The 144,179-nt window shown below is 40.5% G+C and overlaps 1 protein-coding gene across 3 annotated transcripts; it reads right to left on the reverse strand.

Annotated features, from left to right (window-relative positions):
- Positions 1-27,936: 27,936 nt before the first annotated feature.
- On the reverse strand, positions 27,937-111,143 carry LOC124140545. 3 transcript variants are annotated; one of them, XM_046508173.2, is made up of 7 exons: positions 110,862-111,143; positions 56,557-56,667; positions 43,719-43,808; positions 41,504-41,659; positions 33,959-34,054; positions 31,284-31,441; positions 27,937-28,877 (listed from the first exon to the last, which is right to left on the reverse strand). In XM_046508173.2, the coding sequence occupies exons 2-6, from the start codon at positions 56,646-56,648 to the stop codon at positions 31,297-31,299; spliced, it is 579 nt and encodes a 192-aa protein (XP_046364129.1). In that variant the 5' UTR covers positions 56,649-56,667; positions 110,862-111,143; the 3' UTR covers positions 27,937-28,877; positions 31,284-31,296. The 3 variants fall into 3 exon arrangements, with proteins under 3 accessions (XP_046364129.1, XP_046364127.2, XP_046364128.1); XM_046508171.2 differs by lacking the exon at positions 110,862-111,143 and adding an exon at positions 88,590-88,714; XM_046508172.2 differs by lacking the exon at positions 110,862-111,143 and adding an exon at positions 76,487-76,715.
- Positions 111,144-144,179: the final 33,036 nt, after the last annotated feature.

Genomic DNA, 144,179 nt, shown 5'->3' on the forward strand with positions numbered 1-144,179 from the left:
GTCTGAGTGGGGTATTCATTTTAAACTGCGGCATGGTATCTCAGTGAGCTAGCACTATAAATCGGCATCAGTCCGGACTATTACAAGCAGCCACACAAACACACACACGTACATGCACGTCGCTATATAAGTGCAATAATCTTGGACGCGACGTTAAACCCAATTTCACCTCACCTCACCTGCTTTAGCGAGCAAATCGAGCCAGTGAACCCTAGCGGGCAGTGTTAGAGAGTCGAGAAGAAGCCAGAGATTAGTGCCCCTTTAAACTCACATATTTATCTTCAAATGTGTGTACATCTATAGACTAGTGTTATATCTACCTATATACCACTTGATAGTGTGTCAGATCGCGGTATTTAAAGCATACACGGTGCTCAAAGTGAAGCCATTTTCCCTCTAAATTAGAAGGTAAGGTGAGACACGTTGGATTTCAGGATAAGCTTCTCCCTCAACCCTCCTTAATGCTTCTATTATCTATATGTGTGTTTAGGAAAACAGGATTGTCTACAACAGGTGTAATCTGCCATACCGCGAGAATACGTGCTGCATCACCGAGCAGCCCAATCCGACGAAGCTCATACTGTGAAAACACACTTCTCCTGGACGACTCCGTATTAATGTCGTGATGGTCAAAAGACGCCGTCAATCAAGGTTCGCTATATATGTAGAAGAAGAAGATGTTTATTCTCATGAATAACCTAGGTGACATAAAGAAGTTGACAAGAGAGACATATATACAAAGAGATGAGACAATAGTTAGTGGAGATTACGCAGTCCATATTTTACATACTGGGTTAGTCGTAAGAGGAGAGGTTTATAAGAACAAGTCATAAGTGAAACAAATTTTTCAGTATTTGGATATTTACTGTAAAATAATGGGAGATTTTTTAAATGATCCAATTCATGGCATTCTAATATAAAATGGAATTCATCACCAATTTTATTTTTACAAAGAGAGCAAAGCCTATCTTCCCTATTGAGGTTATACCATCGGCCAGTTTCACTTGCGAGTCGGTGGTTAGTGGTTCTGATTTTAGTAAGCCAGATGCGTAAATTATGAGGTAAATACAATACAGAGGATATCTTTATACAGATTATAATAGCAATATATATATATTGTAGCAACTATGTTTCACAGTCGTGATGTTTCAGATGTTTTAACCACCCGGGCCAAGCTGATCCGACAGGTAGAATGATGCAGGATGCAAAAAGAGGTACTGCTCGTAAATCCCCAAGTACAATACAGAAACTGAAGAAGGTAACTTGTGTCCGATGCATCGATGCCATAATCAGAAAAATAAAGTTTCGCCTTTCAACACATCACTGTATATGTTTCTACATATGTGTATTGTGCCAAATTGAATTCTGTAACCACATTTGTAACTGTTTTGTTGCTGGAGAGGTATTATTATAAGCAAGTTGTGCTGGTTTACCTATCTTGGTTTTTCTGTATGCTTACACTTCATCACGTCATACTGTATTTGATTATTTTTCTTATTCTAATACTGCTCATGTTTGTCTGGCCAGTGATAGTATGTTTTTTTCGGATATGCAATATTATCTTTCATATCAATATTGACGATAACTTATGACTTTATTTCGTATTTGTGAGAGACATGGAACTCTCATGGCTTACAAAGTTATTCTGGAAGCATTTTACGACAGACATGTTAACGTAAGTTCAAAAGACAATATTTTGGTTTTGTTAATTAGCGTCCACGATTGCATAAGGTGGGCTATTAACTACCACTGAAAGCTCGGGACAGCTCATAAGGGCAAATGGTTGTCATGTTGTTGATTGATTACACAACACCTACTTGATTGCAATTACACAAGGGGCAAATTAAGTGAGCTGAGTACAGGTGTAATTTGGATTAATTCCACATTTGTAAACGTACATATATGGACGCTGTGAGAAGGATCGATGAGACACAAGACTTGTAGTTTAGCTGAAACGTTTCTCCATTTAAATTCAGTGTAATCGAATATTCAAATTCGCGTATTTTGAGACGATGGTTGAACTGTGAAACCAAACATTAAAGGCATCTACTCAAGTTTGGGTGCAGCGAGGTGCTTTTCTAGCATAAACATGTACATGTGTATATATGTTGAGTTACGAAAACCTAAGTGGTATTTCAGATGTAAGTACATGTACTACTTGAGTAACAGTTCTACGATTGATTGAACTATAATATTAACATGTGTAGCAGTACCTTATGAATTATTCTCGACTGGAACCATTGTTATTATACGTTTGTTTTATTTGTACATGTGAATTTAAATCGGTAAATTCATAATTACATTCTTGTTCACTTCTGAGATTATAATTTGCGTTCTTCAAAGAAAGCCCTAAGGTTATGTTTTCGACAGGCAAGGGTCTAAATCTGATGTTATTGTAGCAGGGCGTGGAGTCATCCCACAGATGACATCCTTACCTTGTCAGCTTGCTGACGGGGTTAACCTCTTTGGTCATGTGGACAAGGCGTCCGACCTCGGATCAGAAGGTCCGTGGTTCGAAAACAACACCCCTATGGCATTAGGGTTCAAACAACAACACCAACATGTCTGTTAAATAATAATGGCACCAAAGAATTATCAAAAATATGAAATACAGCTGTAAATATTAAGGATATCCAGCGTCAATAGCCTGTATACAGACGCAAGTGTCTCTGATCACAAATAGGGAGAGTTCATGTACACATATTTACACATGTTCACTTTATAATAGTGTCGGGCACAACTTCATACACTATCACTGCAGGGGCTGCTCATGATGTTCCTCTCACTCTCCTGGCTCCATTGAAAATCAACATCCCACCAGGGATGCCATTGTGTTCTTGCAAAAGATGTCAACTATTAAACCAAGTAATGAATCAGTTAATTACATTAAAATGTATAAACAAAGTAGACGTGTCTAAAACTAACTAAACTGAACTAACTAATACAAACTAAACTAAGGGCCCATAATACTAATTATGTACAATCACCGCAGCAGAGCTCAACATTGGCGCGCAACGTGGGGCTGAGCACGTTCATATTAAATTTGAGCAAAATGAGCCTCAGTACCCTACTATGCGGCACGGGACGTGCCTTCTGTTGACTGGGGAGTATGTAGCAGGGCGTGGAGTCATCCCACAGATGACATCCTTACCTTGTCAGCTTGCTGACGGGGTTAACCTCTTTGCTCATGTTGACAAGGCGTCCGACCTCTGATCAGAAGGTCCGTGGTTCGAATCCCATCACGGGACTCGGACATTTTATGTCCGCTACATTATAATAAATAACACAATTGATAAAGTTAAGAACACATGGTTAAAATTCACATTACGATAAATATGAATATGAATGCTTCGTTTTTCTGAATCAGCATAAAAAAAGGAAGGTTTGGCCCGATTTTTAACATGTAAGTTTTGAAATATTTTTTTACATTTCTTTCAAATTCAAAACACGTTTGACTAAAGATCATAGTTTATGACACCATATAAACATGACAAAAATTCAACACACTTTCTCTGTTGTTTGAATAGACAGTTTTAAGTTACAATTTATTCAGCAAAATAGCTTCATAACATACACAACAACGAGATCAAACAAAGTATACAAGCTTATATTAATCTCGTGAATGGGGAAGTGAAAAGCATTTACTCACTTAATTTGGGATTATTAATATAGTAATACTAATAACTGCTGGTTGGGTAAAGAGGGTTGCGGTTGTTGTAACACAGGAAGTTGAATTGCAGGTTGTAAATGCATTGTATCAACAGTGTCACAATCAGAAGCCAACAACAACTATGTTTCGCCCCCATTCGTCACCACTCGCCCCTTTCCGTAACCTGCAAGAAGACTCGTCCCCCTATCGATGACTGTTTGTGCGAAAATACGACAAACCAGTCAGAATGGGCGTATGATTTCGAGTTCTTTGTCAAATAATCGCTCATAAATAAGTTTTGATTTTACATATGACTTGCATCTAAAAATATACCCAAGACACAGTTAAATGTGTTCAATCATACTGTATACTTCCGCACGTCCCGATGTGCTTTAAATTGCATCTGAAATATATATAATATATGGGGAAATATAACATTGGCCCGTCTTGGCCCGACCCGGCCCGACTTTTAGGCAATCCCCCTTTGAGGAAACCATACCAAAGCCTAGTTTCTACCCTTGCCACATCAAGGCCACTTTTCTTGGCTCGACCCTGGCGACACAAAACATAGGCAATCGTTGGGGTGGTTAAAAGATCAAGAAGACATATTCGTATCAACAAGGACAGGCCGCGGTGAATGACTTTCATACGAAGGTGTACCAGTCGTGGATGATGATTTTGTAAAACGTTCTCTGATTGAACTATCGACATGTGCGATAGTCTAATCATATTTATCACAGGAAAGTGGACTTGAAGTGGCAAGGGTGGAAACACGACTTTGATAAATAGGCTACAGTGGACGCTCTTGCCTCGGGCGAGAATAAGCCCCAGTCATGACTCATCAATGTAGAGAGGGCATCCGGCTCCCCAGGTCAAATATCAGACAGGGCAAGAACGTGTAAACTCGTCCAACTTGTTACAATGGAAACATAAAAAATAAAAAATTATAATATTCCTAAAAAGCAAAAGGCACCAGTTCAGTATGTGCCTGGTAGACATGCAAAGTTTTGTAAGAACGTATTTAACGGTTTTTGAGTTACGCTCCGGAAACGAACACCACCCTTATAGAACCTAAGTCCAACTTGTTACCATGGAACGTAAAAAATATATAAAAAATTCTAAAATTCCTAAATAGAAAAAGGCACAACTTCAGTATGTGACTGATAGATATGCCAAGTTTCAATCAAATACACTGAATTATTTTCGAATTCTGCTCCGGAAAAGGAAATGATTACGGACGGACGGACAGGCGGACAGACAGGCGGACAGACAGACGGACAGACAGACAGACATACAGACGGACGGACAGACAGACTGGCTGATCGCTATATCCCCCCACATTATATGCCGGGGGGATAACAAAAGACACAAGGTAACTCCTATACAACCTCTCATACAACAAACTGACCACAAACAACATCTACATCATCACATACTGTGGAAAGGTAACGTGTTTGTCCCTGGTATTTACGTGAGTGAGTAAAGCCTGTAAATAATCCTGCCTGAGCTAGGCATACCAGTGGTTGATAACACGAGCATCGATTCACGCCATATGTCTTCATGGGTGTACGGAGGCCACAGCAATCCAGATTAAACGTTCTTACCCCCTGTGTATGTTCTGTAAAGGACGATGAGCGGACACAACTGTCAGAAATAGACCATCTTCACGACGGCGGTCGGAAATAATCCAGTCTGATCCAAGCAAACCGGTGGTCGATACCATGAGCAACTCCTGGCCGTCAGAGTCAGACATGACCCACAATGTAGCCACTAATGATTCAGGTCACTATTCCGATGATTATTGCATTCTTGAGACTTCTTCAGTCACGGAATCCCAACGGGCGTGTCAAAATGTCAAAATATCATATTATATCAAGGAGCGTCATGTGTTGTATGTATAGTAGTTTGGGTGGTTTGTTGTTTTACGCCGCACTCAGCAATATTCCAGCTATATGACGACGGTCTGTAAATAATCGAGTCTGGACCAGAAAATCCAGTGATTTATATCATGAGCATCGATCAACACAATTGGGATTGATGACATGCATCAACCAAGTCAGCGAGCCTGACCACCCGATCCCGTTAGTCGCCTTTTACGACAAGCATAGTCACCTTTTACGGCAAGTATGGGTGGCTGAAGACCTATTCTACCCAGGAATCTTCACGGGTCGTAAGACAATATGTATGTCAGGTTTTGTCAGAGCATTATGGAACACGGCAGGATATTTGATCTGACAAAGCTTCAACGAGGACCAATACTGGAGTCACGTCAATACTTCTTCACCAAACTACACATGAGATAATGACATTATTACGAGCCGGTATTAAATTCAAATACTAACTCGGTAATATCACCATCTTTGAAAAACAATGTCAACGGTAAGTATTCTTTAGTATGACCGCTGGGATGAAATAGAAGTATTTATCTGTTTTCTAGGACTGGTAATGGTCCTAATGCTACAGTTGAAACATTAGAAATGTAGATTGATAAGTGGGTCACTGTGTTTTGTTGGAAAATGTCGATTTTTTTGTAAAGGGCGAGGTGAGGTGAAAAGGGGTTTAACGTCGTCAAACATCAGACTGCCACTTTAGATGTATGACGTCGCGTTTTAAATACGCGAGTCTGGGTCATACCAGCCAGTGATTGATATCATGAGCTCCTTTAAATGCTTACTAGAATGGGGAACTTTTCTAAGCCGAATCGGACCGCCTCCGTGGTCTAGTGGTAGAGCGTGCGCCCGGAGAGCGGAAGGTCCGGGGTTCGATCCCCGGCCGCGTCATACCAAAAGACGAATACAGATGGTACTTGTTGTTACCCTGTCTGGCGCTCGGCATTAAGGGGATAAAACAAGGACTGGTCGGCTCGGAGTCATTATACTGTGTCTGAGTGGGGTATTCATGTTAAACTGCGGCTTGGTATCTCAGTGAGCTAGCACTATAAATCGGCATCAGTCCGGACTAGTACAAGCAGCCACACAAACACACACACGTACATGCACGTCGCTATATAAGTGCAATAATCTTGGACGCGACGTTAAACCCCATTTCACCTCACCTCTAAGCCGAATCCCCACGTGGCTGTTTATCGTGGAATATCGGTTTATATATTTTAATGGCGTGTTTAGTTTAACTCGAATCACTTTTGTTAGAAATAAAGATGATTTGTATTCTGGATAGACATGTGACATTCATCTCAAAACACATCTTGCAAATCTTGGTGAATGTAGTTTGTCGCAGTATCAGCAGTATTCCAGCTATATCACGAACACATATTAATAATCGACAAGTCAAACCAGTGACTGAAAACATGAGCGACGACCCAGGCCATCATAACACGATGACACGCAATCAAAACATCATCGAGCCTGACCATCCGACCCAATTTACAAACAGCAGGTCTATTCCACTACGGGTGCCCTTGTTGCCGCGAGAACGCGCGAGATTAGACGTGTCTATAGATATTGCAATTCCTTTTGTCTTAACCTTCAGTGGGTGAGTGAGTTTGATTTTACGCCGCTTTTAGCAATATTTCAGCATTATCACGGCGGGGGACACCAGAAATGGGCTTCACACATTGTACCCATGTCGGGAATCGAACCCGGGTCTTCGGCGTGACGAGCGAACGCTTTAACCACTAGGCTACCCAATCGCCTTAACCGTCAGTGTATTTACCTCCAACTATATGACGGCGGCATATAAAGCGTGTATGCGCGTAACTGTTTTTGTTAAACACTCAGCAATAATTCAGTTACATGACATACAGTCTGTAAATAATTGCGTCTGGATCGGACAATACAGTGATTGATATTATGCGCAACGTACCACGTCGGAGAAAGATGACACGCTATCAACCAAGTAACTGAACCTGGCCATGCGACCAGAATCACCAGGGGGCCCTTCCCGGTAATTGAGTTCACAATAAAACCTAAACTATTCCCGTGTTACCCTGTTAATATTATTCTGGGGTTCGCAATTCGATGTGCCTAGTTGCGCTCCTGGGGTATGCCAGGAATTTTTCATCTTGACGAGACAAGGGAGTAAATTGACTTTAAAAGTCCAGTTTCCACCCTTGCCGAACTAGGCTGGTATATACAGACAGACAGACAAATTTATTCGGTACTTCAGGCCACCGGCCCATAATACAATTGAAATATACTGTATATATATTTGCATGCTGAGTAGATTTAATTATGATTCACCGTTCCACACTGTTTCCTTTCGATGTTCATGACTTTGGAGAGAAATTTACCTAAGCCTTTTATAATTTGTTCGTTTTCAGCTGACATAAGTCTTATAAAATTCTCAATAGAGGGAGGGGTAACGAGACGCTTGGGAAAAGAGCTTCTTCTTGCTCTGGAATACTGGTCACAAATCATAAGAACATGGAATTCATCTTCTACATGGTTATGTCCCTTTGAAAAACAGAAAGTGCAGACACGTTCATTATCTGGGATGTTGTTGTGACGCCCCAGTTCAACATCGACATCCGGTTCATAAACAACATGGCAACTTCCATGTAACGTCAACTGGGCTTCGACAGATAGTTTCGTAATCTTTTCATGTTTTTAATCAAGGTGCTCAAGTAATTTGATGCGCTTCGCGAGGTAAAACCCATTTAATACAATAAGGAGCTTTATTTTCGATGACATCTTCTTGACTGGGCGCCAACATTTTGTTTGAAACAAATGCAAGTGATATGAGAAGTGGAATCTGGTTGGTCAGTAGGGGTATATAGAAGGGACATAACTCGTACTAGCCACTGGTGGCGCTACGACCGAGCCCAGTAATTCAGGCCTCGTTCGGCAAGGATGGAAACTGGACTTTTGAAGTCAGTTAACTCCCTTGCCTAGGGAAGATGACTATTTAGTAATGTAATCAACAATAAATGTAATTAATCTCACATATTTCAAAATAGTCGTCAAATCTTTGTGATGAACTCTTGAGTCGATGTAGGTATTACGTTGAGTTTGTACAGAGGGCAAAAGAATAATCAGATACGGAGCTCGTACCCTGCACGAAATGCCCCCGAATGAAAGTCAAAAACGACTTTACGTACAAGAAATAAAGCAAAGTTTGGGACCACTATTAACCAATATTTTGTTTTCTAGCTCCAAACACGCGAGTAAACCGGACATGTCCAGTGATCGGGATAGACAGTATCAGGCGGACAGCTTGCCACAGGTGCACTTTCCCCGGAACATTATCATAATGGAATGGAGAACAGTAGACTGGATAATCGAGTTTTCGATTCAGGTGAGTCGGTAAATCAGTTGTTCAGGACGCATTTTGAAAGTTTTGTCATTACTGTAAGTTATATTCCTTATGGCCGGATTAGATTGGTTTCACCTTAGTTAGAAGTTTTAAGCAAACATGCAGTTATCTTCGTTGATTAATATTCGCCTTATTTCGTGATTCCACTTCAAATAGCGAGGGGGCACGGGAGGCCCAGTCGTCTAAGGCGCCGCGATTCGCTGTGCAGAGTTGCGTCCCTTGGGCACCTATGATAGTGGGTTCGAATCCCTGTTCGCCCCGATTATGTTTCTAGGTTTGTCAGCACCATACCCGTGCTCGTGGGTTTCACCGAAGTGGTAAACGTCTGAGACCTGCATCACTTCGGGCTTTCCTCCCACATTAAGCTGACACGCCATGATATAACTGGAATACTGTTAACAGCGGCGTTAAACCCAACTCACTCACACTCACTCAAATGGCGAGGTCAAAACATAAGGAATGTTACTGTGAATATTTTATGTCCGTTTCAGTTATTTTTGGCAGCTTGTTTGTTTGTTGTTTGGCGCTGCACTTTGTAATATTACAGCTACATGACTGCGGCCTGTATATAATTGAATCTGGTGATTGATATTATGAACATGAGTATGAATCTATGATGTCATGTAATTGACTGCGTAACCGAACCTGGATGCCGGATGCATTAGTCACATCTCAGTGAGTGAGCGAGTCAGTGAGTGAGTGGGTTGGTATCGTTTAACGTCGCTTTGAACAGTATTCCAGTTATATCACGGCATGTCAGCTTAATGTGGGAGGAAAGCCCGAAGTGATGCAGATCTCAGACGTTTACCACTTCGGTGAAACCCACAAGCACCTAGTAACATAATCAGGACCAACCGGGATTCGAACCCACAAATATAGGTCTCTGGCGTGCCCAAGGGACGCAACTCAGCGAATTGTGCCTTAAGACTTGGCACTCAAGCCCCAGTCACTTATTAAGACAAGCATAGGTTGTCATAGGGACCGATATTCTTACCCGGATTCCCCAGGCTCTTTATCGGCATTTTTGCTTTAACTTCACGTTGAATGTACATGAAAATAATTGTTTACTTCCCCAGAGTGGGGTATTAGTAATTCAAAGCAACACTTCATGATCAATCGTTTTAGGATTGTTAAACTATTAGGATTGTTAAAATGAATATGAGAATGAATAATGTTTTGTGTTTCTCATAACCTATACGCCCTTATTTTTATTTTATGCACTTTTAAGAAATGACATTTTAACTCAAATTTCATTTTTGCAGAAGATTTCAAATTTTTGCCAATGCCTTGTCATTCACAGTGTGCCAGATCATTGGATCATCCAAGGTGTGAGTCGACCTCTCGAGTTCGAGCCACAGGGTACTCGGAGAAATGAGGTGACATTCGAATAACTAATTACCCACAAAAGAAAAACAAATCTTCCTCGAGAGTCGAAATAAAAACACGAATGTCTGATCTGCACAAGGGCAGTTGACTGAGGCATGCGGCGTTGGTTGGAACATGCCTGTAGTGCACGTGCTAAAGGTCGATACTAGCAACCTCTGTACGCTCTTGTGTAAACACGTGTCGATAAGCCAAGCTGTTTAGTACGGAATCCTATTAGGGCCATTTGTTTTTTAAAATCATTTCTTTAAATTTCAAGATGCTTTATTGAAATTTCAAAGATACATAGACTGAAATGTTAAGATAATGATCTTAAAAATTCAAGATACAAAGTTGAAATTTCAAGATATTTACTTTGCGTTAGCTTAGGAGCAACACACGCAGAGATACGGTTACCACAGCCAGATAACAACAAGTAGCATCTTTTGACGTCATTTGTTATGGGGGCGGTCGGGGAGCCTTGTGGTTAAAACGTTCGCTCGTCACGCCGAAGACCCGGGTTCGAATCCCGACATGGGTACAATGTGTGAAGCCCATTTCTGGTGTTCCCCGCCGTGATATTGCTGGAATATTGCTAAAAGCGGCGTAAAACCAAACTCACTCACTCACTCACACTCATTTGTTATGGCGCGCGCGGTGAAGTACGCAAGTAAGAGAACAGGCATTAAAGCAGCGTAATTGTCTCAATTATTATTAGCGCAAAGGAATATTCACACGCAGACTTCTACAAGTGTCGATTGTGACCGGCCGTCTTCGTGAGCATGTAATTACTCTCCAACAAGCATACATCCAATGTGTCCCAGAGGATACTAAATATATCCATGTCGAATAGAGCACACTAATTATCGGTAAATATACGAACACGTATCAAGGCAAGCCTGTTGTACACAGAATGGAAGCAGTGATTATCCACCTTTTTGCAATATCGACATTTCACTGGAATGTTTGTTTGTTTGTTGTTTAACGCCGCACTCAGCAATATTCCAGCTATATGACGGCGGTCTGTAAATAATCGAGTCTGGACCGAACAATCCAGTGATTGACACCATGAGCATCGTTCCACGCAATCGGGATACGATGACTCGATTATTTACAGACCGCCGTCATATAGCTGGAATATTGCTGAGTGCGGCGTTAAACAACAAACCAAACCAAACCAAACCAAAACCTTGTACATAGTACATTTTATCCAATGTTCATATTTATCCAGTCAGTTTACAATATAACGTTTTATGGCTCTGAATTTCCATGAAAGAGTAAAACAATGTTGTATATGATGCCTACTCAAACTGAGCTCTATTGCAAAACGTTTCCTAGTAACGGAATGGAGAGAGACTTATCAAAGGGTGTGTATCTAATCAAAGATTGTAAATATAAAAAAGACCTCCGTTGCCTCTTCATTTTCATCTTGAGCCTCTCGGTGAAACTGATGGAACCTTGACTACTGTGTCTACACCAAGTCGTATGATCGAAGAACTTACGGAAACCGTAATCACAAGTATGTGATTCACCAAGGACTGATAGAAAGGAAAAGAGCCGATTCAACAAATCCATTGTACCTCATGAAATCACAGGTCAAAACGACTACGTCGACCTGGTTCAGATGTCGTACCTAATTTCGTAAATCAAAGGTGAGGTGAAATTGGGTTTAACGTCGCGTCCAAGATTATTGCACTTATATAGCGACGTGCATGCACGTGTATGTGTGTGTGTGTGTGGCTGCTTGTACTAGTCCGGACTGATGCCGATTTATAGTGCTAGCTCACTGAGATACCATGCCGCAGTTTTACATGAATACCCCACTCAGACACAGTATACTGACTCCGAGCCGACCAGTCCTTGTTTTATCCCCTTAATGCCGAGCGCCAGACAGGGTAACAACAAGTACAATCTTTTAACGTCTTTTTGTATGACGCGGCCGGGGATCGAACCCCGGACCTTCCGCTCTCCGGGCGGACGCTCTACCACTAGACCACGGAGGCGGTCTCGTAAATCAAATGTAATGTGTTTGTCTTAATATAAAAGGCAAAATTGATAAAATCATAAGACATACATGTGATCAGTGGCCAGGGCGGTTCCTCGAGTGTGGTGGCGTCGTGTCCCTTTAAGAAGACCTGGATCTGGTCCAGGACGGGAGTGATGATGATCAAATGATGTCTTTTTGTCTCTTGATAAAATGATAAAGGAGACACACATGAGAGCATTTTCTGGGCCTGGTCCCACTTGCTCAAAGCGATCTTAGCGCTAAGATGATCGTAACTCCCATACTTTACCATAGGCTTACGCTAGTCTCAGGGCTAAGATGATCGTAACTCCCATACTTTACCATTGGCTTACGATAGTCTTGCGCTAAGATGATCGTAACTCCCATACTTTACCATAGGCTTACTCTAGTCTCGGCGCTAAGACCGCTTTGTGCAAGTGGGCCCTCGTCCTGGTCCAATTCCGTATACTGCTTATGTTGCTCAATACAAATATGAACACTGTGCATTTTGCGGCTTGGTGAAAAATATGTATGCCGTTTGACATTTTCAAGACAGAGAAATGAAACACTGCATTATTTCATTAAAATATAACGTCAATTTATTGCTACAAAAAAGGATGGCGAAATCAACTTTGTTAAAAAATGGTCAGTTTATTCTCAGCATTCGATGTTTATCCCTTTGTTGATACATGCATGTTTTATTCTGATAGTGTTGCAACATATGGCACTCTTTGTTTCAATAACCTTTCAATTTAATTTTTTTTAAATATTATGTGTCATTCTCTTGCAATCCTAAATATGTCTTGAAGACTGAATATTGTATTACTTGGGAACAACTAAAAAGAACAACCTAGGCCTACTATCGATAATAAACGTCTACCCGGCACCCTACAGTACCTACCCTTAATTTTCACAACTTTAAAGATGAAACGCAATATTCCAGCTATATGACGGCGGTCTGTAAATAATCGAGTCTTGACCAGACAATCCAGTGATTGATATCATGAGCATCCACGCAATTGGAATTGATGGCATGCATCAACCAAGTCAGCGAGCCTGACCACCCGATCCCGTTAGTCGCCTTTTACGACAAGCAAGGGTTGCTGAAGAACTATTCTACCCCGGAATCTTCACGGGTCGATATTTTACTAACCGCCGTCATATAGCTCGAATATTGATGAGTGCGGCGTTAAACAACACACAAACAAAAAAACAAATACCACTACCTCATAACCAGCTAACATGGGTTCACCGTTTGTCAAAAGTTTGTTCCCTTCGCTATGCGTGCTTCACGGGTTGCACACAAATGAGGTTGAGTCAGCCATACAAACGTGTAAGGGTAATGCACACCTAGCCTTAAGCGCCGGAATTAGCGGCGCAGTGTGATACTCCCACAGTTGTGCCATGCACCGCTTATAAAGAGTTCGAATCTCAACATCACCACGACCCGTGAAGATTCCGGGGTAGGAGAGGTCTTCAGCAACCCATGCTTGCCGTAAAAGGTGACTATGCTTGTCGTTAAAGGCGACTAACGAGATCGGGTGGTCAGGCTCGCTGACTTGGTTGATGCATGTCATCGATTCCAATTGCGTCGATCGATGATCATGATGTCAGTCAGTGGATTGTCTGGTCCAGACTCGATTATTTACAGACCGCCGTCATATAGCTGGAATATTGCTGAGTGCGGCGTTAAACAAACCAACCAACCAACATCACCACCTTTGGTCTGTCAGCAGACCTCCACTCCTAAAATTCATCAAATTAGTAAATATCTTCACCCTGCGTCAAAGAAAGAGTTCCTCTAAGCGAGCCTTTCTCAACGTCAAACTGACACGCCGTGCTGTAACGTGACAATACCCGGCAGTGAGGGCAAGTGTTTATTGGCTGGTGAGTACCACTGCATCTACAGCGTTCACATATTGTAAGAAGCAATCATAAAATATGCCTTATAGCAACGCACTCATGTCCTCTGAGTAGTCACCAAAGCCGAGTGAGTGAGTGAATCAGAAGATAAAAATACTGTTTTAACGTAGAACTAGGTTACCTGTAGATTTAACAGCGCTAAATTGGATTTAAAACCGAAAGCGCAGCGGGAAGTATTTTTCTCAGCACTCAGCAATATTCCAGGTATAGGACGGCGGTGCAACTGGGATCGATGACATGTTTCAACCAAATCAGCGAGCCTGACCACCCGATCCCGTTAGTCGCCGCCTACGACAAGCATAGTCACCTTTTATGACAAGCACAGTCGGCTTGTGAGTTCCACTGCATTTATAGCGTTCACAGATTGTAAGAAGCAATCATAAAATATGCCTTCTAGTAACGCAGGAATGTCCTCTGAGGAGTCACCAAAGCCGAGTGAGTGAGTGAATCAGAAGATAAAAATACTGTTTTAACTAGGTTACCTGTAGATACAACAGCGCTGAATTGGATTTGGAACCGAAAGCGCAGCGGGAAGTATTTTTCTATAAATATTAGCTTCCACGATGATACGGCCATCACATCGGCTGTTTCAATCAGAGGTTGTTATTTTGACTTGATACCAATTGCTAACAGAATAGAGTAATTTTCAAATTCACGGTGGAATATGGTTTTAAGTGATTTAAGCAACATTCCGGCAACACCAAAAGTAAGCTTCATTCATCGTACCCATTAGGAAATCTATCAAAGACCCCATCGTTGTAAGGGAACACTTTAACCACTGGGTCACCCAATCACCCTGATGAGTCACCCGTGAAGATCCGGGGTAGAATAGGTCTTCAGCAATCCATGCTTGCCGTAAAAGGCGACTATGCTTGTCGTAAGAGGCGACTAACGGGATCGGGTGGTCAGGCTCGCTGACTTGGTTGATGCATGTCATCGATCCCAATTGCGTGGATCGATGCTCATGATGTCAGTCACTGGATTTTCTGGTCCAGGCTCGATTAATTACAGACCTCCGTCATATAGCTGGAATATTGCCGATTCGGGCGTAAAACAACCAATCAACCAACCAACCAACCAATTCCGTGGATCGATGCTCATGATGTCAATCACTGGATTGTCTGGTCCAGACTCGATTATTTACAGACCGCCGTCATATAGCTTGAATATTGCTGAGTGCGGCGTTAAACAACAAACAATAAACAAATCCTTTGCATCATGTCATTAACTCGGGAGACGTACGGATGTTTGTACAGACGGTATCAGTGGTATGTGAAGCCTGGTTTATAATGCAACGGTTTTACCCAGAGCAGTTTTACCCCCCGTGTATGTTTGACACCCTGGGGTTATATATTGTCATGTAAACATGTATATTGCGATTTAACACCGGGGTCAAAATGTAACCTCTGGGGGCAATTTAAAATAAAAATTAAGTGTCAATGCATGAGAATAACCAGTATTGATTATCCTCCGAAACAGATTCCATTTGGCGAAATGACAAAATAGCTCTAAAACTTATATGAACGGACCACGGATAATCAGTGATGACACCAGGTGTTCGCGAAAAGGATAAGCACGCCCTGTCCTACCCGAAGCACCCATCATTCACTCAATTTAATTATAAGTAAGTATGTATTGCCTGATGCCGGACAATCAAGTGATGAACCAGAAAATAACAAAGTTATTTTCCCTTTTGTTCGGATGCTAAAATGTATAAGGCATACGCATAAGCGTGTGTTTATGAACTACTATCAAATAGTGATGATACTAGGTGTTCGTAAACAGGTGAGCATATACATACCCACCCTAAGCAACCGGTACTGTTTTCCCAGTAAACTTCAAACCAGTAATTTAAAAATAATGTGCATATTTACAATGCACCAACTCCATACACGTACAATTGCATCATCAAAGGGCTACACCAATAATTACCCCAGTCAGTGTGCACTGGAGTAACACTCACATTACTGTCTAATCCTACCGGGTACCCATTCACTGCTGGATGAACACGGTCACCCATCCAGCTACTCTCCGCGACCAAAGTGACCTGCGTGGTGTACACAGGACCCCGTGCCACCACATTTGCTTTCCTTTGGGACAGACTGTCCTGAACCTTAAAAGAGAGAAATGTAAGTATCTGTGGTCACCACATTTAGTGCTAACTGCCCCGTGGATCAAGGAATGAAGCGTTTCCTTAAGTTTGTCGTGAAGGGTAGCGGTGTACAATGTTGACAAAATTGAACTTGGTTCTTTTCTGAGATTGCAGAAATTCAGCCAACTCCTTTCAGCTTTAAAAATCCACATGGTAGTTATTTCGATTGTCTCAAATATTTTATGTTAATATAAAGAGAGTCCTTCCATCATTGTGTAGCGGCCATAAAATTTCCGAGTCCCGTGATGGGATTCGAACCACGGACCTTCTGATCAGAGGTCGGACGCCTTGTCCACATGACCAAATAGGTTAACCCCGTCAGCAAGCTGACAAGGTAAGGATGTCATCTGTGGGATGACTCCACTCCCTGCTACAATTGCATTAAGGATTATGGTTGATCTTTGAGGGATTTGGTGGTACATTTACTGGACCCAGTAAAATGTCTCTTTTCGCACGGATTTTATGGACCTTTGGCATCATCACAAATTGACAATTGACAACTTTAGTTGTTAGATTCAAGTCAAAAGTGGACAGTGCTGATTCGTGGTTTGGGCAAATTGTTTCCTCAGTTGACATACTGACTTTATATGTGGCATTATTTGATGTATCACGTATTCCAGGTTCTTTGATCAAACAAATAATGAAGTATTTGTTTGTTTATTTGTTGTATAGCGCCGAACTCAATATTCCAGCTTTATGACGGTGGTCTGTAAAATAGTCGAGTCTGGACCAGACAATCCAGTGACTGACATCATAAGCATCGATCTACGCAATTCGGATACAATGACATTCAGCAACCATATCAGCGAGCCTGACCACCCGATCCCGTTAGTCGCCTCTTACGACAAGCATAGTCGCCTTTTACGGCAAGCATGGGTTGCTGAAGACCTATGGCTTACATGTAATGGTTATGTTAGTTGACTCCTTGTCAGTGGGAACAACTACAGACCTTTCATGTAAGGCAGCCATACTTTGGGTGACAGCTGGCAGGGACAGAATGGGTTTATTCGAATTCTGTTTCATGACAACAGCATGCACTGACCTAACCCAGTCTGAAAGACGTTCAACAGGTTCATGTTTTTTTCGACCGATGTTTAGACATATGTTTCGACAGCATCCATAATGATTTTAAATTTGTTATCCCCCCCAATAGGAAGCAGAATGCTGACGATATTTTGGTTCACATTTGAATAACTGAAGAAGGTTATTTTTGTCAACAATTTATCAGTCACATGTGATTACTAGTATATGACCAACAAGTTACAAGAATGTGGACTTAACATCGTGAGCTGCCAAAGTGAGCTGTTCGTATAAATGAAACTGATTCCTGAAATTTGACATATCGTCGGACATTTTGGGAATTGTGTCTGTTACTTAATGATAATTAAATTAAAGGCATCAATTCAATTTTTTAAAAATCAGAGAAATGCGGTCTTTGATTTAGTTGAGTCTTTTTCTGGTTTGGCCAAGCGTTCCAAAGTAATATTAAGAACAATAATATATTGTCGATACTGTGGGCTCTCTTTTTTGTAGACTTAAAATTTGCTGAAGTAGTTTGATTTCTTTCTTACTTTGAACATTATAGATTTCCCAATGGTGTCGGCCGAATATGCAGACAAACAGGTTAGAATCACCCAAACTTGACGGTGTTAATCACGACTCTACTCAGTACAGACACTTCAGTTATGCGGAGACTCCTGAGTCTTTTGTGTATTTTGAAGCCCATAATTGTTCTGGACATTCCGCACTTTGTTGTAACATAAGAACTGCTCACAGCAGTACGTGGTAAACGGTTTATAACATGTGTAAATCTAAACCCGCTCTACACTTCGTATCAGTAAATTAACCATGTCAGTAGATAATCCTTAAGCGCCCCTTACACTATACGGACACTTGTTTCTATATAATATTATAAACATTTTAGTCACACAAGGTGTATATACAATTAAACACCGTTGTGTCGAACTTACGCTTGTCTCGAAGTAATAGCTTGGTCCCTGCATATTCCTTCTTTATTCGACCCGTGAAGACCCGGGGTAGAACCCGGGGTAGAATATGTCTTCAGCAACCCATGCTTGCCGTAAAAGGCGACTATGCTTGTCGTAAAAGGCTACTAACGGGAACGGGTTGTCAGGCTCGCTGACTTGGTTGATGCATGTCATCGATCCCAATTGCATGGATCGATGTTCATGATGTAAATCACTGGATTGTCTGGTCCAGACTCGATTATTTACAGACCGCCGTCATATAGCTGAAAAATTTCTGAGTTCGGCGTTAAACAACATACTAAACCAAATCCTTCTTTATTCATCATTTTCGGCTGTGTCGAACCTAGGATAAATCGAAGTATTTACGTAGGTCCCTTCAACTTCGACACAACGGTGTTTGATTGTAGTGTAACCTGAGTTAATACATGTAGTTACAATACCATACATAAAATATGGAGATCTAACCAACCAGGACCTGGTCTTAAGATAACAAAGATGTATTTAATACAAGAGTCATATTATATCTGTCCTGAATGATAATCTAACTGCATATACAAAAGTAATACAGTGATAACTGCTACACTGATAATACTCACACAACAAATAATGCAGTGTCACACTATCAGGTAATTATCAACGCCAGTGTAAACCTCCCCTGTTTCCGACTATTCGGATGAGAATCAAAACTAGCCACTGAATCACCCGATATTATAATATGTCGCGCCCCCATCATCACGATCAGGTACGGAGACAATAAAATAGCGTGCTGGTGAACGCTTACTGCTGAACGTTTTCGTGTCCTAACAAAAGCCATAAGCCGGCGGATATTGGAATATGACGAGTCATCTGTTATACACTGTCCGACAACATTGGCGTGAAAACGTTGCATTGATAAAATTATCGACCTCTCTCGACATGATGAAAGTAAATTAATCTGATAGAATAACCACGTGACAACGTCCGTTACATTGCCCGACAGTGGAAGGTTGCCGTTTACTGTTTGTAATGTTCAAACATTGCGTGAGTAGTTTAAATACCATGGCATTATGTTAACATTGTGCCGCGTAGTTGACGCCGTAACGATGTCTATTTCACTTCTCTGATTGACGTATATTGATTTCACTGAGAATCACATTATCGGACGGTGCCATAGGGGTTGCACTTGTGTCCTTTGATGGTCTTGGTCACTTCACACCTCACTTATCTTATAAGGTAATATAGAAAAGGACCCGTGAAGAACCGGGGTAGAATTGGTCTTCAGAAACCCATGATTGTTGTAAAAAAGCGACTATGTTTGTAGTATTAGGCGACTAACGGGATCGGGTGGTCAGGCTCGCTGACTTGGTTGATGGACGTCATCGTATCCCAACTGCGTGGATCGATGCTCATGATGTCAATCACTGGATTGTCTGGTCCAGATTCGATTATTTACAGACCGCCGTCATATAGCTTGAATATTTCTGAGTGCGGCGTCAAACAACATACCAAACCAAATCCTTCTATATTCTTCATTTTCGGTTGATAATTGCTGAGTGCGGCGTAAAACAACAAACCAAATGTATGAATGAAAGAATTAAGGAATGACTGAATTAAGAACGAACGAACGGACTAACGAAAAACGAACGAACCAACCAATCAATCCAAAAAGCAAACGGTGACAGATGGATGAAAAACCGAATAGACAACAATACGATCGGGCGATTAAGGTAAGATCCCTCGAACGAATGTAAAATTAATTGTAACCTAATAGTACAGTGTACCTAGTTTCAAACAGTAACAAAACCCAACCTTACAGTGATACACGGCATCCATCCACCCACACGGACAGACAAATGTATCTGGAGCAAGAGGCGGCTATTCATCTTAGGAGCATCAGTGCGAACGAGTCAAACACAATTAAACCCATAAAACGTCTAATGCCTCTACTTTCACTCATTCAATTACATGACTATCATATCTGGAGCAATGATTTATGGACTGGTTGATGAGGGTTGCGTCTGTTTGGATGAAATGAGCTACACGGAGTCAGACAAGGAGTCTGTATCACACCTGCATTCCTTCAGTATTGATTTCAGGTGCGCGCGACCTGGGAGACTTCACATTTTAATCTAGAGCGTGCGTCAGAAGAATACCTTTTTTTGATGGATGATCTCCGTTTATATATCTTCGATCTTGTTGGGTGAAGACAGAACATATTATTAAGCTAATGGTTTGCTCTTCTGTGCAGTAAAGTAATAATATGAATTGGATTTGTTTTTGCGAAATATTTTTGATAGCTGGGTTGTGCATATGAGGGTAATGAGAATGTCTATTTAACAGCCATATTTTGATGAAAGGGACGTAAGCGGAAAGTGACTCACTTTTCTAAAATGGTCATTCCTCGAAGTTTCCCCAGAATAAAGTCTCAGTGGGTGGATACTCCAACACTATCACGGCGGGGACACCAAACATTCGCTTCATACTCTGGCCCAAGTGGGGAATCAAATCCGACCAACGCTTAATGGGTCGCCATTTGGACAGTTTTACAATGTAATCTGAACACATATAGGTATAGCAAATGTAAGTGTTTAATGGACACATTTTCTTGTAGATCTGTAGAAATACATTTATACCTGAAATATACTCGTTGCACTATACGTTTACGGTATATACAACCTATTAATACAAAAATGCATGTTAGTTGACAGGCCTTGGACTCACGAATACTATTGTGATACATAGGAATGGATTATGGGTTATATGCAACTTGATAGAAATATAGTGTTTCATAAAGTTAAATTCAAATATCATTTGATTTATGGAATAACAGGAATATCCCCATAATATTTTGAGTTGTATATAATACATGTAGGCTACGCAAGTGTTTGGGGATAACAGTTAGACCCGCGAAGATTCGGGGTAGAACAGATCTTCAGCAACCCATGCTTGCCGTAAAAAGTGACAATGCTTGTCATAAGAGGCGACTAACGGGATTGGGTGGTCAGGCTCGCTGACGTGGTTGATGCATGTCATCGATCCCAATTGGGTGGATCGATGCTCATGATATAAATCACTGGATTGTCTGGTCCAGACTCGATTATTTACAGACCGCCGTCGTATAGCTGGAATATTGCTGAGTGCGTCGTAAAACAACCAACCAACCAACCTAAAATACCTAACAAGCCAACTCCAAAAAACAACGGAACTACCTTTTTGTTTCGCAAGTAAGACGTTTGATAAATCCGTAATACCGTATAGTCCAAATCATTAATGCATTTACGTTATGTTTTTGTTTGAGTATACACAGAAGCTTCAATAGTAATTGTCACTGGTATAAATACCTGGTTTAGATATACCACTACATTTCTCTCACCTTCGACAGAAACAAGACATCATGTCTTGGACATTACCATAAAGAGGAATGTCATGAATGAGCACGTCATTAAAGGAACACTCTTGTAGTGGACTTCCACATCAACATGCATATGGTGGCTAAAATCCGACATCTCCTGCGTCAAGGGTCCTACGTGAGTAAGCCTCAGGTCTTCTAGTCCGATTATTGGCTACGTCGACACATACCTTCTCAATGACAAGGCCTCCTCGTTCGTGTATTTTTTGCACAAGCATCCGGGGGAGACGATACCCTAATCCAAAGCCTCATCACGTCCCAGTTACAGTATCATGTAGATCTAGTGCTCCCCGATTACCTGAGACATGGTGGTCTTCAGCCACCAACTGACCTTTGTTGCCTTGGATTTGTTGTCTTGATCAGTTTCTGTGTCCTCCGCAGCAGAGATCCCCTCGTTTTCAGTCCCCGTGGAAGCAACACAGATGAGTAATTATACTTGCCATGTGTTGATGCTCGCAAGACAACACGGCTCCGTTGACACGTGTATATTTGTGTTTCTGTTGTTAAAGATTTCCTTGAGATGTAGGCTATGCTGTGTGTCAATAACTGATAATACCCCATGTCTCGAAATGATGAACGCAAGGATGTGACAAGTTATGATATCTAGATGCAATTGTCAGCTGAGACTCCAGTAGACCACTGTAATCAATCTGACAAGAATACTGAAAAGTTGAACCACCTCACGAACAAATGCTTACAAACGAAACACTTCAAACGTTATATGTGACAAACCATGTGATAAGGGACCTTAGGGGTGAATAATCACACATTTTGATGTCTGATTTTATTTTAAAATTTCAGTATCTTAGGACCACAAAAATACAATTCGTAAGCATTAATTCATAGTTATTACAGAGATGCATGGCATCAAACATTTGGACTCATTTTTTGCATTTAGTAAGACCCATTTTCAGACTTATAGTGAGTGAGTGAGTGAGTTGGGTTTAACGCCGCTTTTAACAGTATTCCAGTCATATCGCGGAATGTTAGCTTAATGTGGGAGGAAAGCCTGAAGTGATGCAGGTCTCAGACATTTACCACTTCGGTCAAACCCACGAGTATGGGTATGGTGCTGACAAACCTAGAAACATTATCAGGGCGAACCGGGATTCGAACCCACAATCATAGGTTTCTGGCGTGCCCAAGGGACGCAACTCTGCACAGCGAAACGCGGCGCCTTAGACGACTGGGCAACTCGTGTCCCCTCAGACTTATATCTGTTTATGTAATGATTGCAGGTTTTAGATATAATGTCTGATTAATTGAAAGTAGATATGTATGCTGGAATGTTTTGAAATAATTTTGGATATGGAAAGGGGTTTGTCACTTTATTTATTACTTTACGAACTTACAAGAGAATAAAGAAGCTATATTTGTACATTCCGGGGTAGAATAGGTCTTCAGCAACCCATGCTTGCCGTAAAAGGTGACTATGCTTGTCGTAAAAGGCGACTAACGGGATCGGGTGGTCAAGCTCGCTGACTTGGTTGAAGCATGCCATCGATCCCAATTGCGTGGATCGATGCTCATGGTATCAATCACTGGATTGTCTGGTCCAGACTCGATTATTTTACAGACCGCCGTCATATAGCTGGAGTATTGCTGAGTGCGGCGTCAAACAACAAACCAACCAACCAACCAACTATATTTGTACAGTAGTTCGCTGGCGATTTATTCGGAAGTCAAACGTCAAACGTCTTTATTTATGACGTCAAAAAACAGCAACGATAAAGCCCCTTTTCTCCTGGTGGGTCACAATATTATATTTACACACGTTTGTTTGAAAATGCGTTTGTCCCCATTATCGGAATTAGCCTTGTTCAAATATGGAATGTGTTGTGTGGCCTCGTTTGGAGGTTTGCCATGTCTTTTCAATGTTCTTCATAGAACTAACCAATTCTTTGTGGTTGGCGTTAGATGTAAGACGCTTAACCTCCGTAAACTTGTCTTTTTCACTCTTTGCAGACGATGATAGATTGAAGTGTCCCCTGGTTCTGACTACTTTACAATAAAGTGTCTTTGGTGTTGTCAGCAGCACTTTATGAGGATCAAGGGGTGATGCCGGAAGAAATGAACTTTGATAAACACAAACAATTCCCCGAAGTATTCTTTAACATCTTAAATACAATTAGTCCACTTGTGTCTTTCGGTAGAGCCGATGTCCTATCACTCTGTAAATATTTACTTTCGCCACAACACAAGGCTCCATGTATAAGTTACTGTTGCAACGCTAATGTTAGTTAACGCGGCTTTTTGAAGTGCAGATTCTATCTGAAAACTTACAAGACGTTTTCCGATTTTGATCAAAATATGAATATTATGATTTTTTCATTTAAATGCATGTTTCATTTGGTGGCAAGTCGAATAATGTATATCATATATCACAGCGTCTTGTTCTGTAGTCAATATTGTCAAATGGTTTGAGATACCTTCGCTCATAAAAATGAACTGTTAACGAAGTCGGTAGCATTAATCCGAAAGGCACATACAGTAAACTACGGTTATAACGAACACGCTTATAACGAACTGACGGATATAACAAACTTACTTTTTGGTCCCGACTACTTGCTGTAGTCATGCTGTATATGTACTTATAACGAACTACGGTTATAACGAACTAAAATTAGTAGTCCCTCTGAGTTCGTTATAACCGTAGTTTACTGTATATATGTTCTAATTTTCACACCATACCTTTCAATCGTACACCCCTTTCATTAAGTGAGTTGGATTCAACTCTGCTTTGAACAGTGCAGTAAACTACGGTTATAACGAACTCAAAGGGACTACTAATTTTAGTTCGTTATAACCGTAGTTCGTTATAAGCATATATACAGCATGACTACAGCAAGTAGTCGGGACCAAAAAGTAAGTTCGTTATATCCGTCAGTTCGTTATAAGCGTGTTCGTTTTAACCGCGGTTTACTGTATTTCAATTATATCTCGGCATGAATACCACTTTCAATGCAAACACAACAATTACAGCCAGCAGTGTGTCAGCATACAATAACCGGAATAGGCAATACTGAATGTTTCCCTGGAATTATTTGAATTATTTATAACCAGCTATCCTATGTATGCATGTTTAACTACATTAAATCCATTAAAAATTGACGTTTACATCTAGATGAGGTGGGTCAATCAGTGGAATGGCATTGGCTATTTGACAGTTATTGAAGGGTATCAGATCATCGATATACCTGAAGGTTCAGTTACACTTCTTGGCCAATTTCCTTGTTTTGATTTTGCCAATGCGAGAAGAAATTTTGAATTGTGTGCACAAAGAAACTGATCGGGAAGGAGGGGCCCACGGGGACAAATTAAAGTAAACTACGGTTATAACGAACACGCTTATAACGAACTGACGGTTATAACGAACTTACTTTTTGGTCCCGACTACTTGCTGTAGTCATGCTGTATATGTACTTATAACGAACTACGGTTATAACGAACTAAATTTAGTAACCCCTTTGAGTTCGTTATAACCGTAGTTTACTGTACTACAAATTTCCAATGTATGTTATCAAAGAAGAAGTCCAACATTTCACATATTGTTTTCTTAGCAAACTTATGTGACACCTGATTTCATGTTTGACAAATTGTCCCGAACCTCCGAAGATAGAGATGTAATTATATCTGTGGTCACCACGTATAGTGACAAATACCTCAAGGATCAAGGAAGGAAGGTCTTTTCTTAGATTGCACGAATTCAAGCAAATCCCTTTGGTTTTTTTGGAATCCACATTGTATTAATACCACTTGTCTCAGATACTTTCTGTGAATGTAAAGAAAGTCCTTCCTTGATCGTATTAAGGATTATGTTTAATCTTTGAGACAGGGCTTTAGTGGTATATTTTTGCTGAACTCTCTTTGTACAGATTATTATGAAGCTTTGAAATCCAGTACAAAAGATAAATGTCCATGTGTTCAAGTTTTAGATTCAAAGCAAGAGCTAATACTGACGCGTGGTTTTGGCAGTGTCTAGGTTAACATACTGACCTCGCGTCTGGCATTACTGGATATGTCAATTCAAGAATTTCTCGGACAATATATTTTGTTCGATAAAATGGCGTAGTCTGTGAGAAGACCAAGGGTAAACGTCCACCTACAATTGACCAGAGTGTAGTTTGTGACAAGAATTGACCAGAGCGTAGTTCGTGACAAGAATTGACCAGAGTGTAGTTTGTGACAAGAATTGACCAGAGTGTAGTTCGTGACAAGAATTGACCAGAGTATAGTTTGTGACAAGAACTGACCAGAGTGTAGTTTGTGACAAGAATTGACCAGAGTGTAATTCGTGACAAGAATTGACCAGAGTGTAGTTCGTGACAAGAATTGACAAGAGTATAGTTCGTGACAAGAATTGACCAGAGTGTAGTTCGTGACAAGAATTGACCAGAGTATAGTTCGTGACAAGAATTGACCAGAGTATAGTTCGTGACAAGAATTACCAGAGTGTAGTTTGTGACAAGAATTGACCAGAGTGTAATTCGTGACAAGAATTGACCAGAGTGTAGTTCGTGACAAGAATTGACCAGAGTGTAGTTCGTGACAAGAATTGACCAGAGTGTAGTTCGTGACAAGAATTGCGTAAACACCAGCTGCACAGCGCCCTTTTTACAACATGTCCAATGCCAAGTCAATTTAAGTTTATATAACGAGCACTAGTTCTACATGTTTGAGAAATATATAAACATCAGTACTACGAGTTTACTCAACTTTGCACCCTATCCGTGGTTGTAAGATATATTTGTTCCACAGGGAAAACATAAATACTTCAGTTGGAGACATTACCATATATAAGTCAAATTCGTATTCCAATTTTAGTCACGCCAACACTAAAGAACACATTTCGAGCTATAATAAAATTTTAATCTGCCTTCCGTCGTTCGGATAGAGTACCATTTTAAAGTTCTTTTCGCATATATCTTCCCAAAGTACATGCCCCTGCCCCTTGAGTCTTTATGTAGAAGTCCTATGCTTAATGTCAGTTCAATCTGCATGTATGCCACCTTGGCTGTGTATGCTCTATCCGTGACAGGAAATGCGTCCTCCTCAGCGAGCTGCGATACCGCTGGGAAATCATCTTCGGGTTGATCAACTGGTTTCAGTGACTTGGAAGGACAGATTTCAACGAAAAAGGGTGTAAAACAGTCCAGACCTATATATCTTAGTCGTTAACATGCCGTAGCCTTGTAGATTAATTTGTAGCTTAAATTGGCACGTTATTGGGGTCGGTTTTGTGTTAAAGTGATTCACACTGATGTCATCATCCACTTGAAACTTGTTAAACTTAAGACGTTCAGTGTAATCGGATGATATCACTCACTCTCTCAATAAATCTTGAATGACCATTCTGACTTTGAGCAATAAGGCTACAGCCATCGTTCAGCTTTTATCTATGATTGGTTTGTATTAAGGATTTGGTTCACAATCTTTCGTGAAATGTTCTAGAATTTTTTTTCTCTCGCATATCAGTGAAAATTGTTTCGGGATGTGAACAGCATACTGAGTCCTTATCATTGACAAGAAACCATCACCGACAAACGGGATCGGGTGGTCAGATTCTCTGACTTGGTTGATGCATGTCATCGTTTCCCAATTGCGTGGATCGATGCTGATGATGTCAATCACTTGATTGTCTGGTCCAGACTCGATTATTTACAGACTGCCGTTATATACTGAAATATTGCTGAGTGCGGCGTTAAACAACAAACAAACAAACAAACAAACAAAGAGAAACCATCGCAATTCAGAGATATAGGAAATTAAACACAATGTGTAATGAATGTATTCCATCTCCTGAATCAATATAAGCTATATACTCATACAAATACTTCATGCATGACAATTTATTTATTGATCAACAAGGAAATGCGAAACCTTACAAAAACGATAGAGACAATTTAATATTTTCGACCTTTTCCTTAAATGGAAATGATGTGAGAGATTGAATTGACGTTGCTAAAAAATTATTCAATTCACATCACGGCGGGGGACAACGATATCACCTATATCATTAGGGAATCGAACCCGGATCTTCACCTCAACGAACAAACGTTCTAACTACCAGGCCACCTTACCGACCCCTTGTAATGCTGACATTTGCATTGATGATATATCTCATCTGTTGATGCGACCAAAGCATCACGGCATCATTAAGTAAGTTTAACCAACTCCATATGTGACACAAAAGACGAAGACAATGGAAAGCTGTTTATTCGGCAAAACATACTTTGTGACATTACGCTGGCCCCTTTAATTATATACCTAACATATACCCGACATATATTGGACTTTACCGGACATACATCGGATATGTATATATGATATATAACCAACATACATGTATATCCGACATAAACATGCACATTTCGATTATAACACGTGACATTACCCGCGTCGATGGCTAGTACAGGGCAATGGCTTTCTCATAGAACAATCGGCATCTGCTATCAATGTTACCATCAAAATATTTAGATTTCTTACTTATCATAGGAGGGCTTTGGTTAAGAGAAAATAGAATTTCTATTATCGCCATTAAGACAATGGGAATCTGACATGCAACTCGCCGTAATACGATAAACCACATGAGAGTGTTTTAAACATCATTGTGCTGGCAATATTCACGCGACACCACCCTAGGAGGTCAAGGCTATCGGTCTGTCCCAAAGCTACAATCAAGACGTGTACTTAATAAAACGTCATTAGTTAATTAATTGACTGGGGTATCGTTAATTAATACACGTGACCACGTGTGAAGAATATTTCTTTCAGAACCTTATCTGCCTTGGCATCGTACCTAAAGGACAGTCGTTTACCTTCCATCACAGAAATACAGAGCTTTGATAATTCAACAGCAATTACGGATGAATAATGGATGGCCAACATACGTATCCTCGCAGATCACCCTGGCATTTAGTTCGAGCATTCTGTGATGATAAAGTTAAAACTTGCTTCAAGTTGTTATTTTCAGATTCTAACATTGCACGTGAGATTGCACATTGGGTTGACGTCTGTGTCTTAAGTCATGCATTATTTTAGATGATAACGATGATGTCGCAAAGAAAGCAATGATGAAGACGCTGGTGTTTCAGCTGTAGTTGAACCTTCTGATGACCTGTGAGCCAGGGCAGCCGGACCTGAAAAGGAGAAAGACAATGATAGAGAAGAGGAAACAAAGAAAACATCGACATGTACCTCGTTTCGCATTACTCAATTCTATTTGTCTTTGTTAACATTGAAAGTAACCAACTTGAAATAGGTTCGATATGATTACAAAACATAATGACACCTACACTTCTAAATGTTGACCCTATGAGACCGATATAGTTATAATCATTTCAATAAATCATCAATGTTGACAGTAATAACATGTTTTCAAGATATGCTTTTATAAGAACTTTTGGACTATTTAAATAGCTAACAATTTTCAATCACTGGTTGCGTAAAGAAATTGTTGATATTCCATTTTGTTGTTGATTTAATTTACGCAATATATTAAACGACAGTAAAAAAAAAAAAGTTAAAAATTCATATTTTTTATTTGAGGTGTTTGAACATTGAGGTGATATGTGAGTGAGTATGGTTTTACGCCGCTTTTTGCACCATTCCAGCAATATCACGGTGGGGTACACCAGAAATGGGCTTCACACATTGTACCCATGTTGGGAATCGAACCCGGGTCTTCGGCGTGACGAGCGAACGCTTTAACCACTAGGCTACCCGATCGCCCCTAGGAGGTGATATGTAGTGGTATGTCACAGGTGCCAATGTGTTTTTGTTCATTTAGATGATTTGCATCTTCTTACAGTGCGCACTTGTCGACTAAAATATTTATAGAAGTTCTTTTTAATCATTCAGAATGGATTCTACCCTATTCTAGGTTTAGGAAAAAACGAGAATGCAATGGAAATACGTCCAGACATTATGGACTACCAAGATATTTGTAGACATTTTCAACCCCCCAGGACTGTACCAATTCGCCGTAGTATCACGGCATTGCGATACTTTTTTGCTTCGAACCAAGCATCAAGACGGGAAATGATCTATCGATACGAAAGTTTCTATGTATAGGACGACATTTTATTCTGTGTTAAGAAGAAAGGTAAAGAGATTATATAGAGATTTGCAATCCTTCACTTTTGCTTTGTATTTGTCTGTAGTCATGGTATTATGCATGGTATCACATAGCGTGTATCGTAACTTTTAAGATAGCTACGCGATAAATCGCAAACAGCAATGAAGAACGAAGCGTGGTTTATTTCACGATAAAACATTGTTCTATCATCGCGTCATTTCTGGAGATTCGAATATGCACTCGCAAGTTGATGATGTCATATATTGTACGGTGTTATTTTTGAGAGGGAAGTGTCTAGTGAGTTGTTCCCCATATATGTAGCTCGGCAACGTAGATAAACACGATGACCGAACGATCGCATCCAAAAGTGTGAGAGATTTGACAATCAGTATAAGAAGAAAAGGTACGTGAGGATTGTGAGAACACGAGGGAAATATTTAACTTCACCCACCTATTCGTAAAATGGAATTGTTCGACATTGCCAAGGTCGAACTCTATTCGGGGAGTTATGATCAAAATTGAAGTAACTATTTTTAAAGCGTGCACATTTTGTCAACATCCTCAAAGAGGCTGTACATAATGTTGATATCTCATATAAGAAAAAAACCGACTCGTGGTTGTTGTTTATCGTTCAGTAAAAGACTGCAGGGAGAATAAGCCACTCGTGGTATATTCTCCCTGCAGTGTTTTATTGTACGATAAACAACTCCCGATCGTTTATTTCTTAAATTGTGCATACATCTTCTCTTATGTTACTGATCATGTATCGTATAATGCATATTTTCACGCGTTTTATCATGCAACTTATCATATATATCATACCTTGCATTGTATAACGTATGCATCTTATCATGAATCACATGTATGTTATCATGAATCGTATGACACATTGTATAACGTTTGTATCATATCGTGAATCACATACATATATTTTATCATAAATCGTATGACACATTGTATAACGTTTGTATCTTATCTTGAATCACAAATGTATATTATCATAAATCGTATCATGCATTGTATAACGTTTGTATTTTATCATGAATCCCATGTATATCATCATGAATCGTATCATGCATCTTATCATGTGGATTACCATGTATCATGCATCTTATCATGTGGATCACCATGTATCGTGTATTTTATCATGCATCTCATGTGTCTAATGTAGAGTATCTTGCATTATATCACATGTGTCTTGTCATGCACCTTATGTGTCGAGTCATGTACGGTATAACGACCTTACTATAAACATATCCATTCAAAATTGTAAAATCATTATCCAGAAAAACACACTATACAAACTAATCATAGGACATTTTACTTTTTATGTTCAATCAGTACAGCACGACGGACTGACCAGACCTTGTTAGTGATCATGAGAGGACGACAAACAAACGGAGAGAAACCACATCGCCTGTACACTGCGGCACTTATCCCCCGACTGTCCCCCGAATGCTCTACTCACCGAGACTGCTGTTTTAAGGCTTGGTGAGGTGGCTGTTGAGATCACGTCGCCGGCGACCGGGGCTGTGAGGACTACGTAGATAATAGTACTGGCTAGCTGCGCGGTCCAGAGACTCGGTCAAGCAGAGGCCCCCTAGTCGCAGACTGCACGATCTCTTCCTGCAACACATGGCACAATCAGATTAGCCAACTCTTCCATCCATAGAGACATTAGGTCTTTGAAAGGCATTTAGAAGTGATAAACAAAAGGAAGAGAATATATGGATTTCAACTTCTGCATTACGAGGAACGCAACGTATCGGCTTCCTTTGTCTCCTATCAGCGACAATCATATGTTGGCTTACTTTGTTAGCTTCTACCGTTTGTTATTTTCTACCTTTTGTTGTCGTATTAATTTGGTTGTCCTTACATGTACATATATATGCTCTCTGCCTCATGGCATTCATTCACCTGATGAAGGAGTAAAAATATAGTCCGAAACGTTTAGTTTCTAATATTAAAGAGGTTGACATCCATATATTATCTCTGTGGGCACGGGTGGCCCAGTCGTCTAAGGCGCCGCGATTCGCTGTGCAGAGTTGCGATTCGCTGTGTAGATTTGCGTCCCTTTGGCACACCAGAAACCTATGATTGTGGGTTCGAATTCCGGTTCGCCCCGATTATGTTTCTAGGTTTGTCCACCATACCCGTGCTCGTGGGCAAACGGTAAACGTCTGAGACCTGCATCACTTCGGGCTTTCCTCCCACACTTAGCTGACACGGCGCGAGATAACTAGAATACTGTTAAAAGCGGCGATAAGCCCAACTCACTCACACTCACACCCATATATTCTCTTCCTCATAGAGACATTGTTTTGGCCAGTGTTTATGTAGAACTGCCCATTTAAATCCCCAAACCGCATTGTCACACCCCCAATCCCCCATACACACACCTCCCCTCTCCCCTAACTATTGATAGCCCTGAAAATCAGTCATTGAAATGACATGTTTAAAAGACTTTTTTAATAAATTCACGAGCCTAAGAGCAATTGTTTGCCAATCAAAAACGATTCTCCTGAACTATCTCATACTTTACCGATCCATATTCTGGATAATGTTTTCTTATAACGGAAAAAAGCTGCTTTGTTACCTACGATGTTCACAATGGTAAGCGTATATGAGTAGCTTAGATTAGACCTAAAAAACTACATATTGAATAAATTATATTTAATCGTTACTACTGCATCAAATACAGACGAATATAGTTACATCTGCCAAGTGAAAACATCCAACTATTACCTGTACAGCCTTACCACACAATTAGTGTCACCAATACAACCCAATACTCAACCTCTTTTTAACGCCGGAATAAAAAAAAAAATTAATATGAAAACGTATTATTAAATACGTCACTAATAGATACTGTTACATAGCCTGATCAAAAGGTTGACTTCAGTGAAATATTTTGTGGTCTTGACATTTCATATGTTTTCTTAAACACATGTTGTCAAATTCAATACACCATTCATGTACTCACGACAAGTAATTAGCCTTAACGTATTTGCTATCCCAATACCCATATGCTATGTTTAAATCACTGGTTTCTGAGCACGAAATACAATGGCAATGATACCACTTGCAGGCTAATACATTTCGTTATTGCAGGATGTAAGGCTCGATATATCTTCCATAGCACCTCTTTAAATATTGATGCATTAACTTGAATTGTTATTATGCGTTTCGAGAGCTCTTACTTTCTTGATTATTTTGACGTTCTCGGATTTGGGGGCGATGTTGAATTTCATTGCCAGAGACATACTTGTATTGTCATTGATTGTACAAAAATATGACAATGATTTATCTTTTCATTTTCTATACCTTATACCCAAGAATACCTTTGCCAATCTTCATTTGCTATGCGATGCATAGTTATAAAGCTTATGTATCTTTTTAAATGTTTTAGCGCATATTATTTAACTAATGTCTACATTAATGGAAAAATGCATTATTAACCGCCTAATTACACGATGTCAAACATATACCATGACATCATTGACGTCACACACGATTTTCATCTTGATTCTTTAAATTCAAAATGCATTGAAATAACAGTTTGTAAGAAATAATGAGATTTTGAAACCTAAAATTGTATAAATTGTTAATTTCAATCTCGTCTTAAAATACCAATTATACCGATAAGCACACAGCACTTATCAAATTATCGCCTTGTTAGAATATTATTCTGTAAGAGATCCATCAATACATTTGACTACTGAACTGTATCAGTGGAGTGTCACGAGAAGAGACATAAAGTTATGAACACTTCAAATATATTCATGGTATAGGTCTTGTTCTATAGCCACGTGGGTTGCCTAGCAACTCCATCCATGTAAGAGCATGCTAACACTGGGATCCGGTGTTCCGACCCGTTTCATAGTACCCCGATTTACTTTATCCTTCGTAATGCTTTCAGGCTCAGCTTTGCTTAACCAGGACACGTATATTTACAGTCCGTCGTGAGCAGTAAAACAACATTCACTCGCTCTGGCACCAAACTTACAACTGCAAAAATGAACGGAAAGAAAGTTAAGACCGTACAATAAACAGGAGCTGCCTTTGAAACCCAATCGTCTGTGAGATTCTAAGTGTTTCCCATTCTAATCAACAGACCAGTGGTAAAGGTATAAATGATCTTACCTCGGTGGTGGCTGGATTTCTTTCTGTTTAATCTTGAGGAGAAGGTACTTGAGCGTTGCTATAGCCTGGCGTTTGAGTGATATCTGCTCCAGTTCACTGAAAAGAGTCAATCAAAATACAACCAACATTTCCAAGCAATTCGTATTTACAAACATGTACAAAATAGTCATTAAAAACCAAGCTTCATGATCAGGGCGAATCTGTGTTTGGAGCCGACGCTCATAGGATCCTGATATATATAAGGGACGCAACTCTGCACAGGGAATTTCGGCGCATTAGACGACTGCGTCATCCGTGCCCCTGTACACCTCAGTAACTTGTCTGTACACAAAGCAATCCATCCATCACTGTTACCAATACTATGGTACAGGAACATCAAGATGAAGTGAGGTGAAGTGGGTTGAACGTCGCGTCCAAGATTATTGCACTTATACAGCGACGTGCATGCACCTGTGTGTGTATCTGCTTGTACTAGTCCAGAGTAATGCCGATTTTAAAGTGCGCCGGTGATCGAACCCCGGCCCATTGAGATACCAGCAACTGACTCCGAGCCGACCAGTTCTTGTTTAAGCCCCTTAATGCCAAGTGCCAGGCAGGGTAATAACAAATACCATCTTTTAACTTCTTTTGGTATGATGCGGCCGGGGATCGAACCCCGGACCTTTCGCTCTCCGGGCGGCCCTTCTACCACTAGATCACGGAGGGACCAGAAACATCAAGTCCACACCGAGTGTTTAGGAGGGCAAAGTCCATACTGCACTCAATGACCCCGACCAGAAAATGTTGATAATTTTGTCTCATCCTTATAAAAGACGACGGATGTAATTTCTATGGAAATCGAATATAACCATGTTAAATAACACCTTCAAAGAAAACGTTTTATGAACCAATACTGAGTCTTTGAGATAAGGATCTGAATTGATTCCAGAGGCTCCGTTAATGAACATCTTCTTTGTCCAATGTTGCTGATTACTCCAATGTATGGCATTGTTAACCAGCTTCAAGCGCTGAGGGCTAGTCTAATCACAGCGGAAGACAACAATATCAAGTCGGAATCAACCAAGCCACCACTTAATTTGCTGGGGTAATCGTGTTAGTAGCTCGGAACTGGCATCAGGAGAACACTGATACAGCAATTAATTAGTGAGTCTGGGAAGTCGATGAAGAAACAAGTTTGCGACCTGCGCTTGTGGGGTCAGACAGGAGTTGCAAGACCTCCTCCAGACGCAGCACCTGTGATCGGGGCAGACACATGTTATACGCTGGGGTCATACCAGTTTCACGTCATTCAACTATTACGTAAATAGTGTACGTGATCAGGAAGTCCTTTTTGACTTTGGATGGAATGTCCTTGATAATCCAAAAATGTGGTACCAGTAGAGAGATTTTTTATATAAATGACATAATTTTTTGTTAATGTATACATATATGCAACCATTGTTATATATGAACGATTCTCTTTATTCTGAGACCGCTTCCGTGGTTTTGTGGTAGAGCGTCCGCCCGGAGAGCGGAAGGTCCGGTTCGATCCCTAGACGCGTCATACCAAAATACGTTAAAAGATGGTACTTGTCGTTACCCTGCCTGGCGCTCGGCATCTAGGGGCTTAAACAAGGGCTGATCGGCACGGAGTCAGTATACCGTGTCTGATTGGGGTATTCATGTTAAACTGCGGCATGGTATCTCAGTGGGTTAGGACTATAAAATCGGCATTAGTCCGGACTAGTACAAGCACAAACACATACATACACAAGTGCATGCACGTTGCTATATCAGTGCAATAATCTTAAACACGACATTAAACCCTTTAACCTCACCTTTACCTTGACATTCATAACAACATTGAATTCGAAGATGAATGCCCTGTATTAATGAACTGTGACCGATATTCAAAAGTGAGAAAAAAAATAATGCTTTTCCACACCATTACTTGAGACTTTTGTAAGAGAGATGTCAATTGTAAACTTTCTTTGCACCCTAGCAATAAGATAAAATTAACATTGTATCAGCTATTAAAGATATATTTAAGGGACCGACCATACAATTGGACCATATAAACATCAACGCTTCAGGACAAACAGCTTCAGTTTTGAAAGGAGGCAACAAACATTTTTGGGATGCATTTGGATACATTTTTTCAGGATACCTAAAGAATAATTGAATATTGGGGTTTTGTCTGACACAAAATGATGGTCACCAAATGATCTGTAACTCAGGCCAATCATGAGCAAGAATTCATATACATTTATTCATACATGTATCCATTCTCTTTATGTTGTAAGTCTGTGGACAACTATGTAATGTTACCGTTCAGCAAGTTTTTGAAGTAAAAGGGTGTCTCTGTACTTGTTCGTCACCTTTCTTTTCTCGCATAAGTGAGTGAATGAGTTGGGTTTAACGCCGCTTTTAACAGTATTCCAGTTATATCACGGCGTGTCAGCTTAATGTGGGAGGAAAGCCCGAAGTGATGCAGGTCTCAGACATTTACCACTTCGGTGAAACCCACGAGCACGGGTATGGTGCTGACAAACCTAGAAACATAATCGGGGCCAACCGGGTTCGAACCCACAATCATAGGTTTCTGGTGTGCCCAAGGGACGCAACTCTGCACAGCGAATCGCGGCGCCTTAGACGACTGGGCCACCCGTGGCCCCTTTCTCGCATAAGACGCAATGTAAACACAAGCATGGCATTGTACACATGTCATCTACGGGTAGAAAGCATGGAATCATATACAAGTCTGTAACTACTTAACACAATCGTCATACTGGTGTCTTCCCAATGTGCCTACAGTCCCATTCTGCCTACAGTAAAATCATGAAATGATACTGTCTGATGCTTAGAAAGTGATGCATGCATGAACATGACTGTTACCTGTTTCACCTGTGATTGGAGATAAACTGGTCCATACTCAGGCACAAACACAGTGTAGGCACCATGGTAAACACTTGTGAAATGAAATAAAACCATTACATGACGAAAGTCAAGGGTACATCTTAGCATTCACCTTAGTGATGCGCCGACCTTTGCACCCTATATAAGATCCGGGGTAGAACAGGTCTTCAGCAACCCATGCTTGCCGTAAAAGGCGACTATGCTTGTCGTAAGAGGCGACTAACGGGATCGGGTGGTCAGGCTCGCTGACTTGGTTGATGCATGTCGTCGTATCCCAATTGCGTGGATCGATGTTCATGATGTAAATCACTGGATTGTCTGGTCCAGACTCGATTATTTACAGACCGCCGTCATAAAGCTGGAATATTGCTGAGTGCGGCGTAAAACAACAAACCAAAAACTTGCACCCTGAATGCACATACTGTAAGTGTGTTGCTGCCTGACGTCTCACGCTGAGACGGTTACGATAACCAACAGTACAAGCTTGACTTGATAGGGTTACAGATATTTTTTTAAAATAATTCAAACAACAATTGTTTAGTCCATTTACATATTAGGGCAGAAACTGAGTTCCCAATATGCCTACATTATTTTCTGTAGGCAAATTGGTATGTAGGCAAAATGGGATGTAGGTAGAATGGGATTGAACCGTCACATTAGATTATTATCTCCCTGTTTGTGGCTTACGTAGTACCATTAGGGGTCAGTGTATATATGTAAATACATCTTTCGAGTTAGCTTGTTCAATCGGGCATCCATGATAAGGAGTTATGGGCACACCGTAAAATCCATTTTATGAATATTTTGCTAATAACATATAATGGACGATAAGAGAACCCCAGACACAACACACGTTGAGCGTATTGGCCTGATCTCACCGACCAACATGTGGGCAGAGAAAAGCATAATTTGTTCAGTTCCCGAGTGGCTGTTTAAAAATGTTTCCTAGCGCAGAAGAACTTCACAGCTTACAAGACACGAAGGCACATGGTCAAAGTGTCTTCTTCTTTTCAAAAGTTATAAAATTAATCTTCAGGTGCAAAAATCAATCTTTCGCTTTTTCCTCTGGTTTCCCATAAACACACATTATCCTATTTCCCTCAAAAATAAAACAAAAAAACCGAAACATAATATACACCTTGGCATATCCTTATATGCACAGGCATTCGCAATTTTGCCACGTTCGCAGAACAGTGTCCCCAATAAGAAAATCAATAGTAATGATATTGCCAACATATATTTCTGTAAAAAGGTTAATAGTCGCGAACCGAGACTGCTGACTTCAGCAGAGGACTGTCATTGTGTCAAGAAAGACTAGGGTAAATGGAGGCGAGTTTTTGCTAAATGTTATGTTTGCATATTGCAACCTGTGTATCATATCATGTCTGCCTGCAAATATATAATCAGAGACCGGGACAGAAGCTATCTGGTATATTTCAAATTCATACAAATGAAAATTCAATTCAGTTTGTGACAGGTGAGACAATTAAATAAGGTAGAAAGACATCAGCATCCACAGGCACATACATATTGGTTTACTTCTTGCTTTGATGAAAGTCATTGCCAAAGATGAAGAAGATACTGGAATGTCACTGACCACTCGAGAACTAAAATACATATATGCATTATTTAATAATAATAATAATAATAATTGATTTGTAAAGCGCCTAATATCAATCGACAGTTGCTCACTGGCGCTGTGACAAAGTTAAAAAGTAATGTCTATGTACATATGCCAACAATCAGGAGATCTATTGAAAAGCTGAAGTGAAGAAGTGGGTTTTGAGGAGAGACTTAAACGTTTCCTTAGAAGCAGAGTTTCTCAGATTCAAAGGCAAAGAGTTCCATAACTGTGGACTGCAAAAGGAGAAGGCACGGTCAGACATAGCAGAAGTAGACGGAGGCTGATACAGTAGAGTTCCACCAGAGGATCGGAGAGCACGCTCTGGAGAGTACATGGATATAAGATCTTTGAGATAGTCTGGATAGTCGCTATTGTTGAGGCAATCGTGAGTGATGATACATATCTTATAGTTTATACGAAAGGAGACTGGAAGCCAATGTAGTGCTTTGAGGACAGGACTGATGTGATTGGATCTTGGAACTTTAGAGATGCATCTAGCTGCAGAGTTCTGCATGCGTTGTATTTGAAAGCAATAATGTCCCTTCTAGGATTCCATACATGTCTAAAAAAAATATAATTGCATTTTTTTAGCAGTCACTATTTCTTCTTTTGTTAAAACATTTTATATAAAAATACCCCTTTGACGTCAAACAACGACATACTCTCGAGTGTTTCAAGATTAAGCTCGTGTTTCTGTATTGGAAAATGTAATGTTTTGTTACTGATCACTGATGTTTGTTTTAGGCCTCTACACTTTATACTTTGTTAGTTTGTTTGTTTGTTGTTTAATGCCAAATATTAAAGCTCTATGACAGCGGTCTGTAAATAGTCGCGTCTGGATCAGACAAGCCAGTGATTGACTTCATGAGCACCGATCTATGCAATTGGGTTGCGAAGACATGCATCAACCAAGTCAGCGAGCCTGACCACCCGATCCAATTAGTCGCCTCTTACGACAAGCATGGCTTGCTGATCTTCACAGATAATCAGTGAAACGCATGATATGTAACAGTGGCAACTATGCTTGTCGCAAGAGGCAACTAATGGGATAAGGTGGTCAGGCTCGCTTACTTGGTTGATGCATATCAGCGTATCCCAAATCCGTAGATCGATGCTCATGATGTCTATCAGTGGAATATCTGGTACAGATTCGATTATTTACAGACCGCCAGCATATTGCTAAGTGTAGCGATAAACAATAAAGAAACTGAAACTAAATCTGCGCAACAGACGTACATGTACAGATTGAAGTTTTCATATATCCTAGCCTTCTTTAGATCGCGGACGTTCACCAGACAAGATGGATTTGTAACAAAGGCAGCTAAAGCCTGAAGATTCAACACGTTCATGCCGTAACATTCTAAGTTAACTTTGATCATTAGTTCATTGGTTTTACTGTGGCTGTGTTCTGAACATGACCTTTCGAGAAGCCACTAATGACACAACACCACTAATGCTTCCATATTTGGAAATATTTCATTTCATAATGGGGCTACGTTTTTTGGTCACGACTCACAAACACACACCTTCCTGTCTGAGGTTCAAGTCTCAAACCGATCAATTATCACAAAGTTCTTCTGAACCATGATTTTCATAAAATGGAAAAATCAATAGTTTTCAGTTTATTTAAAGCTTTGCTAAAAATTTACCCGTTCGAAACGAACTAACCACACCTTTTCATACTTAATTGCAGGCACCATGGTCTCTGAAGAGCAGGCACTAAATAGAGCACAATCTCCGGTTACATCCTGATTATAGACGATAGAATCAGTACTTACAATTGTCGTTTCTTTATCGCCAAGAGCCTAAAGACATTATCACCATTCAAAGGTGGGGATGAGGTGAGGTGAGGTGAAGTGGGATGAGGTGAAATGGGGTTATCGGGTTTAACGCCGCGTTCAAGATTAATGCGCTTCTCTCCTTCTCTCTCTCTCTCTCTCTCTCTCTCTCTCTCTCTCTCTCTCTCTCTCTCTCTCTCTCTCTCTATATATATATATATATATATATATATATATATATATTTGTGCGTGGGCGTGTGCGTGTGCGTGTGTTTGTGTCTGCTTGTACTAGTCGGGCTAATTCCGCTTACAAAAGGGCTTGCCCACTGATCATGAGCTACGATGCCGGAGTTTAAACTCAGACACAGTGCACTGGTTCCTAGCCGATCAGTCCATGTTATATTAGGTCAGGGCACCTCCCCCCTCCCAGACGCTCTACCCATCCATTTGTTTGATGTGTATACAATGTATTCATCCTTGTTCAATGTGTCTATACAAGGTCTCCATCCTTTTTGTGTGATTATGCAAGGTATTCATGTTTTATAACCAGGTTTTTCTTTCCCCCTTTGTGTAACCGTCACAAACACTTACTAAGCATCGTTTTATGTGATGTGTACACTTTCTGTGGGGGTATGGGAAAGTTAGCCACGTTCTACGTGATCTGTACGACACGAAGCCACTTTTATGTGGCGTATAGGAAAGGTAGCCACGTTCTACGTGATGTGTCCGACACGAAGCCACTTTCTATGGGGCGTATGGGAAAAGTAGCCACGTTTTATGTGATGTGTGTGAAAGGTAGTCACATTCTATCTTGTGTAAAGGAGTGTTTGGGTTTAGCGCCGCTTTGAACGTTATTCCAGTGATATCACGGCGTGTCGTCTTGTTGTAGGAGGAAAGACCGAAATGATGCAGATCCCAGAAGTTTACCACTTTGGTGAAACCCAGGAGCACGGGTATGGTGCAGACAAACCTACAAACATAATAGGGTCGAACCGAGATTCGAACCCACAATTATAGGTTTCTTGCGTGCCAAAGGGACGCAATGCAACTCCACCCACGTGCCCGTCATGTATTGAAACGGCAGCCTCCTTCAATGTGATATACAGGAACTGTATCAAAGTTCTATATATTGTTTTTACAATTCCAAGTGTACATTAATTGAAATGCGGGTTCAAGATAATGTAGACATGAATAACTGACAACAGAGTGATGTAATGAAGCCAAGCTGTAATGATATAATGTACCCACCGCTCTGCCTCGCTGTGCATGTCGGGTGTCAGGGCACCGCCGTCCCTCTTGCCGGGGCTGTAGCCGTTGTTCAGCCATTCCCGTGACAGCATTCGGTCATCCATGCTGGCGAGGGCACAGTGGTGGCTGTTGATGCCTATGGCACACGTGCGCTTCCTGTAACACACAATGCACACGTGTTGACCACAAAATACTTCATTAAAATTTTATTTCAAGACAAAGTCAAATTTCATGGCTGATATTTGTGTAACGTTGAGCCCCATGTATATATGCATTTAATCAACAAGGTCAGACATAAAAAAAGCTTCGACCTGCTTTATTACGTACGTCGAGATACAGGATGGTGTATATAGTTACCTGAACTCATGTCGGGGTTCGAACCCCGGATATCTACATATATGTATTTGTTTATCGTCGTCTTCCCCTAACGTCGCATTAAGTAAACGAAAGTCATCACAACATTGAAGGCCTCAGTAAACATAACCGACGCAATTCCCTCTTTTGTCTTGAACCATATGTTCCCGTGTTTTCTTAGGTGAACAATTGACTTGCCTTCGTGTGTGTTTGTGACGGATGGGTCAGGATACGCTCACCTTTTCGCGATTACCTGGTATCATCAATATTTAACAGCGATTCATAAACACAAGCTCATGATAAAGTCGGAATTGTACAATCAACTTTGGCAGAAATCGTTTTGGGCAGAAATTTCTTACGAATATGGAAATAGTTGCGTCGCTGTTATTTATATCTTGAGGTACGGGAGTCCTATTAGTTTAATCGTGGGTTTGAATGCTAAACTATATCGCTTTGGCCATGTTCAACACAAGTTGACATGCTATGAGAACTAAAAGACTGTTCAAAGCGGCGTAAACAACTCACTCACTCATATTTTGAGGAAACACTTAAGACAGGAGACATATAGGGTGGTTTTAAACGAACAACTAATGATCGAAATGAGGGTAGTGGGGTAGCCTAACGGTTAAAGCGTTCGCGCGTCACGCCGAAGACCCGGGTTCGATTCCCAACATGGGTACAATGTGTGAAGCCCATTTCTGGTGTTCCCCTGCCGTGATATTGCTGGAATATTGCCAAAAGCGGCGTAAAACATACTCATTTACTCACTAGAAAAGATAATCATGCTTATGCTATGAAGTTTGCGTTTGTGAACTTGGCAAGGAAAATATGCAGTTTCACCTCTAGTTCTATTCTCACAAATATTCGTATTATTTATTTTCGTGTTTGCCATCTGGAGTAGGCAGACCAGAGGCTGGCAGCATGAGTAAAGATTCTTCTGACTTCTTCTGACCCTGCACACCCATGCTTGCCGCAAAAGGCGACTATGCTTGTCGAAAGAGGCGACTAACGGAATGGAGTGGTCAGGTTCGCTGACTTGGTTGATGCATGTCGTCGTATCCCAATTGCATGGATCGATGCTCATGATGTCAATCACTGGATTGTTTACAGACCGCCGTCATTGCTCGAATATTGCTGAGTGCGGCGTTAACCAACAAACAAACAAACAAACCCTACGGGATATCTTTATCCTGCATATTGATCGTGCTGCTGAGGTCATATTGCTGCATTGTGGAGGTCAATACGACATGACGACATTCTCTGTCTGTGACGTGTTAACATTATTGACATCAGATCAGTAAAAAAACGATAACACATTTACATAATCTGAAGAAATATCTGCTGGAAGCAGTTACCATTTTACAATTTCGACTGTATCATTAGCACGTGTTTATGAATCACTATCAATAAGTGATGATACCAGGTCAATATGTTGGCGTAACATCTCAATTTTTTATATAGGTCTGACATTCCATATACCTTTTCTCAATGGGGAATATTGAGATTAACGGAATGATGTGAGATCCAAGGCTGTTCCCTCGAAGGCTTTGCTTAAACAAGCACCTGTTCCGAACACCATGGGAAAATACAACTCAGCCTAAAGATAGGCGTTAGCATAGTTATCATCCAATGCCCTGTATCAACACATAGGCTTTGTAGGCCTTCATCATTATTAACGCTACAAGCTGGAATATTCATAACTATTATTGAACCTTTTTTCAAGTACTCATGCACATATTATTTTTATATGCATAGTGTGATTCATTTAACGTGTTGACATGAGTTAATGAATATGCATTTGGAATCGTGCCCCAAGGGGTGATATGAATGTGAAAGGACTACATATCCACTGTGCACCTACTGTTTGCTCTGTAGATCTGTGTCCATCCCGTCCAGGGCTGTCCGTAAGGCGCTCATGTCTAATTTGGACGTGTCTCGTTTCTGAACCGGGCTGTAATAATAATAACAATAATAATAATAATAATAATAATAATAATATTAAAAAAACACAACAACAATAATAATCAAAATCCATGCAAACATTACGTATAAAATAGAATTTTTTATTCACATCTTCGACGTCCTCCTTTAAGATATGTTTTCGAAATTCTTCCCTTTTCTGTCAAGAGCCCATCTCATTTCACCAATGATCACACGATACTCTAAGTGTTCATTGATAAGAAATAAGTATCTAACACATGTGTTTTCACTCTCGACCAATTTCATTGCTCGGTAATATAAGAAAACTATTCCTATAAATCATACCTAACTCATAAAACTGAGACAGAAATGCAAATGCGTTGATCCAAATGCAAATCGCCACGTTTAAGTCATTTTGTATAGAATACATCAAAACCACATTGCATAAGGCGTGTCCAGTAGCATACGACAGCGAGTTCCCATTACGCTTTCAGGGTTTGAGATAACCTAATTTATATTAATATTCAAAACCACCAACAGGAAGCAAATTTCCCCATTGTCGAGGTCTTCTGTTTGAAGAGATGTACATCTGTTTCTCAGATCAATACCTGATAGCGTCTAATAATGTGTACTTACAGGAAGATCATGTTTTGTCGTGTGCATGCTTTGCAGTGCTGCGAGTTTCTGTCGCAGTATCACCCCTATGTGAAGGTTCTCCAACAGATGCATTCAACTCATGCTTCAAACCCTACACCCACACTGAATGACTCGATGGTCTAATAAGCCCTGACAGCTCTTCCCACAGGACGTATATAGTAGTATAACAAGCAGACCTCTGTCGCCTACTTAGATCGCTACCGTTTATCTCCTAGTTAGTAACACGTTTCTCAGATCTTGCCTGAACATCAACAAAACGAAATTAAGGTACAGATGAAATGGCACACCAGTGTGCTTCAAATGAAGGTATACATGAGTCAGTGAGTGAGTGAGTGAGTGAGTGAATGAGTATGCTTTTAGCAAATTCTAGCAATATCACGGCAGGGGACACCAGAAATGGGCTTCACACATTGTACCGATGTCGGGAATCGAACCCGGATCTTCGGCGTGGCGAGCGAACGCTTTAACCACTAGGCTAGCCGACCGCCTCGAAGGTATACATACACAGGTAGTCTCATGTGGTTCACGTGAAGGTAGGCATGACCAGGTACTCCCATGTGGTTCAAATGAAGGTATACATACACAGGTACTCTCATGTGGATCAAATGAAGGTATACATACACAGGTAGTCTCATGTGGTTCACGTGAAGGTAGGCATGACAAGGCACTCCCATGTGGTTCAAATGAAGGTATACATACACAGGTACTCTCATGTGAATCAAATGAAGGTATACATACACAGGTAGTCTCATGTGGTTCACGTGAAGGTAGGCATGACCAGGCACTCCCATGTGGTTCAAATGAAGGTATACATACACAGGTACTCTCATGTGAATCAAATGAAGGTATACATACACAGGTACTCCCATGTGGTTCACGTGAAGGTAGGCATGACCAGGCACTCCCATGTGGTTAAAAAAAGGGTATACATACACAGGTACTCTCATGTGGTTCAAATGAAGGTATACATACACAGGTACTCTCATGTGAATCAAATGAAGGTATACATACACAGGTACTCCCATGTGGTTCACGTGAAGGTAGGCATGACCAGGCACTCCCATGTGGTTCAAATGAAGGTATACATACACAGGTACTCTCATGTGGTTCACGTGAAGGTAGGCATGAGCAGGTACTCTCATGTGGTTCACGTGAAGGTAGGCATGACCAGGTACTCCCATGTGGTTCAAATGAAGGTATATACATACATACACAGGTACTCTAATGTGGTTTATAAGAAGGTACACATACACAGGTACTCTCATGTGGTTCACGTGAAAGTAGACATGACCAGGTACTCCCATGTGGTTCAAATGAAGGTATACATACACAGGTACTCTCATGTGGTTTATAAGAAGGTACACATACACACGTACTCTCATGTTGTTCACGTGAAGGTACGCATGACCAGGTACTCCCATGTGGTTCAAATGAAGGTATACATACACAGGTACTCTCATGTGGTTTATAAGAAGGTACACATACACAGGTACTCTCATGTAGTTCACGTGAAGGTAAGCATGACCAGGTACTCTCATGTGGTTCACGTGAAGGTAGACATGACCAGGTACTCTCATGTGGTTCACGTTAAGGTAGGCATGACTAGGTACTCTCATGTGGTTTATATGAAGGTAGGCATGACCAAGTACTCCCATGTGGTTCAGTTGAAGGTAGACATGAACAGGTACTCCCATGTGGTTCAAATGAAAGTATACCTACATAGGTACACGCATGTGGTTTATATGAAGATATACATGAAAAGGTACACCCATGTTGTTCAATGGAGGCATACATACACAGGTACACCCATGTGGATCAAATGAAGGTATAATAGTACATACACAGGTACTCCCATGTGGTTCAAATGAAGGTATACATACACAGGTACAGCCATGTGGTTCACGTGAAGGTGGGCATGACCAGGTACTCCCATGTGGTTCAAATGAAGGCATACATACACATGTACTCCAATGTGGTTGAAATGAAGGTAGACATGGCCAGGTACACCCATGTGGTTCATGTGAAGGTAGACATGAACAGGTACACCCATGGGGTTCAAATGAAGGTATACCTACATAGGTACACGCATGTGGTTTATATGAAGGTATAGATGAACAGGTACACCCATGTGGTTCAATGGAGGCATACATACACAGGTACACCCATGTGGTTCACGTGAACGTAGACATGACCAGGTACACCCATGTGGTTCAATGGAGGCATACATGACCAGGTACTCCCATGTGGTTCAAATGAAGGTATACCTACATAGGTACACGCATGTGGTTTATATGAAGGTATACATGAACAGGTACACCCATGTGGTTCAATGGAGGCATACATACACAGGTACACCCATGTGGTTCAAATGAAGGTATACATACACAGGTACTCCCATGTGGTTCAATTGAAGGTATACATACATAGGTACTCCCATGTGGTTCAAATGAAGGTATAATAGTACATACACAGGTACTCCCATGCGGTTCAAATGAAGGTAGGCATGACCAGGTACTACCTTGTGGTTCAAATAACATGAACAGGTACGCACACGTTGTGCAACCATGTGGTACAAATGAAGGTGGACACGAATGACACGAATGGACACGAATGTGGTTCAAATGAATGAGGACATGGTTAAAGCAAGTGTATTTGATGGCACTGCCGAAACGGTATTTTCATGTTTGTAATACTGAAGGTAAAAGGGTATAGATGGGATGAACACATACAGTTTCAAATGAAAGTAAGGCGATAATGTATCCATGTTGGTTTGACTGTAGGTGGGATGAACACATAAAGTTTCAAATGAAAGTAAGGCGATAATGTATCCATGTTGGTTCGACTGTAGGTGGGATGACCATTTAAAGTTTGAAATGAAAGTAAGGCGATAATGTATCCATGTTGGTTCGACTGTAAGTGGGATGAGCACATAAAGTTTCAAATGAAAGTAAGGCGATAATGTATCCATGTTGGTTCGACTGTAGGTGGGATGAACATATAAAGTTTCAAATGAAAGTAAGGCGATAATGTATCCATGTTGGTTCGACTGTAGGTGGGATGACCATTTAAAGTTTCAAATGAAAGTAAGGCGATAATGTATCCATGTTGGTTCGACTGTAGGTGGGATGAACACATAAAGTTTCAAATGAAAGTAAGGCGATAATGTTTCCATGTTTGTCAGACTGTAGGTGGGATGAACACATAAAGTTTCAAATAGTATAGCAATGTAGATACAACCACAAGGCATAAAGAAACGGTATATGCGGATCCATGTTGGTTCGACCGTAGGTGGGATGAACACATACAATTTCAAATGAAAGTAAGGCGATACTGTTTCCATGTTGGTTCGAATATTGCCATATAGGTTCAATAATTATGTAGTTGTACTCGATGGTTGGTTTTGGTACGTGGCTGAGATGGTACATCTAAACAGGTTCTTATTAAAGAAAGATTTAAGTACTGATAACGACAGCTACTGAGGCATATTTCGTGATGGTGACAATTCTAACAGTTACTGTACAGACCATGGCAATCAAGATTATATCCTGATATTCAATATTTAAGGACATTCATGACTGGGTAACATTTAAGTTACTTTAACGTTAATATCAATGCATTATATTTCAATCGAAAGTAGACCTCTTTGTGATGGCGAATGATACATGTTTTACCTTTTATTGCAAATATACGTAAAACTCGTTGCTGGTTCCAGTGGGCAACCTATTCAATGACTATTTTTACATATTAAGATAGTTTAATGGATACAAGAATACCAATAACCAGAAAACTCATTATTCATAACATGTTTCCTCAAAGGACTAATAATAACAGTTTAATGACTGTTTACAGTGCCATCGTAGTAAATGGCATACAAAAAGGCCATCGGTGATATCACTTCTTTTCTTCGATTATAACAAGTTACCTCCTTAACGATTGAAAAAACGACCAATTCTGCTCTGATAATTACTAATGTATCCAATAACCATATTCATTAGCACGTTAATATGATTCACTTACCGTTTGGACACTTTATAATTAGATGGACAAATAAATATATTCCAATTTAAAGTTATAACTCAAAATAATGTCTGCGTTAGGCTCTGTGACTTCATAGATGAACTTCAAGTTGTTGGCAGTAAATTACAAAGTTAGCCCAGGTAAATATTGTACGTGGTTTATAGATACAGTGGCTTGTCTCCAAAAAGGTCAACTTTGCATCCTATTGAATAGTAGGATCAATAGGTGTCGAACGTCCCTAAATTCCAAGTAATTCTATAATTAGCTTGGAACTCCATTGATTCGATATAGGTTATAGCTTTGTGAAATCTTAAAAGTAATATGATGTCTAATATCGACACTTCACTTTTCCAAAATACGAAAAACCGTATTTGTGGTCTAGAGGTAGAGCGTCCACCCGGAGAGCGGAAGGTCCGGGGTTCGATCCCTGGCGCGTTATACCAAAAGACGTTAAAGATGGTACTTGTTGTTACCTGCCTGGTATAAAGAGGCTGAAACAAGGACTGGTCGGCTCGGAGTCAGTATACTGTTTGGTATTCATGTTCAACTGCGGCATGGTATCTCAGTGGGTTAGCGCTATAAAATCGACATTAGTCCGGACAAGTACAAGCTGCCACACACACGCGTGCATGAACGTCGCTATATAAGTGCAATACTCTTGAACGCGACGTTAAACTCCATTTCACATCACCTCACCAAAAGTACATGTTTAGAGGGTCTATTTCGAGGTTTCACTTCACTCTGAGGTCACCAAACTCTAAGCGCAGATGGGTTATTTTGTAGGATTCTCCATTAAACTGTGCATAGCTTTATACATACGTGCATATAATTTAGTCACATACACGAAATCCATCTGACAAAACTGCAATGACGTGATTGACCTTTTTATTAGAATGTATTCCTGCGTGAATAGCTAATTCCTGAATTCAAATGTATACTTTCTTGTATAACATTATAAGCATTACGTCAGATGGGAACTGTACTAAAGAAAATAATGTGTGACTGAGGTAAAAATCACGAACCACTAACCCACTCTATCCATAATAGCAGACCCTGACCGATCACAAATATAAACATGGTTTCGGCAGCGTTGAATAGACCACAGTCTCATACACTTGCTAACAAAGGCAATACTAACCGTTTACCTTTGTGTTTTGTGTGTTGAGACAGAAGTTCGCGTTACTTGTCACAGCAATATTCGATATGACGTCGATCTGTAAATGATCGAGTCTCGATCAAACAATCCAGTGATTGATATTATGACCACCCCATCCATTAAGGCCTCACCTATTACTAACATTGGTTTCTGGGGACCAGTTCGAATCCTAAATCCCTTGAGAGACAACCTATTCAGAGTAATCACCATATAACACGAACCTACACGGATCCATGATATGTATATGTGACAGATGATACAATGGCCGTGTCGAACAGATCACAGTCTACATGAAATCACTGGCAGGGTAATCACCATATAACACGAACCTAAACGGATCTATGACATGTATATGTGACAGATGATACACTGGCAGTGTCCAGGAGACCATAGTCTGCATGAAATCCCTTGCAGGGTAATCACCATATAACACGAACCTACACAGATCTATGACATGTATATGTGACAGGTGATACAATGGGAGTGTCGAACAGACCACAGTCTGCATGAAATCCCTTGCAGGGTAATCGCCATATAACACGAACCTACACGGATCTATGACATGTATATGTGACAGGTGATACAATGGGAGTGTCGAACAGACCACAGTCTGCATGAAATCCCTTGCAGGGTAATTGCCATATAACACGAACCTACACGGATCTATGATATGTATATGTGACAGGTGATACAATGGGAGTGTCGAACAGACCACAGTCTGTATGAAATCACTTGCAGGGTCATCTCCATATAACACGAACCTACACAGATCCATGATATGATACCCTTTACACACGTCGAAGAGATTACACTCTCTATACACTCGCTTGCAGGGAATCAACACATCACACACACATTATCAACACACGCGAAAATACCAGTGACAAGTCATAGATGTCACAAGTACTATGTACGTTTCAACATAGGAACAGCCATTGGTTGATTAATTCTACCATGAGTTTGGGAATTACTCAATTATGATTGGACAGTTAGAGGTATCAAATTACAATAACCACCTGTGATTGAAACATATGATTTGGGGGCCTTTACACCCGCGGAGGTAGATATTTCTGGAAAAGTACTTCTTTCTAAATGATTGTCGGTAGGCATTTATAAATGACACAATGTACAATTATAGGTTATAAAATGCAGAGTTGCGGATACCATAATAACCAAAGTATGTGTGGCATAACATCTAGGCAGAAAACACGAATTATTTCAAATATTAGGTTGAAATTTCGCGCTTTTCGTAAGGCGACTTTGCCGCCTTTATTTCTGCGTCACAATGATGATGCGAGATGTGGAACACTGAACCTTAGGAGGTTTGCTGAGTTTCCATAATAAATGTCCACGTGACTTTGGCTGACGAAGTTGTTTGTGCTATACACTTTCAAACAATGATTTATATGCGAGTAGAATAAAACGATTTGACTAAAACAGTGTTTGAGCATATGCAGCACGTAACGTTGTTGAATGGTTATTATCTTTGACCCCTTGATTCAACTTGACAACCCACTGAAAACACTTGACTCGGCCAAGGACCCTTCAATTAATATCGTGGCTAACACCAAAGCGTTAATTTTGTCATGCACACGTTATAATGTCGATAGTCATACTGCGTTTTCAATGTAGAAATAGGCTACCTGTAGATTTAACTGCGCTAAATTGAATTTGAAACCAGAGCCTGAGGTTTAAAATGTTGCATGTTGCGCGGCGACCTCAAATAATTCTATCAGATGATAGTAATATCATGTGTCAATACCCTATGACGAAGTGTGAAGCTCTTGACAGCGCGTATCAGGAACCTTGGTTAATAACATACAATAGAAATAGATTCTAACCAGTCGTGAAGACACTATAAACAAACTGAGACTCCGAACAGCGATTGATAATGATAAATACTGAAAAACTCTTAACAACGTGATAACCTGGAGGAGAGACGTAACGTAGGTAAACAGAACGAGCGTTGATCGGTGTCCAACACTTAAGCGGCAGTTAACGTGACTGTTACGTTACACAACATAATGTGCTACGAACACATGTGAAGCTCACTGATAAGGGACTTCAAGGACATTAACATTTACTGTAGTCTGATCACTGCAATATGAAAGACTTGTTAATCTTGCATATAGCTGGCATGATCATCACTTGGCCCAACAAAGTTAATATGTTGTTATCTATGTCGTGAAATGATAAAGTGACTATTTAATGTTTTTGCTTCAAAATTCATTTTTTTCTCTTAAAAGCAGAGCCAAGCAGTTTCTTGTTGAGCCATAGCACATTTCTTCACGACATCCATCAAACAAGTTAAAATCCGATGCAAAATTATTTTGTATTTTTTGGAACATACCAGCTGTTTTCATTTAAAAAATGAAACCAGGTAGGTGCCTTATGTGTTCCTTCTTGGGGCAAACGGTGGAAGGTAGCGTTGTGGTTGACGCGGTGGATCTTCACACAGAACGTCCAGGTTTGATTCTCCACATGGGTACACATTCTTTGTATCCTTCACTGTGACATGGCATGGGTAATACTAAAACCAGCAACTAGCTCACTCACTCACTCCTGAGTTTGATATCTGACATAATTAACACAAGCTACTCTTTCGAAATAAAGTATCTGAGTTAGTGATAATTTCAATCCCGACTTCCATTTGTCCAGTGCTAATCACCTATCAGCGTTTATTAATTGTTGGTTTCCCTTGTTAAGTTTCCGCGTTTGTTACCTTATTGCTTTTGTTGTTTTTACTTGTACATATATTTGCTTCCTACTTCCTACCTTTCATTCACCTGATGAAGAAGTAAACGTATACTCGGAAATGCTGTGTTCCTCATAATAAAGAAGTTCATCCATAAACTCTCTTCCTCATGTGTTTCACTTCTAAATGTCATGCAAAGAATTTTCTGAATGACGTCAATAATACATAAGAAATCTCTGAACAATTTTGAAGAATGGGGCTTTAACATTTTCAGAATGAAAATATCAGAACACTTGATCGATCCCTACATGTGAAGTGCTAAATAATACAATTTAGTTTTTGTCTGTTTTGTCATGTATCGCGTGTTTCCCCTGCAATTTGAAACAATATAACAAACATCTAAACATAATGGTATTCCCCAAGGCGTGTTTGCAACAAGATAATTCTAAGAAAGATATCAATCTAATGAGACAATAGGGGTCAGTCATGTATCCAAACACACATTAAATTCGTTATTCAATCCAGTTTGCATAGAGAGCTAATGCTGCGATTTGATTGATCGAAATATCAAATTAATCGTTTTTAACCTCCAACAAGGAAACGTTCTCGTGCAGGATAACACAATCTACGATATAATTGTCGATCCATGACCTCCAACCAAAAACAGCAGGGTTTAGTGAGAAGAAGAAAAATAAGCTGCCATTCAAGCCTGAAAATTGGTTCCCAAGGGCTCCGCAACAGGAACATAATGCAATGAGCGAGAGCCCTACATAGCAGGGGCTAACAGAGGTAGATAGTCTGTGGAGTGAGTTTCGGAAGCGTCAGACATGCCTATTTCAACTGTCTGCTACTAGAACACTATGTCTCATTTAGACCAGAGACTCGGTTAAGAGAGCTAATGTACCTCTCGGTCTGTTTGAAGTTTTGGCAGTTATTTGTCTGTGCAGAGAGTTTATGCTCTGGTGACTATTATGTCTGGTATGTGGCAAGAGACGTGTATCGAATGGAGACTTCAAGCTTCCCTATACCATGGGCAAGGATGGGCAGGAATGGGCAAGGATGGCCGTTTACAAATGTATGGCAGAAAAATGTGTTTCCAATTACACGACTCTTGTATATAGGGTTTTTATTATCGATGTGATACATTTATGGAAATTCGCGATGTTCTTCTGGTAAGATAAGACATAATTAAGCTACCGTTCAGGTAGAAACTCAAGGATGATCGGTCACAGATGACGATACACCAACGAGCCATTGATTTATACCGTAAAAGCTGTATGGTGAACACAAAATGCTTTTGGCACAGTTGTACATTTATTACCTGGTCGGTTAAGATAAAGTTGTTTTGTATATGTAAATATGTCTTGTGTTACTATAATAATTATTGAATGAATGGTGAAGACATAAGTTATTTGGCATATGTAAATATGTTTACTGTACTATCATTGAATGAATGTTGAAGGCGCAAGTTATTTGGTACCAGTCAATATGTCTAGTGTAAATATTATTGAATCAATGGTGAGGACACAAGTTATTTGGTACCCGTCCATATGTCCAGTGTTAATATCATTGAATGAATGGTGAGGACACAGGTTATTTGGTACCCGCAAATGTGTCCAGTGTTAATATTATTGAACGGATGGTGAGGACACAGGTTATTTGGTACCCGCAAATGTGTCCAGTGTTAATATCATTGAACGGATGGTGAGGACACAGGTTATTTGGTACCCGTAAATGTGTCCAGTGTTAATATTATTGAATGAATGGTGAGGACACAAGTTATTTGGCACATGTAAATATGTCTACTGTACTATTATTGAATGAATGTTGAAGGCGCAAGTTATTTGGTACCCGTCAATATGTCCAGTGTTAATATTATTGAATGAATGGCGAGGACACATGTTATTTGGCACATGTTTATGTCTAGTGTTGAAACTATCAAATGGACGAGGAAGACAAAATAGGTTGATTCCGGAGACAAAAGTTATTTGGTACAAAGATAATACTTCACTTATCGTAAGATACCATTGTTTTAAACGAGTGGACTTTCTATGGAATATGGTCGACCGAAAGCGAAGTCAGATACCTTAGAAAGTTCAAAAACAGTCCCGCAACATATCCTCAGAAGGGGACACAACCGCATCATCCAACGTAAGTCTAGATATGGGTACAAATTCTATAAATTGTCTTCGGGTCACGTTGAACTTGTTTTGCATTAAATGACATGGAATAAAGAAAGTTCTCGGTGCATCACAATCATAGACATTGACCAAGAAACACCGATCTATCTGTAGTACCACATGGCAAGTAATTCTAGCTCGATTGTACAATGTCTGTGGCAGATCAATTTATAAATAATAAAGACAGCAATGGTAATTTGAAGCGTGACATTTTAGTGCAAATAATAAAGACAGCAATGGTAATTTGAAGCGTGACATTTTAGTTTCGTTTAATAAAGTATTAATCTCAAAGAAGTGTCGTTATTAGTATATAAATAAAACATACAGTTCCAAAGTGACCTTTTATGTGTGACCTTAGCGAGATCAAGGTTATCAAAAGAAAACCAACAAGAGTTTGCCACTTACGTGGCTATAGCTCCCGCCCCTGTTGCAGAATTTATGACATAATTAAATCTAAACAAACCTAACCTTTTTTAACCGAGGTGGAACTTGTTGTCATGGAAATTATAAAAAAAGAAGAGTTTGCCACTAACGTGGCCAAGTCTTCTGCCCAGCAAATGAAGTGTATATTATGTCAACAATAGTGAAATTTGATCACACAAACACTTACATTTGAAATTGTGTAAGGAGTAAAAGGCAGCAGGGGAGCGTCTACTTGATGTAAATGCAAAATATCCCGAAGAAACAAATTATAATGCTGCAAAATACAATTTCTATGAAAAAATGAAACCTTCTCCACCAAAACATGATGGAAGTACAAACTGACAAAACCAGTTAGTACATTTACTACTGTACTGTACATGAGGATGGGAGAAAGAAAAACATTACAAGTAACATTTTGACTCGTAATAATATCTACATGGAATATTTGTTCAGAAACATAAATGGTATTAGTTTGTGATATGTGATTATGGTCATTACCAGTTCAAACCCAAGATGTTGCTTGGACATAGTAGATTAAAGGCAAAATATTAAGATTCAAAAAGTTCAGTTCATTACCACGTTGATTAACATACAAAGAAATAATGATTGTCACTTCAATATACTACACCTATACCGTCACAACCCACACAAGACGATAGTCAATGTATGGAACTGGAAAGACTCCTGCTGAGATGGGCTCATTACAGAAGATCAAGTCTAGTGTACCCCCAAGGGTGTGGGTTGGTTTACTGATATACTGGGCGAATGTAAACTGCTCCATGAGGTTGGATAGTGCATTGTTGTCACGGACAGACTGGTCCACATTGAAGTCCCCAGTGATAACAATCCTATACTGACTGAATTTTTGGCATTTAAAAGAAGAATTCATAAATTCATTAAGTTCAACTTGTTGCCATGGAAAAATTTAAAAAATAAGATTATCTAAATAGCAAAAGGCACCAGTTCAGCATGTACCTGACAGACATGCAAAGTTTCATGAAAACATATTTCGTTGGGCGGGGGATAATAAAACGAGATCACCCTTGCACCACACACGTGTCCGGATTAAGTATCTACACCACCTCTCTGCTTATCCAAGGGATAGTAATGTAAGTATGCCTGGCGTGAACTCTGTGATCTTTGTACGAATGACAAAGTCAAAGCCTGTTTTGAACATGTAAGGACATCTGATCTAAATAACGTTATATGTGGAATAAACTTTCTATTGTTATCTGGATGATACCAGTTAATACCCGGTTATGTTACTTTGTACAGTTAACTTTGATGACCTTGAAAATTAAACAAACACATGACCATATACTTTATCTTCTTGAAATACTGTGATGGGGAAAGGATAGGAAGGGTACCTTGCATGTTCTGTATCGAGTGTTAACGCTGTTACCGGGACAACGAAGAAGAAAGGGTACCTTGCATGTTCTGTATCGAGTGCGAATACGAAGAAGGAAGGGTACCTTCCATGTTTTGTATCGAGTGTTAACGCTGTAACGGTAATACGAAGAAGAAAGGGTACTTTGCATGTTCTGTATCGAGTGTTAACGCTGTTATCGGGAAAACGAAGAAGAAAGGGTACCTTGCATGTTCTGTATCTAGTGTTAACGCTGTTACCGGGGAAACGAAGAAGAAAAAATACCTTGCATGTTCTGTATCTAGTGTTAACGCTGCGACCTGGATGACGAGGAAGAAGACGGCGACAACGATGCTGGCTACGTTTACAGTGATCATTTCGTCTGGGTATGTAGTTCTGAAACATCAGGTTCAAAGATCTTATAAATACAAATATTATTATGAGAAATATTATATTAAATAATCAATGGCAAACCATTCAACATATTTCGAGTGGAAATTTCATTCGAGAAAATTGGATCAACAATCGGATATGACAGAAACAAAATTCTTCTCGTTCATATCCAGTAAGGGGAATACGAACAATATTTTCAGTTTTTAGGACCCATAAACACATTTTTTTTCAAAACATCAAGAATGTCCATTGCACAATTTATATTTTTTGTGTAAAACCAGAAGACAAATTATATGTTTTTCTGTCTTATCGGGAACAGTTTATTGTTTAAATAAATCTGTTCAAAATTGTTTGAGATGTTAGGGTTTTGGCTTAGCTTCAGAGAGAAATGGTTTCATCTTGAGACTTCACAAATCAACAATTACCTCAGATAGATGAATTAACAACGCCAGCATAAATATCACACACATACAAAGCACTGAACGCGTGTCGGTGGAGACAATTGGATGTTTGGGCAAAGAGGCACGCTCATGATCATGACTTTTGTGTTTTCACTTTAGGGTATCAACATTAAGGACATTCAAACAAGCTTGAATTATTATTTACATAGACCGCTAAGCCTTGAGGGACATTGTGTGGATCCCAGATCCCATACCTGCATCTGCATCAATTTGGGCCCAACTCCCATATTAAGCTGACACGCCGAGATATAACTAAAATAATGTTTAAAGAGGCGATAAACCTACACCCTCTAAAGTGATCAATATGAAACAGATAAAGGGTCATCATCATGGCGTGAACCCACAATCATAGGATCCTGCCTCGCATAAGGGACGCAACAATGCACAACAAATTTGACAATTTGGCCACCCTGGCTATATGCATGTTTACGAGTACACAGGAGGGCATACTCAGACAAGAATGCATGTATAAGGGTACTGAGTGGGCTTGATTCCCTCATGTCCTGGACTAACACATTGTCCATGAAATCTTTTATTACAAAATACATTTATCTCCTCTAAAATTAAAACAAATAATTTTCCTTTAATATTTTTCCTGATGCTTATTTCTTATGTGGATAAAGAGCTGGCTGGATGTGGCTCGACTTGCTTTAATATGATCCAGAGTGATTTTGTTTTCATAAATTAGATATATTCCACAGTCATGGTGCAGGGTTACTCATATCCCAACCCACTCATTCAACACCTTAGCCACGACTCTAATTACCCAAACTCTGATTTGTCGGCAGAGGCTCAAGCGATCTTTCCTCCGGAGCTGAAGAACCCCTTCCGGTTACAAATCCCCATAAAATTGATGGCGACTGTGCTGGTTTGTCCACCTAACCCAGGATCAATGGTTAGTTCATTGTGGACCGGGTACCCGCGGAAATGAGACCGGAGCAGGCTGATGGAATTCCAATGGCTTGTGCATAGGCAGGTGGAAGGACATGAGGATAAAGATGATTATATCTATCCCTGATTGTATCCGATACAACACGCCAGCAAGACATCACTGTCTTATTGGCGCATAATGAATTTGGAAGAGATACGCTCAACAGTAATGAAGGCCAGACATATTGAAGATTGCTCCAAACACGAATCACAAACATATCACATGTAAATGAACGGTGAAAAAGTTTTAAGGTCATTTTGGATTTGGGATAAAAGACACATTAAGTTCCTGACAATATTCGTAGAAAGGCGTACTGGTGTCTCTACACGTCGAGATTAAGTACTGACATTCTGGCCAGATTTCAACCAGTCAGTTATCTCACAAGAAGGTGGAATTTCCATGTTATGTTTAGAATATCTTACAGACATAACCAAATATAGCATGCTTAAAACGTAACAAATAATATTCAGGAGTTAAGACTGTCTTAACATTATCATAAATCTACGCAGATTATTGCCACAGTGAATGTTGACAGATTCAATATTATCTATTAAAACTGTTTGTAAAACTGTTGTAATTGTTATTGTCTTACTAATTACTGATGCTTATAACTAATAACAATAATTCTAATAATGTTGCTGCTGATAATGATAATGATAAAAGCGGCACAACCCTTTCCATATTCATAACAAATTTCTGCTACAAGCGGAGACGATTGTACGTTTCCGACTATATCAAGAGCATGTGTTTATGAATCACTATCAAATAGTGATGATACCAGGTGCTCGCGAAAGGATGAGTGTATCCCTGCCCTACCGGGGGCAGCGTCACGAACACATGCAAAGGCAAGTCAGTTGTTCACCTGAACAAACACGGAAACATATGGTACAAGTCAAATGGGGAATTGCATCACGTATAATTTTGTCACTGATGCGTCAAATTTATAAACAATGTCAATTCCCGCACCTTATTAACAGGACAAAACATACCAAATTTTGAAAGAGTACCTGTCAAGCATGCATTGTCAATAATTCCACCTGGGCATATCAAATTTATTGATTATGAATATAACACAGTAGCCTACTCATATGTCCATCGATAGATACAATGTGTAAGGTTTGCAAAGAACCAGAAACAGAAATAGTCATCAAATATTCATACAAGTGTGATCTCATTTTCCTTATGACGTCACACTGCAATGATCTTAATGGAACCACTTTAGAGTCTGACGTTTGTAATGCTGGTAATGCTTTCAACAACGCTGTCAATATATGATTTATTCTATCACCCGCGGAAGTATATGACAAATAGTACAATATGTAATTGCATTCAGTGGTTTCTGCAAATCGACACGGACACACAAGCATCATTGGAGCACTATTACAATGATCGATTGACAAAACATTTCTCTTTTGAAGTCACTTTCTAACCTCGTCGTATTTACAGTATGACAAGAGATCACATAATTGTCTGTGCAGTATGTTTAGTTTTCTGGCAAAGAGTGGCGCATTTCTCTGAAACAACACATTGAACGTGATGTTGGTGTTATTTTACTTATGTTGGTGTTGAGCATTAACAACAAAGAATCCTGAAACCCACATAATGGTGGTGCCAGGTTTCCAGCATCACGACTAATTACTCCGCAAGCTTGTTGGCCGATATATAGTACATTACATGTACGTTAAACAACACTCAACATGGCAATACACACATTACTGTATTATGTTCGGATGTTCGGATTGTGTTGACTTTCCTTTTACCGGCGATCCATTATTGCTTACTTCCGAAACCGTGTTAGGGAAGCAGTTGTGTACGTGTTATCGGGGATGGAAGGTGTTCTTATGATGGAAAACACTTCATGCACGCCAGCATCAATTCTGAATAGTTCAGAAGACCATACCAAAGATTCTGTCTACTACTGGGATAAAATCCCTGTCCATACTGACTGAACAAATATTTGACAATCATCTCCAGATATGAGGAATCCCTCCGCGGTCTTCAGAATGTGTTCGATATATCCGAAACTACAAGTCATATGAACGTTCAACAATAGCTTTAACTGCACCGCTTGAGCAACACAATATGCCTCTCACAACTTATAACTCCTTATTCTTATAACTATTCTTTACTTCCCCACAACTAATCATTCTCTATTCGTGACTTCCCCACAAATAATCATTCGCTATTCTTGATTTCCCAACAACTAAGCATTCGCTATTCGTGACTTGCCCACAACTAACCAATCGTTTTCAAGTCTTGACTTCCCCACAACTCATTAATCGTTCGCTATTCGTGATTTCCCCACAACTAATCTTTCGCTGTTCTGGACTTCCCAACAACTAAACATTCGTTATTCTGGACTTCCCAACAACTGACCAGTCGTTCGCTTTTCGTGACTTCCCCACGACTGACACCGTTCGCTATTCGTGACTTCCCCACAACTGACACCGTTCGCTATTCGTGACTTCCCCACAATTAATCGTTCGCTATCTGGACTTCCCCGCAACTGATTAATCGTTCGCTATTCTGGACTTCCCCGCAACTGATTAATCGTTTGCTATTCGTGACTTCCTCACAATTAAATAATCGTTTGCAAATCGTAACTTCCCCACAATTAATCATTCGCTGTTCGTGACTTGCCCGCAACTAATCATTCGCTTTTCGTGACTTGCCCACAAGTAACCAATCGTTCTAAATTTGACTTCCCTGCAACTGATTAATCGTTCGCTATTCTGGACTTCCCGTCAACAAAAGATAAGCTATTCCTAATGTCCCCACAACTGACCTTTATCAGTTCTTGAAGTATGTCAAAAATGTATGAATGTCCATGTGTAGAGATATCAACAAATTCCCATGTGTAGTTATGCCAATTGCACCATACACCTTTGTGAGCTTATGTCAATATGCAGGTATGTCTAGGTGAGCTGTACACGAGAGGGTAGGTCAACATGGAAGCATACACATGTAAGTATATCAATATGTATATTGTTCTAGGTTCGCGTGAATGTATGTGGGAATATCGATATTAATACACGTGTGTTTGGTATACTACTTTGGCACTCTCCAGTACACACAATCCTGAAGCTTCATCATACATTGATTTGTATTTTTCAGGTGGCTGTGCAAGTATTCTCATACATGCAATGATATTCTACAAGGGCAATCCCGACCTATGGCCCTATGTCATTGTCGTTGTGGGGTCTTGAGTCACAACGTACACCAGAACGGTCAAAACGACAAAGCAACATATATATGTTTAGTTGCACATGGTGCAAAGATCCAAAGATCCAATGACTGATATCTATATGGTGTTGGCCTTTGTTTAACACTCAGAACAAACGAATGGCATTTGAAATATAAAACTTGTCAGTAGAACTCATAAGTTCTCGAAAGATGTTTTGACATTTATATATACAGATGACCACAATTCATATTTTGCCGTGTCAGCAAAACACGTTTCTGTCAATGGTAGTTTTATCAATCATGGATCTTTGTTTTTTGTTTGGCAAAATCCAATTATTTCCATTTCATCGGAAATCAAACATCCAGGTTGCATTAGTGTGAGCATCTCTGTCTCAAAATGAAAGAAAAAACGACCACTTAGCAAGGAATGTAGCCTTAAATAAATAACTTAAACTGAAATGAACAAATCTGCCCATGGCAAATCGACAGGGACAGAGAAACAAACTCAATTATGCTTCACGTCTATGTTGTCTTTTCCTTTTGACATGACAACCCTGCATGCCAGATCCATACGCACTATACCGTCGGCGCGGGTTTGACGATGCCAATGAATAGTTTGATAAACATATGGAATAGAGAATTAGTTCTCCCTGAAACAACTTCTGTCCTCATATTTTACATAATACAAATAGCAAACTATAACTTCTTAAGGCCAATAGGAATAAGATACTTCCTAATACTGATATATCTTATAAAATATATTCGTATGAATGAGAATACTTAATTTGGATTCAGACTTATTTTCTTTTCACGCTGTTTATGTTTGGAATTATTTCCGAAAGTGTATTTCTAAAGTTTGAAGATAAAGTGTGCTAAAACCATCTCGGTACATTGCTTTGCTCAAAGTAACATATTATCTCTTGATGTTCGAAAATTTCTTTTGGCCATATTCATGTACGTCATGATCAATGCTTTATGTTTTAATTGGATATGCTAAACTATTCTGGGAACCATGTTTTTCTTTGTTCATATATCAAAATATGCGCAGATGTTGAAGTAAGCTCCCCAAATTAACAGAAGCCTGATCTATAATCTTGTCTGCCATATCACTTTAAATAAGTGAGTGAGAGGGTGAGTATGGTTTTACGCCGCTTTTAGCAATATTTCAGCAATATCACGGCGGGGGACACCAGAAATGGGCTTCACTCATTGTACCCATGTCGGGAATCGAACCCGGGTCTTCGGCATGACGAGCGAACGCTTTAACCACTAGGCTACCCGACCGCCCCCACTTTAAATAACGTAATGACAGTAATAAAACTTAATTTAAACTTTCGTCGGGATGGACAGTAACTAAGTAAACAATAAATGATTCGCGGCAAACGATATTGTGTTGGGTCGTGCAAAATAACATTACGGGGTGCAGTGTGGAGTATGTTCAACGTACCAAAAGGTCATCTAGATAAATGCCATGTTGTAGTCGTATTGACTACAATCCATCCTCGATTGCCCAGGGTATTATATCTTCGTTCTATTTTAAGTACCCTGGACCAATCCCCTACCATAGCTTCGTTTGGAACCGTACTCGAAAGACACATCTAAATATGCGGTCAAATAAGGTTACACTCATGAGCGAGGAAGCGTCTATGCCAGAGAGATGGATGTGGAAACGTCACTTCTGAAACGAAGCCTTAATGCCGAATAGGTCAAGTGTATTTGTCATAAATGAATGAAGATAAAATACCTTTGGTAATCGAGGATGGATTGTAGTCAACCAGGCTACAACATGGCACTTACCGCTTGATTACACTATAATACACTGCATAATCAAAACACTATTCTACCATTTCCTTTTAACTAACGGGGGGAACGGAAGGCCCAGTCTGAGGCGCCGTAATTCGCTGTGCTGAGTTGCGTCCCTTGGGCACGCCAGAAGCCAATGACTGTGGGTTCAGATCCCTGTTCGCCCCGATTATGTCCGTATGTTTGTCAACACCATACCCGTGCTCGTGGGTTTTAACCAAAGTAGTAAACGCCTGAGACCTGCATCATTTCGGTCTTTCCTCCCATATTAAGCTGACACGCTGTGATATAACTGGAATACTGTTAAAAGCAGAGTTAAACCCAACTCACTCACTCAGTCACTCACTCACTTTTAACTGAAGTTATTGGACTTAATATTTCAACGTTACCTTCATGTATCTCAATATTTGCTACCTTTGCACTATCAAACACTCACTCCACCCGTGAAGATCCGGGATAGAATAGCAACTTCAGTCTTCAGCAACCCATGCTTGCCGTAAGAGGCGACTAACGGCATCGGGTGGTCAGACTGGCTGACTTGGTTGATGCATGCCATCGCATTTTAATTGCGAGGATCGATGTTCATGATGTCAATCACTGGATTTGTCTAACTCAGCGGTTATTACAGACCGCAGTCATATAGCAGGAATATTGCTGAGGGCGGCGTTAAAAACAAACAAACAAACACACAAACACTTCACAACCTCTACTCCGAAGTAGACTCACCATGAATCACAAAAGGAAAATTTCTGAATTTCTTAATTAGCAATATTTAATGCATTACCCAGCAAAATCTTCATTAGGTGCTGCTTGTGAATTGTTGCCTGAATATACCTGTTCACCTTCTCTATCTGATGGACCACCTCCGTCCACCCGGAGAGAGGAAGGTGCGGGGTTCGATCCCCGGCCGCGCTATAGCAAAAGATGGTACTTGTTGTAACCCTGTCTGATGCTCGGCATTTACGGGCTAAAACAAGCACATGTCGGCTCAGTATACTGTGTCTGAGTGGGATATTCATGTTAAACTGCGGCAGTGGGCATCAGTTGGCATAAATCGGCATCAGTCCGGACTAGTACAAGCCCACCCGCCACACACACGTCTCAGTATAAGTGCAATAATCTTGGACGCGACGTTAAACCCGAAGCGACGTTAATTTCATCTCATCTATCTGATGAAGACATTGGTTGACCGCAATTCCACCACGAATCGCAGCATGAACTCTGAAGAACCTAAAGATGAACAAGGCTTGTCCAATCGTTGAGGGGCGGTCGGGTAGCCTAGTGGTTAAAGCGTTCACTCGTCACGCCGAAGACCCGGGTTCGATTCCCGAAATGGGTACAATGTGTGATGCCCATTTCTGGTGACCCCCGCCGTGATAATGCTGGAATATTGCTAAAAGCGACGTAAACCATACTCACTCACTCACTCAATCGTTGAGTGCACGAATACAGGGTAATAGTATAATAATATTGATAAAAAACAATAAAAAAATTGCACTTTGATTACAAATTTAAATCAGGTTAATACTTGTCAACTGTGGGTGATTTAAGAAGATTATCATTTACATGAAGTCAGTGAATATGGTTGTACACCGTTGTTATCAGGTTGTTATCAGGTCAATAGGGAAAAACTAATGTGATTCGAAAACGAATTACAATTTAATGACAATAGATTTGAAAACAATGACATCTGACAATGGATGTTGTAATTAGCCTCGATGACCAGAAGAGAAAATGAAACTGATAGAAATTAAATTGAGCTAAAATCTAAAAACTATCAATTTTGGTAAAAATCAGATAAAAATGTCCTGCTCGATGACTGTATCTTCGGGTCATGCTCACTCCTCCGTCAAGTGACACGATTGTCGCAATGGTCGAGAGTGATTGATCTTTGTCAAAGTTTCTGTTTAATAAAAATTGCTGTCTTAAACCCGTACTGCTACAAAAACCACACCAGTGGCATATCGGGCATAACGATTAATCATTTGTTCGAAACATGAAAGCTTTCTTTTATTCAGGTTAAATTGTGTATGTGGTGATATTTATCAATATTCCCATAAGCCCAACTCCAGCAATGCTCTAAGAGGCCCAATTACCATATAAATTGATGGGCAAAGAAAAATATACACCCACGTTTGATGGAGGCTAAAATTGAAACAAACAAAAAATGGTTATTCGAAGGTGATGTATTTGAGGCATGTACCACACTGGTAACAAAGGTGCTTTGGACCGCAAGTTTTCAGTGTTTTGGTGACTGTATTCAGCCCAGTTGCGTTTCGATAACGTTTGTAATATTTGGGTCAAATCCAAGTTTCAAGGGTATACTTTCTTTTGCCCTGTAGTTTAGTGCAACGAGTTTGTAGTGCAAGCCTCAGTAACAGGGCATGGCGAGCTTACATGTACAAGGATGTATGTTCGAGCAAAGTGAAGACTGTGTTTGATAGTAATGTTAAGTATTTATGCAATGTTGGACGAAAAATGGAAACTTGTTAGAAGGGGTTATAGCCTCGGTCATCTGGCAGTCCTAAGTTTGATTTGTTTGGCTATATATTATCAAATCTAGAAATCCTAATGTGTCTTTTAAATCCTAATGCGTCATTTAAAAAGGCCCCCAAACCTCCAGAATATTTGTCAAACATTACTGAGTACGGGATACACGGAACGTTCATGTGGAACCGATATGAAGGTTTTAAAAGTTACTATTTCGGCTCATCATATAGTCAGTAAGACCCGCAAATCCGAAAACATAAAATTATAATCGACATTATAAAATACAAAAGTTTCCCGTAGCAGTCTAACTCTACGTGAACTCCTAGAGTTGTTACACAGATATGACGTAACTCTGTAATGCTATGATGTCATAATAGAATGGCGACGTCATTAGCTTCCTTAACTAAATCTTAATTGCTTTGATATGTTATCAAACCTAATACTAATAACAAATAATCATATCCATTTTGCCATGACGAATGCAACCATTTCTTTAAAATTTGATTTGGGAAAAAAGTTCTCAAGATTTCTGGGCTCCAATCATAATTAACACTATTTTTCAGAAAATCAGACACCTGCATACCCTTCCATTCATTTCACAATGGACCGCCTCCATGGTCAAGTGGTAGAGCGTCAGCCCGGAGAGCGGAAGATCCGGGGTTCCATCCCCATAAATTAAAGGACTTAAAAAGATGGTACTTGTTACCCTGTCTGGCGCTCAGCATTAAGGGGCTAAACCAAGAACTGGTCGGCTCGGAGTCAGTACACTGTGTCTGCGTTGGGTATTCATGTTAAACAGCGACATGTGTTCTCAGTAGGCTAGTATATAAAATCGTCATTAGGTCGGACTGGTACAAGCAGCCACACACACACACACGCACACACACATGGACGTTGCTATATGTGCAAACAATTTGGACACGGTGTTATACCCAATTTCACCTCACCTCACCTCACCTCACCTCACCTCACCTCACCTCACCTCACCTCACCTCATCACCTCTCTATGAGCGTAATTGAGCATGGATAGTCTTGAGTTCTTAAAAGGCTCGTGACTGTCATGCTCATATTGATGTTTGAACTTCTATTTGGAAACAACAACATTCACGAAGGCATGTAAAAATCGAATCCGGGACAGGTACTCCAGTGATTGATAGCATGAACGACGAACCACGACCTCCGGTTACAATCATATAAGTCACAGATTTCATCCTTTTTCATTAGTCCGATCTTGAGACCATCAAGAATCTCCCCAGAAGTCCTGTACGTCAAGGCCAAGAAGCACAATTGTTGTTCTCTAACTACGGATAGTTATTCGGTCATTTAACGCCCTCGTGTACAAAATTATTGCGATATTATGATGCGCAGCTTTACTTTTCCAAAGTGCAGGTATCCTGGCTTCACCTGACAAAGTCGACACTCCCTCAATATTCGCAAAAGGTTTCTAAAGGTTATTAGAGATGTTATAATAACGAACGTACCTCTGATTATGGACTGATTTATAGAATAGAGCGAAATATTTGCTGAAGTTTGATTGTTTCAGTTCTCTGCACCACAATGTTCAATAAATCCATCTGTCCCATTTTGGCGGGCCATTTTGGATTTAAAAATGACCGACTCTGTCAAATTTGTAAAATCGATTTATTCCATTTGACTTCAAACGTCTTTCTGTTTAAACTATGAAAGCGCATGGTTTGAGTGGTTGAACAAAGGTGTAAGGTATATAAGGTTATGAACTTCAGTATGGATATTATCGTCTCTTCACAAAATAATGGAGTCAGCAATAGGCCACAGTTAGCAATATTGGAGGCAAATGAGCGGCTGTAAACATGTCCAACGATAACACCATCGGGATATGGTGACACGCCACCAAGACCTGACCATCCGATCCAATTTAGTCCCCTAGGTACGGTGGCCCATAAGGGACATGGAGTCTGTTTTTCAATATTTTGATATTTCACTTACTGTTATCGTCACCTTTTGCAAATTAACACGATTTGTCCTACAAATATGTGATAAATCATGTATAAAGTAGATACTGAATCGCTGAAAAGTGAAGCGAAAATGTCAAAAACTAAAATGAAAATACAGAAAAGTATTTCCACCGCGGTGAAAATACTTTTCTGTATTTTTATTTTAGTTCTTGACATTTTCGCTTTTGTTTTTGACATTTTCGTTTACGTTTTTGACATTTTCAATTTAGTTTCGACATTTTCGTTTTTGTTTTGGACATTTCCATTTTAGTTTTGGACATTTTCGCTTCACATTTCAGCGATTCAATAGCTACCTGGAAGTATATTGTCCATATTTTCGGTTGTTTTTATACATGATTTATCACCTTTTTGTATGACAAATCGTGTTAATTTTCAAAAGGTTACGATAACAGTAAGTGAAATATCAAAATATTGTCCCTTATGGGCCACCGTACCTAGGGAACCATTTCTAACCCGGGTTCCCTACCCTGGTAGTCACAAAAACTCTTGAGTGTCATCACTGTTGCGTTTTAACATTGCATATATATCAAAATCTATCTTGTTTCGACTGTCCATTGCAATGGATTGGTAATTGAAACAATATAGCAACATCCCAACCTGAAACCTATATCATCGCAAAGCTAGTTTGCCTTGCAACCAATCGATCACAAAGTTACCATCATCGAAATATACACGAAAACATTAAACAAACGTTAAGATATGCAAAACCTAAACTGTATGATAAGCCTCAACACATATTTAACTGTCGTTACCATATCAATTTAAACTGCAAGAAACGTTTATCAAAGATATTTCGGTCTCAACTTATGATTATTTAATCGGTGGTATGGTTAATTGTGAGTTATCTTCGTCATGTATCGCATCTCTCTTGTCCTATCTGAGGTTTACTGCTGCAATCAAACCAGTTCATAGAAGGTATAATTTAGAATATCTTGGCACTCTTTAAAGATGTATGAGCTTCGCAAGAAGAAATGTCAAGAAACTGCACAAGCATTAAGTCCCCATTGTGCTTATCTCGAACTCACAAAATAAACACGTTTTCTTTCTCTCTTCTGTTTGTATCCAAAATGATTGCTTGCACTCGAACACAAAGATAAAATACACAAACCGTCTATATGTATGTACAGTAAACTACGGTTATAACGAACTGGCGGATATAACGAACTTACTTTTTGGTCCCGACTACTTGCTGTAGTCATGATGTATATGTACATATAACGAACTACGGTTATAACGAACTAAAATTAGTAGTCCCTTTGAGTTCGTTATAACCGTAGTTTACTGTATATATATATATGGGTATGAATATGGTACTGTTTTGTACCTTGTGAAATGCATACTATTTATATGTGTCCGTCTGTCCTTCCGAAAATGCACAGGTTTTTTTGTCTCACGGAACTGGACGTCGTCTATCTTTCTCTTTTCTGTCTAGCTTCCGCCGTCAAGCGTTAGTGTCTGCGCCAGTCGAGTACCCCAGTCAAGCGTTAGTGTCTGCACCAGTCGAGTACCCCAGTCAAGCGTTAGTGTCTGCACCAGTCGAGTACCCCAGTCAAGCGTTAGTGTCTGCACCAGTCGAGTACCCCAGTCAAGCGTTTGTGTCTGCACCAGTCGAGTACCCCAGTCAAGCGTTAGTGTCTGCACCAGTCGAGTACCCCAGTCAAGCGTTAGTGTCTGCACCAGTCGAGTACCCCAGTCAAGCGTTAGTGTCTGCACCAGTCGAGTACCCCAGTCAAGCGTTTGTGTCTGCACCAGTCGAGTACCCCAGTCAAGCGTTAGTGTCTGCACCAGTCGAGTACCCCAGTCAAGCGTTTGTGTCTGCACCAGTCGAGTACCCCAGTCAAGCGTTAGTGTCTGCACCAGTCGAGTACCCCAGTCAAGCGTTTGTGTCTGCACCAGACGAGTACCCCCGATTTGTTGTCGGTTGGATGTGACTTACTGGGGATCGGATGGACAAAACAGAATTGATTATGTCTATTTCCTTTGTTTCTTGTATGTTCTCACCGTGGTAGGTCGATACCCGCACTTGTTTGATCATTTCTTATTCAGTGAGCGAGAGAGTGAGTAAGTAAGTTTGGCTTTAACAACTCTTTTAACAGTGTATCAGTTGTATCACTACATGTCAGCTTTATGTGGGAGGAAAGCCCGAAGTAAGGCATGAATAACGTTTATGCACACGTGTATAATGCAAAGTACCCAAGGTTCATAATCGGGTAGAATATTGGAAACAACCATTAGTGAATCATGAACAACTAAGGGACGCAATACATATATGCTTGCGAGCGTGAGTGCGTGCGTTGTTTAACGCCGCAGTTTAATGGCGGCGGTCTGTAAATAATCGAGTCTGCACATTTGGAAATGCTGAGATGCAATGAACCAAGTCACCAAGCCGGACCACCCGATCCATTTAGCCATCTCTTACGACACGCATAAGGTTGCCATACGGGGGAATCCCCTCGGGTTTGCAAATATACCTAGCATATTGCACTTCAATTACCTGTGGACAGCTTTAGATATTCTAGTGCCCTGATGTAGTATTCTGTTACAATGGACCCTAGTACGGAGGTGATGTCTCGCTGTACCCTTCGAGTGGATGTAATTGACACGGGACAAATATCTCACAGACGCTACAACGTCATAACAGTCCATAGAATCACATTCGTTTTAATAACCAAGTACTTTCGACTTCAAAGATAGCACTTTATTGATTGTTGTATGCATAATGAATAGGACGAGTCTGAAAAACCCAAACAGCTCGGCACAAGTCATCTTAATGTCAAACAAGATCTCATATTACATTGGTTCGTCATCAAAGTTCTAATTAATAATATATGACGTATAATTACACCTATGCTCCCCTCCGCAAACTGCCCTCGGTACTCAGGTTTTTACTGACGCATTAGAAGCTATTTTCCTATTTTGACTTGTACCATATGTTCCGCTGTTTGTTAATAATTGACTTGCCTTTGCATGTGTTTGTAGCGGGTGTCACCAATGGGGCAGGATACGCTTACCTTTTCGCGAACACTTGCTATCGTCACTTTTTTAATAGTGATTTATAAACACATGCTTATGATATTGGCGGAATCGTACAACATTTCCACTGATAATAGGCAGGTTATGTTGCTTTTATGTCGCATTAAATTACAAAATCAGTGTTTGGGACAAATACACATCTCTGTTAGAGCTAGAGAATGTGGGAATATTCCAACAATATTTTCCCCTTGTTGTCGACGCCCGAAATAATCTTTATGTTAACTGCATTTACAAGTAATTCCTAGCCCGAGACTGTATTTTTCCCTCAACTCGATTTTACAATGGTATATTTGTTCAGCGATGTAAAACAAATTCACCTTACAAATCTCGTTAATAACCTATAGGTAAAACTGTTTTAAAACATCAGTTCGTTATTGAAATTCAATTAAAATGGAAGAGACAAACTGAAGAATCGCTGTAAACATTTGGGGCATGTGTGGCGAAGTCGACGTACAAGTTGCGTCCCCTAGGAGTGCAAGGAGACCATGACAAACGATCGGATACGAAGATTCGCAATGATTCTTGGTGAGACAGCACCATACCTTGTCATTGTTTTTGTTTCATCAAACGTCTAAGACGTACAACACCTGGGAGGGAAGCCCGAAGTAATGCATGAATAACGTATATAAACATGTGTATGATTCAAAATAGCCGAGGTTCATAATCTGGTAGAATATTGGAAGCAACCACAAGCGGATCCCCACTATAAGCTTGCACGCTGTGAATAACTCAAATGATCTTTCAAAGTACCGGTGCACCAGATTCACACACTCACTGCTAAAAACTGATATCGCTCGTTTGTGAGGAAACATGTGCCCGATGTGCCTGGTTTAAAATGAAATAACAGTAATTTATTCCAAACACTTTCTCATGTTACCTACAACAATATTCAAACGAAAATCCGTTATTCTGAATTTGTCAAAATACAGTAAAGAAAAACATACGACCAAATAAGACTGATATCCACTTCAAAAGCTCCCAACAGTACTTTTTGTTATTTGATTTAACTAAATTACCATTTTACGCTTCCGATCATGCTTGTGTTTTTAAAAAATGTCTTCTGATGTTTAAAAAAGATCCCACAAACCCAATCGTAACGATTCCGACCATCTGACTACCCCTCAACCTGACGTTAACCATAAGCAAATCAAGCAGGGTTATGTTTCATGAATAATTGAAAACCATTGAACGTTCAGACGGCATCAAAGAGAATCTGTGCGGTTGCTGTTATAACTGGATACATACTGACAGTCATCGGAATCGGAAGTCAATAGAACCATAAGAATCAGTCTTGTCTGCGTCTAGTATCATCGTGTTCTGGGAAGCAGGTGGTCAACAATGACAAAGGCGATGTATTTACAGCATCACGCGAACTTGTGATAACTCACCTCGTTCTGTCAGAGAGGGCAGAGCTATTACCTTTCATACCTTACTTCAGCTGGCAGTCTTATATTGTTGACATTAAATCAAAATGAGGCACATTTACATCCGGGTTAGAATATGTCTTCAGCAACCCATACTTGCCGTAAAAGGCGTCTATGCTTGTCGTAAGAGGCGACTAACGGGATTGCTCGCTGACATGGTTGATGCATATCGTCGTATCCCAAATGTATATGAATATTTGTGAGAATGCAAAATCCGTCCTTTTAATACATAGGGATGTATCATAATAATTTATATCATAAGTATACTAATTAATATTAGTATCATAATAAATAATTGACCTTTTAACGCAGATTGACAAAAGATTCACACTGGATACATCGTCATCTGACTGTAGCCTGCTTAGGTGGGGATGTTGCAAAAGCTACATGCTCCATAGTAGTTGGTATGTAAGCATATACATACTTAACCCCTGATTCCTCATTATAACGCCCAATCTCATCCCCCCTCGTATGTCGCAGGTAGGCTTCTGGGTGTGACCATAGCTTGACACCCCCTTCTCGCTCCCACCTCCAACCCTAGCTCATCCCGACACATACCCCTACCCCTTCCCATCAAACTTGAGAGGGGTGCTAATACAATGATTCCTTCGTAGGTCGTATTTACATACCATCCTACATGCATACGTACCTTTATAGCCGTGCATGGTTTGTTCTTCTGTCTGAATTTGTATATCTCCTCTTCAACACAGGCTTCTAAACTGCCGTGCAATATAAGTTGTCAAACGATCTGGAGGGGTACATGGTGTGATGTACCCTGTGTGTGAGTCTATGTTTACCGAGCCGTCAGGAGAGGGGTACATGGTGTGATGTTCCCTGTGTGTGAGTATGTAACCCGAGCCGTCAGGAGAAGGTACATGGTGTTATGTACCCTGTGTGAGTCTATGTACCCCGAGCCGTCAGGAGAGGGTTACATGGTGTGATGTACCCTGTGTGAGTCTATGTACCCCGAGCCGTCAGGAGAGGGGAACATGGTGTGATGTACCCTGTGTGAGTCTATGTACCCCGAGCCGTCAGGAGAGGGGAACATGGTGTGATGTACCCTCTGTGTGAGTCTATGTACCCCGAGCCGTCAGGAGAGGGGGATATGGCGTGATGTACCGTCTGTGTGAGCCTATGTACCCCGAGCCGTCAGGAGAGGGGCACATGGTGTTATGTACCCTGTGTGTGAGTCTATGTATCCTGAGCCGTCAGGAGCAGGGTACATGGTGTGATGTACCCTGTGTGAGTCTATGTACCCCGAGCCGTCAGGAGAGGGGAACATGGTGTGATGTACCCTCTGTGTGAGTCTATGTACCCCGAGCCGTCAGGAGAGGGGTACATGGTGTGATCTACCCTGTGTGTGAGTCTATGTATCCTGAGCCGTCAGGAGCAGGGTACATGGTGTGATGTACCCTGTGTGAGTCTATGTACCCCGAGCCGTCAGGAGCAGGGTACATGGTGTGATGTACCCTCTGTGTGAGTCTATGTACCCCGAGCCGTCAGGAGCAGGGTACATGGTGTGATGTACCCTCTGTGTGAGTCTATGTACCCCGAGCCGTCAGGAGAGGGGCACATGGTGTGATGTACCCTGTGTGTGAGCCTATGTACCCCGAGCCGTCAGGAGAGGGGTACATGGTGTTATGTACCCTGTGTGTGAGCCTATGTACCCCGAGCCGTCAGGAAAGGGGTACATGGTGTGATCTACCCTGTGTGTGAGTCTATGTACCCCGAGCCGTCAGGAGCAGGGTACATGGTGTGATGTACCCTGTGAGAGTCTATGTACCCCGAGCCGTCAGGAGAGGGGTACATGGTGTGATGTACCCTCTGTGTGAGTCCATGTACCCCGAGCCGTCAGGAGCAGGGTACATGGTGTGATGTACCCTCTGTGTGAGTCTATGTACCCCGAGCCGTCAGGAGAGGGTTACATGGTGTGATGTACCCTGTGTGTGAGTCTATGTACCCCGGGCCGTCAGGAGCAGGGTACATGGTGTGATGTACCCTGTGTGAGTCTATGTACCCCGAGCCGTCAGGAGCAGGGTACATAGCCTCACACACAGTGTAGGTGATGTTACAATCGGGTATCATAGTTATGTTTTGGAACTTAAGTTTGCAGCGTTTCGGTGACTGTTTTAAGCCTAGTAACGTTTTGATGACGATTGTGTTGTATTTGGTGAAATCCAATTTTCAAGTGTATTTTCTTTTGCCCGACAGTTAACGTTGCACTGTATTACCAGTTAAATCTAGGGTTAACAACAGTGCGCCACTTATATTTGAAAGATAGTCTGTCTCGTACTGGCTTAAACCCTTCGCATGTAAAGGTTAACAAGTCCATGTACAAAGCAATACTGTATTAGACGGCGACCAACTTCTTGACTCGAGAACACCACAAAAGGGTATTTTCGTACAATGGCCATCGGTGCCAACATCTCGGTGTATTTCAATACACACACATGTTCTATTATAGAGCAAGAACAATAGGGGTTGTCCAGTGTTCTTTCTTCTGATAGGTACCCTGTCTTACAAAGTGGACAGTAGCACATACACAATCAACAATAGGGGTTGTCCCGTGTTCTGTCTTCAGAAAGGTACCCTGTCTTACAAAGTAGACAGTAGCTGATACACAATCAACAACAGAGTCAAGTGTTTTCTGGAAAAAAACTGCACAGGCAGAGGCCGGAACTGTGTCTCTGAAGTTCCAATCAGTAGCTGTGAATAACCTTAGTTAACTCTACGACAATAACGACAAGGCAAAATTATTTCCAGCATTTTTCCTCCTACTGTTTCTATCGATGCACTTGTATAAATAGAGACAGTCCCGAAAGGAAACATAACGGTATATATATATATATATATATATATATATATATATATATATATATATATATATATATATATATATATATATATAGGTAGGTATTTCTGAAAAAGGTTGCATTTTTTAATCGAAAACGTTCCTTTTTTTGCAAATGTCCTTAAATGTCTATATCAATTTTGTTCAAAGAAGAAATAGGTCTATATAATTTAAATTATGTTTATTTTTGCAGACTGGTCAAATTCATTATTTTCAGTGTTGATGATTTATTAAAAAGAAATGTATTTTCGTAGTAACATTACAATACAAATCGAGAAAATAAAAAAAAAATCGAGAAAATATAAAAAATCATACCAGTAAACATAAAAGTTAAACGTCCGCATTATTACCTAAAAATAACTATGTGTATAACCAAAAGGAGAAGAGTAGCTTGTAGCCCACTCCTCCGTGATAGCATTCACGTGACGTGTCATCAATAAAGCATGTTCTAAGAACAGTTGATTTAGGAACGTGTTTGAAATGAATGGATTAAAAAAGTATCAAACACTTTAAATACTGACCTAAAAAACGCTTAACTTTTGCCGTTGCCTTTAATCTCATTTGTAGCAAACATTTTATCGACATTATGTCTATATTGATTTTCAAAATAATCAAGCGACTGTGGTCGAAAGGAGAGACAGTCACGATAAATAATACCGTGTAAAGACGATGCTATTTTATTATTTAATATACAGAGGGGAAAAAGTCCACACGTTTCAACACCATGTATACGTAAAATCGTAATTACTATTGTTATAAGTTTATTCTGCTCTCGTCGCTCTGTGGTAGATATAGCGTCTTTGAGACATAATACGTAAACACATCTTATGGTATTGAGATAAATATTACGGCTGAAGGATTTGTATTTCCGCTGTACATTCAGACACAAAAAAAAATTCAAATCAGAAAGACCCACAAACAAATGTTTGAAAACCACGTTTGTCATCTACAAACAACAAATTTGATTCATTTATAAAACACACGGATTGTAACAGAACAACTACTAGAGAAAAACACTGTATACCACGATGTATGTTTGACGACATGTACAATGAGTCGTCAGCCGGTTATGATAATTAATAACGTAACCTATTTCTTATGAAGTAAAAAGTCCAAATTGACAGAGAATCAAAACCTCCGCGCGCATTATTGTATGCTTCATCGTATGACAGAGACTGGGGCATATATAGGCCACATGTCAACGTGCCCTGACACACTGGAGCCATTATCCGAAGAACATGTACACCACTGACGCTTTTCCGAAAGCGCACAAACAAGTCGATTCTTTAACAAAGGCACACTCAAATGAAGAAGACTAGAATTACAGTTTCAGACCTAGAAATCATCAAGTTCTAAAGGCGATTTGAAAGTTTTTCTTTCAATAGTATACTATAAATGTTTTCATGGTAACCAGAAAACATCTGTTTCAGATAAACCGAAAAATGGAAAACTCATCGTTCCACTGTTCTCCTTCGGGCTTTCTTCTCATCGTTGGGAAGGCAATCTTTCATAAAGACATACAAATGTGGCAGCTGGAACATAAATATACCATGGACCGTGTAACTTTTTGAACAACTAACCTGTCCTGTACGATAAGAATGTGTCATTGAAACTGTTTCTGTTGGGACGGAGGGAATGAAATCACACATTACCTTTTGCCGGGTTCCTAATACTTTCTCTGGTTTCTGTTGGAATAATCCGCTTCTAAAGTTGGTGTTCTTCTGTCCCTCTGACCTTCGCGCTGTTGTACACGAGGCTGTGTACGGCTCTAGTGCTGTGGCATAACGAAATGGCCGAGTGTGACAAGCCCCTCGTCTTATATCCACAGCCGACTGGGCAGAGCGTGGGGGGTCGGCTCAACGGCTCGACTACCGCAGGGTAGGGTATACATTCACTACACACGGGAACACGCGGTTACCAAGGGCAGGTAATTGCATCTCAGCTCTCCAATGCGTAAGGTAAATATGGCCAACACTCTAGGAACTCTTCAGCGTTTCCATTAAAGATTGTTTTCTTGTCAACAAGCCCAGAGTTTATGGCTAGCGGAAGAGGCAAGTCAGTAAGTGCCGATTTGCTCCATCCTATATCGCCAGACGGGGTTTCACACGTGTACAACGCCGACTGTTGGATTGTTAGTGATCATAATATCTCCTCACATTCTAATATCTGACATCGCAGCACGTCTAGCTTCTTTCCTGAATGGTTTCAGAAGAGCAAGCAGTCGCCATTATGCGCGATAACTACTGGGCCACTGACCATACGATACAAGGATCTGTATGACCGGACACTTGGGAACTTGCAAGTAGGATCCGCGAATCTCTTATTGTCACGGTTACATAGCCTATTCTTTGTTACGTCATTAACAACAGCATCGTATGACGTTTATTTCCCGAGTATCGGAAACATGCCCTGAATGAGTGACGAAACACCACTCTCAAGATCAACTGTCTTGTTTAGATATATATTTAGGAACGTATGACGATGATCACAGTTTCAAATCCGTACAGCTGGGTAAAAATATCCATTTTGCTGTTAAAAACTTTTTTGTGTGAATTAACGTTGAAAATATCTGAAGGAATCTCAGTCTATGGTGTTAGATACTCTGGCATGTGTCCGTGTTGGTTGTTTACGAGCTCCGTGTATTAAAGGAGGCTTAATGGCACTTAAAACATGTCTCGACATTCAGCTTATGTGTTCGTAACTGAATCTCACGGGACAGCGCGTGTTCTAGTCCACTCTACATAAACAACCAAATCCTGCTTGCCCTTTCCAAAAGACCCGACAGTTGCAGTAGTGCTGACGCATCACTTAATCTGATTGCCCGAGAACATCATCATCACGCGTATTTTTAGATAAGGCATTTCTTCATTACATCTTCGACGTATTTCTTGCTTGTTAGACATAGAAGTCGCTAACCATACTGCATGTTTCTACCAGGTGAAGTGGGTTAACATGGGGTTTAACGTCGCGTTGAACATTATTTTGCTCATAGCGACGTGCATGTCTCTGTGCGCGTGTCTCTGTGCGCGTGTGTGTGGCTTGCTTGTACTAGTCCGGGCTTATGCCGTATGTTAGTGCTACACACTTATATATCCCGCCGCAGTTTAACATGAATACCCCACACAGCCACTGTCCTGATTCCGAGCCTTGTTGTATCCCCTCAATCCCGAGGACCAGGCAGGGTAAAACAAGTACAAGTTTTTAACGTCTTAAAGTATGACATGGCCAGGGGATCGAACAACAGACTTACCATTCCAAGGGCAGACGCTCTATCCGCTAGACCACAGAGGCTGTCATTGATGATGCTATCAGATCATTTCCATCTTTCTTTAACTGTTTCACTTTGTTTGATGAGTCGCCCAATCTTTACGATGACGCAAGAAGACAATCTACTCAGTTAGTATTGATTTAAACTATAGTGGATTGTGCTCAGATTCTGGAATAAAAATAACGCTAACCAGGTTCCCTGATTTCCTTAGTGGAAATAAAAGCGACAAAACCCATTCCATATTTACAAGAAATCGATCGTATGATTCCGACTATGTCATGGGCATGTGTTTATGAATCACTATCAAGTAGTGATGACACCAGGTATTCGCGAAAAGGTGAGCGTATCCTGACCCATCCGTCACAAACACACACGAAGGCAAGTCAATTGTTCACCTAAGAAAACACGGAAACATATGGTACAATACAAAAGAAGGAATTGCGTCGGTTATGTTTACTGAGGCCTTGAATGTTGTGATGACTTACGTTTACTTAATGCGACGTTAGGGGAAGACAACGATAAGCAAGTAGATATCCGGGGCTCGAACCCCGACATGAGTTCAGGTAACTATATACACCATCCTGTATCTCGACGTACGTAATAAAGCAGGTCGAAGTTTTTTTGTGTCTTACCTTGTTGATTAAATGCATATATACATATAGCTGTGACGTATACATGTATAATAACTTAATACTAGTCATAGTTATAATTATATACGTGTTCAGGATAAACTGAAGGTCTCACGACAAACTTTCGCATCTTCATCGACATCTTCATTTTCATCAAAATATGAATAAAGAATAAAGAAATTGAGCCAATGACATTGTTCAGAAAACTAGAATAGTTTTAAGACATTATGACATTTTAAATATTTTAAAACCTGATAAGGATAATTGAGTTAAGTGCTTAAAGTGAGTGAGTGAGTGTCAGGATATAGTCATTGGACTGATGAACCGAAGGATCGCAACCAAAGGTTAATTCATTTAGCATCCCTCAATAGAAATCCGGAAGCAGAATAGATCTCCAGCACGCCATGGATATCCATGGAGTGAGTAAGCGTCGTTTTTCGCTGCTTTTAACAACATTCCAGCAATATCACGACGGGGGACACCGGAAATGGGCTTCACACATTGTACCCATGTGGGGAATCGAACCCGTGTCTTCGGCATGACGAGCGAACTCTTTTACCACTAGGCTACTCCACCGCCCCTCAAGTACTTAAAAACACAATAGGATAAATAAGAACACATACAGATACAATGATACCATCATGCATTGTACCGATTCTCGAACACCTGGTATCATTACTTTGTGATGGTAATTCCAAAACACGTGTTCATTATATAGTCGGAATCTTACAATCGACTCTGCCTTTCGCAGCGATTTTTTCATGAATGTCGAAAGTTTTATGTTGCATTTATTTATGATAGACTCGGAATCGTACAACGAACTCCCCTTCAGCAAACCTTTCGTACGATTATAGAGGGGTTTTTGTCGCTGTTACTTTTCTACAAAGCTACAGTCCCACAGTAAATTGTCTGTTCAATAAACCGTGTCTGTGTTGGTATGTCTGCTATCCAAAATGTACAGTGAGGCCGTCTTATTGTTGATAGTCATTTTGAAGACATAAATGCGACGTTTCATTAATGCGTACAAGACCACTCGCATTTTTCGCATTCAATTCACGCTCGCGTTTATTTCAGGATTTACAGTACATTCATCATGAGACGAGTTATATTTGAATAACCACGGATCTGATAGTATATCACAGCACCCCACGTGTTTGTTTATTGCCGTTGTCTCCACTATATAGTTCCTTCATCATTGTAGCTGGAGGCCAGCTAGCCCGTACCAATCACACGGCTCATTGATACAGCAATTGCCGTCTGGGATCACTGACCATCTACCGTCTATCCCAAGAAACGGAATACTTCTAGCGGTGGTAAACTTATGACATGACGAAAACATGTTATGATAAAGTGATAAATCTTATAACCCAATAAGGTGTCATGTCATTTGATATACTGGATGCATTTCGACAGAAATAAACCCAATTATATATGGGAATATTAGCCGTGGGATTCAAGTATAGCTTTATTACACATACTGACGATAAAACATCCCTCTCGTCGTGTTTTAACACACGGCCCTCAGCTAAACATGCTATCATTCATTGCGACAAAATTGTATCAAATTCTCACATGAAAGGACAATTTTATTAATTCCTTTAAGATGAGTGTACAAAAAGACATGTTCCAATTATTTTGATAATTTTCGTGATTTAAACATAATTCAAAATTGAACAAGTTTGTACGCATTTCCCCTTCGCATGGAACAAGCCCTGTGCGGTAACTTCAAAAGCCTCATCAATACAAAAATATACAACTGGCGCCGCGGAATCTCTTAACTCCCTTTTTTAATATATTCATTTCAGGGAAATTGTCGAAGCATCATTGGTAGAGTTAGACATTCGTCTCACATTACCGATGTCTTCAATCAGATTGCTCTAGGTCGTGTTTCGACCCTGAAGTCGGCTCTATCCGAAAACAACAAATTCAATAGCAAACGGATGAGGTATAACACGAATATAAATGGCTTGAAATTATTTGTGCACGTTTTTGTATGTAACCAGGCTGATTGAGATTAATTCAATTGTCTACCTGCAAACACACAAGTGCAAGCTGCTACAAAGAGACTGGTAATAGTTGATCCAAAGATACAGCAGAGGATATAGAGAAACTAGTAATAGTTCCTATATAGATACTAGTAATAGTTGCTATAGAGATACTAGTAATACTTGCTATAGAGAAACTAGTAATAGTTGCTATAAAGAGACGAGTTATAGTTGCAATAAAGAGACTAGTACTAATTGCTATAAAGAGACTAGTAATAATCGCTATAAAGAGACGAGTTATAGTTGTTATAAAGAGACTAGTACTAATTGCTAGAAAGAGACGAGTTATAGTTGCTATAAAGAGACAAGTACTAATTGCTATAAAGAGACGAGTTATAGTTGCTATAAAGAGACTAGTACTAATTGCTATAAAGAGACGAGTAATAGTTGCTATAAAGAGACTAGTACTAATTGCTACAAAGAGAATAGTACTAATTGCTATAAAGAGACGAGTTATAGTTGCTATAGAGACTAGTACTAGTTGCTATAAAAAGACAAGTTATAGTTGATATAAAGAGACAACTAATATGGACATATAGAAGCTAGTAATAGTCGATATACGGAGACTAGTACAAGTTGAAATAAAGACAATGGTTGCTATAAAGAGACAACTAAAGCTTCATATAATAAGACTAATTTAAGTTCATATAAAGAAACAAATAAAATGGATATATCGAGTAAAGTAACAGTCGATATATGTAGACAAGTAATAGTTGATTTAAAAACACATAATTGTTGCTATAAAGAGACGAGTAATAACTGCTATTAAAAGACTAGTAATAGTTGCGATAAAGAGACAACTAATGTGGATATATAGGCTAGTAATAGTCGATATACAGAGACTAGTAAAAGTTGAAATAAAAACACATAATAGTTGCTATAAAGAGACAAGTATTACTTGATATACAGACCAATATGACTCCCAGCGCCATGTATACAGCATCGGTCACTGCCGACACCATCGACAAATATATCACAACATCCAACTTGTAGCTCTTTAAGAAGCGTAATAATATTTCCAGGTATATAAACACATCATATTCCGTCAAAATAGATATATACATACTCATTTCATACAATAAGTGTAATATTAAAAACGTCAAAGCCATAGGGCATTCATATAGGTATCCCTGTCACGAGCATACATGTACCAAAGAGGAAAGATAAATTAAAATACCTGGAGTGAGTGAATGAGTATGGTTTTACGCCGCTTTTGGCAATATTCCAGCAATATCACGGCAGGGGACACCAGAAATGGGCTTTACACATTGTACCCATGTCGGGAATCGAACCCGGGTCTTCGGCGTGACGAGCGAACGCTTTAACCACTAGGCTACCCCACCGCCCCTAAATTACCTGGACGTCCGAATACAATTACACTAGCTGTTTACGAAACGGGTGAATATGTCCTGCAATATCGGTTACTCCCTTTCTCATAGAACAAATTTAGAAAAAAGTCAGTTGATAATGCGACAGATTCCATTAAACACGTGAATACTCCTGACGCTACATTAATATTAGCCCAGTATTTTGATCGTTGTACTTGAATTTCAATCTCAGCTCCATGGCGAGTATGCAACCCAAGCAACCATGTTATGAGGCGCTAGAAGGTTTACAGTCAATTCTCATACTACCGGGTACCCACTGTTTGGGAAACGTGTACATTTCGAATCAAGACTCTTGTCTTTGAAGGTACCATATGTAACCTCTGTTTCAGTATTGCATGATCAAAGCCCGTAACTCTGAGGAATCAAGCTGCCGAACGCGGTAACCCATCCGCCTACTATCCGCAGTTAACGCTGCTTAACTTTACCTAACATTGATTTGTATGTCTTGAGTCCGGCGTTAATGCACATAGAGCCAGAAGAGCAAACCCAGCATGCCTGACGTGTCGAAACAGGAAACAATATTAGTCGTCCGAGTGTCTGTAAGTCGATAAATGTCGACAATCGATTGCAAGGATGATGGCATTTATAGGAATATCAGTTTAAAACTTCACATATAAACATCCGATATACGAAACTGCTGCTTTTGCTGAGACGAGAAGGCGTGTCCACATGCTTAGCTATGTAAATATTGATATAGGTGGCGTATTTCGTAGTCATCACTGATATTGATCACAAACACACCTTAATCTGCCAGTACGCCTCTCACCTCTGGTTCGATTACCAGCCCACAACGTTGCTCTTAATTTGATTTCATTGTGTCATAAATACATCACTTTTCCAATTTGACCAGATCCAAGTATGTTGGTCATGAGATGATAAGTGGGTATTTCTCCTTTCAAAAACAGTTTTCCGTAAGGAACTTCCTTGTTCGAATTATTTTTCAGGAAATACTGGAAACAAATATTCGTCAATATGTGGGTAAAAAAGGGGTTTTCGTTCCTCCTTTCAGAAGATTTTGTTTTGTCTTGAAGAAGTTTCCGGAAACTATTCTGCCTCTGACAAGAATACCAGCCCCAACCTTCAAAACCCCCATGTCTGAATATTCAAGTGAGTGAGTATGGTTTTACGCCGCTTTTAGCAATATTCCAGCAATATCACGGCGGGGGACATGGGAAATGGGCTTCACACATTGTACCCATATCGGGAGTTGAGCCCGGGTCTTCGGCGTGACGAGCGAACGCTTTGACCACTAGGCTACCCGACCGCCCCGAATATTCAAGTGATTGGTCGAGTGTTGGTACGAGCTGTGTCTGTTGCATGGCCAGCGAAAACATCTACAATTTCCCGCTCGTAGTTCGAAGGTGGAGGGACACGGGTGGCCCAGTCGTCTAAGGTGCCGCGATTCGCCGTGCAGAGTTGCGTCCCTTGGACACGCCAGAAACCTATGATTGTGGGTTCGAATCACGGTTCGCCCCGATTATGTTTATAGGTTTGTCAGCACCATACCCGTGCTCGTGTGTTTCGCCGAAGTGGTAAACGTCTGAGACCTGCATCATTTCGGGTTTTCCTCCCACATTAAGCTGACACGCCGCGATATAACTGTAATACTGTTAAAGCGGCGTTATACCCAACTCACTCACTCACTCACCGATTCAGTGGTACTCGTTCAATAGCAAACACGTAAAACTACAATGTGTCTTTTATAAATAGCTTAACGATTTAATAATTCAGCGCCAGACACCGCAAAGGACAAATATGTCTGTAATTGAACTCCGAATTCAAGTTTCATTTTCTATGTCGGTTTATAAGACACGCCGCCGTAGTTTGAAGATCTGTTCTCAATACGAGACTTGAAACAAACAGCTATTAAAATGATGAATATGTAGAGAGCCCTGGGAGAGAGTGTGGGCAGGGAGAAAAACACCATTAGCTCGCTAATCAGTGACAGCACTGAATAAAACGACTTGAGCGACATTTGACGAGAGCGGCCTAGCTATCAGCCTCTATCCGGCCATAGCGGCAGTTTTCATTCAGCTGCCTCTGGTGAGTGAAATATGTAAATATTGTAACATCATCGTGTTTGTCATGATCACTTGACTCGCTGGCTTTGATCATATCTCTATATCCCAGGGTCCAAGGAGAGCCACACACGTTGTCTCTTCTTCACCATCTTGGGGCATTTGTCTTCCAGTACCGCAGAAGAAGCCATTCAACTATTGTCTGCAGAAAATAATGAAAGGTTTTCTTTTCTCTCGACGTTTCTTGCACCAGAACAAAGAACCAACATTGTTCCATTAGGCGTAGAAAAGAGCAAATAGTGTGATATATCTTAGATCGTCGCCTGTAACTATGTAGGGCCAAGAGAGCACAATGTGAGGGGAGTGTGGCTTCAAGAAGGCATGTTGGCTGGATTACGAAGCTGGAATACAATAAACCGCGACTGTGGGCAGAGTGCTTCTACCAAGTAAGAAGCAGCAGCTGAAATCTCTGTCAGACCACTGACGCAAATAACTAACCAGACGGACATGTATGAGTAACGAGCTGAAATGGTAAATACTCCTCGTGACATTCGACAGATGATGTGAAACACTGCAAGGATTGATAAAATAACTCAGCAAATATGATTTGAAGATGGAAGTACCCCTTTAGTAGACTTTCTTGCTCCGATGTTTTTGCAGCAATACTTGACAACCCCTTATCTATAATGAATATGTCTTGTCTATAACTGACCGAGATGACATGCCTGAAAAGGGTTAATTTCCTTTCAGTCCTGTCATAGTATTTATATCAATCGATTCTTACTGGAAGTGGGTTATTTTGTGTTCTAAAGAATTAACCAAGTCATACGAAATGTCATTAAACCGATGCCTACATTGGTCATTGTCTGGGAATGGAAGCGTGGAGAATTTCGTTGTTGATAATTTATTTCCAATCACGTGGAAGATTACTGAGATTCCATCTGAGTAAGTGTTAATTGTATTTTAGGGAAAAACCTTGTGTCCTCTGTGTTAGCACAGTAGATAAAGCGTTTGCTCGTTACGACTATTATCATGGTTCGATTCCCTCTTGGGTCAAATGTGTGAATTTAATTTTTGTGTGGCTTTTATGTCGTGAAATTGCATTAATATTACTAAAAGGGATTTAAAATCACGATTACCCACTCACTCACCCTTGTAAGTAACAAACGGACGTATTACACGGTTAGGCAGTAAGTCTTCAGTTTCCAGATCCTTTTTTCCTGTTTTGAACCATAGTACACATTTCATGAAAAAAAATATATATATAAGATTTATGAATCATTATGACTTCGTGATGATACCAGGTGTTCACGATGCGGTGAGAGTAGCGAGCCCCACCCGTGGCACCCGTCACACACACACGGGTCTTCTCTGGCGGAATAAGACAAGTTTATTTCAACAATGAGATGACCACGTACCACCACTGGCAATGAACAACATACCGAATCTTCCAAATGACAGGAATAGTATCATTCCAAAGGAAAGTCATCTTATATCTTAAAAACTGGCAAATGAAGGAATATGTTTCATGTCCAAAGGACACCGATGGACTACATTAAATAAAAAAAAATAATGAAAACTTTACAAAACTTTGGAACGTAGCGTCTTGTTTCATTTGCGTCTTGTTTTATGCTAAAAGTCTTCATAAAAGATATATGTTATTAATATATCTACACAGACAATCGTTCAACTGAAAGCGTTCTTACCTTCAGATTTAATCCCAGCTAAAGGACTGATAATATTTCCAAATATATACTAGTATTATGGGGGAGGGGGAAATCGGTCCTAGGATTGAGATTGTCTCCTATTTTAGGAATTTATGTGGTATCTTTTCAGGCTCCACACACCCCACGCCCACCCCCATAATCTTGTATTTTAATTACACGACTCCATCCCCACCCCCACCATCACTCCCACCCCCACCATCCGATATTGAATTTCCAGTCCCTTAATTTGTTGATATATAACAATGTTTAATTTGAAACAAAACACCTGTCGTTTTATTATGCCCCCCCCCCCCCCCCCCCCCCCCCCCTCTCTCCATGTATTGTCATCACTGCTACATTCATGTGTTTTTCAATACTATTTTGTCCTGTTAAGGCGGATAATGACTGGTACATTCTGCCGGTTACGTAATATTTGTCTTTCGTTTTTATCCTATATTGTTAACGGAATTAAGTGCGTGTTGGAATCCGATTGGTTGAAAAAGAGTGTTAAATTGGATTCGAAACCCGGAAACTTTGTTAACTTGTTAATCTGAATCTTTTCCTCACGCTCAACACATTTGTTAAATATTAATATCTATAGTTTGATCAATATCTATCAGAACAACCTTTTCCCTTATTCTCCTTATCCAGCGCAGACAGGTTTTAATGGAATCATATAACATCATGACGTCATAACATATCAACATGCTGTCCATTTTGTCTCAAAGCTGTAAGAGCTTGCTGTGAAAAATTACCGATAATGTTACAAGTTTGTCATAAACAAATGAAAACACATAATGTTTATCTCTTAACAATATATCGTCTTATCATGGAGTGGGTGACGGAGTATGTTTTTTACGCCGCTTTGAAAATATTCCGGTGACGCCAGAAATGAGCTTCCCCCATTGTACCATGTCGGGAATCAAACCGGAACGCTGTAACCACGAGGATACCCCTCCGGCTTATCATGGAAACCGGGAACACAAGCCAGAGGTTTCTTTACAGTTAAATATCCCTATGTGATAACAGCGGAACAGCACAATAATAAATATCCTTAAAGGATTCCTTCAGTAATCTCCCGGTTCGAACTCGAGGGATCACGGTAAAAAAAGGTTTCACTGTATGAGTATCTAGTGAGACATTATTTGAATATTAAAGGCTCAACTTAATACATAATGGTTGTAAGGTCGCATTAACATATTTATGATGGCAATAATTTACAACGATAAACCACATTTGGTTCTGTAAAATTTAATGAGGAATGCTAAATTTGGTGTCATATACACTTCCCTTTCACTTTTAATTCTCAACGTGGAAACCAATCAATTATCTTTCCAATATTAATGCCGGCCATTGTTGGATCCATCTGTTCAAGGGAGAATGTTTTCACATCCACTAGGCATGCTGCGGTAGACTGCTGTATAGACTACTCAATAAACTGCTATGTGTATACGTGGTAATATCAATATGTCGAATAATGAATAAGTCATGCCTAGGGGATCTGAGATTACAAATCTTATTTAAACGACTGGATTACAAAATCACTTACTACTGATAAAAAAACGGACAACGTTTGTGAACATTTGGACGCAGTTCCAAAATATAATATATTTATTGATCACGTGACCGACGTATCAAGGCAACCTTGCTTATCCACACTGCACTTTTCAGAGTCAAATCGTCCCGATTAATGTATCGTCGATAAGGAGTTGTGTCCTTCGTAATTGTAAACCTTCCTCAATGTAATTATCAGAAAAGCAGGTTTCTTGATTCAAGGGGTCCGGATTACCAAGGTGTTACGATATAACCGGTCAACTTGGATAAATTGACAATGCAGTTCATAGATATGATGGGGTCACTGTGAATTATGTTGTGCTTGGAACATTTATTTGTTTGTTTGTTATTTGACGCCGCACTAAACGCTATATGACGGCGGTCTGTAAGTAATAAAGATTGGACAAGACAATCCAGTGATTGACATCATGAGCATCGATCTACGATATTTGGGATACGATGCAATGCATTAACCTAGTCAGTGAGCATGACCACCCGATCCACTTAGTCGCCTCTAACCACAGGCATGGGTTGCTGAAGACCTATTTATTACTCCGATCTTCACGGGTCAGGAACATTTGTGACAAAAAGGGATATGTCGTAAAACTAGAACTATTTCATTTTCTTTTGAAATATACGCCGTAAAACGATTTGACTCTTAACTCCTGATTACTGGTTGAACAGCTTCATTTGGACAATCGATTGACAAAATATGGCGTAACAGCACATTCGATACGCGGTAGTTCGAGTTGCGCAGTGAATACGTACATGTACACTTACCAGCCGACGCTCTCCAGACAGCATGCAAAGCCTTTCCGAAAAACAACAGCGACGACTAATGAGAACGCCTTGTGAGAACAGACACAATGTACTCTCAATTTTGTATACCCCAAGACCAGCTGCTCTCGGCTGGAATTCATTGTGTTTGCAGTGCAGTAGCCCTGTATTCATTACATTTGAAAGCTTGTTTTCAAATCCTCATCGGAACTGTTAAGCACCAGATCTTATTATTGTACTATTTCTACGACTGTGACGGGTTTAAGCTAAGCATTATAACACCATAACGGACACAAAAGGACCACCTTTCGTAACGTGCCTTAAACTCAATAGTTCTTCATATACAGGATATGTGATATGAAATACTTACTTTCTGGTATATTCCACCATCCACGTAAGCGTGAGCTGCCAAGTGTGTAAGCTCCTAGGAGGTAAACGGTAATATAACGGAAATATTACAGAATAAGAATAACCCTCTACTTGCGCCAGGCGAAGAAGAGCGCCTACATCTACCCGGTAGACGGAAGAACGGATACCACATATGTATGGCGTCAGCACATTAAACATTTATCAAGTGATCGTGTTTCATTACCAGACAAATGCCACACAGGGTATTTTGAAAAGATATCAACCTCAGCAGGTAGTCATATGCGTTAATATTATATTTATCGGTGATGACAATTTCACTCAATTCTTCATATCGCCATCTAGTGGGACCCTCTCTCATGTCGCTACAGTAATATTAAAAGCAGTGTAAAACCAAACTCTAGTACACTTCCGTTCATATCACATTGAACTCTTGAGGAAAAACACTGAGCTATGATTCCTACCACATTGGACCTTGCGTGAAAACACTGAGGTATGCTTCCTACCACACTGGACCTTGTGTGTAAACACTGAGGTATGCTTCCTACCACATTTGACCCCCGAGGGAAAACATTGAGGTATGCTTCCTACCACCCTGGAGCCTTGAGGGAAAACATTGAGGTATGCTCCCTACCACACTGGACCCCTGAGGGAAAACACTGAGGTATGCTTCCTACCACACATGACCTTGTGTGTAAACACTGAGGTATGCTTCCTACCACACTGGACCCCTGAGGGAAAACATTGAGATATGCTTCCTACCACACTGGACCCCTGAGGGAAAACATTGAGGTATACTTCCTACCACACTGGACCCCTAAGAGAAAACACTGGGGTATGCTTCCTACCACACTGGACCCATGAGGGAAAACACTGAGGTATGCCTCCTACCACACTGGACCCCTGAGGGAACACACTGAGGTATGCTTCCTACCACACTGGACCCCCGAGGGAACACACTGGGGTATGCTTCCTACCACAATGGACTCCTGAGGGAAAACACTGAGGTAAGCTTCCTACCACACTGGACCCCCGAGGGAAAACACTGAAGTATGCTTCCTACCACACTGGACCCCTGAGGGAAAACACTGGGGTATGCTTCCTTCCACACTGGACCCCTGAGGGAACACATTGAGGTATGCTTCCTACCACATTGGACCCATGAGGGAAAACATTGAGATATACTTCCTACCACACTGGACCCCCCGAGGAATAACACTGAGGTATGCTTCCTACCACACTGGACCCCTGAGGGAACACAATGAGGTATGCTTCCTACCACACTGGACCCATGAGGGAACACACTGGGGTATGCTTCCTACCACAACGGACTCCTGAGTGAAATCACTGAGGTATGCTTCCTACCACACTGGACCCCTGAGGGAAAACACTGAGGTATGCTTCCTACCACACTGGACCCCTGAGGGAAAACACTGGGGTATGCTTCCTACCACATTGGACCCATGAGGGAAAACATTGAGATATGCTTCCTACCACACTGGACCCATGAGGGAAACATTGAGTAATGCTTCCTACCACATTGGACTCCTGAGGGAAAACACTGAGGTATGCTTTCTACCACATTGGACTCCTGAGGGAAAACACTGAGGTATGTTTCCTACCACACTGGACTCCTGAGGGAAAACATTGAGGTATGCTTCCTACCACACTGGACTCCTGAGGGAAAACATTGAGGTATGCTTCCTACCACACTGGACTCCTGAGGGAAAACACTGGGGTATGCTTCCTACCACACTGGACCCATGAGGGAAAACACTGGGGTATGCTTCCTACCACACTGGACCCCTGAGGGAAAACACTGATATATGCCTTCTACCACACTGGACCCCTGAGTGAAAACATTGAGGTATACGTCCTACCACACTCGACCCTTGATTGAAAACACTGAGGTATACTTCCTACAACACTGGACCCCTGGGGGAAAACATTGAGGTATACTTCCTCCCACACTGGACCCCTGAGGGAAAACACTGATGTATGCTTCCTACCACACTGGACCAACGAGGGAAAACACTGAGGTATACCTTCTACCAAAGTGGACCCATGAGGGAAAACACTGAAGTATGCTTCCTACCACACTGGACCCATGAGGGAAAACATTGAGGTATGCTTTCTACCACACTGGATCCCTGAGTGAAGCATTGAGGTATGTTTCTCAAGGACGTCTTCCTCCACATACACTTCTCAACACATATGCACGTTTTTTTATGATTTCAGTATATAGTCTTGACATTACAGAATGAAAGGAGCCAGCATGTCATTGTATTTTTGTTACTTCGCCAAAACATATACACCTCGTCATAAATATCGCACCACCCACTTTTTTTCACTAAGTTATGAGGATCTTCATCCTCATAAATGGTGCTTAGAAAAGCACATTAAACTGTTTATATGGCCTCATGTGAGCGTTCAGTCAGAAAATTGACACCACAAGACCGAATTTGAGCACTAATTGAGGGTTTAATTGTAGCAAACTAAAGTTCACTAAAATCACCGTGAAATAAGGTGAAATAAGTATGGCTGCCGGGTCGTTACAACAGACACACAACACAGTTCACATTTCATTAATGTCGAACACACTAGTACGGTCCACAATGACTGGCTAACCGCCTCGCACATAGATAACATGTTCTACACGCCGTCTCATGCTGGTCACCAGACGTCTGAATCTCTGTTGGGGGATCTGCTGGCACTTATCATGCAATGCATGGGTCAATTCCTGAAGGTTCTGAACTGGAGCATCCATTGCTCACACCCTACGTCCCAAAATGTCCCACAAATGCTCAATAGGGATTAATGTCTGGACTTCTGGCAGGCCAGGGTAGTGTCTCAATGGCGTTGTGATGGAGATGCTGAACAACAGCTAGAGCACGATGTGGTCTGGCATTATCGTCCGTGAAGACTGGACGTGTGGCGAGGGCATGGTTATCGAAATGAGGCACAACAGCACCGACCAGGATCAAGTTCTGGTACCTCTGTCCATTCAGTGTTCCGGAAACTGTGATGAGGTCAAGTTTACAATCATAGGAACAACACCCCCCACTCCACGACGGATCAAACCCCCAAATGGAACATCAGCTTGAATGTTCCTCTGATCATATGCTGTGCCTCTCTGCCTCCAAACTCGTGCCCTCCCGTCTGTATGATGCAGCAAAAATCTGCTTTCACCGGACCCGTGGATCCTTCTCCATGTCCTCAGGTTCCAGCGAGCACGTGCTTGGCACCAGGCTAAACGGGCATGGCGGTGATGATTTGTGAGGAGTGGACGTCTGATAGGTCGTCTTGCTCTTAATCCTGCAGAATTTAGACGTCGTCTGATGGTGCTCATGGACACTCTGTTGTATGGATGCCATCCATGTCGCAGCTGTGTACAAGTAGACTTTGGGCTTCGTCTGGCTTGGCGTAAGAGAGCACTATCTTCCCTGTCATTGGTTTTTCTGGGACGTCCAGACCTCGGTGCATCCTTCACTTCACCGGAAGCAGTTTGCTTATGTATAAGCCTGCTGATAACAGTGTAATTAATCTTCAGTTGTGCTCCAATAGCACAACATGACTAACAAGTCTGGTGCATACCAATAATTTGCCATCTTTGGTTCAGAGGCTCTGAACGCTTGGGCATTTCACTGGTTGGTCAAAATAAAGCTTAATTTATGCCTAAAACCAAATTTTAGCTGTGTCTGCCAACATAACATACGCCAAAAGAGGCTATGTGCATACTGCATTTTTAGCAAACCGACCCCCGGTACAAGCATGCTCAACGCAAGCATGCACGTGCAGCTCGGGTCAGGGTGTCTTTGTGATATTATGTTCACAGATGGTGTAGTATATGAAATATGTGCTTGTAGTTTAAAAAACCGAAAATATATTTTCTACTTTTACTTTAAAATGTGTGGTGCGGTTTATGACGAGGTGTATATAATCATTACCTGCAACGAAACGTTAATCCAAAGTCAATCAGCTTGGTAGGTTAATTGTTCATTAGTCATCCACTGGCTTCCATCAACTAGTCACTGTAACAACTTAGATGTCAATAAGTGTATATATACCTATGTTGTTTAGCCCTATCCATCACTTGCTTGATAAAGGTGTTAGGATCTACACCGAAACGTCGCACTAATTGTAATAAAGAAGTTGTTCATCCATAGAACTCGTCTTACTTAATTGTTTACATGTTTTAAAGTTTGGTACAGTTATGCGTTGTTGAACTCTTTTTTATAACATTTGATTGAACGGAACAATTGTGTGTCTCAGTGCTTTGTTTCCGATCACTTCTTCCCCGGTTATCCTATATCGAGGTTAGTTGTGTTGAATGCATCACTCTATTCTGAGTGTTTCCCCAGAGACCGCTGTACATAGGTTTTTAGATCTTGTGTCGCTTTCTAGTCTTGGTCAGTGGAATTGATGGTCATGGTCATTAAACTGACATCTGCACCCCTAACAGTTTCATTCATTCATTCATTCATTCATTCATTCATTCATTCATTCATTCATTCATTCATTCATTCATTCATTATGAGGGGAATGCCTGGTCGTTTCAAATAAGAACGGAAACTAAGCACTCTTATCCTACCGTTGGATAGAATAAACACATTCTTAACATATGCATGCCTACACGTATACCAATGTGATCGTCTATATCATTTCTACCAATCATTCTATTTATATCAATTTACAGAAACTGGTCTCATTGATAATTAATTCGAGTTCTCAATGATGCTATGGCACTGGCAAAGATAGTCCCGCCACTGCATAATTCTATGAATACAAAAAAAGTCTACCGCTTTGTTAAATTTTCGTGTCCATGGTAACCACACAGGGAGAAAGTTGATACCCTCACTTAAATCTACATCAATAATAAAACCACACAGACGGTCCTCAAAGCGGTGTATGATCATCAATGCACGTGAGCCTGTGTGGCATCAAGATCAATAATACACATTTCACCAATCGTGTTGGTTCACTGCAGAAATTCTGTATGCTGTCATTACTGACATACAGGTACACAGCGAGTGACATACAGAGTTAATGGGGATATTATGACCACAATAGATGCAGTGTAACACGCAAGACCTTTATAAGATTTCAAGGAATCCCTTTAAAGGGAATGGTAAATTATTAACCCGTTCAAAGGCTAGGTCTACGAACAAATTGCATTCTGTTTGTTTTGTTTGCTTGTTTGTTGTTAAAGGCCGCACTCAGCAATAGTCCAGCTATATGGCGGTGCTCTGTAAATAATCAAATCTGGACCAGACAGTCCAGTGATTGACTGTCAGCATCAATCCACGTAATTGGGATACGATGACATGCATCAACCAAGACAGCGAGTCTGACCACCCGATCCCGTTAGTCGCCTCTAATGACAAGCATAGTTGTCTTTTACGGAAAGCATTGTTTGCTGAAGACCTATTCTAACACGGGGCAAATTGCATTGTGAACTATCTTAGGAATATGCATACCATGTGAGGCTCTAGGTTTATATTAAACATACTACTTAATTCTATCGGGTACCCAGCGACAGCTAGGCGAGGGGAGATACGCTTTTGTACGTGTGTTGCAGTTTCAGAAACTTATTTTGATTGTGTGAGTGAGTGAGTGAGTGAGTGAGTGAGTGAGTGAGTGAGTGAGTGAGTGAGTGAGTGAGTGAGTGAGTGAGTGAGTGTTGTGCAACATGACGGATAACTGTCAAAATCTGACTTTTTTCCCCCATAAACCTGATCGGGGCGGCGCGTTGGGATAGTCTAATGGTTGAAAGCGTTCCCTCGTCATGGGTACAATGTGTGAAGCCCATTTCTGGGGCTCCCCGCCGATCTATCGCTCGAATATTGCTAAAAGCGGTTTAAAACCCAAATTGCTCTCACTCACTGACCAGATCCATCATCTGAATGCAACATGACGGCCATGGACATATGAGTGAGTGGGTGAGTTGTATTTTAGCCATATTGCGATACCATCACGACCGGGGACACGGGAAAGAGAGCTTGGTCTTTGGGAGAACAAATAAACGCTTTAGCCAGAACGCCATGGGTTGACATTCTGATACATACAGGGACATATGGACATATGGACATATGGACATATGGACATCCAGATATAACTCGTTACAGTAGTGGACAGTATAAGGAACGTCCCGCGCGGTACGATGACATGCAAGTAACCGAGCCTGAACACCCGATCCATCTACTTACGTCTTACAAGCATTGGTTGAAGGAGACCAATTCTGTTCTGGAATCCCTACGGGGCACCAGCCTTGCGAATCGTTCACATACAGCAATGGTAGCTACAGGGGCATCTTAGAATTACAATTAGGTTTCAGAACATAGAGAACGAAACAAAATGTATTATATAGCTCTGTGTGTAATGCTGATATTTCTGAAGTTGAGGAAAGTGATGAACATAACACCTAATATTTCACTGGAGTGAACTTAAAGAGACTTTAACGGAACTGTTGTCATACAATGGTTACCTTCCCGCAAATTGTCTCCTTTTGTTATAAGTATCTAGCCCAAACCCAAACTGTTGACTTTCTTTTTACGTTTGTTCCACACTGACAAGGCAAAATAATGCAGACGGTCATTTATGGAGTTAATATCGCTTCTTGCCGTTTGTTATTCTCTTGGTGATGTTTTGATGTATACTGTTAATTTTTCATTTAACTCGTCAATCGAGACTGTTCGTTTCGCCATTTTTGTTACTTGACCAGCGTGTATTCTTTCGCTTCCAACAGCGGTCTCGTAGATTTCAAGGATATTTCTTGTTGAAGTTGATTTTGATTATAATCATTTCTAAATGTATGACACAAAACAACCTAATACTTTTGATTACTTCTGTTCATATTTGTTATGATTTATTTTGTAAACACGAAACTACTTTTTAAGTCGCAAATACAAGGAGTGGTAAACCGTCCCTGTGTGTCAGGTAGGGAGAATTTACGTTTCAAGGTTTTACATTTGTAGACAACTACACAAAAAGTATATTATAAATTAATAGGATATTCCACGTGCCTCGTGAAATATCATGTGTCTCGTGACATCTCGTGACGGGGAAAAGGAGATATTTCACTCGACATATGAAATATCCTCTATATGTTAAAAAGATAAAGAAGACAGCTAAACAAAAACGAGCTGACATCCATGTTTTTTTGATTGCCTATAATAAACTGAATAGCAAGTTCGCCATAACACAGGGTTCGTGAAGATCCGGGGTAACATAGGTCTTCAACAACCCATGCTTGCCGTAAAAGGCGACTGTGCTTGTTGTAAAAGGCGACTAACGGGATCGGGTGGTCAGACTCGCTGTCTTGGTTGATGTATGTCATCGTATCTCAAATGCGTGGATCAATGCTCATTATTTCAATCACTGGATTGTCAGGTCCAGACTTGATTATTTACAGACCGCCGTCATATAGCCGGACTTTTGCAGTGTGCCGCGTTAAACAACAACAATAACCCAACAAAATAAAACCATAACATAGCGTTGTTCGAATGTATCGGGTCATTTGTCTAAATTTGTTTTGAAAGAAAGAAACATATCCCAGTGATATTGAGAATTCAAGAGCGGCACTTATTAACTATTTGTGGAAGCATACATTCCTCCTGAATACTGAACAACGAAATGTCTTGCCGACTCACTGAACAATACGCTGATTGAGTTGACCCTTTAACGCTCTGATTTCGCCATCACCGCATTGACGAAGACCCCCAGTGGAGTCACTGCCCTGAGGCTATGTCCGATTTTACTTTAAATTGCAGTATCGTGCCCGGTTTATTTAATCTACCTAAAACACAACGCTGAGTTGGTGGCAATTGCGCTGAAATTGTCGTTGGGTACAGATTCACGGTTTTGGATATTAACCAAGCAATCAGCAGAGAACGTTCCGTCGCGACTCAGCTCGCGTTTCGTCTCTCTTCCTAAACTACAACATTACAACACCATTGCTGTCGTTGGCAACTTCATTACAACCGCCCAAGCAAACTGTCCTGCGTTAAGACTCATAAATTAATAGAAACCGAACAATTAGGATGAGAGTTAATCTTGTTGTGTGTCATGTTGCAATTGCTATTGCACAGGGAGACCAAGAGGGTAAGATCAAAGACGAGGGAGGCTTGTTATCTTGTGAAGGGCATATTGCCGAGCTGACAGAAAAGCATTGCGCCAATAAAGCTCCGTTGCTCATGTGATTTAGCGCCTGTCCGCCACGAGTACAAGTAGCCCTCGAAGTCCGAGATAAGTTCTTGGCGAGTCAATTTAGCGTCTGAACGAAGGACGCGATATGCTACAGACACTTGACAGCAAGCTGGAAGCGGCGCGTGCGAGCCGAGAACAGCCCGCACGTGCTTCACAACATCCGGGTCATGTTGGCTGAGGTTGAGAGAGTGGTCAGTTAATGGGAGGGAACAATGTAACCGGAGTTCTAGCTGTGTAAGTTCAACACTGCAAAGCTCTTAGTTTGCTGTAAGGGTTCGTCCACACCACCACAAAGCGTCAATGAGTGAGTGAGTTCGGTAGCTCGCGCTTTGAACAGTATGGCCCACCGCGTTTGGGGATTCCTAAAGTGACGTTCAACGTAATCAACCAAACGAACAATATAAATCATCAATAATATTATTCAATTCAATTTGATAATTTTATGAATATAATAGACTGTCAATCTCGAATGTCATGTCCAAACCTTCGGTCCCTAATGTCTTCTTATACATGTATAATTAAAAGTGTACATATATCTCGAATGTTAGGCCCGTCGAGTTCGAGATAGAGGGAGTCTACTGTATAGGTAATGGTCCTCTTTGGAGAATTTGATTCGGCATTAGAGGTTATACATGCATTTCATTAATTGATATGAAATGATTGATTTTTTAAAATTAATTTCGTTTTGTAATTTAAATGTTTCACAATAAACAGTTGTTGTGAATTTAAGTTTACATAAACACGCAACACAAAGACGACAGTAAGGCTCTACATAACTCGATCTGTTTGTTTTAGTTTTTCACAACTGGTTAAAATAGGCGTGTTTAAGGTTTTACTGCTTTATATCACAGACTCGACGTGTCATTCACAAACAAGGTTGCTGGAGACGGCAGAGATCGGCAATATTATCTTCACGTGGCTTACAGATAATACATTTCCTTTGGATATATTCGGTAATATATATGCCCCTTTTTTAATAACCAAGCCAATATACGGGATGACATCTTCAAAACTTTGAAATAAAAAGAAGTTGTGGTGACTTTTGGCTTCAATAACCTGAAAAGGCAGTCATGATTTGTTTGTTTCGTTATTTACAAAGAAAACTCTCTATAAAAGTGTCTATTATACAAACTCATTCGTAGTATAATGTGAACCTTTATGGCCTATTCATTACCCAAAAACGGACTTCTACTGAAACTAATATTTGTTTTTAATCTAACGCAGTAAATGTTACAACAGAAAGATTTTTAGTTTAGCGCAACGGTGTAAATTAGGTTACCAAAGACAAGTTTTTTTGGTTCTGTGCTTATGTTTTTGCTAATTAAACATATAACCTGTGCATTTGAGTTTAAGCCATAGTTTTTGTGTGAAATTTACTGTAAATGTAAAAGCAATGTATTATAACGAATTAGCTTGTGTGTTTTACTGTATATCGATCAGGCACGGTCAAAATAAGCTTCATGATTATCTGGCTGTTTAATTCCTTTAAGAGAATACCAACTCTAATAGGGAAGCGCGTGACAGTTGATGCTGTCCTTTGCATATTGCAGGAGTCACAATTCAAAGGTGAAGATTGTAACGCTGGTGGTGGGTGGCTGATAGCCCTTTGCCCGATTGACGCATGGGGAGCGTCTCTGACCTCGGTCCTACCCAACACAGGCAATGAAACATTCATATGGTGATCCAAGGCAACTGTACCTATTCATACAGAAGCAAACGGGAACCAGGTGGATAAGATGGACATGTGAATTAAGAAGGTACCGGCGTCAAATAGGCAGGTTGGTTTGTTTGCTCCCCAGGGAGCTGGTAATGTAACGTGAATATGAACTGATCCGTTGACTTGGGTAGTAATTAACCGCTTTGAACATGCACTATTGTATGGCGTCTAGGCAGCATTAATAGCCGTCATTTAATCCTCCACCAATAGGTGGCTTGCACTCTCAGGTGCTTCTGACAAGCAAGGTGTTTGTCGACCAGCGACGAGCCTATTACCATGTGGGATGAGGATGAAGAAACTATCCGTTGCGATGGTGTATTACCATCAGAAGCCAGATGGTCCAGATCCCTGTAGAACAAAGCCGAGATAACGAACAGCATACACGTATATTCCTGCCCTGCCTTTAGCGCTCTACCGTTCACATTCCGGTATCAGTCCGACCACCTGCACGCAGATTGGACACCTCGGTGCCCGGACGAGGGAAGGATTACAGCGCTTAAGGCAGCAGTGCAACAATTACACACGAGGGATGCCGTTTGGAAGCTTCGGAACTGAACCCAGACTAGCAAATGTTATACAAACACCCGCCTACTGTGCCATCTGATCATGACCCGGAAGTATGTCTACCTTTGTAACAATATGGATATCATATACTCATGTCTAGACGAAGCACTACGTATATTATAGATGACGGAAAGAAGGAAAAATCGATGAATGAAAAGAATAAAAGACTTGGATCAGAGAGAGAGAGAGAGAGAGGTAGAGCGAGATTTTAAACAGTCCGCACCCCTTCAGTCACTCACATTTCCAGCGTTCAACTCGAACAAACTATATGCTTTTGATATGAATCCGAAAAATATGTAGATGTTTGCCATGTTCCTCTGGACGGTTTATTTAAAACTATATGAATTACCTCATTTAATCTACCGGTGAACATCCGGGTTACAATAGGTCTTCAGCAACCAATGCTTACCGCAAAAGGCGACTATGCTTGTCGTAAGAGGCTACTAACGGGATCGGGTGGTCAGGCTCGATGACATGGTTGATGCATGTCATCGATCCCAATTGCGTGGATTGATGTTCATGATGTCAATCACTTGATTGTCTGGTCCAGACTCGATTATTTACATACTGCGGCGTGTGCGGCGTTCACAAACAAACAAACAAAAAACATTTTTAATCAAGAGGTAAAATCATCTCAAAATTTCTAAAGTTCCATACCAGCGGAGTGTACTATACAATAATACTCATAAAGAATTGCTGTTACAATTAGGTAAGTGCTGGAAGAATTTTCAATACAGATGTTTGCAAATAACGCCTCCTGCACCAAATGTAAATCAATATTTCTTTTACTCCCATGTGTCTTGTTTACCGACCGCTAGTTCTATAGACAACATATTTTGTATGTTAATACTGTAAGTTACGCTGCATTCTGAAGTCGAGATTTGTCCGGGAAGCCAAGCGCATCCTGTTATAAATTGAAGAATAACCGAGAATGAATATTCAACAGCATTATATATCTGAGTCAGCCCCAGCGCCTTTAAAAGTACCATTCATACTGCAGATTTCGATCTCAGCATTATAACCACCTCACAGGGCTTACTGCTGAATCTCACGGTATTTCTGGAAAGAACCATGTGCTGGGAAAGTAAATCCAATTGATTCATGAACGCATTTCCTATGTAGCATACCTCCAATCTGAAACTCTGTAATGCCAGCAACTGCCGAGCAAATGTCACAAGTATATTAGGTTTGTTTGTTTAATGTTCTTTTCAGACTTTTCCACGAGTATATTTAAATGTTAATGCAGTTGTATTTAAACTCCAAAATCTGCCTTTATGCTACATGTCCAATGTTAAGGAAAGCCCCAACGTTACAATTCCCTCGGCGTGACACATTATGCACCATCTTAATAACATGTTCAAATATGTTTTGGGATACTCGATTGGATCTACCCGATTGATCCACCATTCTTCATGTACCCGACTTGATCTACCCGCCTGGATCTGCTTGTCGTAATATACCCGTCAGGATGTATACAATAATATTGTAGCTACCCATCTGGGTATTCCTTACTTGAGTACTCGTTTTGATAAACCTTTGAGGGGTGATTGATAAGTTCTGAGCCCTACGTCGAAAATCGTGACCTAAGTCCTTAACGTGATGTCATTTTTAACATAATCCCCCTCCATATTATTACACTTTTGCGCACGATGTTGGGGGGATTTCATCCCAGTTTTGTAGTCCTTCTCTTGGCTGTCCAATCAGTTCTCCATCACTGTTACAACGTCATCGTTCAAGTCGAAATGAGTTCCGGTTAGAGCTTTCTCCACATTTAAATTAGGAACTGATGGAAGTCTGACTTAGCCAGATCAAGAGAATAAGGTGGGTTCTGAAGCAGTTCACACTCGGGGATCGTACACATGGCAATGACTGATTTGTGCACTGGTGCATTGCCCTGATGGAAAGATCACCTTTTGCCCGTCTCCCTACGTCTCGTAGTCTTAAGTTCATTCCTTGATTGTCTCAAGTGCAGCATAATATGCTTCGTTTATTGTCTGGCCAATTGGAAGATAGTCCATCATGGTGCCACTTTCGGCAACCCACAACATGACGGCCATGACTATTCCAGCTGATGGGACAGACTTTGTCTTCTTTGGTGGCAGTTTTTGTCACTGTTTTTAATTTGATTGTTTGGACGCAAATTGGAGGGCGTGTAACCAAGTTTCATCCATAGTCACACAACGTTGCAAGAATCTTTCTGGATCAGCTTCATACAGAGCTAGATTATCACGAGATGTGCCTGGTACGTTTTGTGATCAAATGTCAGAAGCTTTGGAACCCAACGAGCTGGAAAATGCCCACTGAACTAGCCGGTTGGTCATCACCATGGTGTTGACTATCTGGATCCTTTCAGGTGTTCAAGGGTGTCTCTCCCTGCCATGTTGAACTCTGCTGCCAGCCTCTTTACGGCGACATAGAAAGTAGCATCCTAACCTAGCGTGGTACTCATAGCTTCATGGATGTTTTTGTTGTTGTTGTAAAGACATTTTTCTGCAAGTACTTGATCACGTCATATTCCCATGTCGATAATTTTTCCAAAGGTAACAGACCCTTGCTTATTTAACTGACTTGTCACAGCGAATCAGTTGGTTCACACGACTCATTGTTTGTGGATACAGCTCTATGACTTCATGTAATGTGCACAACAAAAGATTTCACTATTACGTATTTCCTTGTATGTGGGCCTCAGAACTTATCAATCAACGTTCGTACCTTTATCTAACTTGCTGTAGGTACCCATCGTGGTCTTCCCTCCATGATATACCAGCCCTAATCTTATTCTTTTAGTCAGATTCTTGTATCTTAATTTTATCATAAAAAACGAAAAGTTCATTTAATTTCCAACGGTATAAGGATCTATGCCGAAACATCGCTTTTTACAGTATTAAAGAAGTTGTTATCCATAAAATTGTGTCTACCAAGTTCATTTAAGTGCCACATTTCTCGACCCCCCGACACCGAATTTGTTGATGTTGACGTTGTATACTTTTGTCTCATACATAATGTTCTCCTAGAAACAGTTTTGATCTCTCACAAAGTCGTATTCGAAAATGCCCGGACTCATCATCCTCAATGTAGTGCCAATCCTCCAACGCCTACGGGGGTATCCTGGATGTATTAACTGTCAATGGGCCATGTAACACGGCAGGCACACACTGACTACAAACTGACAGCTTTGTAACGAGCTCAGACACGACACGCGTCATCACCAATTTGTTTCAATGAATTTACCATTAATCATCAAATTGTATTTTGCCTTATATAAATCGTGTCCTATTTAAACGCCATCATTCATGACAATATTATAGACGGATTATATCACTGCGTGAGACTGTGAAGTGTGTGCTTTCAAAGCGGAAAGAGAAACGAAAACGTTGTTAAGTATTGAGCCATATAGTGTAAAATAATTTCAAAGTGAAATTTATACCTCCAATACTATTCCATTTCCTGCAGATTGTTTGAAGTTCTGTGTGAAAACACCTTCCCGTTGAATTCACAGACATCAAAAGGTTTGGTCTAGTATCAATATTGAGAATGTTTTGTATATACTACGTTATGCTTGACATAAAAGCTGATTGGATGGTTGATCACTTTGAAATTCCTCCAGAACGAAGGATCGTCTACTACTTTCATAAATCACTTTGCTTTGTCATCTCCAGTTTTTGAAAGAAAAACAACGTGTTGACTCTATGTACTTGTTTTGCTTTGAAGTATTTTAGTGGGCGACCCTGGTCAGTATTTGTTAATCACATGACAAGGCAGACGCTATCATGACAAACGACAGTTAACTGTCAACACTCTAAACATTGAACAGTTACCCAAGCGTAATCATTTTGTCGTTAGATGCATGGTTCACACGCGAACTGATGCGGAATGTGTGTGTATGCACTGGCACGTGCACGCATACTTCGTTCCGGGTAGTGTGTGTGTGTGTGTGTGTGTGTGTGTGTGTGTGTGTGTGTGTGTGTGTGTGTGTGTGTGTGTGTCTGTGTGTGTCTGTGTGTGTGTGTGAGGCATTGGGTCATAAAAAAAACATGTAAATAAATCATTCGGTGATTTGTTTTCCAAACTACCAAATGCATATTTGCGTTAATCTCACTCGTTTTCAAACGTGAATATAGAGTAAAGTCTTAATTCAAAAAGGCTATATTTTCAAATATTTAAACAATTATTTTACTAAAACATTCATGTTAGTCTCGGTATTTCTCAATGCTATACACGGACACAATGCGTCAGAAACCTGTGATCGATGTTTTGATTTTCCAGATAATGTTTCTAGGTTTGTCCCCAGCAACCCTAGCAACTCATGCTTGTCATAAGAGGCAACCAAACAGATCAGGTGGCCAGGTTCGACTCGGCGGATGCATCTGATCACTTCACAATTGCATGGTTTGATGCTCGTGATGTCAATAACTGGATTGTCTTGTCCAGACTCGATTATATTACAGACCGCCGTCATGTTTATATAGTGTATGTGAATTGGCTAAATAAATAAAAAAATGTTGATTTAATGTTTAGAAAGTAAATAGTTTAAATATATGAACAAATAACAATTATGTATTCTTACATTGTTAAAAACATTCCTGAAGAGGTGATGCGTAGCTGTATAATTCAACAATATCTTCAGCATCTATAATTAAGATTATAGGATCAATAGGATATTATGAACATAATATTTATTCATCCAATGGTTCCTTCAACGCGATGGTGAGGGAGTAGCGATTATATATTTTTTATTGACAGATTTGCAACTTTTGCAATTTGTGACAATAAAATCAGATAACATTTCGTACGGATTAACATATTTCCGGATTAACGTCATAATGATGGTTGTGAGTATTTTGATTGATGCGATTAACCAATCGGATCACGATCCTATGAATATGCAAAATGAGGTCGCCTAGAAGGAGCTACTTTATTGAGCTCCATACATCGATGCGATGTCTACATATTATACATACAGAACGGTTGTTTGCCGTTCTGAAAGAGTTATAGCTATGGGTTTCCTGTCTTCCTGGCTGAAAATTATTTGGCACTATATCAAGTGGAGCAGTTCACCAACGCATTGTTTACCTAAAAATATGTTATTGTTATTTCTAAATGTAAGATTTAGGATACGAAAACACGATCGGGCTCACGGTGTTTTGTCTATAAATGATGTTCTTTCAACACAGAATTCACATAGACGTCAATTCACATTGACGTGTATGTGTCACATATGGTGTCTCTTTAGGCAAGTAACTTTCTTAATATGGCTGTTAACCTTTCAGCTCCTCACAGGCAGCTTCGGTTGTATACTCCCCAGGGAGCTGAGAATGAAAATGGAGTAAACACTGATCCATTGAACTTGATCCATTCAAACCAACCCAGAACGTTTCGGAAAATGTGAAGACTCCTCAACACTGCAAGCCTTCTGCATTACCCAGAGTGTCAGAAGGGCTGTATTCCTGGTAGCAAGCCCGGGTACTCTCCCAATGTCAGTCAACAGATTTGGAGCTACCATACCTAAGGCACCGAGAACAATTGGGAGTCGGACAACAAGGTACCTTGGATGCAAGCGTGACAGAAAGCGAGGTTCGCACAATTATTATTATTATTATTATTATTATTATTATTATTATTGCAGGGGAGAATATCCCAGTACGATGGTCTCGAGAAGGGAAGCCGTCATCAGCTGTTCAGTTGTATGCGCAAGCGTTAAAATCACAGGACAACCTGCAGGTCTTGAGACGCCATATCAACGCTCCCGAGAAGAAGCAAACACCAGTGGAACGTGTGTTCATTTTTAGACCCTCAGATGTGAGGTATTTTACAACCCTCCACATACCGCTGACGAACAGTGCTCAAACAATTAAGTGACAAGTTGCAAAAAGTATCCTGTCGCTATAAAAGGCCCACAAAACTAATGGAAGTTGATCGCATATTTGAACAGTAGACTCGTGGGAAAGCTCTTTTTCTTGTTGAAGGTTTACAACAGACAGCGACAAATGTTAAGACATGTTGGTAATGTTATTGATGAGTTGAACGATGACTGGCTCCACAAAGCGATTCCCTTGAACGGCCAGATGGATTCAAGGCTACGACTAAGGAGACAGATCGCACCGCGAAAATAGAAACCAAACCAAATTCCCAGGCTGTTGGTACGGTCCGAAATATTTGATCATTGTGACTCAGTTGTACTAATAGGACACACAGGGTTATTGGGTTGCAGCTTGTGTGCACTGTTCCAGAATCACCATTACCTTAGCATACTTAAGTTAAAAGTGCATCATCAAGAGCTCATTCCAAGCGTTCCCTAATACAAGTTCGATGTTTACATTATCGTGTGATTTTTTTGGGCGCATGTTTTTTTTTCTACACGAACTGGCAGTCAAACCACTGGTGTTCTGAGCAGAAACGAAATTCCATTGTTATTGTTTTATTGAAAAAAATATATTGTCCCAGACAATTCTTGACAAATATAATTATGCTTCATACTGTTGAAACAACAGAACCCAAAAAAACATTGTTGCAAGATGTTTTTTACAACAAAAAATATAGGCTAATAGGTTTAATCCAAAAAATATATCTGATTTTGCATCTGAAGCTGACATAATATCTGGTCTCCATACAATATCCCACTTATGCTTTAAATTTAGAAATGTCCTCCACATGTCTACCCTAAAACGTTTTGAAAGCTTTACTGAGGCCTTGAATGTTGTAACCTTGAACAAACAACTTCTGAGCAAGAGCATCTCGATTGTACCTCAAAACGTGTGAAATGTAGACACCAAGGGCTGGAGCTGCAAGAATACCGCCCGACAGAAAGGGAAAGTTGACTATTGGAAAGTTGAAGTCATCCCTCTTGTCATACAGTCTTGTAGGAAGTGTTTTGTCATTCTGAATCTGTATGCACAGATCTAAATATGAAACAGATCAGGCGGTATCCTTTATTTCTGGTTCAGGTGGGTAAATCAGTGGAAGGGAATTGGTTATATATTACAACCCAGGCCAAATGTTTAGTTGACCCAGAGGTTGAGATTGTAAGCAGCGGGGGACGACGATTGGCAATCAACCAAATCACCAATCCAATATAATGCTGGAGGCCTGTTGTAACTCGGGTACCGGTGTATGACTCCCCAGGCTTAGACGACTCCCCTTAGGCCCAAATGACTCCCCCGTCGTAGGCTCAGATAACTCCCCAGGCTCAAATGACTCCCCCCATTTGTTTTGAAGAAACAAATGTTTTGACACTGATTGTGCAACAGTCTGTGAATGCCGTACTCAGCCTGAGCCTGATATGAAACAATTGGAAAAAGAATAGGGGGCGTAGTTTGAGCCTGATACTCTAGAATCGGATATAGAATAGGGGGTGTAGTTTGAGCCTGATATGAAAGAATTGGATATAGATGAGGGGGAGTAGTTTGAGCCTGATATTAAGGAATTGGATATAGAATAGGGGGAGTAGTTTGAGCCTGATATGAAATAATCGGATATAGAATAGGGGGCGTAGTTTGAGCCTGATATGAAAGAATTGGATATAGATGAGGGGGAGTAGTTTGAGCCTGATATTAAGGAATTGGATATAGAATAGGGGGAGTAGTTTGAGCCTGATATGAAACAATTGGATGTAGAATAGGGGGAGTAGTTTGAGCCTGATACTCAAGAATCGGATATTGAATAGGGGGAGTAGTTTGAGCCTGATATGAAACAATTGGAAAAAGAATAGGGGGAGTAGTTTGAGCCTGATATGAAAGAATTGGATATAGAATAGGGGGAGTAGTTTGAGCCTGATATGAAAGAATTGGATATAGAATAGGGGAGTAGTTTGAGCCTGGTATTAAAGAATTTGATATAGAATAGGCGGAGTAGTTTGAGCCTGATACTCAAGAATCGGATATTGAATAGGGGGAGTAGTTTGAGCCTGATATGAAAGAATTGGATATAGAATAGGGGGAGTAGTTTGAGCCTGATATGAAAGATTGGATATAGAATAGGGGGAGTAGTTTGAGCCTGATATTAAGGAATTGGATATAGAATAGGGGGCGTAGTTTCAGCCTGATATGAATGAATTGGATATAGAATAGGGGGAGTAGTTTGAGCCTGATATGAAAGAATTGGATATAGAATAGGGGGAGTAGTTTGAGCCTGATATGAAAGAATTGGATATAGAATAGGGGGAGTAGTTTGAGCCTGATATGAAAGAATTGGATATAGAATAGGGGGAGTAGTTTGAGCCTGGTATTAAAGAATTGGATATAGAATAGGGGGAGTAGTTTGAGCCTGATATGAAAGAATTGGATATAGAATAGGGGGAGTAGTTTGAGCCTGATATGAAAGAATTGGATATAGAATAGGGGGAGTAGTTTGAGCCTGATGTGAAAGAATTGGATATAGAATAGGGGGAGTAGTTTGAGCCTGATTTGAAAGAATTGGATATAGAATAGGGGGAGTAGTTTGAGCCTGATATGAAAGAATTGGATATAGAATAGGGGGAGTAGTTTGAGCCTGATATGAAAGAATTGGATGTAGAATAGGGGGAGTAGTTTGAGCCTGATATGAAAGAATTGGATATTGAATAGGGGGAGTAGTTTGAGCCTGATATGAAAGAATCGGATATAGAATAGGGGGAGTAGTTTGAGCCTGATATGAAAGAATCGGATATAGAATTTGGGGGAGTAGTTTGAGGTTGATACTCTAGAATCGGATATAGAATAGGGGGAGTAGTTTGAGCCTGAAATGAAAGAATTGGATGTAGGACACAGGGAGTATTCTGAAAATAAATTATAGGTTAAGAAAAGTATAGTGATTTAATTTTTTTCCAAATAAAGTTAAATATAAAACTGTAATAAAATAAGTGGTACCAAAACATCATTGGGGATTGTCCTTAACCTATCATTTCAAAATAGAAAATGAGGAAGAGGGGTTGAAAACCTTATAATACCAGATATGTTTGATCTTTTCTGTAATCATTTAAATTCAAAACAAGGGGAGTCATTTGGGCCCAGTTTGGGAGTTGAGCCTAGAGGGAATGTTTTGAGCCTGGCTAGGGGAGTCATGTGAGCCTAGGCCCATATCACTCTAGAGTCAAATTTAGGGGGAGTCGTTTGAGCCTACTACACCTGCAGGTCAAGGTTTAAAGAAACGTGAGCGACTCATGGTTTTACAAACTTGGAAAGGTATTATTTCATTATATTACATAAATGTCGAATGAAAATAAATGTGACAAAGGTCGTAGGCATTTACCGCTTTGAGCTCATAAGTTAGTGATAGAGTAGGGATAAGATCTTGGTTCGATTAAGCCACCCTTCTTAGTCGTAGACATTTACCTACGAACTCTGTCATGTTGCTGATGGACCAAGGAAATCGGCCACCAAACAGACCCGTGAAGATCCGGTTTGGAATAGGTCTTCGGTAACCCATGTTTGTCGTAAGAGGCGACTAGGCTTGTCGTAAGAGATGACTAGCGAAATCGGGAGGTCAGCCTCACTGACTTGGTTGATGCATATCATCGTATCTCGTTCGCGTAGATCGATGCTCATGGTTTCAATCACTGGATTGTCTAGTCCAGACTCCATTATTTAAAGACCGCCGTCATATAGCTGGAATATTGCTGAGCGCGGCTTTAAACAATCACACCAAACTGAAGCAACAAACTGATCAATGTTTAAGTTCTTTTTCTCCGGAAAAGACTGTATACGAATCTATCAAAGAAACGTGCAGTGAGTCAACTTTGTCACAAGGCATAGCATCACAAGATCGTGCCCGCAGTGACTTTAATTTTAACAAGAACCAAACACCTTATGTTAAAAAGAAGGCTCAGGTTTGGCATATTGCCAGCCTATCGACACTGATCGAAGGAATTAGCACACGGTAAGACTAACACTTAAAAAGTCTTTATAAAGTGGTTCAAATAAAAGAATGAATGAATGAATGAATGAATGAATGAATGAATGAATGAATGAATGTTGTTAAACTCTACAATCAGCATTATTCCTATTAATGTCATTATTCATGACAGACCGAAACACATCCGTAACATATCGTCCAGCTAGAATCCTGATCGGAAATACCACGCGCAATAAACCCTCCCTTGCCTCTACTAATGTATACCTCGAATTGTTTTTGATTGTTTTGACATAGAATAAAGCAAGGTTTCGCTAGACTGGCATATTTCATATTCAGAGGAATCTAAAATTTCGGTCAGAATTTTGTTTGTCCCTATTTCAACATCGTCTTATTTGACACAACATGTTTTGGACATCCATTGTACATTAAAACTTCATTTTTTAGTTAGTTTCTAAAAAAAAAAACATCACAAATAAATGCACGTATGCCGGTTCTTGCAAGCTGACTTTTTTTGTTTGTTTAAAGAATGACATTTCACCATTATTTCAAGAGATAGAAATTATTCATGTGAATAGAGAAGTTTGGCTGCAACTATGTAATTACGAATATGTTGACATATACACGTGTGAGGACAATTGAAGAATGAATGATATATTCATTCGATTCAAAGGTTATTGCCATGGCAACCTCCGCGACGATTGATAACTTAGCCCTGTACTTATTCCAATACGGATGAATTTTTTTGAAGGAAATATTCAATTGATGAAGATAGATATTCTTTCGGAACAAAGGAAAGAATATTATAATATTATAATCTTTGTACTTATACCGTATAATATTTATTTCCTCGGGGAAATCATTAGAAGGGGTGTTATTTTAAGCACAACCCGACAGCAGGTGTTTGAACCACGCCGCGCGTTAAGTTTTAGTTCCAATTTGGCCACATACATGCGCGTCTCTTTGTCGATACCACGATCCTGTTTTTGGTCTTTTACAATAATTTATGTAAAGATATTTGGTTTTGATTCCTATGCCGCTATCAGGAACACTTAGCCAACTATTAGAGTCTTGGCAAAAACATTAAATATAAAATTAGAAAATTAGAATTAGAATATTTTTGTTTTTTAATCATTTACAATCAGATTCTTTTTATTCAAATTCTTCCTGTGATGAAATAATGGCATATCTATACAATGAAACCTCCGAATTCTGGATCCAGCTGATCAGGGAGCCATGCGTTTCGGATAATTACTGAATGAATATCTAATTATATCGAGGACATTAATGAGAAACCATAATGCGTTAATCCGAACATTTGCTAATCCAGACGATTTTACTTTGAACAGTACCGTCCGGATTGACAGGGTTTCATTTTATGTATTTTATGAAGAAGGTCGCTGCATACCGTCCGGATTGACAGGGTTTCATTTTATGTATATCATGAAGAAGGTCGCTGCATTCATGAACAATCTCACCTAATAATTTCACAGCTGACGCCATGAGAGTGTGAATGATGCAGCTACGTGCATAATTCATGTTTAAACCGTCTGTTAATGATTTTCTAAATCAATTTATGTACATCACATATTCATCCTTTATTCTTTTCATAAAATCATCAGCTGCATGTCTCGGTTTAATTATGATTTAGTGAAAGACACAATGAAAATAAAGTTTAAATTGGCATCTTACAACTTCCGCGACATTGAGACTGATGTATGACGTCATCGTCTACATGCCCTGTGTGACGTACTCATTATCCGAGTAAAGGACATGACGTAAATGTCATAAACAAACCATGAATTTCTTTATCAAACGAATAAATCAATAAACAAAAGGTATCAACAGTAACATATCGTTTTACCTACTTTTGTCTTATAGAAGTAATGGAAACATGTTTAACCTCGCAAGAAGGATAGTCTGACACTGATGAACATATACATCTATACAGCGACATACTCTCACCTGGTTACTATTCTTGAAAAGTCTTGAGAGGTTTCAAATGATTCTGTTTTTCTGCAGTAGTGGTCGCCAGCCCCCAGCGCCTGGTTACAGCGTCTGGGTGTACGATCTCGGTCTTATGTACACCTCACAACACGCCAGTCCCTCTACGTCACATAGACAATAATATCCTGCAAATGCACTGCTGCTATTTTCCACAAAGTAGTGTTGTCTGTGTGACGGGTGTTGATGAAATACGGGGGCGTGTAGCCACCCTAGTTTCCTGTACCAGTTGGGCGTTCGGTCTTGACTTTTATTGGAGAGCGACACAGGACTTGACAGCCTTGGTTTGCCATTGGTTCAGCGTGTTTTAGCCGCTGTGATGCTGCTGCCCCTGCACATGTTGAGGGGGATGCTGGTGCAGGGAGAAGGTATCCCCAGGGCCACTTATAGCCGTAATAAAGTCTGTTTGTAATTAGTTAAACATTGCTTCTTCATTAGGCCAGACTCTGCGGAAAAGTCAAGAGGGAAGGATTTCTTTACCCACAGGCCGTTACTGTCTCACGAGAGGGGGAGAAAAACTGATACGTGTTCTACAGCAGCCCCCAAGTGACGGGGTAAGGGAGACAGGTGTAGAGAAAGGGGCAAGGTCCTGGAGAAGAAGGGATAAGCAACTTTGCAGCCCCCGGTAGATCGAACGGAACAGCCTCAGTCAGGAGAGAGGTGGTGACTGGTCATAGAACAGCCTCAGTTTGGGAGATTGACGGAGATTATAGAACAGACCAAGGGAGGGAGACTGGATATAGAACAGGCCGAGACAGGGAGATTGGTTATAGAAAAGGCCGAGACGGGGTGATTGGTTATGGAACAGGCCGAGACATTGGGGTAGAGGGAGACTGGGTATAGAACAGGCCGAGACATTGGGTTAGAGGGAGATTGGTTATAGAACAGGCCGAGACATTGGGTAGAAGGAGATTGGTCATAGAACAGCTCGAGGCAAGGATCATGAGAGAGACTGGTTACAGAACATCCCGAGTCAGGTGTGTAGGGGGAGATTGTTAGAGAGCAGTCTCAGACGGGAAGACACCGGGTGTTTATAGAACAGCTCGAGACAGGGAGATTGGTTATAGAACAGACCGAGACAGGGAGATTGGTTATGGAACAGGCCGAGACAGGGAGACTGGTTATGGAACAGACCGAGGGAGGGAGATTGGTTATAGAACAGGCCGAGACAGGGAGATTGGTTATAGAACAGGCCGAGACAGGGAGACTGGTTATAGAACAGACCGAAACAGGGAGATTGGTTATAGAACAGGCCGAGACAGGGAGATTGGTTATGGAACAGACCGAGACAGGGAGACTGGTTATAGAACAGACCGAGACAGGGAGATTGGTTATAGAACAGGCCGAGACGGGGTGATTGGTTATGGAACAGACCGAGGGAGGGAGATTGGTTATAGAACAGGCCGAGACAGGGAGATTGGTTATGGAACAGACCGAGACAGGGAGATTGGTTATAGAACAGACCGAGGCAGGGAGATTGGTTATAGAACAGGCCGAGACGGGGTGATTGGTTATGGAACAGACCGAGGGAGGGAGACTGGTTATAGAACAGGCCGAGACAGGGAGATTGGTTATAGAACAGGCCGAGACAGGGAGACTGGTTATATAACAGACCGAGACAAGGAGATTGGTTATAGAACTGGTTTTGACAGGGAGACTGGTTATAGAACTGGTTGAGACAGGGAGATTGGTTATAGAACAGGCTGAGACAGGGAGACTGGTTATAGAACAGGCCGAGACAGGGAGACTGGTTATAGAACAGGCCGAGACAGGGAGATTGGTTATAGAACAGACCGAGAAAGGGAGATTGGTTATAGAAAAGACCGAGACAGGGAGACTGGTTATAGAACAGGCCGAGACATTGGGGTAGAGGGAGATTGGTTATAGACCAGGCCGAGACTTTGGGTAGTGGGAGATTGGTAACAGAACAGCTCGAGGCAGGGATCGTGAGAGAGGCCGGTTATAGAACACCCCGAGTCAGGGAGATAGAGGGAGATTGTTAGAGAACAGTCTCAAACGGGGAGACACCATGTGTTTCAGGATTTGTGTACTCGGATGGGGATATGGGGGTGACCACGCCACAGCCAAGGGGTCGTGTGTGTACCAGCTCGACCACGCAGGGGTGGACAGAGGAGCGACATGGAAGATGATGAGATCTCGAATAACACACATAAGCCCTGCTAAAGTCGTCAACGATTCCACAGGACCGAATAATACCCAACGGAAATTCACTTTACATGGTCGCGATATCATAAAATGACTTAGGAAGGCAATTATTGACCAAGACGGGCAGAGCCTGTCCTTCATGAACATTGGCACATCTGAGCTTATTTGGCTTGCTTAAAGCTTGCGGGCCCCTGAGCAGTTAACTAACCTGACTACAGATGGTGTAACACTGTCTTAGGATACACCGTGTGACACTAATATGACTGAAAATCTAATGACTATTTATCGTTATGGATTTTTGGTCGGACGTGATGGGAGAATGTGAGTGATAGGTCGGATGAGTGAATATAGTGTAGACACAAAGCTTGGAACAGGTAAACCGGTCGTAAAGAAACATAGATCAGAACAGGTAAAGAGGTTATAAAGAAACATAGCTTGGAACAGGTAAAGAGGTTATAAAGAAACATAGCTTGGAGCAGGTAAACAGGTTGTATAGACACAAAGCTTGGAACAGGTAAACAGGTTATAAAGAAACATAGCATGGAACAGGTAAACAGGTTGTAAAGAAACATAGCTTGGAACAGGTAAACAGGTTGTAAAGAAACATAGCTTGGAACAGGTAAACATGTCATAAAGATACATCGGTTGGTACAGGTAAACAGAATATAAAGAAACATTGCATGGAACAGGCAAACAGTTGTGTAGACACAAAGCTTGGAACAGGCAAACCGGTTGTAGAGATACATAGGTTGGAACAGGTAAACAGTTGTGTCGACACAAAGCTTGAAACAGGTAAACCGGTTGTAAAGATACATAGGTTGGAACAGGTAAACAGTTGTGTAGACACAAAGCTTGGAACAGGTAAACCGGTTGTTTAGACACAAAGCTTGGAACAGGTAAACAGGTTGTAAAGAAACATAGCATGGAACAGGTAAACAGGTTGTTTAGACACAAAGCTTGGAACAGGCAAACCGGTTTTAATGAAACATAGGTTGAAACAGGTAAACATGTTGTAAAGAAACATAGCGTGGAACATGAAACAGGTTGTAAAGACATATAGCTTAATATAGGTAGACGGTTTGAAAAGACATCGAGTCTGGACGGTGAAACAGTCTGTTATGACTTCCACCGTGGAGTATTGAGGAAGGACACACGTCGACGAGTTCCACCGTGGAGTATTGAGGAAGGACACACGTCGACGAGTTCCACTGTGGATTATTGAGGAAGGACACACGTCGACGAGTTCCACCGTGGATTATTGAGGAAGGACACACGTCGACGAGTTCCACCGTGGAGTATTGAGTAAGGACACACGTCGACGAGTTCCACCGTGGAGTATTGAGTAAGGACACACGTCGACGAGTTCCACCGTGGATTATTGAGGAAGGACACACGTCGACGAGTTCCACCGTGGAGTATTGAGTAAGGACACACGTCGACGAGTTCCACCGTGGAGTATTGAGTAAGGACACACATCGACGAGTTCCACCGTGGAGTATTGAGGAAGGACACACGTCGACGAGTTCCACCGTGGAGTATTGAGTAAGGACACACGTCGACGAGTACAGGCAAGGGTATTGGGAACCTATTCTGACCCGGAAGAAATGAAACGGGCCCCTGTTACGTAGATTAAAACTCTACAATGTAATTGGGTTATGAAACCAATAACAATACACAGCGATAATCGAGTGTAAATCTTAAAAAAAACGATCCAGAACAATAGGTTTAAGCATTTAGAGAATCATATTTCGAGAAAACTTTAATCTTCATACTTTGATGGATCTCTTTAACTGTTACAAAAATACTGTGGCATCGAGCAACCAAAGCAACAAACACCATACACCAATGGACACATATCTCACAGGGCACCATGACTTTCGAATTTGGCTTAAAGCAATGCGCTATGCTTTAACATTAACACGTGACAAATAAGGAAGAGAATTTATGGATGTCAACTTCTTTATTATGAGGAAACAAAACGTTTCGGGGTATATGCTTACTCCTTCATCGGGTGAATGAATGCTTTGATGCACCTAATGTAAGGAGTAAGCATATACTTATGTGTTTCCTCATGATAAAGAAGTTGACATCCATAAATTCTCTTCCACATGTGTACCATTTCTAAATGCCAATCAAAGACTTGACATGACAAATTGTATGCAAAACTGGTATGCTTTATGTTTCTGTAAGTTTTGAATACGAACGTAAATCTTCAGGCCATACGTGATTAACAATATTTATTATATATATCGTTGCTTAAATATATTAGATGTACTTAATTTTCTTCCTGGTTGTTCCGGGGCGGTCGGGTAGCCTAGTGGTTAAAGCGTTCGCTCGTCACGCCGAAGACCCGGGTTCGATTCCCGACATGGGTACAATGTGTGAAGCCCATTTCTGGTGTCCCCCGCCGTGATATTACTGGAATATTGCTAAAAGCGGAGTAAAACCATACTCACTCACTCACTCCTGGTTGTTCCAATTGTAAAATAACTGTTTAACTTTTAAAGCCCAGCATATATTCCCCTGCTCTGAATGATTGTGTTGGTACATATATGCATGTTTTAAAACAGTATACTGTTGTTGCTGCGCACTTGATTATGTGTAAATACATGTATCGATTAACCTTATGTAAGTAAACTAATCTCCATGAGTAACTTTTCCTTGCAAACTTTATCATGTACACTTAGAATGAGTGAGTGAGTGAGTGAGTTGGGTTTAACGTCGCATTTAACAGTATTCCAGTCTGTACACTTAGAATATCTTATGAAACACAAAACCGTATCACAAACGCCCTTGGAGACACTGTGTGTTTGGCACATAGGATAATGTGGCAGGATCTGTGAGCAGGATAAAAACAAAGACAAAAAATGACAGCATTATGTAGCGAGCCAGTCATGAAGATTTATTCATTAAAATTGCAACACCTCCGTCCGACGTCCTCTGTGTTAGTCCATGTAGTTAACGCTACACTTCTTTACACATTCAGAAACAGAGACCTTTCCTTTTGTCCACGCCACCAGAGCCGTGCCTAAATTGAAATAAATATAATAAAAATCACGAATTTCGTAAGTGTGGCAAGCCCCACGTCTATAGGCTATGCTCCTTCTTGCCGACGCATATTGTTCTCATCACCGTGTTGCTGTGACGGCAAGTTTCGCGAATTTCTAAGCATCCCTTCTCCTGAAGGCGACTATACGTGGACAATTAGCTGGCCTGACAGCGAAGCCTTACGGGCGAGGGGTTAAGTCAATAAGCCGGGGGATCACAGCAAAAATACGGCGTAACTCCATTGGCCACCTAAACGATGGTGGCATTTATGACTTGACTATGTTTTCCTTCCTATATATATTCATTGCATATCTGACCGATGTCAACGTCACAAACTGGGAACGAATCTAATAAGAACTCAACTTGAAGGATAAAAATAATTAGTCTTTTAAGGGATCTGAATAAACATTTACCATTTAAAATGAAAATTTACATGTACGTACTGTGTACCCAGGAAGGCTTTTGTGCAATGTACAATGTATATATTCTCATGTCGGTGCTCTGTTTGTTATCAGCTGATACAGTTATATGTTTGTATGGCTTTAACAGAAATCGACAGACTTGAAGAAAGAATACCCTTGAGACAATTAGGATGTCAGTACTTCTCAGTTCTTCATTAAGAAATATGTCAGATTTGAAAAATATTTCCCACACGGAAGACGAAACCAAATGCCTGGGTTGAAAAGCTTGTTATACGCTAAGAACTGTATGCGCGAGTGGAATTATCATTATGGGGTGTTAACCTTTTGCTATATGATAAAGCTTTTAATGCTATGAATTCATCTTTTGAAAAGGAAATCGGAAACGTTTGTTCTATTGATTCATTAATTATCAGTATATTCTACCAGAGTAAATGGAAAGGGTCTTATGTTGGAAATCGTTTTCACGTTATTTTTCAACAAAATCTCTTTTTACTTTAAACTTTAATGCTTTGTTATCCCTGCTCAATATACATCTTCATCCTGGCCCTCAAAAAGGCCTCGACAATGGCCATAACCCCGTCGTTTCTGGTAAAAGATTCTCCCTCGCAGGTGTGATCTGATCATGGCCTCAGGGGAGACAAAGAGTGCTGGGTCAGGCAGTGCGGGGCATGGGGAAGTAAGTCAAACCTACAATCTGCAGCTGCAGCTTGCGAATTGTCGCGAAGCAGTACCATACCCGAACGAAGCTCTCCTCAACGTTTATCCTTGAGAGCTTCAGTTAAAGGTCTCCGTCGAGTCAAACCAAAAGGCTGGAAGACCTATATACATCACAATGATACACGACACAGTGCTACAATAACTTGTAATTAATTTAACTTACCACATTTTCGACGAACCATTTAAGTATATTGTGGGTTTGTTACAAAATGCCAACAAGGAAGAGAATTTATGTCAACTTCTTTAAAACTTATTATGAAGAACACAACCTTCGGAGTATATGCTTACTCCTTCATCAGCTGATGAAGGAGTAAGCATATAATCCGAAATGTTGTGTTCTTCATAACAATGAAGTTGACATCCATAAATTCTCTTCCTTATGTGCATCGCTTCTAAATGCCTTTCAAAGACTTAAAATGCCTACAGTTTGTAAGCTGATGTAATGTTTCACTGCAGTGTAAAACACTCCATCTGTCATTGCGGGCTTCAAGAATTTGTATGGAATGGTTTTCTACCGGTCACTGCTACTTATGCATTGCTGCTTGCAAACTGCTTTCCAGACGAATTTTGACAGTAAGCCTGTTAGTTTATAAACTGTTCGCAAAAGGCATTATGAGCACGAAAAGACGTCATACTAAAAACGAATTATAAACCTTGCTAGTTTTGTATTAGGCTTTGCATTTGACTTTTCAGGTTCTAAAAAGTATTGAATTACAATATCTGATCACAAAATGTGACGTAGAACTACATAATTTAATACATAACGTGCCTTTACTGAGATTCACTGCTTTCGTACTCACAAATCCTATCGCAAACCAGCATGGTGTTTTCACGTTAGAATGGGTCCCCAGAAGTCGATGCTGGTCGTAAGAAGTGACCAAATGCATCAGGTGGACCAACTCGGTGACTTGGTTCATTGCGTGTCATCGTGACCCGGCAGCATGGGCCGTTGCTCATAAAATCGATCACTGGATTGTCTGGTCAAGACTATTACTTTCACGCCGCCGTTATCAAAGTTGGGCTATAGCTGAGTGCTGCGTTAAAGAACAATATATAAAACTTTCGGAAAATGGAATATTTAAAAAAAAACATGTCCCAGAACAAGCACAGTTCGCCTGAACACAACCTACTGTTTATTTGCCGATATAGATTCGCGCCTACTAGCCACCTACACTACAGCTACAGCTTGTAAACAATCACATAGAACCTCCAAGGCATACTGATCTATGCAGTAACCGCCCATTGGCCTGTTGGGGTAATTTATCCCTCACTGCAGCTGGTTTTACCGGAGTCGCTTTCTGTTTGCAAACATGTCGAAATCCGAAGTATATTAAATACGCTCCATTTACTGCTTTAAAGTTTCTTGTTTAATTTAACTTGGATATTGCAGTGTTTAAGTAGAAATCAAGGGCGATGATGTAGCCTGTTGGAAATGGTGTACGTTACGCCTAAGACACCGCTCGATTCTTAAGTCGTCGTGATATTGCTAAACTCGGGTTGAAATAATAGTCACTAATAAACAATAAATCTTGTATACCTTGTACATACTATTTCATCAATATGCGCAGACATGACAAAAAATATTGTCTGGTGACTATATGGATGGATGAATTCTGTCTGTTTAGGTATTAATTATTTAGATATCCAATACACCTGGTCTCTGGATGGTTTTCAGGAAAATATTTATGGTTTTTGAAACAAAATGAAGGCCAAATAAGGAAAAACTCCTGCGTTTTAAAAGACAAAACCCATGTAAAGTATCTACTCGTTTCAGTAAATCTCTGATATGCGTTTATTCACACACGACAAAGGTGTTATTTACCTTTTCGGGAAGAGCATTAGACAACGAGAAATAGATCACACGTACTAGTAAACGACAACATAAGACAGCTTCGCGATCAATCGCAAAGAACAATGAAGAGAGAAGCGTGGTATATGTCACGCTAAAACATTGTTCTACCATGACGTCATTTCTGGAGATCCGAACATGCTTGGACGTCGTTATTTTTCAGAGGGAAGTGTCTAGTGTCTTGTTCCCCATAGATGTTGCTGGGCAACGCAAATAAACGTGATTATCATTATTATTTCTCAGTGCTAACTAAACACCACGTGCCGTTTTCAGGTATATATATATATATATATATATATATACGTCACGTAACTATATGTTACTACTTCATGTCCGTTATTCAGTTATGGCCTGATGAGACGCGTACGTGGCACGAGTTGAAAGCGCTAGCCAATTAAAACTGTCTTCAATCTTACTCCACTTATTTAATTATCACTATATATATATTATCAAATCCCCCATAAAACGAAACGTTTGACGGGACCCACCTTTGTATGCGTATCAAGATGCTTGCAAATTTAAAACGTTGTGACGTCATGAGTCTAGAATGTAGAATATTCTTTCCCTGCCTATGTAGCATAAGATGAACCTGACGTCAATAGACTCAAGAACTGTATTGATCAGAGCCACACTGTTTGACAGCCAGAGTACAGCTGCACCAATACATTTACATTTACTCCGACTGTATTTGCTGTTTCACGACGCACTCGGCAATATACTACTACTACTACTACTACTACTACTAATAATAATAATAATAATAATAATAATAATAATAATGTGTCATATGTACACAATTCATACACTCATCGTTTCAAATTTCGAAATGCAATACACCTGTCCAAATTTGGCCTAAAAAGCATCGTTTTGTATTTTACATGACCTGAATGTGTAATATATTAATTTATAAAAAATACTGAGACATACATACATTAAAATATACCAGTTTCTCAAACATTTCTCAAATAGTCCAGCTTTATGACGTTTGAATGTAAACAATCGAGTCTGGACCAGACAATCCTGTGATCGACATTGTGAGCAACGACCCATGCCGTTGGATTACGAGAACACGATATTACGAGTGACCGAATCTGACACCCGATCCATTTGGTCACTTCGGGTTACTGGGGACCAATCCTACTTCGACTGTTAGTATCAAGTGAAACTATTTAGTTCATCGAGCACATTGCCATGAATACGTTTGCATAAAACACAAAATGGTTCTGCCGATATGCAGCCAAGGCTTATTAATGGCCGTTTCACAGTCATTGTTGTTCAAAGTGGAATGAAATTTGGTAAATGCGTAGTTTGTAGTGAAAGCTTAAAGTTTCTCTAATGGTCGTTAGTCTGCCTTGTTCTTTCGTAATTTTATGACATTTGGTATGTCTTAAGCGTGGCTTAACACATACATTCTTGTTTTCTTGATATTTTAAATTTTAATCTTTATTGGAATGTTGTATTTTGACCATGCTCCTGTGTTCTCTCAAAATACATCTCCTAGCACTGCAAACATCATCTCATCAGAAGCTACTAGACCAATGACGCGGCAACATCCCACGATTGATCTAACAATCGTGAAAGCAGAATTAGCTCAAGAGGGTCAGATCTGATTTTCAAAATGTCTGCCATGGCAGCCATATAAAAAAATATATGTATGGCCATGACTGTTTGAATTTTAATACTGACAGCAACTTATGTAGAGTGGCTGTCTTTGTTTGACATTTTAGACCGTTGACTGCATATTCAGATGGGCTAAAGTACCATGGCACTATTTTCTCCTTGTAATAACAGCCGCCTAAATGGATCGGTGGTCATCGTATCCAAGCTGCGTCGGTCGATGCTCATGATGTCAGTCACAGGATTGTCAGGTCCAAATTATTTATAAACTGACGTCATATAGCTGGAATATTTCTGAGTGCGGCATACAACAATTGTCACTCAGTATGATCGTGTCACACACAAACACACACTTACTCACACCATTTTCCCAAGCCATGAAATCCATCCCCACCCCCACCGTCCAACGTTCCTCAACCTCTCACACTCCTCACTGGTATCGAGTCCCACCCTAATAACCGGGGGACACGGGGGGCCCAGTCGTCTAAGGCGCCGCAGCTAGCTGTGCAGAGTTGCGTCCCTTGGAAATGCCAGAAACCTATGATTTTGGGTTCGAATCCCGGTTCACCCCGATTATATTTCTAGATTTGTCAGCACCATACCCGTGCTCGTTTGTTTCACCGAAGTGGTAAAAGTCTGAGACCCGCATCACTTCGGGCTTTCCTCCCACATTAAGCTGACACGCCGCGATGTAACCTGAATACTGTTAAAAGTGGCGTTAAACCCAACTCACTCACTCACTCCTAATAACCTCCCCCGCTCTCTAGTTAGCGTACGTAAGATAATTCCCTCATATTCGTCACATCCAATTCCATACCCGCATGACTTCCTCATCCTGATACCCCATAGATCCACTATCTTTGTGTAGAACACTGACGTGACCATTCAATGGCAAGGGCGTTCAGATTACAGCTAACACCTAGGTCGAGGATATATAATATTGATATCAACTTAAACCGTGGTTTTCCCCTGGGAGTGAGAATTGGCCTGACTACCAGTGTCCTTCCGCTGAGCGTCTTAATCAAGTGCCGCGCTTCTCAAAATCTCTGATGCTCTCAATTACCGTTATTGTTGCCTGATGCTGACGATCCCTGTCGCTAAACCAGTGGCAATAAAACACACCTGGCCTCCCATTCAGCATCACCTCAATCACAGTTTGATTGGAGTTGGTGTTGGCGGCCGTCACGTCCGCGTCTGTCCTACATGACAACGAAGAGGCACGCGGAGATAAAGCACATAGTCTGTTGCAGTGCATTGTTCAAATCTTTAGTGTCAATAAACAACCGCTTTGTTTATTTCGTGTTTACTGTCGCGATCAGCAATATTCCAGCTATATAACAGCCACTTGTAAATAATCGAGTCTTGGCTAGACGACCAAGATGCTGGATGTCGGGTTAACAGGCACAACCAAATGTTATAACAAAAATTATTGTTACATTTGACCACTTTCTGAATGTTATTGTGTGTTTATAGTTTAAGGACGACTTCTTTCCCCTTCATCAGGTGAATATTGAGTTAAGGTGTTGAGTTCTATACAAGGTAGGATTAATGTATTTAGTTGGATTCTCTCCCGTTAATCATGTTGGCTTCCTCGTTATATTGTCCTCTTTGTACTTTAGTCCTACCTCGTGTAAACAAGTTTATATATTAACTCAACTTCCCTTCTTTGTTTGTTGTTAAACGCCGCATTCAGCGATATTCTAGCTATATATATATAAAAGCGCCAAAATCCTTTCCCAAAGCGTAAGAAATCTCCCCTGAAAGGAAAGTCCAATGTAAGATTCTGACTGTACACCCTTCTCACCAGCAAATAATGCGTCTAATTTTGAAACCTCCTCCACGTGTCTACCATTAACATTTTGAAAGCTTTGCTAAGGCCTTAAATGCATTTTTAGCAAGAGCCGAATAACGGTAGCCTGGTAATCTAGACTGGGCTGGACAACCAATGGCCGCCATGATACTGTGACACGCTATCGACTGTCACTAATCCTGACCACCCGAACCACCCAGCATAGGTTGCCGCGGATCATTTCTATCCCGGAATACGAAGTTCTCACAACCACTAATCCTCATAATGTTCAAGTCTCACAAGCATGCAGCCAACGCTGTTCCGGTATATTTGATTGCTTCAAGAATAATTAATAATTGAAATTCCTTATCACAAGGGTTGCGACCTAGGCAACGGAGTAGCATCACACTGAATAATACTTCCTTGACATTCAAGATTTTTTTTTTTCAAATGCAGTACGTGTATCTTATCAAGAGTTATAAAATTCATCCATCTATCTATTCCTTTATTATAAATAGACCCTAACCGTAGTCTAGTCACAGAGCGTCCACCAGACATGCGAAAGGTCCGGGGTTCGGTCCCCGGCCGCGTCATACCAAGAGACGTTACGATATGGTACTTGTTGTTACCCTGCCTGACACTTGGCATTAAGGGGCTAAAACAAGGACTGGTCGGCTCGGAGTCAGTATACTGTGCCTGAGTGGGGTATTCATGTTAAGCTGCAGCATGGTATCTTAGTGGGTTAGCACTATCGGCATCAGTCCGGACTAGTACAAGCAGCAACACACACACACACACACACACACACACACACACGCACACACACACACACACACACACACACACACGCGCGCGCGCGTGCATGTACGTCGCTATAAGTGCAATAATCTTGGACGCGACGTTAAACCCCATTTCACCTCACCTTATTATAAATACCTTGCACCGACTCACTACCATAGCCTTCCTTATATTGAGTCCCAATTGAAACACGCGACGTTAAATATAGCCATCCAATCAAATTACACGCATGAGCGAGAGAAAGTCTCTGTAGTAAGACGGCTATGTTGATTTCACTACCAACAAGAAGCTATGGCAGTGAATAGGTCCGGGATATTTATCAGAGTGGACATATGATACTCTGGATTGTCGAGAGTGGATTTCATCCGACGTCCAACCTTTGAACAGCTTCTTGAGAATTATATTTAATTTTAGGGGTGGTGGAGACGGAAAAAGTTTTCCACCAGCAAAATATACCTTCAGGTGACTGACAGTATAAATAGCCAAATCGTAAAACAATCTGAGGCATTTGAACGAGCTGAGTGCCAAAAAACAGTCAACTTGACACATTCCAAAGTTCTGACGCAACATCAGCTTTATAAATCATTTAACGGACAGACTGTCTTCGAGGAAGAGCGGCTACCTTACGTAATTGTGAACGTAGATCGATGGGATTTCTTGTACCGTAAATGCGAGTGAATGTAATAGAATATGAGCGCTGTCTTCACATGGGATTTATATATGTTCAAGGCATTCTCTCCACCGAGCGGAACTGTTCGTATCACGCAGATGGCATGAGACATTTCTTCATAAGGCCATAGCATTCAAGTGAGATGCTCTTGGATTTTGAGATGTCATTGTATACAATAAAACTTTGCCGCCGGAAAATTGACAGCTAGCCGTTTCCATTTCTATCACTTGCACGTTTGGTACGACGTGACAAACTACAGAAGTGTGTCTTGCAAATGAGAGCGAAATGTTACAAGGAAATCTTTCAGCAAGTAATTGACTGAAGTTAAGTTTTGAATATATGTGTACAAGTTAAATTGAAAGCATCCATTTCATTGCTTGGTTTGACCAAGTGTTGGTTAGTGTTTGTGGATATAGCCTCGAGGTTTCCGGAGCATTGCGTTTCAAGGATATGCCTATAAAAAAACAACCTCCAACCCTTTGCCAAAAAATCGTGTTAATTATAATCCGAGCAATTATATTATATGGCAGCTATCATTTGGACTGTCCTAGGTCATTATAAGCTCCTTAGAAACGAACTGCGGCTTTAACTATTAGAAAAACCATACGAAATCAGCTTTGTTGTCATATTTTAGCCTTACCTCTGCATTTAGTTTTGTTTTAAGTCCGAATCGTGCAAGTGTAAAAAAGATTGTCCGTTCCTATTAAAATGCATTTTATCACATTTAACTTTCACAAACATTTCTAAAAAATGTACCTTAATTCTTTTTAATGTAGATCTCGGCTATTGGAAATACATATTATATACATTATTGGATCATTTTGAGTGCTAGACGAAGGTATCTTTTTCTTCTCCATTGATCTGTCGCAATACATCGTATAATATACACGATAAGGGATGCTTTCAATGATAGTCTTCATAGACTGTTGGCAGTTTCAGTGATAATGGATACATCCCATGTCAGGGGATACCTCAAACTTCATTTAGTGTAAAAGTTAGAAATGGATTTTTTAATAACAAACCCGTGAAGATCCTGGTTAGAACTGGCCTTCGGCAACACATACTTGCCATCAGAGGCGACTAACGGGATCAGGCTCGCTGACTTGATAGATGCATGTCTTCCTAACCCAAGACGTAGATCGATGCTCCTGATGTCAATCACTGGCTTGTCCGCCATCGTATAGCTGGAGTATTGCTGATAATTAGTGATTATTGTTAAACAACAAACAAAACAAACAATATAGTCAGAGTTGTTTTACTTTCATGTCAGTTAATGAAATCGAACAAAAAATCTGAGGCATTTGAACGGGTTGAGCGCAAAAAAAGTGAACTTGATATTTTCGAAAGCTTCTCTTGATCCCCATTTTTATAAGCCCTTTAACGTATGATTTGATTGCGATGAGGTGAGGTCAAAAGGAGTTGAACGTCGTTTTCAAGATTATTGTACTTACAGCGGTGTGTGTGTGTGTGTGTAACTGTTTTATAGTGATGGCCAAATGAAATACCATGCCGCAGTTTAATATGGATACCCTAGTCAGATTCAATATCCTGACTCTGAGCCGACCACTCCTTGTTTTAGTCCTTTAATGCCTAGCGCCAGGCAGAGCAACAACAAATATCATTTTGTATCGTCTGTTGGTATGACGCTCTCCGGGCAGACGCTCTACCACTCGACCACGGAGGCGCTCCAATATTGTTCAAAACAGAAGGAGGATACCATGAGCATACTATGAGCATACTAAGATTATATTTATGTGTTTATTTATAGTTTTACGTCATCTGAAAGCACATATCATCAATGCCTTTTGGTATGAGGAACCAAGTCTTTTGGTATGACACGGCCAAAGATCGAACTACCGATCTTCCTCTGACCAGTGGCTCTATACACAAGACGACAGAGGCCGAGTATTGTTACTCTCGTCAGTTGATGTACACGATATCGCAGGCTTTTTCTGTGGACCCCAACTGCCGTCAAAAACTGCAGAATTTCTGCTCGTGTACAACTGCCTTTAAACAAAGCGTTCTCCTTTCTTACAACGCAGGCAAGACCTCAACTAAAAATTAGACAAACACATTCTCAACTAATTTCCCATGGAACCTGCAGAATGAACCAAACTGTGTGAGGAGAGTTTTTTCCCTCCGAAAAAAGTGTCTTCATTAATGGGGCTACACAAGAGCGATGCAGGATTAAGCCCCACTGAGGTTTTACCCCCCCCCCCCCCCCACCCCCACCCCCCATGGTGTATCGAGTTACCGCATATGCCACACCTACCGACTCTATTAATTTTAAAGTGAATGAATGAGTGAGTGAGTTGAGTGTAACGCCGCTTTTAACAGTATTCCCTTTATATCACAGCGCGTCAGCTTTGTGTGAGAGGAAAGTCCGAAGTGGTGCACGTTAGCTCAACATTACGAAACACCACGCCTGTCCGAAAATGAGCGTCCGCTAGCCATTTGTATGCTTGAAGCAGGATCGAGTCAACGTGATGTTGCAAGACAATTTAACATCCACAGAAACACCATTTGATGTTTATGGCAACGTCAGTCAGAGACCATCCTCGGAGTTGCAAATTAAACCATTAGAACACTTACAGGAGTATTTTATCTGTTGCAACCCGAAATTGTTTCAGATTTGGTAAAAAACATAACTTTGCATGAAATCTTATTCAATGTCACAGGAACTGTTGTTGTTCAGTATATTAAAACTGTTAATGGTTGATCATTGGTAAGGTGCGGGGAATCGTAATTACGATAATCTTGGATTTGAACCCATGACCAGTAGTTTGTGACGTGAAGGTACGCAACTCGTAACGGGAATTGCGGCGTCTGAGATCATCGGGTCCTTGCACCTGAAACGGGTCAGCCCGGTGATGTATGTAAATCTGGACTGAAATAGAGTATGACCCCCACCCATCAATCATCTCCGACATTTTCATCATGAGAGAGAAGATGATTTCATCTGGTATGTCAGAGACAACCGCTTTGGTTGTATACTCCCTAAGAAGCTTAGGATGTAATCTGGATGCAGCTTGAGCATCCCGTGTATGATGTGGCGTCTTGTCCTATATGTATATACTTTGACTACGGTGAATACTTTGACAACGGTGAAACGCCTTCGTGACGGACGGGCGGTTCTTGCAAATGAAAGGAGTTAGGTTACACCTGTTTTATATGCTGGTGTGTGTGTGTGTGTGTGTGTGTGTGTGTGTGTGTGTGTGTGTGTGTGTGTGTGTGTGTGTGTGTGTGTGTGTGTGTGGTGTGTTGTGTGTATGTGTGTGCTGGTGTGTGTATGCCGATGTGTATGCTGTGTGTGTATGTGTTTGCGCTTGTGTGCATATGCTGGTGTATGTGTGTGTGCGTGTGCGCGCACAACACATTGCCTTTCAATAATAAAAATTTCCGAAATAACGAGGGTCCGTACTAAGGGGGGATGACATCATCATCCTCATCCTCATCCTCATCATCACCATCACCATCACTATCATTATCATCATCATCATCGTCATCTCTGTACCCGATGGTCGTGGATGTGGCCATACAGCCTTGCCGTGCCACCACTGTGCACTTCACCTTCCAGCTATCCCAAAAGATGACGAGATTGACGAATATGGGTCAACACAACATCACATCACATTCCCCTGAAGCAAGTTGTCAAAATGGCAGTGTTATCTTAAAATGCATATCAATTAAGGTCCTGGCCCTAACGCTAGATAGGATCTGGAGAAGAATTGGGATAGAGGGCCTTGAGAAATGTGTGGCATTAACGAAATGGTTGTAAGATAATATTGTGCGATTCGATTGTCCTGAAAATTAAAATTAGGAAGTAAGTGAGTGACTTTGCGTAAATGTCATGAAGATGGAAACGCTGGAGAGTGAGTGAGGTAACTGAATGTAATATGTACTTAAAATCATAGATCCGATTAGCTATTCTCATCAGATAATATACTTCTTAAAATAATTATTACCAGAACAGACTGACGAAATGTACGTTATTGTGACAGAAATCATGTCCCAAAGATGTTCCATTGAGATTGCAATTGGAATCCACCATATATGTTTGTACTTTACCTATGTATATTTATCTGCGACATCGAATATGCTTTTCTACTCTTGAAATGACACTAGACATACTTTTACTAACAGCGTAAAAACGACAGATAATTACGTGAATGTCGGAGCTTGGATGGGATGGGATGGATAAACCGAGTGGAAGAAGGTCACCGATCGATTGTCAAATCACCGTTCAATCTCCGCAATGAGAAACTGGAATAGCACAAAAAAAGAATTAATTATAGTGCTGTAAGATCAGATCCAGTTTTCAACAGCGACAACTTAACATACAACATGTTAATATTCCTTGTCTTTCTAGCATGCCATTTTTAGTTATAAATGATAGCTGAGACACATATTGATGAGCGTTTTCCAACTTCAACTGAAGCATCGGCAGCACACAATGTTAAAATACCACCCACACAAAACTCCTGCTTTCTGCCAAACGACACATGTCATATGCCAAACAAGCACATGTTTTGAAATGATTGCTGATCTTTTTACATCGAAACATGTTTTTCCCGCATAATTATCATACTCCTCCGTTTCTGATACATAGGATATATGTGATAGCTTTTCAATCTAAACGGGATTAAGTACAGTCGGATATATGTTGAGAATTTGCCTTCATCTACGCTTTCATCTGTATCCGTTAAGCACGAGATGACTTGAATCTGTTGTAGCTGACGATACTCCTTCTGAAGATCGTTTCCATATGAGATTTAGCTGTTTGGTAGGCAGTTCAATCTGTAACTAAACTGTGTCGAAATAGAGTGGCTTAAACGTCCGCCTGAATAGTCTAGGAATAATGAAGTGACTGATTGCACGGAGAAACCTGGTCCTCTTCTCATTCATCAACGCTGTCTTGTTAGGGAAACGAGCCGGGTAAATTAACAAGCTGGGAATGAACATTCAACTTTTACTGCTGCGGGTTAACACCTTTTTGAGATGCATTATACAGCACTACTTGCACCATAACAACATGTACATGAACAGTGATACTTCCACTATAACAACATGTACATCAACAGTGTTACTTGCATTATAACAACATGTACATCAACAGTGTTACTTGTATCTATAACAACATGTACATCAACAGTGTTACTTGCATTATAACAACATGTACATCAACGGTGTTACTTGTACCTATTACAAGGTGTACAACAACAGTGTTACTTGCACTATAACAACATGTACATCAACAGTGTTACTTGCATTATAACAACATGTACATCAACTGTGTTACTTGTACCTATAACAACATGTACATCAACAGTGTTACTTCCACTATAACAACATGAACAGCAACAGTGTTACTTCGCACTATAACAACATGTACATCAACAGTGTTACTTCCACTATAACAACATGTACAGCAACAGTGTTACATCCACTATAACAACATGTACATCAACAGTGTTACTTGTACCTATAACGACATGTACATCAACAGTGTTACGTCCACTATAACAACATGTACATCAACACTGTTACAACCACTATAACAACATGTACAGCAACAGTGTTACTTCCACTATAACAACATGTACATCAACAGTGTTACTTCCACTATAACAACATGTACAGCAACAGTGTTACTTCCACTATAACAACATGTACATCAACAGTGTTACTTCCACTATAACAACATGTACATCAACACTGTTACTTCCACTATAACAACATGTACATCAACAGCGTTACTTGTACCGTTAACAACATGTACATCAACAGTGTTACTTCCACTATAACAACATGAAGAGCAACAGTGTTACTTCCACTATAACAACATGAAGAGCAACAGTGTTACTTCTCACTATAACAAATGTACATCAACAGTGTTACTTCCACTATAACAACATGTACATCAACACTGTTACTTCCACTATAACAACATGAAGAGCAACACTGTTACTTCTCACTATAACAAATGTACATCAACAGTGTTACTTCCACTATAACAACATGAAGAGCAACAGTGTTACTTCTCACTATAACAACATGTACATCAACAGTGTTACTTCCACTATAACAACATGTACATCAACACTGTTACAACCACTATAACAACATGTACATCAACAGTGTTACTTCCACTATAACAACATGTACATCAACAGTGTTACTTCCACTATAACAACATGTACATCAACAGTGTTACTTCCACTATAACAACATGTACAGCAACAGTTTTACTTCCACTATAACAACATGTACATCAACAATGTCACTTCCACTATAACAACATGTACATCAACAGTGTCACTTGTACGTATAACACTATCTTCGTTATCAAGGGCTGCACAATTAATGGAGGTCCATTCGGCTGAAGCATGAATTCGAAAATGATACATATTTCGTATCCCACCGTCATATTTGCGCCATTAAGCAATATTCACTCACTGGTGTGGCACGACGTAGATTGTTCCCCACGTTCTGTCTATATTCAATGATATATTTATCCAGAAAACCATAATTCGTTTATAACTGAATCTGAAAACGCGAATCGGACACGTTTACACTTTTTGTTAAATCATGTAAAATTTATGTATATATTATTCTAACTATTTAACACATCCATTGCTACGAAATCATACACTTTCCACAGATAGGGCAGTTCACAATATGTAAAAGAATACATGTAATAATATTTACATGTATGTGTATAATATGTTCATAAACAAAAACAAAAAAACGCTTTAGGTTCCTGGCCTCAAAGAAAACTATCTGACTCATCGAGTTTTCATCTACAATGTGCATACAATTGTATTCTAAGATTCGCAGAAGTACAATAGCTGCTATACCATATAGTATACAGCGCATGTTATAAGAAAGTGCATGGTTATTTTACTAACAATATTCATCCGAAGTCCATGTGTCTCTTGTGACCATTCTCTAACGAGAAGTGAAATTTGTATATTTAATCCACAAAAATCACCAAGTACATGTATAATATATCCATGTATCAACAGAAAAACATAACATGACTGGAAATTGTTGCATATCAACTGACATATAATAACTATACAAGGAATGATTTGTAATCACAATACACAGAGTTGTTTTACTCGACAAATGCTTTTGTTTGTAAATTTGAATTTTTACTTAATTTGTTTACTCCACAGCTGTTTGGCCTTTGCACCAAATGGAATCTGTTTCTGCGGATGGTCAAGACTGGTTGTTCTCTGCCTTTGACGTTTTGTGTTACATAATAATCAATTGAAATATTTCATAATAAATGACAATATTCAGAAATGGGGATGCTGTTGACTCTAATATCAAGTCATTTAGTAGGTATGTTCTTATATGACGGAATTTTGAATATTTTAATATATTTATGTCTATTAACATACGCAGTATATTTGGGTTGTTGTTTAAAGCTGCACTCAGCAATATTCGACCTATAAGACGGGAGTTTGTAAATAATTGAGTCTGGACCAGACAATCCAGTGATTGACATGAGCATCGATCTACACAATTAGGATACGATGGCATGCATCAACCAAATCAGCGAGCCTGACCACCCGATCCCGTTAGTCGCCTCTTACGACAAGCAGGGTCGCCTTTTGCGGCAAGCATGGGTTGCTGAAAACATGACACATAAAGAAATAACCATGGCCTTGTTACATAGTTTGTAGTTTTCAACATCAGTACCATATCCATGGTAATGAGATGACAACACGAATCTTCAGACACTGACAACTTGGCAGCTGTATATATAGGAATTAGTTCACTAGTCACGCCGCATTCTTATTACAGCCTCATATAAGCGACGACTTACTTATGTCGTAAAAGCAATTCCGACACACGGCAGCTGGAGTTGCGCAGTAAACACATGACACTCTAAGATGATCGCAACCTGCGGCGGATGTCGCTCTCCTCTGGCTTCCAGAGAATGTTTTTGTCACAAGTGAATGAACCTTTCTGCAATATTGCATCGGTTCTATTTCAGGAACATTAAAAACTATTCGTGTCAAGAAAATCTGTTTTTATAGACGCAAACGTCGGCCTTTTTTGGAATACACTAAACTCTTGTGAGAGGTTGTTTTAAAATAGCTGACGGCAGGTGTTCCGAAAGCAACGCCGGATAGCACCCCTGTGTGCTGTAACCGAAATACAATTATGTGCAACGCCAACATGTATGACATTATTAGATATTAGATTAGGAATAGACAAAAATACGTTATTCCCAAAAGGTGTGTGTGTGAGTTGGGTTTAACGCCGCTTTTAACATTATTCCAGTTATATCACGGCATGTCAGCTTAATGTGGGGGGGAAGCCCGAAGACATGCAGGTCTAAGACGTTTACCACTTCGGTGAAACCCAAGAGCACGGGTATGGTGCTGACAAACCTAGAAACATAATCGCGGCGAACCGGGATTCGAACCCACAATCATAGGTTTCTGGCGTGTCCAAGGGACGCACGACGAATCGCGGCGCCTTAGACGACTGGGTCACCCGTGCCCCCTATTCCCAAAAGGAATCGTGGATTATATATAGAATCATATTTGGAAGATGTCCTCATAGTAATCAAATAATTACCACCATAAAAACATACAGTCCGTAATAAAATGTGAGGCATGCATCTTGTGTCAATATGGGGTGGTCGGGTAGCCCAGTGCACGTGGTTAAAGCGTTGTCTCGTCACGCCGAAGACCCGGGTTCGATTCCCTACATGGGTACATTGTATGAAGCCCATTTCCGGTGTCCCCCGCCGTGATATTGCTGGAATATTGCTAAAAGCGGCGTAAATCCATACTCACTCACTTAGTGTCAATGTAGAATACACAAACAGTTTTACAGCATAACTGTAGCTGTAATGTGACAAAATTATGTAATTCCCTATTTTGACTTGTACTACATGTACCAGTGTGTTTTGTCAGTAAACAATTGACTTGCCTTTGCCTGAATCGTACAATGGACTTACGATGATTACTCATGATTACGGAAAAGGTCTTATCGCTTGACGTGCGACGGCAATATTGGACAATGTATCCGGATAAGACAGTGTCTATTGCATAACGTAATTAATACGATGATTACTTATGATTACGAAAAAGATCTTATCGCTTGACGTGCGACGGCAATATTGGACAATGTATCCGGATAAGACAGTGTCTATTGCATAACGTAATTAATACGATGATTACTTATGATTACGAAAAAGATCTTATCGCTTGACATGCAACGGCAATATTGGACAATGTATCCGGATAAGACAGTGTCTATTGCATAACGTAATTAATACGATGATTACTTATGATTACGAAAAAGATCTTATCGCTAGACGTGCGACGGCAATATTGGACAATGTATCCGGATAAGACAGTGTCTATTGCATAACGTAATTAATACGATGATTACTTATGATTACGAAAAAGATCTTATCGCTTGACGTGCGACGGCAATATTGGACAATGTATCCGGATAAGACAGTGTCTATTGCATAACGTAATTAATACGATGATTACTTATGATTACGAAAAAGATCTTATCGCTTGAGGTGCAACGGCAATATTGGACAATGTATCCGGATAAGACAGTGTCTATTGCATAACGTAATTAATACGATGATTACTTATGATTACGAAAAAGATCTTATCGCTTGACGTGCGACGGCAATATTGGACAATGTATCCGGATAAGACAGTGTCTATTGCATAACGTAATTAATACGATGATTACTTATGATTACGAAAAAGATCTTATCGCTTGACGTGCGACGGCAATATTGGACAATGTATCCGGATAAGACAGTGTCTATTGCATAACGTAATTAATACGATGATTACTTATGATTACGAAAAAGATCTTATCGCTTGACGTGCGACGGCAATATTGGACAATGTATCCGGATAAGACAGTGTCTATTGCATAACGTAATTAATACGATGATTACTTATGATTACGAAAAAGATCTTATCGCTTGACGTGCAACGGCAATATTGGACAATGTATCCGGATAAAACAGTGTCTATTGCATAACGTAATTAATACGATGATTACTTATGATTACGGAAAAGATCTTATCGCTTGACATGCGACGGCAATATTGGACAATGTATCCGGGTAAGACAGTGTCTATTGCATAACGTAATTAATATTTCATACGTTAATTCGTTGGTCCTTTGTCCAACAATTTCAGTCCGGATAGACAAAGTTGTAAATTCGGGACAGTATATTTGGTCAGAGATCCGGATTAGTCAGAGTCCGGTTAGACAGATTCCACTGTAAAAACATAGAGGTAAAATACAAGAATAGACAACTGTACACACAAACACAACACCAGTGTCCTTCTTAAATAGACCGCCTCCGTGGTCTTGTGGTAGAGCGTCCGCCCGGAGAGCGGAAGGTCCAGGGTTCGATCCCGGGCCGCGTCATACAAAAAGACGTTAAAAGATTGTACTTGTTGTTACCCTGTCTGGCGCTCGACATTAAGGGGCTAAAACAAGGACTGGTCGGCTCGGAGTCAGTATACTGTGTCTGAGTGGGGTATTCATGTTAAACTGCGGCATGGTATCTCAGTGAGCTAGCACTATAAATCGGCATCAGTTCGGACTAGTACAAGCAGCCACACACACACATACACGTGCATGCACGTCGCTATATAAGTGCAATAATCTTGGACGCGACGTTAAACCCAATTTCACCTCACCTTCTTAAATAACGAACAAAACAATACACCCTATAATTTCAGTCCAAGACGGTGTCTGGCAGCTATTGGTTGTCCTGTCTAAGACTACAGTGATTGGACAAGATTTGATTATTTTACACGCTCCACTCTGAACAAAGGCATCCAAGAAGCTGATCATGGCTTTGGAATCCTGCCATTTCTTATGCTCATTCTCTTCCTGTATTTGATTGTATACTTCGTGACAAGCATCAATTTCCTCATCATTTACATTGCTTTCACATAGCTTTTACAGCTTCGGTTTATAGGGGATGTTCTGTCATTGTTTGAAGACTGCATATCGGTTGGGTGATACTACGACTAGCGTCACGGTTGCAATCTGATAGGAATATTAAGCCAAGGCCTCAGTATTCTCAAGCAACGTTTGTAGGAAAACAACGTTGTTCGTTATAAAGCATTGTGCGCCCACCCTGTTGCTATAGGTGCATAGGAATTTAAATGCATCAATACTGCTCAAAATCGTGCTAGCAGATTTCTTTTGCAGTTGGGAATGAGACTCCGAAATTTGCAGTGCGAGTAGATACGGGTTGGACTTTGCCTTTCACTAAACAATTTGTTTTTCAGAGATTTTACGTTCTTGGTGGAATTTAATTCTGCAAACTAAAGCACAATACTCAGTGCCATAAGCAGATGGTCGGTTTAAACTTACAAAATATTAGAATAACAATGTGTTTTTACAACACCATTCTTCTTAGCTACCCATTTCGGACGTTTTTACTGTTTCTATTACAGATTTTGACAATTCAAAAGAGTGACTAGATCACTGTAAGTAGCTTACTGCTGTGTGGAATGCAGACGGGCAACCGAATGGTAATTAACTCCGTTACTATAGCGAGTTTAAAAAGCACATTGTCTGTGTATAACTATCTTAGCGTTATTTTTGACAGATCGCAGCGTAGTATGTTTAGTAAATTTCGACGCCGTCAAATACCATTAGAAAATAAATTGGGTATGTTTTTCTATCGCTCTACTTCAAGAACGTATTTTTAAATTTATGTAGTAATGCTGTCGAAGATGAAGTTCATTTTCTTACTTCTTGTAAATTTTATTTAGATCTTCGAAATTGGATTTAGAACGTGTAGCTTCTTTGGGTTCCTCTTTTCTCCAATTACAGTAGTCAGCCATAACTTAACACACACCCCCGACGCAATTCTTTCTCAAATGTATAAATGTATAAACGGTGTAAGTCTCACCTACATAGCATGTGTGTGTGCGTGCGTGCGTGCGTGCGTGCGTCCATGCGTCCGTGCTTGCTTGCGTGCGTGCGTGCGTGCGTGCGTGCGTGCGTGTGTATTTATATTATTTTAATGAGCTACATGTATGTGTCGCGCAGGCCTTCGACCGGATGTTGAGTTTTAGTAGTCTCTTGTGTGTTGTTCGTCATACAACATATGACACACTATCAAAATATGTTTCTTATTCTGTTTTTAGCTCCGATTATGATTCGTGTTATATATGCACCATGCCCGAAAGAATAATCATACAATCCAATAATCTTTCTCACCATCTTTTCCTGTCTACCACCGCGGTACCGCTTTACGACTAAGACAACATCATGTTAAAGTGGACAAGACTTTATTCTGAGAACTGGATAATATACTCAACAATATATAAATATATGAGTGAGTGAGTGTGGTTTTACGCCGCTTTTACCAATATTCCAGCAATATCACGGCGGGGAAAAACCAGAAATGGGCTTCACACATTGTACCCATAAGGGTATCGAATCCGGGTCTTCGGCGTGACGAGCGAACGCTTTAACCACTAGGCTACCCGACCGCCGCTTCTAAATATATGAAGACCTATTTGTTAACACGATATATTGATACATAGATATATAACAGTATATATGATATTAATAAATAATTTAGGCAGATAGATAAATTGTACAGGTAAAGTTTAAAGGTGTAGCCGTTCGGACAGTTTTGACCAATTTCAATGAAGTAATTCGGACTTGTTAAGCTGCCATCTTGCAACAAGGTTAATAAACTGTTTACCTGTTGTTGTTGTTGTTGTTGTTGTTGTTGTTGCTGCTGCTGCTGCTTCAAGTGTTTAAGAAGTCGCCTTCTGCCTCAGCAGTTTCGTCTGACTTGCCCCTCTTTGGGACTCAAGTGTGTGAGTGGGTACACATATCGGTTTGAGAGTTCTAGTATTGATAAGATTTCTGTTTTCGCATTGATATGATTTGACTTTTGATTTTTAGAAATCGCTAGACTTTCTTTGGATGCTCTAGTTATATACTTTCGAGTAGCTGACCATCTTTCAGTAATAGAGTTGGCTGGGCCGTCGCTATTGCATCTCTTGGCTTTAGGAGATCTAAGACAGATAGTGGATCTAACTGCATTCTTGTTTTAACCGAGCCCGGGCTGGGACATGGTCTTGACATTCCAGTAACAAGTGAGGATTGGATTCAGCCTGATTGCAACATGGGCATCCGTGTACCTTGCCATAGTGCTGAGGCGTGAGATGGCCACTTCAACTTTCCTTTCATTTGGGTATGACTATGGCTTTTTGTGGATTTTGGGTTGAATTTTGTATAGCCATCTGCCGATCTTACTTGCGTTCCATTTGGCTTGCCATTTTTGGGCTATGGCGGTTTTGATTTTGTTTCTTATCTCTAGTTTGCTGAAGGAGTAGGCTGTATCTCCGCTTTGTCGAGAGGTAGCTGCGCCAGTGTGTCTGCTGTTTCATTTCCTAGAATGTCTTTGTGAGCCGGGATTCACCATAGCTCCACCTGCTTACCTTGATCCGATAGTTTTGAATATAATTGACTGTCTTTGGTCTTGAGTTGGAGTTTCTGCCTCTGACAGCTTGTAATACACTTAGCGAGTCTGACAGGATGGCTGCTTTGCTGCCTGAGACGGCTTTATGTTAACACTGACAGAAATAGTTTGTAAAGTTTACTAACACTCAGACACAAACATGTTAGTAGACTTTACTAATCAGTTTGTATTGTTTGGCCATGGAGGCCTATCGCCACTAACTTTTATAGGTTAAATTGTAATCAGATATACTTTCAAAGTCAGCCTTCTGTATCGGGCATACAGCAACAACAACACACCCCCCCCCCCCCCCCCCCCACACACACACACACACACACACACACACACACACTAACACACACTAACACACTAACACACACACACACACACACACACACACACACACACACACACACACACACACACACACACACACACACACACACACACACACACTAACACACACACACACACACACACACACACACACACACACACACACACACACACAATAAAACATCGAACCTGCAATATCTTGATTTGTCGTCCACCAGTGCTGTAGAGACTGTTATCGTCAAATGTGTCAGTTTCCTAGCGACCATTAACTTGGTTTATTTGTACATTTTGATGTTAATATTGTACCAAGTCCGTGGTAAGGCTGGTGGCATAGGTGTCATACAAGTGCCCGTGATGTGGTTTCAATATATATTATACATCCCATCCATTATTTATTGATTATATGCCCTTTATTGAACATGTTCTAATTCTAAACATGTTTAAAGGTGTTCAAATTCGAAACATGTTTGGATTATGGAGATGTTGTGTTTAGGTTGTATTTAGGCTATGAGGAGATAGCTCATTTCATGTGTTTAGACCCTAAACGTGTTTAGATAGGACAGACCCAATGTGCACACCGTTTAGAATTGAAAAATCCTGAACATGTCTTGTGTGTGTTTACATTCTTAACACATTTGTTACAGTTTGGTTTAAGTAGTGAATTATACTACTTTAATAAGTGATATTAACTAATCTTCAGTATCGTCGTACAGTCTTCCAGGCAGGATAGTAATTTCGCAGTTTACTAACCTTCTGGCCGCTGTTCCTTATTAAGTTAGTATACTATAACGTAGTTGTGCTAATTGTTTGAGTGGCGGCTGCTGCCAATAGGGCAGGAGATTCTTACCATTTTCGCGAACATCTGGTGTTATCACAGGCCATATGAGTGGGTCAGTCAACCAAGCTGAACGCTACTTTGAAAACAGAATTTCAGTCACATCATAGTGGGGGGCACGGGATTCGCTGTGCAGAGTTGCGTCCTTCGGGCACGCCAGAAACCTATGATTGTGGGTTCGAATCCCGGTTCGCGCCGATTATGTTTCTGGGTTTGTCAGCACCATACCCGTGCTCCTGGGTTTCACCGAAGTGGTAAACGTCTGAGACCTGCATCACTTCGGGCTTTCCGTGATATTACTGGAATACTGTTCAAAGCGGCGTTAAATCCAACTCACTCACTCACTCATATCATGGTCGGCTTAAGATCGATGGAACACTGGAGTAGAGGAATGATCACAGTCGAGATGAATTTGGAGTTCGAATCTATGGTTATCGGATCCTGGTACGAATAAGGGACGCAACTCTGCACAGCAAGACCCTGGTCACCTGAACAAATGAACGAGGTCATTGTTCTGTCATTTAGCCTGGTATTCTTGAAAACTGAACCACGTGAATAACCCGGTACAATACCAACTGTCAAGACGCCATCAACAAACATGAGCATAGCTTCCCAACCTCATTACGCTCACTCCAAGACAGTAACTGGATGGCAGTCTGAATCACGTGACTGGACCCCAGCAGGCAGGCACAGATGGCGAAGATTACAAGCCATTAATATAACAATCCACCGAGAAATCGCTTAAGGAGCGAACCTAATGAACGCTGAAAAAACTTTTAAAATATTGTTTCCAAAGCCAACTAATTAGTGTCTCTCTGCTACAAAACTACACCTGACAATGTATGGTCACAAAAGTCATGGATATTGTATTTTGAGATCATGGTAGGTCATATGAAGACAGACTGGCGCCTGTCGGAGTGTGTAGGGCACTAGTAGTCCTCATACATCGTCAAGGACTAGGATGCTCTTGGGGACAAGTCAGTCTGGCATGCGATCGGAGTCCATCAGGTACCAATGTGGATCCCCCGGGCTAGGCATCCTGACCAGTAGCCAAAAACAACAGTGGAGCTCTTATACAAGCCTCGCTAGGGGCGTCTGCTGCCCGTAACAACCTTCACAGAGGCACAGATCACCCACATGGAATTGGCAGCTGACGGTGGACATTGAAGACCACTGAACAAGGAACACAGTAGTGACACGTTTCAATAAAGCGAACGCTCCTTAATCCGGACATTTACCAATTAAAAGTGTTTTACTGAATAACTTTCCAGATTATGTAAGTATGTGTGTGTTTGTTTGTTGTTTAACACCACACTCAGCAATATTCCAGCACTATGGTCTGGACCATACAATCCAGTGATGGATATTATGAACAACGATCCACGCCGCCCCGCTGGCACGATGGCACGCTATCAGGCAATTCACTGAACCTGACCACCCTATCCATTTAGTTCTTACGACCAGCACAGTTTGCTGGGGACCAATTCTAAACAGGAATACCCACGGGAGTGTTTTGAAAGTAAAACCCTTATATAAAGGTTATATAAATGCTCCGTCGTCTGAAAACGGGATCCTTAATGTATCATAAGAAAGGTGTTAAGAAAGAGATTATGATTCTGGATCTTAGCCTATACAAAACCCTTTTAATCCGGACGGTACAGAGCAAAAGTGAAGCCGTTAAGATTAAAGAAACAAATGAACGAAGTCCAGTCAAGCGACGGTGGTACAGAAAGTAACCCTAACGCCGATGTTGCATCTACATCAGGTCTTGACAAACCATCAACTCCTCTTTCTACTGCATACGACGACTTTAAACCAAACCAAACATGAAAAAGAGTGAGTTAGTGAGTGAGTTGGGTGTAACACCGCTTTCAACAGTATTCCAGTTATGTCACGGCGTGTGATTTGCCTTATAATATAAAACAGATATAATTGCGTTGTATTTGATTTTACTCTTGATCAACAGAGAGGTGTGTGACAATAGCAATGCCCCTGGAGTATAACGAATACTTGACATTTAGGGGACTTTACGTTGCGCTGACCTTTGTGTTAATATCTCGGAAATAGTCAACCGGAGCAAAAGAAACTGTACCACTCAGTTTATTTTATCATATGTTTGATATTCAGTTAAATTTATTATATCCAAAGAATTAACTGTACTGTCGCTTAGTCGGCACTCAAAGAATACTGCCAGATCGTTCTATTTTTGACAATATGATCTGATTTGAAACATTTAAAAATAAACAATAATTCACATGATACACAAATGCTGATGGGTATCTTAGACATCGTATCTTTTAAACCCAATAGATGTGTCTTTTTCGGCACAAGTTTACAACTTTTCATAAATGGTAGTGTTCATGTGGTCGTAAATTGAATTCTTACCACAATCTTTATTGAACCAACTTTCTTTGGCCCCTCCGTTACATGATTTATTATTTATTAAATAACAAGATCTCAAAATGTCTTCATATGATTTAAAAAATCCATACAAAACTGCTGAATAAGGTAGTCCATTTAAATTTTAATATCGTGTTATTATGGCGAAATATTCGTGCCATTATGTCATGTCCTAATGGTTCACTATAGGTTTTACCAAAGCGGTTAAGACTTGCATCACTTCAGTCCTCAATCCCCCCACCCCCCACCCCCCACCCACACCCGCCACCCACAGACCCACCCCCTACCCCCGCCACACACACACCCACCCCCCACCCCCGCCACACACACACACACATGAACATGGCAGGCCGTGATACCCCATTAAGGGTCACGTCAGAACGACCTTTCATCCGACCAATCAGAGCGTCGCTTACCAGATTATAAAAGTGACAGTCGGAATGTGATTTCTAATCATGCAACCTCGAAAACTTTAACACGGGGTGTTCCGAACGATAGTTACGGGTTTAACGACTGGATCCATACAATCTAGACCATCTATAAGCCATTCCAGAATGTTCTTTTGTTCAGGTTACAAATTTGTAATCGAGAATTTGTGAAAATATGTTTCGAAGCGTAGTCGCCAATTTGAAATTAGTGCCGTAAAGCACGAGAAAGCGGTCTTCTGATTGGTCATTCCATTGGTCGGTCAAAGTTCGCGCAAGGTTCGCGTAATAGGATGTCCTCAGATCTTTGTTTAGCGGTAAGGAGAACTAAGATCTGATTTTAATGAGATTGGACAGTAATGTGAGCGAGACTGCCCCTTTCACGAAAGCCCAAAGGCCACAGGCTACAGACATTTACAACCTGCTTTTTACTCCACACCTTTTTACCTTTTTACCTATATATTGATATATCGATTCATCATTCTGAGTGGTATGCGCATGCAGCTCTAGTAATACAGAAGATCAGACTACGAAACAGTAGTATTCTTAGAAGTATGTCTTGTTTATGTCGATTTGATCTTACTGTGACATGTGATTAAAGAATTAGTTCCGAGGAAAAAGGACGACATAATGCTTTATGCATTTGTACTACAATCGCAACGCAAAAACTTGACACTTTCAACTGAACCTACACCAGCTGTGTTTTGGGTTTCAGAACTTTTGATTCTTTATAAACGGCCGATGATTGCACAAGAAGATTGGGAAATGTACAGATTGACGGAAGTGATGCTGATAAGGCTCTGGCCAGTGTGTGTGTGTGTGCGTATGTGCGTGCGTGCGTGCGTGCGTGCGTGCGTGCGTGCGTATGTGTGTGTGTGTGTGTGTGTGTGTGTGTGTGTGTGTGTGTGTGTGTGGGCGTGCGGACTGATGCCGATTTATAGTGCTAGCACACTGATATACCATGCCGAGCGCCAGACAGGGTAACAGCAAGTGCCATCTTTTAACGTCTTTTGGTATGACGCGGCCAGGGATTGAGACCCGGAGCTTCTGCTCTCCGGGCGGACGCTCTACCACTAGATCACAGAGGCGGTCAGTGAATACGATGGGGATTGATACATGCATGCATACGTGTACAGAAAAGGACATAATTCAATCTTCCATCTTTATGATGATTTAATCAAATGTGATAAGTCTGGACAATTCGCTGAAGATTAAAAATTTATTGTCATTAAACAGGGCGTAGAATATGTACATATTGCTTTTTTCAAAATTGAGTCGAATTTAGAGTTTTGTTATTTTAGGTTACAAAACGGACAGATAGCATTCAGATGGTGAAATACATCACACATACCATTCAGATTACGAATTATGGAACATCTGGACATTGTAATCTGTCAATATTCACGTTTCAAATCCGAGTTTGAAGAGCGTGATTTTCAACTGATGTCACAGACTAATTTTGTGACGATTAAAGGTGAATTTTAAGTCAGATTATAACGTTGCTGTAAAATATTCCTTGCGTAACGCTTTCCCGATTGTTATTTGCATCGTTATAATCTGACATATATCCACCCATGACCTAGCACAATTCCAATGTACCTACATCCCATTGTGCCTACATCCTAATTTTGCCAACAGAAAATCCTGTAGGCACATTGGGAACTCAGTTCAGCCCTAGTTATGTAAAAGGAACTGAGCCACTACTGTATGAGGTGAGGTGAAATTGGGTTTAACGTCGCGTCCAAGATTATTGCACTTATACAGCGACGTGCATGTACGTGTGTGTGTGTGTGTGTGACTGCTTGTACTAGTCCGGACTGATGCCGATTTATAGTGCTAGCTCACTGAGATACCATGCAGCAGTTTAACATGAATACCACACTCAGACACAGTATACTGACTCCGAGCCGACCAGTCCTTGTTTTAGCCCCATAATGTCGAGCGCCAGGCAGGGTAACAACAAGTACCATCTTTAAACGTCTTTTGGTATGACGCGGTCGGGGATCGAACCCCGGACCTTCCGCTCTCCGGGCGGACGCTCTACCACTAGACCACGGAGGCGGTCTCACCACTTCTGATAAGAGATAAACCTGAAGATAAAAGATGAAAATTGGTTTGTCAAAATCAGTTGCCTAAACAAGTCAGGCTTGTACTGTTGCAGTTGTCTGTATAAACTGTAAGTAAATACAAACACTGGCTAGAGGAATTAAATACTTATTGCTGTATAAAAGAGAACAACAACAAAATAATATAGAACCAATCACATCAATTAATGATCAATGCAATTTACGTGTTAATCCATTGTTGTTTAAACAAGACCCGTGAAGATCCGGGGTAAAATAAGCAACCAATGCGGGCCGTAAAAGGCGACCATGCTTGTCGTAAGAGGCGACTAAAGGGATCGGGTGGTCGGGCTCGCTGACTTGGTTGATGCACGTCATCCTTTCCCAATTGCGTGGATCGATGCTCATGATGTCAATCACTGGATTGTCTGGTCCAGACTCGATTATTTACAGACCGCCATCATATAGCTAGAATATTGTTCAGCGCGGCGTTAAACAACAAACAAACCAAATGTTTAAACAAGCCAGATCTTATGCTGAGTAGAAATGTTAATACATATGACTTAATACACTTTTATTTCAGAGGGGGGAAACTGTTCTAAACGGATTATATCAAATTTTGTCTTTTTCTGATTTTT

The sequence above is a fragment of the Haliotis rufescens genome, unplaced genomic scaffold (genome assembly GCF_023055435.1).
Source record: "Haliotis rufescens isolate VD_foot unplaced genomic scaffold, xgHalRufe1.0.p SCAF_6, whole genome shotgun sequence".
NCBI lineage: Eukaryota > Metazoa > Mollusca > Gastropoda > Lepetellida > Haliotidae > Haliotis > Haliotis rufescens.

What these genes read in the sequence shown, in the direction of transcription:
- LOC124140545 (XM_046508171.2), bottom strand. Translation starts at nt 88,609, where the DNA reads ATGGTGGAATATACCAGAAA. An exon ending in ATGCACAGCGAGGCAGAGCG is followed by an intron (nt 34,055 to 41,503) that starts GTGGGTACATTA and finishes GACTCTTTTCAG; the next exon opens with TGAACTGGAGCAGATATCAC. An exon ending in GAAATCCAGCCACCACCGAG is followed by an intron (nt 31,442 to 33,958) that starts GTAAGATCATTT and finishes CATGTGTTGCAG; the next exon opens with GAAGAGATCGTGCAGTCTGC.